Here is a 108,527-nt window from a genome sequence, read left to right as displayed (position 1 = left end):
CACCAAGCTCTTATCTTTATTCTTACAAAAATATTAACTGCTGTAAAGGAGGAACTTCAGACGTATGAAAACTCGAAAGAAATTTTAGAAACTTCAAAATCACCAAATTTTCCAAACTATTTTAACATCAAAATTTACGACTTTTCTACACTTTATACAATTCCTCACAATAATTAAAATCTAAACTTTTTGATATCAAAGACTACTGCTTCTTAAATAAAAATAAAAAAAAACTGAACTAGGAAATTTTCACATCTAGTGATTGGTCATGAGCGAAATTACTTCGTTTAAAGTCGCCCGCTCTAGAGTCGCGAAGTAAGGAGTTGATCCTTACGTCGCGGGTTCGAATCCCACTGTGGAGACCGGTCCTTCGGATGAGACGTATAAACCGAGGTCCCGTGTCCCAGTAGGTGCTGGCACGAAAAATATCCCTCACTGCTCAATGGCCGTAAGTGTCGAGTGTAGGACAAAATTTGCAGCTCTCCACCGGCAAGTGGTGGCGTCTCCATATGAGTGAAAAACATTCTCGAGAGGGACGTTAAACAACATACAAACAAACTTCGTTAAAAAAACACTCTGATTGTTCACAGAGGTTCTCCGTAGTTGATATGAAAAGGATGCTTGAGTTCCTTATTGACAACATTTATGTAGTCTTCGGAGACCATGTTTTCCAAAAAAAATGTTGGAATTCCAATGGGCACTAATTGTGCTCCTTTATTTTATTTTCCTATGAAGCATAATTGATCAAAAAAACTTCTACATGAGAAGAGGAAACACTAGCTTTGGCTTTCAATTCGACATTCAGATATATCGACCTTGTTTAATAGTTATTTTCATCCGTTATGTCAACTCGATATATCCCAGTGAACCTGAAATCTGGGATGGAGTCAATAACATAGGAAAGTAATTAACCAAATTACAATTGCGTGCCCGAAACCTTCAGTTAAATAACCATTACCATTACAAGGACTTTGAAATGTTATTTATTAAATTACAATTACTTTGCAAATGTAATTAATTAAATTACAAATTACATTTTAAGAAAACGTTTAAATAAATTGCTATGATCGTTCCTTTATATTCATATCAGATTCAGTTACATTTTTCATTTACATGTTTATGTAATCTTCAAATACATGTATTGTTTCCCCTAACCAACATATATCAGGTTTGAAGATTCTCCTGCCACTTGAAGATACTTTCCACTTGGGCATTTGTGACAGGAATAAATAGATACTGACTAGTAGAAAGTTTATTCATGTTTGTACCGTAATTCATTTTTGTTATAAAATTTGATGTCATTTTAGTTTTCTGATATATTTACGTAATATAATGGATGCATTTTGCCTTGATATCTCCTTTTTTCAGCATTCTGCACTATATGTCAAAATGTTGGTATTTGACATATTAAGTGTCAAACTATCATTAGGCAAAGTCAAATATCTTTTGAAATTCAGTGTTAAACTGTCACCTTAGGGCACTAATTAACACTTTTAATCACTTCTAACACAAGATGTAAACAAAGGATAAGAAGCCATTGGACTAGGTATTTTATTTGTCAATTCATAAACAACTTATTTAAAATTATTAATTTTATTTGTACATTATACACTGAGAGATTACTTTGATTTTAAAGTTTTTAAGAAAGTGCATAAGTGGAAACAGCAATTCATAAAAAAGGGAAATATGTAAAAGAAAAAAAGTTTTAAAAATTAACCATCAAAATATTTAGTCCAAAAGATCAGTTAACATGTTAGGGACAGTTGATACAAACACACTATCTTCAAATATCATAAAAATAACAACTTAAGTCACGTTTATCTATGTAAAATGAATAAACTTTTACATTTTCATTCAAATTTTCCAAATATTGTTCTGAAGAGTTATGGAAATTTGTAAAGATTTATGAGGACGACGGCAAAAAGGGCGATTGACAATCTGTGTAATTGAATGTAATTGAAAAGTAATTATGAATTACATGCCTTTTCTCAAAAGTAATTAATTAAATTTCAATTACATGTAATTGAAAATTGGCCAATTACATATTACTTTTAATTACATTGAAATTAATTACTGTCAGTTACAGATTACCATCCCTGCCTGAGTCTGCCACATCTGTTTCATATTTTGATATTTTACTGGCTATATATAGACGATAAATGGCTATTAATAACTAAATTGTATGACAAACGAGATGACCAGCTTTTCCATCGTCAACTTTCGTTACTATGTAGTAATATTCCATAATCAACTGCTTAAGTTGTTTGTGTCTCCCAACCAAATCGCTACTCACGAGCTTGCTCTTAGTACGATCAATTTTTAAAAAGAAGTAGGCTACTTACTGACAAGTTTATGTTACATGGATTTCAACAGCCTCGTTTAAAGTCAGCATTTCGTATATTTTATGGTCGTTTAAAATGACCTTGTAAGCAAAAATAACCTGTCACTGGAAGTATTTTGGCCGACTTGTATTATACAAAATTTTAGGCCATTGTTTTTGTACTGAATTGACTACGGATAGTTCCGTCTACCTGATCAATACCAACGGCGCACGGCGGGTGTGACTGGTCAACATGGGATGCTTCCTCCTCCTAGGTACCTGATCCCATCTCTGGAATTTCCAGGAGTGTTTTTTAATGCTCTCTTCACATATTTGTATCGTTTGTGACCGTTACGGTAGTTCAGTCAGTAGAGCGCTTTCTCCGTGATCGGAGTGTTCGAATCACGGCCGCGACTGACCTAAGTCGATAAAAATAGATAGCAATTGTTTCTCCGCCAAGCGCTCGGCACTTCGAAGTGAAAGTTGCGGGTCATTCAGATGAGCCCTTGATAACCGAGTCCCCGTGTCACGATAAGTGTTGACACAATAAAGAACCCTCACTGGTATATGGTGACGTCTCTACATGAGTGAAAATTCTCAAACGGGACGTAAAAAAGCATACAATCAATCAACAATCAATGTATTGTTTGTGTGTTTTTTTTGAGATCGAGCATTATTCGTTATCTTTACCTTTAACATTATTTTACATTCAACATACTTATACGAGGGGTGATCAAAAAGTTTGTGAACTAATTGAAATACTTATTAAAAGAAATAAAATTCGGTTTCAGTGTTCATTATTTTTTAAAGTAGTCTTCTCCGGTTTTAATGCACATCTGAAACCGTTCTGCCCATGCACGAATCCCGTGATCAAGGCTGTCACGTGACAGGCTTCGTAGCGTTCTGTTCACAGAAGCTGAAACTTTTTCCGTCTTATATTTATTACCATGCAGGTTTTTTTTTTATAACAAAAACAGTCCATTTCTCAGAAATGGCCAAATCTCGGCAATAGGATGGGTGGATAAACATATCCTTTCCCAGAATGAGCATGGTGACCATCACAACCCGAGTCCTCTGTCTTGGGAGCGTCGTTTATCCAATGTGTATAAAGTATGGGCGTCTTCAATTTATCATGTATGATATGTTTGAATTCTAAAGTAAACGAAATTTTAGGGACGCAGCTAGGCACTATCAAACTTCCCTTCTCTTGCTCAGTCAGCCATATTTAAAAACAATGCACTACAACTGTGACGTCACGGGTGCTCCCCACACTCCGCTTCAGATTGATAACCACTAGATATGCTAGATGCGCAAGGGGTACCGAATGGTACTCTATTTTCGTATCATTGCGCATGAACGATAAACAGAAAGTACAGACAATAACGAACCCGATGGTATGATTTGAGTTTGGATCGTCCGATAGAAAAGTTTGAAACGGTAATTTAAAAATGATATTGTTGACTTCCGGTGCTTTTTTTGTAATTACAATATGCTACTCTAAATAAATATTTAAATATTTTATACTGCTTTATGAAATTTTTCTGTGAAAAGAGATAATTTTACCAAGGTCATATAGGACACGTAGATTCATGAAAATTTTTGTTTATTTGGATACACTACCGATAAACATGGTTACAAATTTCATTGAAACTCAAAAGTCTTGGTACAAAAATAGTGAAAATGGTCGCTGATAGCAAGTGAACAAGCAAACTGAGTCTTAAAAAGTAGAAATATTAATAGCCCTATTGCAGGATTGAAGAAGGGGAATGTTTTTATATCATATAAAGTGTTCTGATGGCTTTTGTGATAAAAATTCATTAAAAAGTATAGTTCAAACACTGAATAATATACAATGGAGTGTTGACTCAATGTATTTCAAATACTGAGATAGTATTTCATCTACTTTATTTGTTAACCTGCATTATATCATTGAAAATCCTTAGGACCACCTCAATATTATTTTATATTCTCTATGCATAAATTACATGGGCTTTTTACCAAATATTTTTCTTCTTTATAAAGTCACCTACCAAAAAAATATTATACAGGAACTTGTGCTTTATAATATATATATATATATATATATATATATATATATATATATATATATATATATATATATATATATATATATATTAATATATATATATATATATATATATATATATATATATATATATATATATATATTATAAAATACTTTCATGTAAATTAGTTGAATCTGATTCAGCGAGAAACATTTGTTAAAAAACACTATTACCCACTGAATGATGAAGCCACGCCCGAAAGCGTTGCAACAGTCAACATTGCTTAATGACGGATGATATTCCAAAAAAAGTGACTGTGCAGAATTTATGCGAACAAGGTTCACTGTTATATGTATTTGTATAAAACATTCAGTATAATATAATAAATATTGCATGCAGTTGAGTATAACATTGAAAATTTTCACCCCTCGAAAACCATTGTCAAACCAGTGGCAGATCCAGGAATCTTGAATATCTTGGGGTTGAGGTAGGGGTCCACAGCCACACCAAATAAAAAAAAAAATTTATTAAATCTTACATTTTGGACACAAAACGGGGGGGGGGGGGGGGCTCTAAATCTGCCAGTGCGAACAATGCGCCTCGGTTGACAATAGTTTTCTTGGGGGAAAATTTTCAATGTTACACTCAACTACATGCAATATTTATACAACACACAAACACACACACATATATATAAATATATATATAAAGCAGTAAAAGGTGATGCATGCAGTTGCATACTTTCTGAAGTTGTATATATTTTGAAGTCATACTGAGCGTTATGATTTAGATATTTCCAAATTATCATATGGATTAAAATGTCGATATCTAGCTTACTGTCCATAGTAAATTTTAAAGAAGTGTTGAAGTATTTGAATACTGTTAACCTTTCACCACATATCTTGATGACTGGATTTTCAGATCATATAAAATTCTTATGTCAAGGAAAAAAAGGTTTACATCAAGTTATTTGGTAAGGAAAAAAAGGTTTACATCAAGTTATTTGGTAAAAGATACAAGTTTTCTGTACTTCTCTGAGCACATATACATGTCCAAAATGGATACATAAAATGTTGTAAATCAGTTTGTTCATATGCAACAGTTAAAAATTTATAATTGAATAGGAGACAACCACTTGATTCTGGGGGCTGGCAAAATTTTTCCGGTCAGATTATTTTTCTTCATCACTGGAAAAAAATTTGACAAGCAAAAAAAAAAAAAAAAAGAAAAAAAGAAAAAAAAGAAGAAAAGTCTTATTATTTATTTCTTGCCAACTACAGTTGGATTATTAATTTTCAACATTTTCAAGGCTAGTTCATTAATTTCAAAAATCTGTAGGTCTTTCCCCTCAGAATAAAATGATTGTTCCCTTTTAATGGAAAATACAGTGTATCAAAGAGTTGCATATATACATACTAATTTCCTACATTGTGTAATATACAGGAGAAAGATAATTTTAAAAATGATAATATTTATATAAAATTTTATTTCAATTCTTCTACAGAAATGGAGCATGAATTAAAGTTGAAGTGTATGTGTAGACTCTGTGGTGTGAAAATCCCCATGAATTCTAAGTCCCATTCCAAAGAAAACTTCAAGTCTGCAATTACCTCCCTTTACAACATTGACATTGACAGTGACTCTGAGAACATTTTGCACCGCGTGTAGACTAAGACTGACAAGACACAGCCAAGCTGAAGATGACATTGTAGTTAATTTACCTGTTTTATATGAATTTTTGCCTCATTCAGACAACTGTGACATTTGTTATGTGAAACCTGGCAGACCAAAGAAAATCTTAAAGAGAAAGTTAAGCGTCCCATCCCAGTCCAAAAAGAATAGTTTCATCCGACAAGAACATTCCTATCACAGCGCGGACAAAGACAAGTCAAGACCTTCGACAGAGACAACGGACATCACGTCCTCTGACTGCCCTTCGTCTTCATCCTCCTTTTGTTCCCATGTAGATAATTCCCCTGTAGATCATCCATCGGGTTCAACATCATGCTCCATTCGTCCCCCTGTAGAAATCTCCCTTTTCTCCCCTGTAGATAAATTGTCAATTGTTGATTCATGTACAGTCACTACTTCTGAGTCTGCATCTGAAATGTTTAAAAATGTTGTTATTAGGAGCATTTCTACTGAGCGATTCTGCAATGCAGAAGTTGCACAATCTTTTATGTGTACAATTTGTCGAGGTGTCCCATGTGATCCCTATATTTCAAAATGTATTCACATTTTTGTATAGAATGCATTTTTGGTTGGTTTTCTTTGTCGAGCGCATGTCCAGTATGTAGATCATTGCTTGATGAGAGTGAGGTGTCCCCCCCCCCCTCCATGGTCATCTTCTTCAAATTTATGATACCTTGTTAGTGCATTGTATTCATGAAAACTGTTCAAAGTCACTTTTGATTAGAAATATTGATGAACATGAAAGTACCTGTTCAATGAGAGGTACAAAGTTTTTGTTTGATGTAACAAAACCTAAGGTCTTTAAATTACCCCTTCATTCTGTCTCTGCAAAACACACACGCCATAAACGTCTGAAACCTATTATATCTCAAGTGAATGAATTTTGTAAAATGCAAGATGAGAACAAGTCTGACGTTTTGTTTTTTATGTTGAAAGATCATTTAAAGGATGACAGTATTGGATGATCATATTAATGATCCCCGTTGGAAACAAATTGAGAATTTGTGGTTAGGAAACGATAGTACTCTTTCTCCAGAACAGTGTTTAGCAATTAGAGTTGACCTTTTGCAAAGTAAGGGACAATATAGATCCCAGTATGATTTTCTTTCTCAAAACAATGTTCCTATTTTTCAAGCCCCCAGCAAAATGGAAAGTTGTGAGAATTTGTTTATACCATCTGCGGCTGTTTTTCAAGTTATTGATAATGAGGGCAATGTATTGTTCGAAAACTGTAAAAATCCTCACACAGAGCCTTTAAATGTAAATTAATGTTTTATGCCAGATTATGTTGAGATGGCAACTCCAAACTGTATGGGAGTTAGGTTTTCTTATTTTAAAGCACTTTCCATTACCCTGCAAGAACTCGAGTCGTTTAGGAAAACATGGGTTGAATATTGAAAATGTCCTTTTTCATACAATTGTTGAAGATGGGTGTGATGGAATGGGTGAAGTCTCTGTATACAAAGAAAAAGATTACAAAATGTTACCGGATAAAGCTTTTGGATTTTCTTTTTGTATAGTCAAAATTCAAGCTGAATATCAAGGCAAAATGTGTGATGTTTTTACTGAGCCATTGCCAAACAGTGTTCGAACAAACAGACCACTTTTAGAATCAATTTCTGATGAAAACAATCATGTATCTAATGTTGTCTGCAGTTTACCTATTGAAAATGAAAGAGAAATTTTAATGCAAAATCGCATGCATGTGAAAACAAAACAGGGTTGGATGTTTCATAAATTTTCATTTTTTAATTCTATGGTTGACGAAAAAAGAGACAGGGGAGACTCTGGTCTTCAGGGTAGTGGGTCAAAATATTTGTGTACTTTATGTGATGCAGATAAACAATCTGCAAAAGAATTTCTTTGATTTTTTCAATTAACAGGTCAGTGTCTGAATGTTCAAATATAGCTGAAATTTTACCTGTCAATCCAAATTCTTTGTCAGAAAATGAATTGAGAAAAATTTCAAAAGGTGTAAAATCTGCTTCCCTTACAAAAATTGAACCAATTCAGAAAGGTATAGATGCCACGCATGCAGATATCAGACCTGTTTACCCAAATTGTTGTCTCTCAGTATTTTTTATTAGATTTGTCAGTGAGATTTGGCATTTGCCCGTAAGATTTCAGCCTTCATCGACTGTACATATATTACTAGAAAACAACTACATTTCTGATTACCAAAACATGGTTTGATAACAAAGTAAAACATCATACCCTGCTTTCTTTTGTGTTATTTCTGTCATTTTTTTTAAACCACCGCGTTTTGGCAACTTGAATGTTTGAAATTTTTCTCTTTTTTAGCGATTAAAAAGCGTCAAACTGAGACAGATAACGAAAACTAATTACTAAAATCCATATGAACGGATTTCCGTATTTTCGTTATAGCAAAACGTGAGACGTATTTTGGACTGAAAATCCGTACAAAATACGGCGAAATCGTAAGAGTAAACAGGTCTGAGATATTAATTTAGGACAGTTTTTTAAGAAAGTTATTGTTCGTGAAATTGCTGGTGTTACAAAATGGGAACTTAACACAAGATGTAAACACCCAAGTTCACTAATAAGCAGCATTTGGCATGTAGAGATAGAGAAAAAATAAATGCCTTTAAATTTGGTTTTGATGACTTTCTGGTAAGCCTAACAATGTATGGAATCTTAATCTAGATTTTCTTGTACATGAAATAAAGGGTTTAAAAGATATTTCATCGAATATATGCAGTCCCGAACAAATGCAAATAAGCTTAAAAATGTACGTTACATTCGATTAGCCTATTCGCAACAGCACATCTGTACAAAATCACTATTAATAGAAAGCCTTTCGCTTGCAAAAACATTTCATAACACAATACATGTAGCTTTCCAAAGATTTGTTTCAAGATATCCAGACAATTTTGATAATAATAGCGGAAACATATATGTGATCAATCTAACAAACATATTCATAATTATAAATTTTGGGGATGCATAATTTTGAAATCTTTGAAAATAAATCATACGGGTTGAATTTTATTTTAAGTAATTCATTTCTACAATTTGAATGTTTTTCATCACTTTGGTATAATTTCTCGGGTTTATGTCGACCATTTCAACACAAATTTTCCTTTTTCATGTTTAGCGTCGAATGTAACGAACATTTCGTAAGCGAGTTCAAATCTGTTGTTCACTTAGGAGAATATTGGGTATCCATCAGCTTTTAATATTACTCAGAAATTGCTCTGCTTTTATAGTCAAACTCATGAATTGTAGATAAGTAATATTTTTGGTCTGTATTATTAAAAGACTCGTTCTAATATTCAAACACATGTAGAGTACTTCGTAATGATTTTAGAACAACAGTTGTTTTGGTAAGACATACTAATAGTTTTGACCTTTTAAAATTACTTTTGTAGACTTTATATTATCTGTATACACAAAATAGGTACAAGGATTCAAAGGGGTAAATATAAATTCACAAAGAGAACGTAAGTAACGGACATTTCATTGTAACGAACATTTTATCTCCCTCAAAACTTCTGCTTTTTCACAGGATTGTGCGATTCAAAGACATACAGAACGCTAGATTTATAACTAATTAGACAGCTTTGATCTTTTAACAACAAATTAAACTCCATATCATGGATATTGAACACAAATGGTAACGAACATTTCAATATGCAAGTGCAACGATAAATTTTCTATAGTAACAACGTTTGTTAAGTGTTCATCGTGTAATCACAGTATTTGGAAGTCATCGAAGTGAAACAGTTTTATATTGAACTTGTTACTCAAAATATTGAACATATGCAAGTCATAAAATTGACGTAACGAACATTTCAAAACGACAGTCACTTGATGTTTTCGGCTATTTTGCTTTGGCTCTCATTTGACAGCTTGTGAAGTCTACCATACTTTCCAGTTGGAATAGGTTCATCAATAATACAGATGATTTTGTCTGCTGATACCCATAGTTCGTCAGGTTTCCCCGGCCACCTGTACAACTCCTTCCTCTTCTCCATAAAAGAGATCTCAAACTCTCCATCATCATCATCCTTGTCGACAACCTTTCCAACGTACCACTCCACATCATAATATGCTGCAACAAAATCTCCTATATTCAACTTGACATTGCTGTCATCAGTAGGGGAAACAATTTCTTCAAGGGCATTGTTCTCATTTGCAACTGTTCCGAGTTACTGCTTCATTCAAACCACTGCAAATATTACCGGACAAGCATTCGTCACAGTAACAACTTACATCCTTTATCTTCACAAAGGAGTTTCCGAGACCAACTACTGCATGTAATTTCATTGTACCTTTCACCGCTGTGATCTCTGACTGATATGCATTTACTTCATCTTTCTTTTTTTCACATTCCGCTGACTCCACGTAGATGAAAGTGACATTTTTCATGCTAGAAGATTTTGCCCAATCATAGAAAGCTTTGGCATCTTGTATCATCACTTTCCCACTCCTCATTGCTTCATCCGCCAGTCTTTTCACCGTGCCTCCAAGACCATCACACGGCCCCTTACCATGGCCGGACTCAAAATAGTTCCATCGTGCGTTCATCCCATGGGTACTCTTGTGGTTTGCAACAAAGTCGATTATAGTCTTATTTCGCAGCACAGTTAAGGCTGCAGTAAGGAGGCGGGGCCTAATTTATACGGGAAATGCTTACTATGACATCACACAAAAATATAAGTTCTTCAAATTACCACAAAATGAAATGATTTGCTATTTTAAACTTATGAATAGCTTCAAACTACATCAATACTAACTAGTGCATGCATTATTGTCGTTGGTTAAATCCCATACAGCAATATATAAACAATTCACTGATCGCAATGCACTTGTCAATGTGACGTCATATCGGAAAATTTGACGCAGTTTGTATGCAGTGAGAGGCGGATCAAGTTATATTTATACAATGAAAAATGTATTTTGTAATTAAATAAAATATAAATTGTAGATATATAAGAGGTCATTAACTTGGATGCGATGTCTGTTTTATGATTTTATTCATATACTTCCCGTACATTCCCTAGAGAAGCGATACTGTCGTATATTTGTATGCAGATTCATTGAAGGGTAATAGAAGGGTCGTAATAAATCGATATATTGCAAGGGCATACCCTCAATGAATTATGACAAGCTTTTACACATAAACCCAAGAAGTATGAAGATATTTGAAAAGTGCTGCGAACCTGTTGAAATCTTGCAAATGAAATAATTATATCTATATTTAATGTACTTGACCAGCAAAATATTCAACATACGGTCTAACAAATGTAATTTTAGCAATTAGATGGTAGAATCTATATAGGTTCGCAGCACTTTTCACAAACTACAAAGGGTGTTGAAAATAATTATATGTTAAACTTAGATTTTTAACTTGGTTATGCCCTTGCAATATTAGAATTTATAGATGACCTCAATACTTCAGGTATATTTGCTAAAATCACGTGACTGCCACATCACGTGACAAGTCTTAATGAGAAATCTAATCGTCCTCAACATTTAGTTTTCAACCAAATTTCATTTGTCCGATAATAGTAAAGTCCTAAAAAGAAATGCCCATCCTTGTAAAGAATGTATTTTCTAGCTAAAAAATTCGCCGATATTTCCATTTGGCACCTTAACTGTGCTGCGTTCTATATTGACTTGTCGGGCTGTCTGTCCAATAATGAATGGTCGATACGTCAGGGTCTATGTTTTTAATTATTGGCATAATTTTGTCAATAAAGGTTAAAACTGTCGTTGAATTATGGCCCATTTCATCAGAGACAACGATGATACTTTTGTGTCGATGGTATTTTCTGAATTGGGGTAATGCACGACCATGGGGTGTAAGGTAACGCACGTCTGATTAAAATATGCGCTCTGAACTTCCTCCAGTGACTTACAGGTGTAGTTTTCGGCGAAGTCCATCTGAATGACTACATTATGCTGAGGTAGATTTCCTTTAAGAGTGTGTATCTGCTCATACTGGGTTGACACGCGACTTACATGACCTTTAAAATCTTCCGTTTGCTTATTCAGGAAGTCTAGGAACGATTTTATATTCTCAAAAGACTGCTCCATGATTTTTGTAACATATTTCTTTTTTTCCTTTTTCCTCTACTTCCACTCTTTTCCACTGATTCACTTTTACGACATCATTCTCTGCAAAATGTTCTTTTGCTTTAACTGCAACGTTTTCTTTTACCATATGTTCTGGATTAAGGGGAATGTTCAATCCTGCTGCTTTCATCGCTTCTGCTGTAAGTGCCATATTCTGATGCTTGGTGCAGAGACATGTATTATGGCTTATAAGTGCCATCAAGAGAATGTTCTTTGGTCTTATCCGTTTGAATGTTGTGAGAGAAATCTTCATCTCAGGGTTCTCGGACTTGAACTTTTTGTAAAGATTCTCTAAGTAATCCGTGAGTACCCGTGTTTGTGCTTTCTCTCCATTGTGTGTTTTCTTCACGTCGTTCTTGCCCGGCTGAGCTCTGCTATCTTCCCTCTCCATAAATTCTGTTACTTTTCTCTCAAACATTCTCTTTTTGTTGCGGCGTGTGTAGCGAGCTGTGGACAAAGATTTCGTTTTTACTTTAGACATGCGGTTTCTGTCCAGACCAGCCTTTGCTGTCAAGGATGTTAAGCATCTGTATTTTTTTGACAATTTTACCACTGACTACACTGTACACCGCCTTCATCTCAGTTCTCCTTACATTTCTTTTTGTTACATAGATCTCTTTTGCTTTTACTGATGCGAGTAAAAGAGGTTTCTTTACAGCATTCTTCTGTTCCTCACTTAATTTTGCAGCTTTCATGAGATTCTGAACTTCGTTCCTGGGTGTCAAATTCCCTGAACTAGAAATCTTGTGTTTGATTCTTTAGAATCTTCTTTGTAATGACTTGTTCTTCCTCTTTGTTTCTTTGTTTTGCTTTTCCAGCTCTCTTATCCTTTTACTAGCTTTGAATAAATCTTCTTTCCAACGCTTCTGTGGACCCTTTTTATGCCCCGGGATCGAAAGATCCCGGGGGTATATTGTTTTTGTCCTGTCTGTCTGTTTGTTTGTCTGTCTGTCTGTTGTCAACTTTAACCTTGCCCATAACTTTTGATTGGTTGGAGCTATGACTTTCATATTTCACATGTGTATTTCTTGTGACAAGACCTTTCTTTGGGTACCATCATTTTTGACCTTGACCTTAGAGTTTGACCCACTTTTGCAAAATTTTATGAGACTTTAACCTTGGCCATAACTTCTGAACAGTTGATGCTTGGGGTTTCAAACTTGACATGTGTATTCTTTGTGACAAGGCTTTCCTTTGGATACCAACAACTTTCACCTTTTGACCTTGACCTTGGAGTTTGACCTACTTTTGAAAAACTTAAACCTTGGCCATAACTTTTGAATGGTTGATGCTTAGGGTTTCAATCTTCACATGTGTATTCCTTGTGACAAGACCTTCCTTTGGATATCAATCACTTTGACCCTTTGACCTTGACCTAGCAGTTTGACCTACTTTTGAAAAACTTCAACCTTGGCCATAACTTTTGAATGGTTGATGCTAGGGCTTTCATATTTCACATATGTAATCCTTATGACAAGACCTTCCTTTGGATACCAACCACTTTGACCCTTTGACCTTGACCTAGGAGTTTGACCTACTTTTGAAAAACTTAAACCTTGGCCATAACTTTTGAATGGTTGATGCTAGGGCTTTCATATTTCACATATGTAATCCTTATGACAAGACCTTCCTTTGGATACCAACCACTTTGACCTTTTGACCTTGACCTAGGAGTTTGACCTACTTTTGAAAAACTTTAACCTTGGCCATAACTTTTGAATGGTTGATGCTAAGGCTTTCATACTTCACATATGTAATCCTTGTGACAAGACCTTCCTTTGGATACCAACCACTTTGACCCTTTGACCTTGACCTAGGAGTTTGACCTACTTTTGAAAAACTTTAACCTTTGCCATAACTTTTGAATGGTTGATGCTAGGGCTTTCATTCTTCACATAAGTAATCCATGTGACAAGACCTTCCTTTGGATACCAACCACTTTGACCCTTTGACCTTGACCTAGGAGTTTGACCTACTTTTGAAAAACTTTAACCTTGGCCATAACTTTTGAATGATTGATGCTAGGGCTTTCATACTTCACATATGTAAGCCTTGTGACAAGATCTTCCTTTGGATACCAACCACTTTGACCTTGACCTTGACATTTGACTTTTATTTTAAAAACGTTAACCTTGGCCATAACCTTTGAACAGTTGTATCTAGGTCTTTCAAATTTCACAGGTGTATTGCTCGAGACAAGACCTTTCTTTGGGTATCAACATTTTTTTATCTTTTGGCCTGGATTTTGACTTGCATTTGAGAAACTTTAACCTTCGCCATAAGCTGCCATACGGGGGCATCAGTGTTTCACAAACACATCTTGTTTTCCATTTGGAAATTGGAACTGCACCTGTAACAGCCCGGATTCTGCTGTTTCATATCCGCTTGTGTCATCATTAGTGTTCTCACCGTCTATTTCTCTTTCGCGCCTCTTTTTCTCATAGAAACGCCGAAGTCTCTCCCTGTTTCTCGTTTCTTTCCTTAAGTTTCTTTCTGCTGAGCTGTGCACTTGGTACATAACAAGCACGCCTTCTTGCTCTCTTCTTTGCAAGATACACTTCGTTATCCTTCTGTTTCAGTCGCTCGCGGTAGGCTTTCTGAATTTCAGCTCTACATTTGCCCATAATTGAAATCTGTAATGGATAAAATGTTCGATACCGAGAAATAAAACGTTCGTTACCGCATAGATTCAGTGCTATGCAAAAGTTCGTTAAGATTTTCCCAGAAACAATTAATATATTGAAAACAATTACATTATGTAGTATATTTTGAAATAAAAAAGAGAGCCATAATATCTCTTTGCTCAAAATGTATCGTGGTTAATTTCAAAAAGATGAAAATAAAAATCTATGAAGATTTCAAATTGATCGATTTTAAATTCATTCATTACACCAAATATGCAACATAAGTTTAGAAATAAGCATTTAAAGGAAAGGGGGATTACATTAAAAAGCAGGATATTTTGTAAGTATTCCAAATTCTATCAGCGTTCAAACATAGTAAAATGTTCGTTACCAAAAGTAACGAACATTTCTATCTGATTAATGGTGCATGGGTTACGGATCATACCTAGTTTATTATTTTCTTTGAAAATTTCCATTCAATTAGAACCTGCGCAGCGCATTTTCAACACCTAAAGTGGTATAATTTAGTTAGGGATACTATATTTCATAGTAATAAAAGAATACTCACTTCATTCAGCTTTCAAAAATGTACCACACAGTAAATACAGATTTTGAAATTGCAAAATGGCGCCTCGGATACTTTAGGGACAGTAGTATAAGGGGTCTGGATGGGCGGGTCAACTGAGTGCAGTTTTTGTCCCCCCCCCCCCCAGATCCTGGATAGGCGGGTCAACTGAGTGCACTTTTTTTGGTCCCAGATGGCCGGTTCAATCTAGTATACACACTGGAAAAACCCAAGTAAAAAGGGGGGTACGTTTGATCTACGTTTTGTGCTGAGTCAGGCATAGGCAATACACACAAAATCTTGGCATCGATTCAAGTATACCATTGTGACGTCATGTGTGTCATTCACACAGAGCAAGCCTCTCTCTATTTTCTGAAAACGGAAAAAACAATAACTCAGTAAAAAGTGTGTAAGATGATTTATTCAAATAATGTGTACATATTTACTTTTTCTTCTGGAGTTTCAGGGTCTTCTCCGTCTGGGTAGTAGTAGCAGGAAGTTTCCTCTTGTTGTTAGCTGGAATTTTATCCTGTTGACTGGTCTTATGTTCCTGATTTGGGTCTTGTTTTCTTGTGCCTTTTTCTCCAGTTTTTCGACTTCTTTGAGTAATTCCATACTGTCATCTGTACACTGATGGGCCCAATGTCCAAAATTTCCACACTTGTAACATAAGTTCTGTTTTTTTTTTCTGGGACAGTCCGGAGCCCAATGTCCTAATTCTTTACATATGAAACATGGGTCTGTCTGTTTACTTTCCTTGGCAGCTCCTGTATCTTCATTTTCTTGGCAGCTCCTGTGTTTTCATTTTTCTGGATTCCTCTCATTTTTTCTTCCATTCTAGCGACTTTAACTTCTAATCTGGACAATTTCCCACGAATCAAACAAAATTCACTGGTGTTGTACTCTTTCAGTTGAGTCAGCATGTTAACAATGCCATCCAAAGTGGTGGTTAAGATGCCCATATCTTCCTTTGTCATGGGTTCAGGCATATTATAAAGTCCCAGATCAAATCCGATCGGATCCTGCGTGTCAGGCATTGTCGGTAGAGCATATCCTAACCCTTCATTGCTAGCTGGAATATAATTACGATTTTCCACGGAATTCATCATTGCCTGTGCCATATTTCTACGTCTGTCAAGTACCAAGTGCCCAATAAGAATGATCCTAAATTTCCAGTTCTGGTTTATATACCCTTTTGGATTTCGTGTGCAAAAATAGGTTTGACTTACGTTTTGTACCCTCGCGCTTAGCACCCTCTCTCGTTTTACCTACGTTTTGCTGAGTCAGTACATTGTACGTTCTGTGTACGTCTTGTATAGATACAGGGGTATAAATAAGAAAACATTTCTGGTCATTTCTTCACAATTGACTATCATGTCAACACATAAACACACTCACTCTTTAGTGTTGGAAGGGTATGATTTTTTAATGCGATGTATCGAGAAAAATCAAGAAGCTTTACCCCCGGAGGCGGAACCAGTGTTCCAGAGAGCGACGACCATCATAGAAAATACCCAGGACTTGTGGTTACAATGCCTGGCTTTATTACATCATCCGACATTGGGGAGACTAGCGATTATACATTTCCTTTGTCAACGGATCAAAAAGACTCTACCAGAAAAAATGTACGGGATGAAAATGAGCGAATATTTAGGAAAACCTTACAGTTTCCTATGTCATCCCGAAGGGAGCAAAGTATGTCTACTCTGGAAGGAAATAGAAGCGGTAGAGAAAATATGCATCCAATACGGGATGAAATATGTAGAAATTTCAGACATGTTAAGAAATGTGCAACTTTTGATACCAGCCTGAATGAAATTTATCATTTACCACCCGAAGATCGAAAAAGTCCATGGATGGCTATAGTAGCAGATCGATTACGATTTCAGAGGAGAATTCAACAGTTTGAACAATTATTAAAGAAAAAATAAAGGATGTAAACCACAATAAGTCTTTTGTTATTATTTCTATACAAATATGACGCCACCTTGTACCCTTGTTTAGACGCTGAGATTTTTTTTTTGTTTAGTAAGAAAAAAAAAATCTATTCCCATTTCAATTAAAGTAGATACAAATTGATTTTAAAACTAATCCGATTCTGTTTTATCTCAAAATCTTTGATTCCTAAAAAAAAAAAATCATGCCTATGTGTATAGAACGCTGTGTTTTTTCAATATTGTTATTTATAAAACATCTAGACCTTCCCACTGGAAATAAAGTGGATTCAAATTGTTTTTCAACTAAACTGATTTTAATTATTTAAAAATTCCAGTCAGAAAAGGTCACGATTTAAAAAAATCCTATATTCTCTATACAAGTCTATACAGTGATTTTCTACAAAAAATGGCCGACCTTCGCCTTCTTGTGTCTATGCCTAAACAGACTCTGGGTATATTTTTACACATGAAACCATTCCTTTGATTTAAAAACAGCATCAACACTTTTCCCTAGGTTTAATCTTATTGTATAGATTAAGTTTTCCTTGTATCACACTTTAAGAAGGGTAAAAATACTTATTTTATGTATTCAGGTGACCCGATTTTACCCCTTCGGTTCAACATCAATGCTTCTTTTCTAGACGACAGATAAATGTCATGCATCAAAAATACTATGAAATCATGCCTGAAACTTACCTTCATCTGATGGGTAAGATGTTTGAAAGTATTTCTAATCCTATAATAAGTTATTCACTCCAATGTATAGATTGTGAAGCACAAAATAACACAATTTGACGTCGCCATGATTTTTTTGGCTCTCGGTTTAGGGTGCTCTCTTTTACGCTCGTGCTGTGCGCATAAATACGGCAGCTTGCCAGAGCTCGGTGTCATTCTGTTAGTATCAGTTCTGCTGACAACGTATCAGTATGGCTGAGGAAGACGTTCCTAACTACTTTTTGGTTGATGGCGTTGAGGTCGTAAATGTCTGGATTGTCCGGGACATCAACACCGGGACGGAGTTAGCTCGCTGGCCGATAGCTACTCTGGGCCTAGCCAGTGACCTGTTGAACGGGATGAGAAGAAGACGGCGACGACAAAGACACCGTAGAAGAAGACGAAGATCGCCGTCTACCAGTGAAGATGATGACCAGCCAAGGAGGAGGAGGAGGACAGATTCAACACCTGCTGCTTCTTATTCGGCCCCTCTGAGTAGTCCGGAACTACTCGAGGACACCCCGAGAAGCCCGTCCCCTCCAAGAAGACCACCAACTCCTAGCTGGTCACCCAGTCACCCCCCGGGAGCAGCTGCTGGACAGTGGGATTCCTCCGTAGATTCGGATTGGACCCCTCCCGTTAACAACGATTGGGCTGGACAGGGGGCTTCTTCATCCGTTGATTCGGATTGGTCCCCTCCCGTCAACGATGACTGGGCACCTTCCCCGGAACTGGCTAGACCACCACCACCTTCCCCGGAGCTGGCTAGACCACCACCCCCGACCCCGGAGATGTCACCAGGTGTGAGTACTACGGGGCCAATTCCTAGATGGGGGATTCAAGTTGCAGCAGCCAAGCCAGGCTGGATTCCTGTGCAGTTTGCTTGGAGGAGGATCGGATGTCCAATTACATCTGCTGTCAGTGTCGCCGTCGACCGGCTTGTCTCGAGTGTTCAGCTGTGCTGGTACAGATGAACCAATGTTGCCCTCTGTGTAGACGCAGGCTTTCGAGATATGCAGCTCGCGGGCGAGGATTGAGACCCCCTCCTCCAAGACAGCCATCTCCACCCCGACCCGGAAGGCCAGACTTTATGGAGCCGTTGACCGGTAACCAGCGACCTCCCCTCTCAGACAGAACAGAGTTCCGCGGCAGAGGTAGAGGCAGGCCTCTCAGGGAGTAAACCCTTGATAAAAAAAAATCAACCAACGGCCCTTTTAAGGGCCACTTTAATGAATCGAAAAGATACCTCTAAAACATTCAAGGTTACAGAAACGTATCAACGGCCCTTTTAAGGGCCACTTATTTGAATAGATACCTATACGAAAAGATACCTAAAAACATTCAAGGTTATAGAAACGTATCAACGGCCCTTTTAAGGGCCACTTTAATGATTTGAATAGATACCTCTAAAACATTCAAGGTTATAGAAACTTATAAACACCAGGTCACTGTTTTTTTTTTTTTTAATGAAATAACATAAACACATTTTTTATTTTTTATAACACAGTCAATCTTTATAACACACACACACAATCAATGTTTATGAAGAATGTACACTTGTTTTTGATAAGTGTGTACAAATTGTTCAATATATTGTCTATAATGAGTCCAATTTCCTCCTGCTAAACCACATCCTATTTTATAAGGAAAGCCATATGTCTGGTAAGGTAAAGTTCCCAATTCTTGTAAACAAGCTTGAAACCATTTTTCTCTATTTTCTGGTGTATCTTGAGAATAAGGTAGGCGATTATAATGCCCTGTGCCATAATCCCATTGAGCTAACAGACAAATGACTACAGGTTTTTGTAAAGAAAACACTTGAAGGGTGCCTGGAATTCCTCTATCTTCTTCTAGGGCTAAATTTCTAGACCTTAAAGGTCTGAGGGTCGCATAGAGATTAGCTCTGGGGTATTTCATAGCTATACTTTGACTCAATCCATGAGCTTTTACAGTCAAACAATTACATTGATGTACAATAGCTTCTACAGGAAAGTTTAATAAATCTCCTGGTATCTCCTGTAAACTCATGTTTAGGAATATTTTTTTTTTTCAATGTCACACCTTTTTATATATAACCTGAACAAAAAATAACAACAATAACTGTTAAAAAATTTTAATTTCTATTTTTCAGATTCTTGATCATTTCTCTCTTTCTTTCCAGGAAACCTCTCCAGGCACCAATTTCCCATTTCCCGAATTCATCTCTGGACTCTAATTCTTTGTTTCTCTCCTCAGGTTTCAGAATTCCATATTCTTCATAGTTGTCACCTTGCCTGTAAAACAATCTTTCTAATTCTGGTGTACTGTGAGACATACAAAAATCTGCATACCAGTGAACTCTAGCCACAGTCAGTCCTCCTACAGGTTCTTTCATTTGAATGAAACCCCTGATTTGATGCACTTTTCCTGTCCAGGGATGAAATTTCCTTTTCTAGGATCAAGTATTGAAATTCATCTTCACAGCTCTTTATACAAAAATAAATGTTGGACCTACGTTTTTTACTGAGATACTACTGTGTACGTTTTGTTTACGTTATGCTGAGTCAGTCCATACACAAAACCTTATATTATGACGTCATACTTGGCAGTGATTCACAGTCTAGGGAAAAAAACCACACACACACACAAGCTCCATGTTATTTATTCAAGTAAATCTACAATCTCTTGGAATTAATTCTTTGTTTCTCATTTCAGGTTTTAAAGTCCCATATTCTTCATAGTTGTCACCTTGTCTATAAAATGTTCTTTCTAATTCTGGTGTGCTGTGAGACATATCAAAACAGGTTAACCCATGAATGATTTTGTACATGTTTCTCTCATGGGTCCAGTGTTTCATTTGAAGGAATCCTCTCACATGATGAAGTTTTCCTGTTTCTGGATGCATTTCTTTTTGTAAGATCAAGTATTGATAATCACTTCTAATGATTTGATCTATATCTTCCTGGTGACCTCCAGTTAAATTAAATATCCAATTAGCAGCTCTTCTAAATCTCTCCTTTTTAAATTTAGCAATATAATGATTGCCTGGATCTTCTTTATGTTGGTTCTCATAATGAGTTTTAATGTCTTTCAACAATTGAGTTCTGATTTCCATGATACATCCTTCTGTCAGACTCATGTTTGAAACAATGATTTTTTTTTTTTTTGGTGACACTTCTTTTTATATAGATAACAATTCAAGATATTTTAATTTTTATTCAGATTCTACAATGATTCTCTTGGGTTTAGAATCCTGTGTCAATCTTTTTCTTTTTCTCAAAATTCCTTTTTTTTTTGGACACAGCTTCTTCTGCTTTTTTTGGTAATAAATGGGTATATTCTTCTTCTGCACTCAAGGGTCTTTCAATGTAATCTCTCCCATCATTATCATTTTCTGGACATAATTGATTATATTTTTCATGAGAAAGGATCTCAATAGTCCCATCCTCCTGTATTTGAATTGGTATACCTCTATCCACATCTTCCTCTCTCAGAACTCTCCTTCCAAATTGAATTTTACTCTTTTCTTTACTAGACGTGTTACCCATGATTAAGACAAATCAACTGATATATTTTTCATTTTACACCTTGTATTTATACCTTTTCTTTTATTTAGTAGTATTTTAAAAAAAAAAAAAAAAAACAAGAATAGATTTTTTTTCAATTCTTTTATTGATAACAGTAACAACAACAATTACAATACATTTTGATAGAAACATTGACAAGTTTGTCCATGACCCGTAGGTCTTTTATGATAAGTGTCTTTAAAGCATTGAGCTAAATAATGATCTCTTTGTAATGCTGTACTATGGTCAAAGGGGAATAACCTCTCATCTGCGGTTTTTCTCTTCTTGTGTCTTTGATGTAAATAATACACGCAATATTGTCCACATACATCTGTATTCCAAGCTTGATATCGGTACGGATTATAAATCCGTTGTTGAGCATGACGATGGATAAAATCTTGAATTTCTTTTTGTAAGGGAGGAAATCCATAAGAATCAAAATATTCGATGACTGGACAAATACAAACATACCCAATGTTCTCCAGGTTTATCTTGAGGATCCGTATTCACCACAATGGCTTTTTCTTGAGGTCTTAATTGATCCGGTAATAAATCTAAAGGGTACACTCCACCAAAAGAACTCTTTAATTCTCTGGATAAGACTTCTTTTAACTGTCCTGTATCCATTAATAATCAATACTGACTTCTCTCTGTTTGTTGATTTCTAACAGATTATCGAATTCTGCATATACCACACAATTTAAGGTGTTCACCGTATTGTTCGTAAATTGAACTTCTACTCTCAGATTTCCGGTTTCTATGATATGGAATTTATCCGATTGCGCTTCTTGATCTTTCGTGAAATCCCAGCCCCATAAAGTGTATCCGTTTTTATACTCTTCTAGGGTGATGTCCGGGGCCCAATCTTCTCCTAATTTTCCCAGTGCTTGATATATACTCAGATAAGATCTCAGATATAAATCTTCATTGAAACTAGGTTCGAAACAACGAGTACTCATGGTCTCTCCGTTGATACTGACATCTAATTTCTTAATTCCTATGTTTTGAAAATGAAACGGATTTTTAGTTTTATCTCCGTTTAATGCCGCATTGTCCACAAAACCTAAAATGATGCGTTTAGGCATCTGGCCTTGAAACAGATGATCTGTGATTTTAGATTGAGTTCCTGTGAGTATGGTAAAGGTTTTCACTTCGACTCTTCTCAATGGATATTTAGCTCTGTGAGTGTTCAAACTTTGATTAATACCATTCATCATGACGGCCGTGGGTTTGACTTTTCTTACCCACAAGATCATGCTCAATATCTTGACTTTTCCCGTACTTCCATCTTTGATCATCATATAGAACTGAGGTTTAGCTCGATTAAATCTCAAACGGACATCTACTCCATTGGGTAGAAATCGGTCTTGTTGAAATAAATCCAGATGTAAACGATCGTACAAGGTTATTTTCTTACTATCTTTGATAGCCTGGTGACGTTTTCTAAATCCTTCGTTTTTAGAATTGGCCGGTGACTCTGGGAGGATAGGTTTATTAATGGTCACAGTATCAGCACCACCATTTTCACCTGGGGTTACATCAAATGTCTTATTTTGAGCCACTCCAAGGTCTGCTACCCCTACTTCGTCCATGTGTCCTGCTGTATCTTTTTCCCACAGACTACAAGCTCTCATCTGGGTCATTAAAGTTCTGGGTTTGTAAGAAAGTAATTTCTCCAGATAAGCTTTGTAAGGATAAGTATCGGTTCCAGGAGTCACTATTTTTCCATTGACACTGAGATCGATTTCCGTAAACAAAGAATGGAAGATATTATTCACCGGGGCGCAAGTACTGCCAGCTCCAGTCAGATTAGTACCATCCTCTTTGGTAAATTTACACACTATTTGAACATACGTTTGAGATAAATCCAGATATTGATCTCCTTGTCCATTAATTTCAAATTCAATAGGAGCCGTATCCGAATCTAAAGTACTGGAAATAGGGCAATATTCTTCCCATTTGGAGTCTTCTAAAGCAATATTAGTCGGGGGGACTTGGAACAATTCTAAATTGTTCATCCCACACGCACAGGAATCTGGTTGCAACATGATGTCTGTCTACTAGGATTGATTTTTCACAAATGAAGGTCAATATCACTCGACTCCCCTATTTATAGTGTCTCAATCAAAGATATCTAAACCCCTTTTTCTCTTCTTAGGACCTCCTCGGGCTAACACAGGTGTTTTTTTTCTTCTTTTCTTACCTAGATTCAATCTTTGTTTCAGGGCTTGTACTCCGAGAGTTTTGACAGCGTCTTTTAAAGATCTCTTATTTTCTAACACATCTAACCCCGTTCTAGCAGCAGCAGTCAAGGCATGTTTAGCTCCCGTTTTCAGTAAATTTCTCACAACTCCTCTCCCTCTCTGCCGTCTTCTTCTTTTTCTTCTCCCTTTACCTTTTTGACCTTTCTTATTCATCTTTTTAAAAGCTAAATCTCCTCCTCTATTGAGAGTAAATAAGCCTGTATTTTTAACGGCATTGAGTCCATGAGTTAAAAGAGCATTTTTGATATTTTTCCTTTTTTTAATCACATCTGCTCCTACTTTAGCTCCGGCAATCAAGGCTTGATTACGACCCATTTTGACTAGATCTTTAAGAAATCCTCGACCTCTTTGTCGCCGGCCTGAGCCTAATTGGACAGCTTCTTTTAAAGTCATCCCTATAGGTAAGTTCGGTACCATTCCCGAAAGGAAGTATAAAAAATTTCCTCCTCTTTGAGATTTTTTAAAACCCTGGGTTATTAGCCTATATGCGGGTGGAATCAAACTGGATGGAAGAAGATTTAGTAATGGAAGTCCAATAGGCTTATGTCTAATGGCGCTAACCAATGCAGAGCCAATTTCATCTACACCGTGTCCTTTTTGACGTAATAAACCTCTATGAAAGACAAATTGTCCGTGTCCTCTTTGTCTCAATAATCCGGGATGATACTGCATGTTTCATGACTCGTGTCAGACTGACTTAAATGCACTCAAGTGACTCCTTTTATACCTCCCTGTCTTAAGGTTGAATACAATACAGACAGCATACCAGAAAAGTTATTACTCCCAATAGGATGTAACAAAAAAGATGTACACTCATCTCAGTACACTTTTCTGAAATGAAGTTTCACGACCGATTTTCCATTTAAAAAAGGCATGGGAGTCCCTAAAGGAGTCATGATATGAATCTCAATGCTATCGAAATGTTTTTTACTCAGTTTCAAATATTCCGCTCGAACGGGTTCCCATTTAGCTTGTTTTTTATCTTCCAGATTGAGTGTACAAGGAACCACTCTTAATAATTTCAAGGCATTGGATCCTACAGTCTGGGGTTCAATCAAGTCACAATACACGTACATGGATTTCAGATTTTCATATAAATCTACGGTATTGTTGCCCATGTAACTAACGTTGATCCATTTGGTTTCTGTATCGTTCTGAAGCATCACCTTCTTACTTTCTATTCCTAGCTTATAAGCTAAGGCTATGGGGAAACGAATGCATAAGGGATATTTTTTAAGTTCTCTCCCCGTAAACTGATACATCACTTCATCATATTTGTCATGATATGTTAATTTCATGGCATTCTCTTTTTTAGAATCACCCTCTTTTTTAGAATCACCCAAAAACTTCCATAATTTTTTCAAACATCTTTCCAGTCCAAGACTTGTTAAAGCCATGGGATGAATGTAAGGCCCCGGTCTAAAGTGAATTCGCTTAATTTCCATCTTCTGGTCTTTCGTTATGAGATTACCAAATTCAGTATGGGCCCAATCTAACAGTACAGGACATTCGCTTAATGGCATCGCATCTATGGTTTTCATTTTAAATCTGTCCCATTTAAACACATTAGGCTGTTGGACTTTTGGAGCATAAAACTGAGGAAGCAGGATGTCAAAATAAGCTTCCTCTTCTGTGATGTTTTTCAATGATATGGGATACATCAATTCTGTTAACGCCACTTCCCATTGTCCATCTGTTAAATCTACTGTTTGTGGTAATAAGGTTTTAAATTGAGCAGTCGTATTACTCGGAAAAGATTGCATGGACCCATCACTGGGTAAAGTCATGTAAAAACTACTGCTCTCGGCCATGTTCAGTGAGATACTGAGATAAAATAACTTAGGACCCTTCTATTTATAACAACCATTTTTTTGTTTTCAAAATTTTATTGGACATATTATTACACTTCTTCTTCTTCTTCGGATCTGTAAGGAATCACGGTCTCAAAACACTGGCCCTCTTCGTTTTCCAAGCTATCTTTAATCTGGGAAAAAGGAATACGACAATACAGGTACTCTGTAGGACAGTAATAGCTAGGAATCCTCAGTCCATCTTTTTGCTGGTTCCAGAACAAATCACGAAGACAGTGTTCTATATTCCAACACCATTCACCTTCAGCCAGAACCACACGAGTCTGGAATTTACAACGACCTAGGATCAACCATTTGTACTGTTGATAATGATGGTATATTTTTACCCTCACCTTAGATCCTTTAGGATGCAAGAATTTCTGAGTTTTTTCTAACCACACATCTTGAGTAGATGTTCCTGGATGATTTTCAAAATAATCTAGGATGGCTCCTATTTTAGTTTTCATCCAGGGTCCCTGCATGTAAATACATCCAAATAAACTCTCACAATACCAACGATACTGCATATTTTTTTTTTTTGGCGTCTGACTTTTAGACTTGACTTTTTCAGAATGAATAATTTTTAGTCATACCTCTTTATATAACCTTATCCAATCTATTTTTAGTATCTCAAAAAAACCCAACAACATTTATTTTTTATGATTTATTTCCTTCATATCTACATAAGGGACAAAGTCTGTAACAAGTCTTGACAAAGTTCTCGACACATTTCCCACAGCAAGGATACTGTCGACATTGTTGACACTTCCATCTCCCCTCCGTATTTTCCTCCCAGCAGGTCAGGCATTTCTTTAAAGCTCTCTTTCTCGTTACTTTGACCCATAGGGGCACCATATTCTCTACCCCGTACTTCCATGTGAAATATTTCACACACCAGTTACATCCACAGGTCTCCATAGAAGGGGGATCATCCACAAACCAGTGAGGAAAAGGCATTTCACAATGCTCACAAATACGATAAGTTCTGTGATGCCATCCGGGATAATCATACACCGTAAATGTACGCCATTGGATCATTTTCCTATCACAGTAATGACAGTAATACTTTTCTACGTCAATCAAATAGATCAGTCTCCACGAAAAAATCATGATTGAGAGCAGTGTACTCAAAGCTAAGCTTTATATACCTTTTATTTATAGGGGGTGGTGTGCAAAAAATATGTTGGACTAACTTTTTTTTTTTTTTTTTTTTACTGAGATACTACTGTGTACGTTTTATTGACGTTATGCTGAGTCAGGCAATACACAGGCAATACACAATCTTGGCATCGATTCAAGTCACAGCTAGCTATGCATTGTGACGTCATGTGTCGTCATGTGTCAGACACAAAAAAAAAAATGTTATACACCGTTGAAGAGAGAGAGAGAGAGAAAAAAAGACATTTTTTTTCTAGTTTTTTTTTTAATTCACAATAACATTAAAGTAACAAACATGGAATACTTTGACATAATTCTTTTTGAATAGGAAAAGTTCTCCTCATGTACAAATATTCTGTTTCACAAGCACAGTCCATGATGTCGTATCCTTCTTTGAGCACTTTGTTTACAAAATCTTTGATACAATCTCGGATTTCTTCCATCCATTTCCCTTGAATCCAAGTCCTTGCTGGTCCCTCTGGTTTGTGAGCGAAAACATATTTTACTTTCCATTTGAATTCCTGATACTGGGGTCGCCATGGCCCTAATAATACTATTATAAGTTGTCCACATTCATGGTCCGGTAATTTGATTCTCTTATACAGGTACACATCATTGACTCCTGTTTCTCCCGGATTCTTATCCATGAAATCTTGGATACATTCATTTTTGTTTTTCATCCATTCTCCTTTTTTTAGTGGAACCTGTATGCTCTTGCATTTTCCAACGATACTCTGAGCTTAAAAAATCCATGTTGCTCTGTCCTCAGTCAGATCAGAAATGAATTTTTTTTTTCTCCCCATTTTATATATACTCTGTGGTGTATCTATTTTTAGACATTAACCCTGTGCTTTCATGGTCTTCTTAGGGGTAGGTGTATGATGCATCATCGTAGGACTAGGCATGATATAACCCACTGAAGAACTGACACATACCATCCAATATTCTCGATTAGGATCGTGTAAAGCTAACATGACCACACTGGTGATGATAAGAGATACACAGATAAATAATTGGGCGAAATAAACGATTTCTTCTCGAGGAATATTCTCTCCACAAAATTTCCAATGAGGCGTTATTTGATGAGATCCGTTTGGGGAATCCATGAATCAAAACTAGGGGGATATCCTTTCCACCGAACTTTGACTTCTTGAATGATTTTTTTCCCAACGCGTCGCTTTTTATACCCTAAGATTTCCTCCACTTCGTACACGTCGTCTTTTTTAATGATCTTCTGTAATTCTTTTTCGTAAAAAGTCCCTTCTAATTCCTCTCCGTTATAATCTTGCACTCGATACACGTAAGGATACCTTCCAGGAACTCTTTTAGAAATGGTAAACAGTTCTGTGGTCCAGTTAGGTAAATATCCTTTTTCAAATGTGCGTTTGGCTTTACTGATGCGGACCTGATCTCCTTCTTTAAACTGAGGTTTAAGAAACTGTTTTCGATTCGATGTCCCATATAAACTTTTCCAGACTTTTAACACATTAGAACCATTCACTTGAACTGGTGCTTTTTTGATACTCCGATGATAGGTATGATTGTAAGCATACACTAAATCCGGTAAAACTTCTAAATACCGTCTGGTTTTATGACGAGTGAAATAACGCCACATGCGTGCTTTGAGTGTACGCTGAAATCGTTCCACGATACTGGCTTTAGTGTCCGTATTACGAGTGGTAAAAAAATGAATGGATTTAAAAGCTTGTAAGAATTCTCGATTGGTAAATTCTTTTCCTTGATCCGATTGAATGCGGACGGGACGTCGACCGTCTTGTTGAAAAATCTCTTGTAATCCTCGAATCATTTCTTTTCCTGTTTTCTGTTTTAAAGGCACTACCCAGGCATATTTAGATAAGACGTCAATAGCACATAATAAAAACGTATATCCATCATTATGTTTCTTTAAACTGGACACATCTGCTAAATCTAATTGCCATTGTTCGTCTATATCGGTCACTCTAGTCTGTTGTCTCCGGAATTTTCTTTGAATGGGTTTATGTAAGGTATAAGTATCTTGCTCTTTAAACCATTCTCGAATCTTTTTCAGGGAAATTCCTAAAGGTTTGACCTGACGATACAAAGCTTGTATTCCTCCGTACCCTCTTTTAGGATCATAATAAATCTCTTTTAAAATATCTTCCACTTGTTTCTTTTTCATATTTTAGGTAATGAAAGCCAATTTTCATCGATTTGTCCTAATTTCTTTTCTTCTTCGAGTTTGGCTTTTAATTTCTTTCGAGCTAAAGGACTATATCTGGATCCTACTCTTGTTCCTACAGGGGTTGAATTGGGTTTTTTAATGACGGTTCCTCGATCTTCTATGGGTCTACTCACTGGAGTGTCAAAAAAGGAAGAAAATCCACTATCGTCTATTTCGTGACTTTTAGGAGTACTGATTTTTCCAGGTCTCTGCATGGCTTTTATAAGGTTTCCATTGCTCACGTATTCCAGAGGAGTACGCGTCTCTTTTAAAGCTTGAGCAAATTGTTCTAATCCTGTAGGAACCGGATGAGTTTTACGAGAATAAGATCTCATACTATCAGCCATTAAATCCACAATGTTAGAATCGGGAATTTTTTGACCTCAATAACTAATTTCACCTTCTTTATTCCAAGTTAACACTTTAGGGTTTTTCTTTAAATGATTTAATAATAATCCAGCTTTTCTTTTCATGTTTTTATTCACTGTTTCAAGAATTTCATCGTCAATTTCAGCTGCTGGTAATGCTGCTGGGGCTGGAGCTGCTGCTGCTGCTGCTGGAGCTGCTCCTGCTGGAGGTGGTGCTGCTGCTGCCGGAATTTTCAGTTTAGAAATAGGCTCCTGTCTAGCTTGTTGTAAATAATTCCTATATCGATGAAGTTCCTGCCCATATAAAGCGACTTTTTCTTCTGGGGTTAAATCTTCACGTCTTGTAATCTCGTCCAATTCCTGACCTAAACTGATGGTTGATTGAAATTCCGGAGGTTTGGGTAATTTTGCCTTGAGATCATTTAATAAGACTTCAGGAACTAACACCATTTTACAACTCATATTTTTTTTTCTTCTTGATGACTTTATAGACGGATTGACCGGCACCCAACAATAAAGGTGCTGCTGAGATTAAAAGGGGTAAAATGTTTCCTCCTTTTTTGTTGAAGTAATAAAGCTCGTCGTTTCTGGACAGATTGAGGTTTGACCAGTCTCCTGAAGATGTGTTTCTTAGGAGCTAGTTTTCGTTTATGAGCCGAACTCCTTTTAATAGGTTGTACACGATCTCGCAGATTTTGAGAATAAAATCTCCAGAACAATGTTTTAAAATACCCGTCTTTAATGGAGAGGAATAGTGAGGGTCCGATAACACTCTTAAAAGAGGCCAATGAGGTTTTAATCGTGTAGAACAGCAAGTCCTTCTTTTCTTCTTCTTCTTAGCCATCCTGGGGTTATAATGAGGGCATGTTCCAGGTTTCTCCCCTTTTTATACTCTCAAGGAGGAGCATACATGTCGTGTTTGGCCTTCTCGTGTTTGTCTCTATTTTTCTGGGTGACGTAGATTTTGGAACAATTTCGGCATTTATATCTCATTCCTTTAGGAAGTTGAGGTGTAGAAGGGGTCAGAGGTTGAAAGCGTGCTATTTTAGGAGTGTGAATGGGTACTTTAATTCTAGGAGTGTGAATGGGTACTTTAATTCTAGGAGAGGGAATTCCCACATTGACTTGAGGAAACATTTCTAAATCGCTAGCTCTTTGACTGCCTATGGGTCCCATAGGACGATCCATTCTCATTTCAGCTTGTTTTTTTAATAACTCCCCAATAGTTTTTTGTCTTTGTTCCTTATAATACTGATTGATTTCGTTTTTTAAACTTTCAGGCATGGCTTTTCGTTGAGCTGGAGTTTTGCGAGTCGTTTTTTTCTTTCTACCACCAGGGGCTTTTCTTTGTGCAGGTTTTCTCTTAGGAGGTTTTCTCTTCTTTCTGGTCTTTTGAGCTGCTCCTCCTACTCGCACCATCCAATCTGGAAACACTCTTTGTTTCTTATTATTGACTCGCACTACCACACTTTTTAAACGACGAACACGTCGTTTCTTAGGTGCATTCCATTTAAATAAATGACGAATGATGACTCCGCCAAGAAATCCGGCTCCTCCGCGTTTTAAAATGGCATTTTTTCTGTCTTGATCACTCGCCGACTTATCGGCTATGATACTTAAATCTTGACGATGATTATTAATAAAATTTTGGGTCTGTTTATTGATAGGTAAGACCCCACGTATCAAATTTCGAGCTCCCATAGCAAACCAATTCAATAAGGCTTTACGCCCTAATTCGATTAAATGGGCTCGCTTGGCAGGATCTCGCTCCCGCTGTAAACGTCGTAACGTTTTCACTAATTTACTCTTGGCTGAGAGAGGTCGACCCATGATGACTGTATAATGATAAATGACAAGTTTAATGTTGGTACATTTTTATTTATACTCTTGTGGCATGTGTATAGTTAACAATTCAAACAATCGACTTCTCAATCTGTATTCGTCTGGGGTCTGTGGATTCAAGTCAACCAGAAGATACCCTTGAGGAACACTGGTGGCTTCTTGATAGGCCGACATCAAATGAGGTAAGGCTAACTGTCGACTCAAGACACTGATTTGAGATTTGTCTCTGGGATTTTTAAACAACACTAAATAATGAGCATTCAAACTAATGGTGCGATGCTGTGGTGCCCGATCAAATAAATTCTGAGTGATGTAAATCACACTGGTATTCCGATGATGCGCTTTACGGGTAAACCAATCCACGATCGATTCGATGGCTTTTCCTCCCATCATGTCGTCAAAAATGAGTAAGTGAGGAATACTTAAATTGGCCACTAATTTCTCATCGTCTTCTGGAATATTTCGAATGAAGGAGACCTGATCTGTTAAAGAAGTGTAAGCAGGTTGCCATTCTCGATAACACCAGACAATTTTTTGTGGCATGGGGGTAATCCAATGTAAATTTTCCACTAATTTCTTAACAAATTCCGTTTTCCCCGATTTAGAAGGTCCTGCTACCACCATGGTAAATTCGTGTTTTAATTGAAAAGACGGGAGTGTCTCGTCAGGTTGCATGATGATAAATGAAGAGAAAAATAGAGTTTCAATCCTTTTTATTCAACACAGAAATATACGTTGGGTTCTCTTCACATCGGCTCGACAGATGGGGCAATACCGGAAGGTGGGAGCACATAATGAACAGCAACATACATGTCCACAAGGGAGTAAAGCCATTTGTAATTCTCCCTCTAAACAAATGTGACATTTTCCTGTGGCCTGAATCTCTGTAGAGTTTGGTTTAGTAGAGGTTTAATTTCAGGTGAAAGTTTGTATCCCACCCGGAGTAAATGGTTAATGAATACGATCATCACCCACTCACGTCCTTTATAGGTATTGATGTAAGGACAATTAGGGTTCCAATACGCATGTTCTACATAAGGATCGTCTGTAGGTTCCCAGTTGGTAAAACCCATACCACAATGAAAACAAGAGGCCCAAGGGCCTTAACGGTCACCTGAGTATAATACAACAATTTAGAGAATCCATAGAGTATAAAATGAACTGAAAAGTGAAGCTTTGTTGCCCAAAAGCAAGAAAAATAGGGTGATCAGGTTCAACAAAATAATTAATCTAGTGTTCATTAACAGTTCATAAATTAGGTTCTAATCTGTTCCCCATTTATCACTATCACCATACAGTATATTAACAAACTATCAATGCTTCTGTACTATTTTAATTCCTTGTTGAAATCTCTTACATTGGACTCTCTTGGTCTTTGATGAACATTGAATAAGACAAGTTATTTTTGTCTCATTTTTATTTATCTATTACTTACAAGTCTACCTGATCATTAAAACTATGAAAGTACTTTTTGTATTATACAATAAAAAATCTTGCAAAATTCTCTTATTCTATTAACCTTTCAAGTACATTATTTACAGTGACTAATTATCAAAAGTAAATGGCAAAGGGGAATAACTCCCCTCAGTAGAATACAAATTAATAGAGCCCTGGCCAGGACCAGAACACTTGACAAAATGGCCCAGATGTTCAAAAATATTTATCAAAACTTTTACTCTTTTTGCCTCTGATATGCCAAGGTGCAGAGAAGATTTTCAAAGAAATAATGCAGTTTTTACTACAGATTCACTACATTATCAATAGAGCCCCCCAGCCCCCCCCCCCCCCACCTCCCATCCCCACCGAGAAACACCAGAGTCTCTCACCCTGGGACCAGAAGTTTATTCATCATACATGTAAGTAATCACTTTGTTTATCTGATTAACACTAAGGAGCAGACAGGATTATTTAACAGAATTAATGCATTTTCACTACATTATCAAGAGCCCCACCCTTACACCAGCACATCTGACCCAGGGGTCATGCAATTCACTACTCTGGAAGAAGTAATCATGCTCATCATAACTATACACTTAGCTTCTTTGCTTTTTAACCAGAAGCAGAAAAGAATATTTTCAGAGAAATTTTGCTTTTTCACTATATAATCAATAGAGCCCCCCCCCCCTTTTCACCAGAACCCTTGACCCTGGGGCCATGAAATTCACAATTTTGGAAGGGGCATACTTGCTTATCATAACAATGTACTAAAAGTTTGTTTAAATAATACCCAGGCGCAGAGAAGAAGATTTTTAAAGAAATAATTCACCTTCACTATAGGATATATATGGCCCCGCCCTAGCACCAGAACCCCTGATCCAGGGTCCATGAAATTCACAATTTTGGAAGAGGCATCCTTGCTTATCATAACTATGTATTTAATTTGTTTAAATAATACCCAGGAGTAGAGAAGATTTTTAAAGCATTAATGCATTTTCACTATATGATTTATATAGCCCAGCCCTAGCACCAGAACTCTTGACCCTGGGGCCATGAATTTCACAATTTTGGTAGAGTCACCCTTGCTTATCATAACTATGTATTCAATTTGTTTCAATAATACCCAGGAGTAGAGAAGAAGATTTTCAAAGAAATAATGCACTTTCACTATATGATTTATATAGCCCCGCCCTAACACCAGAACCCCTGCCCCTGGGGCTATGAATTTCACAATTTTGGTAGAGTCACTCTTGCTTATCATAACTATGTATTCAATTTGTTTCAATAATACCCAGGAGTAGAGAAGAAGATTTTCAAAGAAATAATGCACTTTCACTATATGATTTATATAGCCCCGCCCTAACACCAGAACCCCTGACCCTGGGGCCATGAATTTCACAATTCTGGTAGAGTCACTCTTGCTTATCATAACTATGTATTCAATTTGTTTCAATAATACCCAGGAGTAGAGAAGAAGATTTTCAAAGAAATAATGCACTTTCAATATATGATTTATATAGCCCCGCCCTAGCACCAGAACCCCTGACCCTGGGGCCATGAATTTCACAATTTTGGTAGAGTCACTCTTGCTTATCATAACTATGTATTCAATTTGTTTCAATAATACCCAGGAGTAGAGAAGAAGATTTTCAAAGAAATAATGCACTTTCACTATATGATTTATATAGCCCCGCCCTAACACCAGAACCCCTGACCCTGGGGCCATGAATTTCACAATTTTGGTAAAGTCACTCTTGCTTATCATAAATATGTATTCAATTTTGTTCAATAATACCCAGGGGTAGAGAAGAAGATTTTCAAAGAAATAATGCACTTTCACTATATGATCTATATAGCCCCGCCCTAGCACCAGAACCCCTGACCCTGGGGCCATGAATTTCACAATTTTGGTAGAGGGCTCAATGCTTATTACAATCATGTCAACAGTTTGACTGCTTGATGTCCAGGAGTAAAGAAGAAGATTTTTAAAGATTGCATTAATTTTGGTGGTTTTAGCCCCACCCCTCAGGCCCCAGGGGGGCAGGGACCATGAAATTCACAATTTTTGTCCCCCTTCACCCATAGATGCTATATGCCAAAATTGGCTGAAATTGGTTGAGCGGTTTCAGAGAAAAAGCTGAAAATGTTTAAATGTTAACGCACGACGCACGTCGCACGACGGACGACGACGGACAAAAACGGATAGCAATAGGTCACCTGAGTGACTCAGGTGACCTAACAAATGGTCTTATCACCCACTCCCCTGTAATAAAATCCGGCTTTGGCTAGGTTGGGTAATAATCCTTTTAAAGACTCGGGCCATCCATCTTTAAAGGTAGCTTCTCTCTTTAAGAGCAGAGCATAGTTAGGGTAATGAGGAACCCCCTCTGGCTCCCGAGAATGATCAGCCATGACTGAAGTGTTAAAATATTTTTACCCCCTTTTTAAAACCCCTTCATTTTTTGGGGGTTTTCCCCATAAAATAACAACACATTTTGAAATACAGTTTTTTAATAACCATAAGGTAAAGTATTATAATCATTCATTAATTGTCTCTTATCATAGACAATTCTATATTGTTTTTCTAAAGGTACTATCTTGACTTCATGTTGACGAGTCCTCTGTATTTTGTACGGATAACAGACTTGGATTTCATCCATTTCTTTCTTGAGCATTTTTTCTAATGTCTCTGGTGACACGATATTGGAAGCCCGATAATTAAGAGTCAACCCTTTGACTTTACACACGGAATTTCCCTTGCCTGTGAGGTAAGCATAATTTTTAGGACCTCCTGACATGAATTTGATAATGTGGTCCCCGTCTAATTCATCGGTCCATTCTCCTAAACTGTGGCCAAGGGTAGGATTAAATTGTCCCTCCTTATGTTGGTATATGGTACTGTCCGTATCGAAATAAAGGACCCGATTTCCTAAAGGTTGTAAAGTCTCGTAGAGCTGTAATCGGGCATGAGCGGTAGTGAAACAGGCCAGTACCACGTTTCCGAAGGGACACTCTTCTACGAATTCCTGTTTCTCTTGATAATTCACCAGCATCATGTCCGATTCGGGCTGCTCTTTATTTTCTAAGAGTTCTAGCCCTTTGATGTCAATGGTCGAATCTTGTAAGAGTTGCTGTACTTCCTCTTCTTCGGTCAAGTATCGAGTTTTAGGTAATAACAGGCGTTGAGCGAATTTTCCCCACAAGCAATTATAAAAAGAGTTTGGCTATTGTTCTTCGCACCGGATTTTTTTCTATACTTAACAGATCCATTCTAATCCCTTCTCTGTCTATTACTTTACGAATGTAATCTAGTTTTTGTTCCTCCGTCTGACAATCAGGTGGGAATCCAGACGCTTCCTGTTTGATCTTTAAGAAGATATCGATGTAAGATCTGAATAAATCTTGACTGCTTTCTGGAAAATGCCAAACCTCGTAAATCCGATCTAAAGTATATCCCATGTCTAAGGCTTTATGTTATTCTGTAGTCACCCAAGTACCTGTAAGACTGCGTTCCTGGTCTGTGTGTTGACATCGATGTTTAGAAGTAGAGTCCTGTCGTTCCGCACAGGTTCGACATAATGGAAATAATAACTTGCCTCCAGTGCGATAAGGTAAAACGGGATGATAAAGGCCTCGGGGTGGTAAGACACGACAGTGAATGAGGCCGAAATAAGTTCTCACGTCCTGGAATTGGTCTGTTATGATCTGAGGATGGCCTAGGGGAAAAAGTCTGTGTTTTAATACGTACGGGTATAAGGAACAGACGTCCACGTATCTCATGTCCCCCTCCTCACAATACAAGCGTGTAGCATTGGTCCGGCCTCCGTACAGGGCTTCTCGGGGGTTCAAAGGATCTGGAATGTCCAGGTCTCGTACATAATTCTGTAATGTCACCTCTCTTTGTACTTGTTGATCGAAATCGTGTTCCCAGATACTATGTACGGAGTACCCCATTTCCTCTAAGACCGTATTCCTCCTTAAAGTTTCCTAGTGTAATTCCTGGTAAGTAAATTGTGTCCGGTGAGGATGAGTTTCGGTCTGTAAATTCGGATAGCAAGTAGGGCATCCGTGCCAATAGCATCCGTAAAATTCGTAGATGGTGCGAGTAGCTTCCTGGTATCCGTCTACGGTATAACTTCCGATCTTGACTTCTTCTCCGTTTCTAGCATGTCGTATGTGAGATCCGTTCTGGTGACTCATCCAGGTTAGCCACCGACAGGCTTTGGCGGAATATTGACGCGCAGGCTGATACCCCATGTTGGGAATGATGGCAATGGTATCTTCAGGCATGAATCCTCGACGGTAAGCTAAATTGGCCGCACTGGCAAAAGTGATGGATTCCTGGAAGGGGTCTACATGGACCAAGGTCTTGAGAGTGGATCGAAACTGAGCACAGCATCGTCGTAAAATATCGACATCTGAAATACAATAGTCTAAAAATTCCTTCTGAAAATCAAATACTTTTCCGGCTTGTTGTTCGTACCATTGGTAAAAAGCCTGTCGTCCACTTATAGACATGTCGTCCGGATTGTAGAATACCGCCGGTGGATAAGGGCCCACATAATTCTGGTTCTGTTCTGTATTAAAAAAGTGAGGGAAATACCCTTTTTTCAGTTCGGTGAATCCGAAAGCAGAGGGCATTTTGGACAGAGCAAAAGGTAAAAAATTATACGAGTTGATGAATTTCAATCCGCAGATTTGCATGGATAAGATTTTGCTGCCGTTCATGATGACTGTAGGCTTCATGCAGGCGGAATGTACCAGGTAATTTAAAATGAACTGTCCGTCATATCCTTTGAAATTGTGGGCAATGATGATGGCCTCGTCGTGTAATAAGGCGGAATTCTTATTTCCTGTGTCGGGCTGTAATAACCAGTCCATGAAGTGTTTTAAGGTATCTGGCCCTTTAAACACGTGTTGACGGGGTCCCATGTGTCGACAGTGAGGACAGGGATCTTCTATGGGTAAGTATCCGCAATTTTGACATACGCGGTGTGCCACACACAGATTAGGGACGTGGATGCCGTTTTCCTGTGTACATTCGAAATCGAAATAAATATAAAACTGTAATGTCTCTTTGCCTTTCTTTTTCTTTTTCTCAGGCTTCAGTTGAACGTAGCACTGATGATCGGTGTCTACAGTTTTCTTACAGATCTTACATTGTTTCTGTCCTCCGCAATGATGATGAGGGAGTAATCGTTTAGGCATCCATTTCTCACAATGCTCGCATCGTCCCATTAAACTGCATACCGTTGTGGCCGTATTCTTACTGTGAGGTCGTAAATGGTTTTCGTAGCAAGTTCTGCTCTGAAAAAATCCCTGGCATTGATGACATTGAATATGGCTCCCGTCTGGAGGGCAGGGAGTGTCCGTTAAACAAAAGGAACATCGGTAAGGACACTTGGTACGATGGTCTGTAATGTTCCTGTAGCCCACATCGCAATGATCACAGTAATATGGGTTGCCGGTCACACCTGGCATAGACAAAATGGCATCGTAATGATGGTCGTCTAACAAAATGTTTAAACAAGTTCCATCTCCGCAGCCTTTGTAAAGGGGCTCCAAACTGAGTTTAGAGGAGGTGGACTTGAACTGAAATATTTTCAGTCGATAGCGAGGGGCTAACACCTGTTGTAATTTCCCCCATTCTTCGGGTCCACAAGGCTGATGAATATCACAGCCGGCTTGTTTCATGAGAGCTATAGCTTCATTTTTCTGGTCATTAGCTCTTACATCACCCTTCCGCATACGTAGCCATTGTTTTTCCCATTCAACTAAACTCTCTGGATTTTCCGGTTTTTCACTGTGTAACCGGGTGACTACAATGGCTCGAGCTAAACAAAATTTATCCCAAGGATTGTCGATCTGAACGATGCATCGTTTATTCTTCTTAAAACTCTCCTTGTTGACCATCAGGTGTTTGGTATTCTGTTCACCACTGCCTTCTGGATTTTTGACATGAAACATGTCGAATTCCATAGACCCGTCTCCCAGTTTAAAATCTTTCTTAGATTGTTGCACGGCTTCTATTTTGTTTAAAATAAAGTCCTCGTTCAAATGTTTACATTGCGTAAACTCGTACCAAATGTCGGAATCCAGAGAAGGGTGGTGAATGTTCAGGCGTACATAATCGTTAGGGTTACACTGCATATTTGACATTCTGTAGCATGTCTCTAAATAATCGCCGAACAATGCCTCTGTTTTCCTCCTCTGGAAATTCTTTAAAAATTCACACTGTACACATCTTCTTTAGCTTTAAATTTTCTGGAATAGCTTTATTGAGTCTCACTTGGTAATACTGGGAAATGACCTTTGGCTTCTGGGGTGGTGAATGAGGTGGTGACGAAGAAGGAGAGAGTAGTTCTTCTTCTTCAGGTAGATTCCTTAAAGGTTGTAAGTGTTGAGCTCGGTTGGCTTTGGCTCTCTTTAATCTTTCCATTAATCTCGCATTTTTTTTTCCTGAGAACTAATTCTCTGGTTCTCTGTCGAGAAACAATTCTTTCTAATTCTTTCTCCCGTTTTTTCCATCTCATAAGTTGTTGTGCATGTAACAATTGTTTCAAGGTACTATCAAAATTCATCTTGATAGATCTGACAACAAAATGAGCTGAAAGTAGGAGAAAGGCTGTATTTATAGAGTGTATGACGTCACAATGCATAGGTAGCTCGCTGATCCAAGACTAAGTATTGAGACGTACACAGTACGTACAAAAGGGTATATAAAGCAGAGCTGGAAATTTTAGGATCAGTCTTAGTGGGTACTTGGAACTTGACAGACGTAAAAATATGGCAGAGGAAAAGTCCGTGAATTCACCTGCAACCTTACCAGAGACACAGGATAGTATTGAAGGAAATGAAAGAAGTTTGATATGTGATATCTTAGATCAAATGACCAATGTAATGGAGATACTTCAACAGACTATTTGTGAGTTTAAAGAAGACATGATTACTGAGATTCGTGTGTTTAGAGGAGTCATAATGAATGAGATTGGAAATCTAGAAAAGAAAATGGAGACTAGTCAGGATCAAAAACAGGCTAACAACAAGAGGAAACTTCCTGCTACAACCCAGATGGAGAACAAGAGGAAACTTCCTACTACCCAGACGGAGAAGCCCCTGAAACTCCAGAAGAAAAAGTAAATATGTACACATTATTTGAATAAATCATCTTACACACTTTTTACTGAGTTATTGTTTTTTCCGTTTTCAGAAAATAGAGAGAGGCTTGCTCTGTGTGAATGACACACATGACGTCACAATGGTATACTTGAATCGATGCCAAGATTTTGTGTGTATTGCCTATGCCTGACTCAGCACAAAACGTAGATCAAACGTACCCCCCTTTTTACTTGGGTTTTTCCAGTGTGTATACTAGATTGAACCGGCCATCTGGGACCAAAAAAAGTGCACTCAGTTGACCCGCCTATCCAGGATCTGGGGGGACAAAAAGTGCACTCAGTTGACCCGCCCATCCAGACCCCTTATACTACTAGGGACCACGTGCTTCATAGTCGAAAACGTAGCATATTGAACCCGACAGAATTTACACGGTTTTGTAACACTTCTTGCATTAACGTAACGAACATTTTAATAACGAACATTTCTGTCACATTAATTTTTTGCTGTATGTTCTAATATTTAGACTGTTTCCTTTTTTTTATTTTTTAATTCTTGTTTAGTTTGAAATTCATTACTTAGACCGTCAACATATGCACAATCGACAGATTAGAAGGTTCCAGAAATTATAGTAACGAACATTTGACTTTAATCTAATTAACGGTAATATGTAGTATTAACTTTGGTATTGCTAGAATAGCCTGTAATCTATGAGAAAATGTTAAATTTTGTACACATGTAGGATAGTTTTACGTTTATTAGACACACAAGAAAAATTTAAAACCATTCTCATTAGATGATGTACCTGCATTTCAAATCCATTGTAACGGACATTTTTCAATTCTTTTCAAACCGACGACACATCTTCTACTATCAATATATTAAATATGGGCACTCATGGCTACATATTGTTTACAATTTAAATAAATTAAACATCGTATGAAACATTATTGACGATAATATGCAAAAATATGCCGCTATTTTCATAAGTTGTAGACGTATTTTTATGATTTCCGCAACGGCGACAGTAACGAACATTTAAATTTCCATACATTGACTCTGAATTTGCAGGATAAATAAACATTGCGGAAAAGGACTGTATATTTTTTAGTACACTTGTGGTGAAAACTTTCTACTGCAATATCAATCCCAATAGGTTTTTGTTGATAGACTCGGAAAAACAACGGGAACAACAAATGCTGCTTATTAGTGAGCTTGGGTGTAAACCTTTAGTTCAAAATGCAGAGTCTTTGTTTGATCAACATATGAAATGTAATTGTGGAATTAATCCCCAGCTTATGATGCCTGGTAATTATGCCAGAACCCTTTTTGAAACTCCTCATTCTGTTTTGTTGGAACTTGTTTCAGATTCTGTCAGAAAAGAAAATCTGTCTTCTGTTTTGAATGTATTTTTACAACTTAGGAAAGTTTATAGATGTAAAGATCCTCTGAAAGAATGTCCATTAGATGTAAAAAAAAATTACAAAAAAATGCTGTTAAAATGGGGAGTCTTTTACTGGAACATTTTGATAATGTAGAGTGGCCCAATTATTTACATAAAATTATTGAACATGTTCAGCAACTTATAGAGGACCCAAATGGGCCTGGGTCAATTGGGGCTTTCAGTAGTGAGGGCAATGAGGCAGGCAACAAACTTTTTAGACATTTTAGACAAAATCTCTCCCGACGTGGAAATACCTATGGCAGTTTGTGTGATGTTTTAAAACTTCATTGGCTTTACAATGGCAAAGCTCTTTTTAAGCTTGCCGAGGTTGAGCACAAGAAAACTCGCTGTTCTTTATGTTTTACTCGCGGTCATAATAAGAGAACTTGTCCACTTCTTAATGCTAGTTTGTAAATCTTCTTATGAATATTTCACTAGAGTATGATCATGCAGTGCATTTTATTTCATTTAATATCTTTGTTCATGATCATAATAGATTTCTTTTGAAATTTTTCAAAGCTATAGTATTACATGTACATGTTACATGTATTTGAACAAAAATATGTAAAATTTTATGTGCCAGTGCAAGTCTGAGGAGGTATTTACATGCACATAACAAGCTTATATAACTGAATATATGTAAATAGATCAATGTATATAGATCAATCTGACACATTACTCAGAAATTTACCTTCTTATATGCATTTAGTTCAATGTGCCTGTTACAAAGTATACATTCACTATGACCATACAAATATAAATATATGCACATTGAAACACTATTATGATCTTATTTCTTTGTTCAAATAGTATACATTATACACCACGTACAACAGGAAGTGCTAACTCACAGTTAAAACAATTGTTTCATAACTGAGTTGAATACACAAAAAGTATGGATCAGAAATACAAATGTCTAGCATATGGGCAAAATATTCAGTAACAATGATCATGTGTATCAATTTGAGTTTACCCCAAAATATAAAGTCAGTTATATACTTGCTAGAACATAATTTTATGTTTAAGAAAATGTGAACAAATGGAACTACCAAAAAAATTTGCTTGAGCACCTAGGAAAAACCCATACATTATATTTAAGAGCCCTCTATACACTGCACACTAGAGAGTTCTGATTTTGTGGTATTTTTATGCAGATAAAGTGATCTGCCCTTTGATCAAGAATAATATAAATTGAAATGTACAGTTTATTACTTAATTTTTGATCAAATCAAGAATTCATAACACTTTAATAGGCCAAGATGAATAGATAGAACACTTAATTTGCAGGTATTTTGCCCACTTAAGTAAACAACAGTGATTTATGTTCATCAGTACTTCATTGTCTTTGAATATTTTTCCTGGGGGTAAATGCAAGGCACCCTATGTTGAAAATGTGATAGATAAGCTCAATACTTACACCTGTACACACTATAATTTTCTCAATGTCCAAAAAATATTTTCCTCTAGTGTATAGAGCATCCTTAATTAATTGAATACTCACAAATGAGGTCATTCATATAATATATGATGAAATAATAAATTCAGTACATGACAAAATAATGCACAAAATCAGATCAATTCTGTACAGGAAATTTTCTCTTCTTACCTCTGGGTGCTTTTGAACAAGTGCTACAGATAAATTTTTTTCGACTCATGTCACTATCTAACACTCCGACACAAAATTGATGTAGCCATCTTTTACATGTACCTTCACACTGAATCCAAGATATTGGAGATGTTTCAGTAGACTCAATAATTCTACAATCATTTTCAAAATCACATGGATTTGTTACCATTTGCTTACTGGTAAAAACAAAATATTGCAAATGCATACCACCGCATATCATCGAACAATCATCAGACAGTTTACATACTGAATGTCCAGCTGACCTAAAAGACAGGTCAAACTGAATATGTTCACACGAAAATGTTTCTATATTTAATACTGAAACAGAATATCTGCCTTGAAGATTATTTTCATCCAGCCCTCCAACAACAAATATGTATGGGCCAATCACTCCTGTTGAATGATATGAAACACCAACAGCAGGGGAATTGGCAAATATTAGAATTTCTGTATGAAAATGTCTATTAGAATCCATCTTCAAAAGAAGTACATTTGATAATGGTATTCTTCGAAGAACACTCAGTTTTTGTAACACCACCAATATATACAATAGGCTTAATACCTCTGATATACATAACAGTGGCAGTGTGATATGCTCTTGGCTCAGATCCTGATACAGAGAGTTTTGTCCAAAAGAGACCTTCAAAATCAAACATATAAAAACTGTCATCATTGGAAACATTTGTAAACAAAAATGAACCAACACATGCATATCTGTGTGGAAAACAAACTCCACCATGTAAAATGACACTAGAATCAAAAAAGTGAGTAAGTGTATGTCCACACCTACCTGAGGGAATTTCACTTCCTAATTTTCTTAAAGAAATGCCACCTGCTGGCTGTACAATTTCAACCACACCTTTCTTTTCATTTAATTTGACAATATAATTCATTTGACATAGAAAAACATGACAAATTGAGACCACCCCAAACAAATAAACAACTCTGAGGTGAAATATAAAAACCAGCACTTGACTGCAAGTGTGGAAACTGAGCACCTGAAAGCTTAATTTCATATATATAATCAATATTGACATCATTTTCATCAACAACAAAGGATACTTTGTACAATTTGTTAGACATGCTCCAAGTGCTCTCTTGTCCTCGTCTGGCACCACCAAAATATAAATAAGTATAACTATTAATAGGTAACGAAACATGTCCTTCTGGTGGGAAATAATCTATGTCATCAGATACTGCACTTTTCCTAGTAATTTTTCTCAAAGGATTTGCAGAATGGGATTTCTAGGCAAAGCACGGAATTGTTTGTAAATACTCATCATGCACAGTTAATGTATAAAATATAAAAGATGAACAAAAGCTCTCCAGAACAGAATAAATAAACAGGAAAAAGAACAGGTTTAGCTACCAAGGGGCCCATCACCAAGAATATACATGCATAAATACTGTAATAAGAGAATATGTACTTATACATATATTTGAAATTGAATTGTGTTTTAATAATTTACCGAGGATTAAATTAAATAAGAATGTAAATAAAGACTTTATAATGAGAAATGCAACTTACCTACATGTAGGTTGATTTCATATAATTTTATACAGCTGTTTATAATTGTAAAGAAGAAATGGCACTGCACTATTTTCTTCAAGAAAATATAGTAAAATCCAATGATATGTATCAGTAAAAATTCATCAACATTTAATCTACATCGATGCATTTTTATTTTTCAATATTAATCTGTCTGTTTTTATTAATTCACTTATTATTCTTATTCATTATTCCATGCATAATATATGACACTGCACTGGATATTGAAATGCGCTTCATGTAAATTGTGCGCATAGACAACCATCGCGGCGGCAATGATCCACATTCAAGTGCCTTTCTTACTAATTATCATTACAATCTTCTTTAAAAATATACTTTCATTGACACTTTTTAAAAAATAATCGACAAAATACACAGAAACGTGCAAAAATAAAAAGCGCGTCTATCAAGACGATAAATTGAGGCTTCCTTTGTAAACCGGAAATGTGAGAGTTATCGTTCTTGTAACCGGAAATATTGTAACGATTATTGCCCTTAGACAGGAGTTATCGTTCTTAGCAGGAGACACCTTATATAGCGGAAGTTTGATAGTGCTAGGTTAAGGACTCCCATACATACGTCAGCCTATGCAGAGGTTCGGTAAAGCTATTATGACGTCACGTTAAAACAATACAAATGAATCTCGATGAATAAATACTATATGTTCTTTTTAAAACACTTTAAATACTTTCGTTTATCATAAATATTATAAAGATAAATGAATGCGCAACACATCTTGCCTTATTAGCACTTAGCGAATGTAGAATGAAAGCCAGCTTGATCTCGCTGTACTTACTGAGATGACGTCATTTCTTAGTTTGACAAGCAGTTTCTCTGTACTTAGGCGTGGATCAAGCCTTTATCGTAGCTTGTAAAAATAAAAAATAAATACGAAACACGCCTAGTCGGTTCAAGAGAGAGACATCTTCTGAAATATATTAATCCACATTTTATTGTCAAATTAAATTGATAATGTGTAGACTTTATATAAAGCCGTAGGGAGCACATATATACAGTAACGTGCTAGAATATGACCAGGCCCAGCCCCTCGAAAATATCAAAAGTTCAACGATATCCGCTTCACTATCAATTCTGAATTTTTAAACACGTGTAGCTATTATTCCTACTATTCTGAAAAGTGCTGGGAGCAGTTGTGCATTGTTGATTTATTCCGTAATGTAACATTATTCCAATGCGAATTACATTTTTGACCGGAGTTTATAGAAAGACGTCTTAATTTTAAACAATTCCCGAGCATGAGGAAGTTGCTCCCAGAACTTTTCCTGTTAAGGAATTTGTCTCAAAGAAAACAGAATAAATTTTATAGTGGAAAAATGCCCGTATATCGTTGAACTTTTACGATCTTTGTAGTAGTACATATATGTTCCAATTTTAAAACGGTCACGTGACAAACAGCTGATGTAAGCGATGTCGCTTTGGCCGAACTCAGCAGAGACCCGGTATATACAAGTGCAAACACCACAAATCACATTTATCAAAACTAATGCTGTTAAAAAATATTAAAATTGTATTCATTTTCCCTGAATATATTAAGGCGTATATTTCATGGGCGTCCTTAACCTAGCTGCGGATTTAAGAATTATATTATTGATAAGATATTGAACTATTTTTTCTAATAGTAACTTGGCGATCTTTCATAACAAATTACTCAACTCAGGACATATCTCTTTCCCACCTTGCTTTCACTGGGCAACAGAACAAACGTCATTTTTAACTTTCTTCGCTAAAACAATCAATCCACTTAATGATTAAACTTCTTGCAAGTTTTTTGTCTTCATAAACCTTGTACACATTATTATATGTTATTGCAAAGAAATTTCCAAGATATACGTTAAACATTACAGCCGTTCGTTTGCTCGAGTACGACTGAGTCAACCATTTTTTGTCACAAGTCACCTACATATTTAAGACATTTTCACATTGTGAGGTCACAAACATGGAGCAAAACATTACAAAATATATATTTATAGATGACTATATGTGTGCCAATTTCATTCTGATTTGAATTGTGGTTTTGTAAATATAGATGTAGTTCGCGAACTTTCTGATCACACCTCTTATTAACTGAAAATGGAAGTAAAATATTATTTTATTTTGACTTTTTGACTGGTAAGAGGATACGTCTATCATAATGGTTATGATTTTTATATATTCAGCGGGGGAATCACCATTAAACACCTTTTAACTTCTTATTAACTGATATTTTTTTCCGACAGAGAATTTAGCACTAAGAAAACCTGCATGGCAGCTAAATAACTGGCCAGATAAACCAGTAGAATGGGGAGCAACGAAGGCGGTAGACGGACAATACTCTGACCGTGGATACGAAGGAGGACAGTGTACAATATCAGGTCCTAGACAACGAACAGCAGAATGGAGAGTAGATCTACAGAGCGTAGTCAGAATCAGTCATATCAACATCTACTACAGGACCGATAATACACCTAGTACGTAGAGCAAAGGTCAATTATTTTTAGCTGGGACATTTTTAGAACTATAACACGACCTTTAAATGCATATAAAGTTTTTGTCTCTATCTAAGGAAATTGGGCTTGCTATTTTTATCGATTAAAACAGCTGAAAATTATATTTTCTTAATATCTGTATATGCCAATGATTTTTCGTTAGTGAGTTGATTTGATAAATGAAAATCTAATAGAAGTTTTTTCCGTTCGGTTATTATTGATAACCATGAAAATCCGGTGTAAAATCTTTTATAAGAAAACAACAAAAAAGGACAACCTTGATGACAAAAAAGTCCAATCTTCCCCACTCACAAAAAAATGAAAAGGGATAAACAATTTATAGATTGCAAGCTAATTAAAAAAATATTGGTTATCATTTTAATTCTGTCAATAACCGCACTAAGAGATTGCTTGAAAAAAGGAATAAAAACAAAGACTGTTTTTAAAAGCTCTGAGGACCAGAAAAAATGTTTAAAAACATTGAAGGATTGGTAGATTTTCTTTGAAAATTTATTAAAAAAAAAAAAACTACATTACCAGCATCAGATTATTCTTTTCCCTTTGACTTTTTTCATTTTATCCTCCAAATTTCTATGTCTGCAATTTCAATGACCCCATTGATCTAAAATTTCATAGAGACTGGTTGAAGACAATTTCTCTTTTGTTATTACTTTCAAAAAAGTTTTCCACCTTTTCGGGGAGAGATCAATAATTGAAATTGTTCCGTTTATTTTTATTTTTCGCCGCGTGTCATTTGATTTTCAAAATTAATCTAAAAGATTTATAGTCCATGAAAATACTCCTCTTGACCAATTTAGAAGACTCGCCGACCTATGCAGTGCAAAAAGATTTCATTGACACATTGATGAATATTGGTCCTGAAAGTGTTCGATGTTTACGTAAAATTCAAAAAATTAAAACGATGTATCGTCGAGAAATGGAACCAACTGCATCGAATTCTTCAACCTTTGACCTTAAAATTTAGGTCAAGTTAATTCAACATATGAATGATTCAGCTCTCTTTATATCTCTTTTGTCTTTCATTATATATGATATATATAATGCAACTTTTATATGACCTTTTCAAAACCCTAAAAAAAATTTCTTCCTTGACTCTTGAATGCCTGACCCTTTTAAAAGTTATTAATTGTCCCTTTTACATTAAACCTTACAATAAATCATGTGATGGCTACTACTTCGAAACCGTAAACCGAAGAAACAATCCTTCACCAATGTCCTTTATTACTTACTCAAGTTAAAGCTACAATCTGTCCAGTGCGAAAGGATCAGAGGACCCCGTAGTGCGAGTTATTGCTCTTTTATTGTTTGAGCTTATCGTAAAAGCATAAAACTATTGTACGAAGCACAGAGTGAACTGCTAAGAAATATCTTTAGCCATGAAGTTGTTAAAAGGTCAATGGCCATGTTCTCTTAGAATATTTAGAATTTTATTTACTGTGATTTTATTGTTTCATATTTATGATTAATGACTGATGAAAGACAAACATATCTAAAACAAATATTAGTAATGCAAAACAGATGGAAGAACCTTTAATTGTTAAAGAACAATTTAAGTCTACTAGTTCAATGTATCTCGTTTTAATTTTAATATTACGTGAACCACAAACTGGTAATTATTAATGTTGTAAAAATTAGGAATATTGTTTTTAAATCCTCAATGTCCAGAATGTGAACACTGCTTGAAAAAAACACCTTTACAAAACTTTACTTGCAAAGTAAATCTCATTAAAGGTGCTCCAAAAAGCAAGGTCATCTTTGTATTAACTTTACAAAAAGTAAAGCTGAAAAGGTAACCTTTACTTAAACGAAAGGGTAATTAAATTCAACCTTTCACCTTTAATGCTGCATTAAAGTTGATACATACATATATATATATATATATATATATATATATATAACTCTGATTTAAGGACTAGGGAGACCAGAACATTATATATGGCTTAAGGAGACAATATACAGATTTTTTAAATTTGCTTTTTTCTAAAAAGAAATACCAGATCAATGTTCTATAGAACACCATTTAGTCGACTCTTGCTTTATTTTTTCATTATAAATGCCTCCTAAAAATATATGAAAAAAATGGTCTCCCTAATATTTTATGTTTCTCTCATATGACTTAAGGAGACCAGTGTATACTTTTATACATATAACTTGTGGTTTAAGTAGACCATTTTTCTTTCATAGTAATTTCACTGATTATGGATTAATTAACATATTGTTTCCAACCAGAATAGTTGCGGATGGTCATTGGTCAAGCTCAGCAGAAAGATATTTGTGTTAATGTGACTCAACATGATCAGTACAAAATCTTGAATATAAAACTAAAGTCATTGCACAAGTGACTTATATAGAGAGTAGTTGCCCCCCTGGCGCAGTGGTTAGAGCGTCTGCTCTAGAGTAGAGAAGTAAGGAGTTGATCCTTACATTGCAGGTTCAAATCCCACAGTTGGCTGGGGAGACCGATCCTTCGGATGAGACCGCATAAATCGAGGTCCCGTGTCACAGTAGGTGCTGGCACGAAAAAATCCCTTCACTGCTCAATGGCTGTAAGTGCTGAGTATAGGACAAAATTTGCAGCTTTCCACTGGCATGTGGTGGCGTCTCTATATGAGTGAAAAAATCCCGAGAGGGACGCTAAACAACATACAATCAATCAATCAATCAATATATAGAGAGTAAAAGCCCAGAGTAGCTTGTTCTGATATCCACAATTAACTCTCAATGCTGTCGCCCACATGTTGCAGTGGTAAGAGCCTATGCTCTAGAGTTGCCGTGTTAGGAGTTGATCCTTATGTCACATGTTTGAATCCCACTGTGGGACGTGGAGACCGGTCCTTCGTACAAACCAAGGTCCAGTGTCACAGTAGATACTGGCATGAAAAAGATCCTTCACTGCTCATTGGCCCTGTGTGCCGAGCATAGGTCATTTGCAGCTCTCCACCGGCAAGTGATGGCGTCTCCATATGAGTGAAAAATTCTCGAGAGGGACGTTAAACAACAAACTCTCAATGTCCAATACAGTTTAACCTGAAAGTGAATGCAGACATAGACATGCAGACATAGATTAGACTTATTCTTTAGACCAAGTATAGTATACTCCATATTGTTTTGTTGAGGACACAAAGTTCACAGTGGAAATCAAGTAGTTTTTCCTGCTATTTATACCCAGCTTCTTTTAAACCATATAGTCATTGAGTGCATTCACTTTCCAACTAATTGATGAAGTTCTGAATCATACCTATATTTGTTTAAATTCTTTGTGATTTAAGAATATGTTTGACCAGTTGAAACCAAGAGTACATGTACTACATAAAATTTTAATGTTGTTATTAAGATCCAGTATAGCAATATGTAGATGCCATGTTCAATATACATATTTGCTATCATTAAACTTGCAGAGACCATGAATCAAAATAATTCAAATGCTTCAAAATCATTTTATTTTTACTGCTAGTCAAAATACAGTCACTCAAGCATATCCTTTGTTAATTTGAAAAAAAAAATGATAGTTTAACATTTATTATTAATACCATACCAAAGCACAAGATAGTGCACTTCTTACATAATCCAATGATTCATGCTGTGATTTGACATATTTAGATGTTTCTCATTTACAGTTCAATATACATGATATACAAGTACATTGTGACACTAACCTAGTATCAGTTGAATGGATCATTACTATTCTGTTTTTAAGAAGTTTGCAGGGTAAAAAGTATAATAAAATAAAAATGTTGATACATTTATTGATTGCATATGCTAAAAACTTTGATAAAATATCAAACTTTGTATCATAACAGCTTTTACAAATTAATTCAATACATTCAAAGGTACAAAAATCAAATTATTTTCATCCACAGTTTTATCATATTCAGTTGAACAACAGCTACATCTATTATATAAAATGTATGGTAGTTGGCACTGATGGTATAATCAAAGAATACAAAGCTCACTTCTATAAATGTTATCCACTAGTAAGGCAAAGTCTCACTCAACAAACACTCTGGTAATGTATATCACCTGAATCCAAAATCTATGCAAGTTGTTCTGGGTTAGATTTAACTGCTCAATAACCCTGAAAATGTATGTTACATCCAGCATCAGAAGCAGGATGCATCATCTATGTTTACTGATCACCAAAGAGTATATTGTTACTTTGAATGAACCTTCTCTAAAAAACTGGTCATTAATCCAGAAAATCTAAGTCAAATCAAGGATTGGTACCCTGAAACATTAACATACATCATCTTTGCAGGTTTGTTCAACATACAGTTTATAATTACATGAGAATAGGACTGCTCAAAACACTTACTCTTGTGGAGTCCCCCATGTGGCGCAAAGGCTAGAGTGTGTAATCTAGAGTCGCAAGTAAGGATTTAATCCTTAAGTCTCAGGTTCAGATCCACTGGGGATGTGGGGACCAGTCCTTCAGATTCGACCGTATAAACCGAGGTCCCACCTCACAGTTGATGTGGGCACAAAAAAGATCCCTTATTGCTCAATGACCCTGAGTGCTAAGTATAGGTCAAATTTTGCAGCTCTCCACCAGTAAGTAGTGGCATCTCCATATGGATGAAAAATTCTTGAGAGGGATGTTAAACAACAAACAAACAAAAACAAAAAACACATGAAGAAAATGTTGATCAGGTCAAGCATCTGAAGTAAATCTGTTAATGTGCTTTAATCCATGCAAGTTTGTCCAGTTAGAGCTTAGGAATAAACCTTGCTCCTTAAATTTTAACTGGGATGACAATGCTAGGTATATAGCAAGAACTCATCTAGACTGTCCAGAAAAGCTTAAGAATATTTAGCAATATCTTACTTGCATGATTTAAAAAAATCTGCAATCTAACATTATTCTAAAACAATTTCAACAAAGTTTCTAATTTTCAACAAATTCAATGCACTATGAGATGAATTACATTTCTAAACCACATACACTCTACTTAAAGTGCAATATACATGCATTATACTGTATGTTAAATCTTTACAGTTCTCTTCAAGTACTCTAATAGTATATAAAATATGAAGATTACCAAAAGTGATCAAGCTTTGAAGTCCATTGAAACAATACAAAATTGGAGCAGAGCAAACACAGACCTCTAAAAACACCAAGTGCTATGGAGGAGAAAGCATTTTCTGCCATGTGCTCCTTGACATGATTGGGCAAATGGAAAAATCCACAAACAATTCAATGTAAACAATTTTGATGAAAAACATTAGTCAACATTCAACTTAATGATAGATTAAATTTGCTATAACAATTAATTTACATGTAAGTGTACACACATGTATGCATACCCAATTTTACTAAATGAATTATTTCACAATATCCAAAATTGGACAATAATATATAGTTTCTAATCTAGCCAGACAACAGGAAATTTTCATTATCACTTAAATTACATGAAACTATTGATGTCTGTGAGCTACAAATTATATCTAAAAATTATATACATTTTAACAAGTGTTTACAGTTTAGTGCATTTATTATACACAAATGATGACTTAATTAGTAAGACATACCAGTAAAGTCCACAGATTGACTTCCAGATTTCAGCTCAAAGGCTTGAAGATTTTTAGTGGCTTTTTCTCTCATAATTTTTTTTTCACTGAATATTTTCATTTTTTTTTCAAGACACTGTTTTTGTTGAGGTCTTTTAGCAGTTTGATGCAATCCAAGAACTCTGAGGGCAATTTAAGAACTGAATTTCTTTCTTACCTGGCAAAAATAAAAATTTAAAAGTTTGAAATATATTCAACTTACATGAAGAAAACTAGTAAAACTAGCGATAATGTAATAGACCTTTCAGATGTTCCAAAGCAGCTACATGTACCTTATTAAAAAATATAAAGTTTGAAGTATTTAGAGTCACCTGTATTCTGAACAAGGGATATGTGTATTTGACAGACAGATGAATGAATAGACTGATCACTATAGGGCACCTTAGTCTTTTTTCAATAATCTTTATATTAGTGAAAATCAAATAGGAACTAGAGTGTTTCAAGGAATGTATATGTCACCTGCTAGGTATCGTCATTAAAGAGGTAAATAAATCTAAGAGTGGTCAGCTATTAATTTAATATTAGCATGGAGGTTCATGCATTTGCCTGCAAGGAAAAAAAAGGATCCAAAAGTAAAAGACTGGGATAGAATCTGGCAATTAAAGAAAATATGGTTCCCCAGTCCTCAAATGAATAATTAAATTGAAATTATGATGAATAACTATTTATCATTTTATTAATACACATGCAGGTGCTTCCAACAATCCTCGGAGGAAAGAGATTTCAGACTGTCTTTACTTTGTCACTTTGTCAGTCAACACGATTCATTGTAGAATACTGATCCCAATGTATTTTCATAGTATTTAAATAAGTTTGTGGTAACTGAATTTCATACAGTTTCAAAGTATAGTATCATGAGCTCAAAAACATATATAAATGCTAATTATCAAAACCCTGCCTCTAAAAATTTTGGAGATATAAGGTGTGACAGACGGACAGACAGACACCAGGTAAAGTGATCTCTAAGTGTCGTTCTGCTCTGCAGTTGACACAAAAATGAAACTTAGTCAATTTTTGAGCATGCATATCACTTCAGTGATGAAAGGAATGCTGAAGTGGTAAGTCTATCCTAATTATTTGAAAATACGGCAACCCCATTGGTCAGAATATAATACATATGCTGTCCAGCCTTAATTTCATTGGCATAAAGCAGCACAAAACAAGATTTGATTGGATGGTGCAACTTGTTTTTCTAGGGGGCGCTGTTGCAACCCTGGAAAAGAAAATAGGACTGGGGCTTGCCCTTTGGGGGCACTTACTGACCGAAAGTAAACAACAGAAATAGCAAATTACACTAGAAATATGTCCATAGGCCATGAATGCCCCGCCGAGTGTATAGTAATGCAACATGAAATTTTGTGTTAGTATATGAAGTTTGATGAGAATATCTTGAAAAGTTTCTTTAAAATTGAAATAAAAATTTAAAAAAAAATGAATAGATGATAAGTTCTCACCAAATTATGTATAGATGCATAGCCTTAGATAACAATATCTTAAATGGTTTAAAACCATGCAAGATGCAAATTAAAGAAAAGTGAGGTCAAGGTCACAGGAAAGGTCAAAAATTTTTGAAATAGTTGAATAGGTCTTACTAATCTTACAGCATATTAAGTTTGATAAAAAATATCTTGAATGATTTCTTTAAAACTGAGCTAGTCACAAGCGTGGCGCCATGGTTAAAGCGTCTGCTCTAGAGTCACGAAGTAAGGAATTGATCCTTACATCACAGGTTTGAATCCCACTGTGGGATGTGGACACCAGTCCTTCGGATGAGACCTTATAAACTGAGGTCCCATGTCGCAGTAGGTGCTGGCAGGAAAAAGGACCCTCACTGCTCAATGGCTGTGAGTGCAGAGTATAGGACAGAATTTGCAGCTTTCCACTGGCAAGTGGTGGCGTCTCCATATGAGTGTAAAATTCCCAATAGGGGCTGCAGATTACCTGTTATGATTGACCAAAATCCCTACTAGGCTTTAAACTCTTCATTCTTGACCTGTATATCGTCAAATGAGATTTGTCCAGTTAATTAAGGTAAAAATTACTAATTGATAAAACTGTAAATGATTTTTTTTTTACCTGAGTCAGATTTTTACTTTTCTTAAAGGTGTCTGGATTTGACTGTTGGTTCCACCTATCTCAAGGAAATGATCTGTAACAGTAAATGTTAGAAATCATAATCTGTTCTCTATCTCCTATAATCACGAGAAAAGGTGTTAAAAATTAACAGCAGTCATATTAAAGGCTTTTTTCAATCATCAATTTATTACTGAAAATCATAAAAGTATTAGGCAAAAATGAAAAATAAATGTTGTCATTAATTAACCTTGCATATCTCTACAATTTTCTGATAAGAAAATTTATACCCGATAGATGCAATATAATCACCCTTTGCCTGCCCCTAAATTAAATTATGAAATTTTGATAGATTTTGATTTAAGCAATTATTTAAAACAAGGTTTTTTTAGGGGCACGTACCCCTGCTTTAGATTTATATAAAAAAAAAAAAAACTACAAAAAACGTGAAAACCTATTTCTATCTTACTGGTTTATATTTATTACAAATGTCCTCATAGTCAGCATAGCCCAGAATGGTAGACCGCAGACTCTCACCATGAACATTTTTAGTGTCCTGGTTCGAATCCATTTGTTGGCACATTTTTATTTTTTCAAACTTTTTACCTGTATAAACACTAAAGAACGAGTGCACTTATGGGCCCCGGTAAAATGTGAAATAATGAAGAATCAAATTAAGCTTAATTTTCCATCTCAGATCATTAATTGATATCTAAACCCTAAATTCAACAAATTTTATTGCTGAAATTCATGAATATACAAAGAGCAAAGCCATACAATGTGGTAGGGGTCAGCCAACATTCGTGATTTTCTATAGTAAATCGAGGACAGTCATTCATTTCAAAGCTTTTGTTTATTGTCAGCCTAACGTTGTACAAACTTGTGTGATTGACAAAAAATGCATTATACATTTATAAAACTTGTGTGAAAGTAGGAAATTTGTACAAGATTAGGCTTGTACTTAAAATATTAAAAAAATGTATGAAAAGTTCAATGTTTTTCCTATAGCAAGTAAGAGCTTAGATTTACCTGTATGATCTAGCTATGTTGAACCCACCCATGGAATAAATTATTTAAAATACCGGTAGTCACGTGAGTTCTACCCAGGTAAACATTCCTCAAAGATGCTCACTGTAAAGCATAGCCACGTTTTGTATCATTATATCAAAGTCATGCCGCATAGAGAAGTTTGTATGTACATGTATTTGGTTTTAGGAAAACGGGAGGGTTAGGAACACAGAAGGGTTAAGAGAGTTTAGTGTCGTTAAAATGTCATCATAAATAAAAGTGTCAAACATTTTTAACATTCAAGCAAGACAATGGTACCAGTATTGAAAGCCACCCAAATACACCTTTTTTCATTTTAAAATATAAAGGAACTAATGTTAATACTTATTGCATTATTTCAAATGCAAGCATACCAATTTCATAGTTTGATCACTATGGATACAGGCATCTATACAACTTCATTCAATTTTTTTCTCGGGTAAAATAGCGCAAGAAGTATCATTCGGCAAATGTGCCTGTCAATGATCCACCATCAGATTGTTCAAGTGTCTGATTTAAGATTTAAATGCCTCCTCCCCTTGATTTAAATAAACGATTGAAACTCAAAATGGGTTTGATATGACTTTCCGGATCTATAGGCATTTAAAAAACTTCATTTGTTTCAAATCCATGCTGATTGATGTTTTAGCGTGATTTTAATTAGAAATGTCCACTTGTGTTTAACTATTACTAAAAGAGAACAATTTGGTAATATATTCTAAAGTAATACAGCACTGAAAAAGGGCCCATTAAGCATTCCTTAAGTGCACTTGTCCTTGCACTTTGATTTTTTTATACAGGCTTTTGCATTTTACTTATATTTTCTTCCTTAAATGCATGTTTGGTGTTGATACAAAAGACATCTACAGAAATGCAGATCATAAATTCTCTTTAACTAAATGCAATCAACCGGAACTATACCTCATTGTAAGCACACTTTGTTCGAGGACACTAATCATTCACTTTGTGTTACTCGATACTGCAGGTGTCAGGAAAAAGAATCTTGCTGAGCAATAACTGCTGTGTTTTCCTTTCAAGAACATAATGACATGTAATAGTACTGTTGTGCCAGTGGGAGAGATACTGTTCTATGCTGAGTAGATGCAGTTCATTCCTTGGGAAAAATGTGTGCATTGGCGATATGTTATGCTAAAAATGCATGAGGGTTTTCAGATTAGAAAAGAATGTGGTAAGGTCAGTTAAGGTTTTATGTCCCATTGCCATTACTCAGTCAGACATCAAGAATGACCCTCATACAAAGGATGTATAATTCTGTAAATACTGAGGTAGGATCATATGAACACACAGTTGACTAGAATGAAATATATCGAGATAACAAACAGTATTCAAGCTCAAAAGCCCATCAAAAAATACAAAATAGGAGCAGAGCAAACACGGACCTCCAAAACATCAGAGGTGGGATCAGGTGCCATGGAGGAGTAAGCATCCCCTGCAGACCGGTCACACACGCCATGTGCTCCTTGTCACAACTGGGAAACAATGGAAAAATCCATCGATAATTCAGTGTGTAAATAATGGCCTAACAATAAGTATGAAAAACGTCACTCAGCATTTGACTTAATGATAAATTGTATTTGCTGACAAAGTCATTGTATCGACCATAGAATTTACAAAATGATAACTTTAAACAAGACTGCTGATATTCTTGTTTCAGCAACTTGTTTGTCAATAACTTACCTCGTTTTAAAAGAATTTCAAACATAGAGGATGCTCTTTCGTATCAAATCAACTGAGAGATATAAACCCTGTATGCAGGTGATGAAGGTATATTGCTAAATAAGTAAGGGAAGTTGACAATTGAAAAGTTAAAGCCATCTCATTTGTCATAAAGCTTGGTTGTTAGATTACCATTAACGTAGAACTAAAGCAATACATGAGAAACAAGAAACTACACACATGTGGCCTAAAGTCAGTGATCGGAACATACATCGATAAGCTTTTTCTAAAGACTGAAACCAATATTGGTCCTAAGGTCAACTCAAATTTTTAACTAGAAGTGTTCCTTTGATATACTATATTTTACTTATTTTCTATAGACTTACTATACCCTGAAAAAAAAAATGGAAAACAGGAACTAGCTGTTTAAATGACCTCGACCACCGAGGTTAATCTAAAGTTTGTCCCTGCCTACCTGAAAAACAGACTACCTCGGGCAGTCAGTAATTTCCAACTCTGGTTATGAGATGCTAAATGTTCAATATTTACAATCAAATGCTTATATTTACATTTTTAAATTCAGGATAGATTGAGAAAGTCAATAAAATCACTTCTATATTACGTCTGTATACTTCAACTGAGAAATTAGTTGAAACTGGTTCCAGAAAAGAAGCTGAAAATGTTCAATAGTTTACAGACAACACTTGAAACATGATGACTGAACAAACACAGATAGCAATAAGTAATTTAAATGACTCAGGTGAATTATAACCTGTTCAATCTAATAGATCCATCTTTTTTCTAATACGACGGTTGATCCAAAAGTTTGTGAAATTTAATTATCTCTAAAATTTTATTGTGATTTGATGAAAGCAAACAATAGGCATATTTATAATATGGAGTCTTTATGCAACAATACTGGATATTTTCACCATGTTCCAATTACCAATAAGGTCACACGAGCTTTCTGAACATTGATAGTTGTAAAATCAGGGGGAGACTTCTACGTAACGTCAAGTTAAGTATGTCATGTCACATTATAGGAGCGTTATAGGAGCATCTCACCCTCATGTTCAATTCGACTAAGTAATTCTACAGAATATTCTGCCTTTTTCTCCTTTTCTCTCTCAAGAAAAGCCTTGGTATCCTCTCACACGGATCAACTTATCTTAATATTACACTCATATTTCAAAAATACTCCCCATCTTTGCATATGGTGTTCCAATTTCAGAAGCAAAGTCAAGCACAGTACGTCAGCGGTCAACGTCCATCAACGCTTTTAAAATTTGTCTATGAGAAAAACAGACCCTCCAAAAGGCGGCCACACCTTTAATCAACCTCCATGGAAGTTCTGTTTTTCTTAAATTTCTAATGCCACTGGTAAATCAGTTGCTTAATGCATTTTTCTCCAGCCTGTATCAGTAGTATACCCCTTTAAGTCAGAGTGTTCCCAAGATTTTAACAAAACTTATAACTTGACCAAAATGTGATGTTCTCTAACAATTAAAATATGAACAAGAAATCATCAACTAATAATCTAAATATCAAGTTAAATCAGTAAAACTCTCACAGAAAGGTATTTTAGTGGTCAAGCAATCGTAATTATGACAAAATTTTCGTTTTATTTGCCACTTAGTGCAGGATTTTTCTTATTTCACGTATTAAGAATTAAAATGATAATGAACGAGTAAATGTCTCCCCTGCATTTTCAAACATCCTTTGCTATGGCAACTGCCATAGAGTTACTATCATAAATATTTAAAATATTGTTTATTAAAAAAATTCAACAAGTGTCTATATGATTCTTATTTGTAATTTTCAACCACTTACACTAATAAATAAATAAAAAATGAAGAAATTCCATGAACTTTCGAATCAACCCTCGTACATGTCAGTCATTAAATTTATATTAATATACAGCATGCATAAGGGAGACCAAATGTATTATTACTGCATTAAGGAGACCAACTACTATCCACATGTAAATCAGTATTTAACCACTTTCACTAATAAATAAATAAAATATGAAGAAATTCAACAAACTTTTGGATCAACCCTCATACATGTCAGTCATTAAATTTATATAATATGCAGTATGCATAAGGAAGACCAAATGTATTATTACTGCATTAAGGAGACCAACTACTCTCCACATGTAAATCAGTATTCAACCAATTTCACTAATAAATAAATACAAGAGGCCCAAGGGCCTTAACGGTCATCTGATTATAATACAACAATTAAGAGGATCCACAGAGTATAAAATGAACTGAAAGGTGAAGCTTTGTTGCCCAAAAGCAAGAAAAATAGAGTGATCAGGATCAACAAAATAATTAGTCTAGTGTTCATGAACAGTTCATAAATTAGGTTCTAATCTGTTCCCCATTTATCACTATCACCATACAGTTATTAACAAACTATTAGTGCTTCTGTACTACCCGGTATTTTAATTCCTTGTTGAAAATCTCTTACATTGGACTCTTTTGGTCTTTGATGAACATTGAATAAGACAAGTTATTTTTGTCTCAATTTTATTCATCTATTACTTACAAGTCTACCTGATCATTAAAACTATGAAAGTACTTTTTGTATTATACGATAAAAAACCTTGCATAATTCTCTTATACTATTAACCTTTCAAGTACATTATTTACAGTGATTCTCACGTCTGAGATTTTTCTCAAACATGCGTGCCACCAACGTTTTTTCCGACTCAGCTGAGAAAAAATTCTGAGATTTCTCAGAAAATCTTGAGATTGATGTATACCAGTCTCAAACAAAATCTCACAATTTTTTTTTTTATGGTACAATGATCGCAAATGTTGTGACAGTGCACATTTTAATCAATAAATACACGAAATTAACATACAAGCACAGAAAGGATGTTAATTTCTCCCAAAACTTGATTATCCTGTGAAGGGGGGGGGGTTAATTACGCGCATGTAAATATTCTTATTATATTAATATTGTCCACGCATGGAATCAAGCACTTTAAACTTTACCAAAAGAAAAAAATAAATAAAGAAAAAAATAAAGAATAGAATATTCTAGTGGCACGTTCGTACATAACATTTATATCTTCATTCGTACAGGAATTAATATAATTAATTTAATTCATATTTAAATGAGCTATTTGTGACAAGACATTTTTATTACATGTAATTCACAATGTTCATGTATATCAGAAAAGGAAATATGATTAGATAAAATATCAAAACTCCTCGGTCCCGTATTTTTTTCCCCAGGAAGTTATATTTTACTATTTATTAAGGTAAATATTATACGAAATATTAAAAGAAATCTGTCTAGAATTTCATGTACAAATTCTTCTGTTCTTTCGAAAAAATATGTAAATCGCCATTTATTTATTACAGATGATAGCAGTCTGTCTAATTTGGTTCTTAATTAAATCTATAAAATTCTTGATTGAGAATTTGGATCGACTTTATACTCACAATGTATTGTGCGTACTTAAATCCTTGACCATTTATATTATTTATAAGAATAAACTTGACTTATGACCATTCTGAAATACATGTATAAATCACAAGAAGGACTGCATCTATTCAAATGTACTTGCTAGCTATAGTACTTGCAAGAATAGATTCTTTTTTAACAAACAGTATTTTTTAGTACGACAACTTACATTTTGAAGCAAAAAAGTATGATCCGTAGGTTCTTTTTTTTTTTTTAAAAATTACATCATTACGCAGTGAAACTTTTATTTATGATACAATTAGAAATTAATCAGTTTCTCATTACTCAATGAGCGTATGCGAGATTGATTTGGGTTTTCAATGTAACGATGATTATTTGTCAAGTGGTGCTATATTCGTTGTTTATTATTTATCTAAAAAAAAAAAAAGAAGACTCTCCGAGACATTTTGTCACAGGGGATCGTAGAAAAATGCGATGTGTTAGTTTGCCGCTTCCCTATACATGCCCTTAGTTCAAATTTCAGCCGGTTTTTCTTCCTTCTGGGGGGATATGAGCTGAAATTCACCGACAATTAAACAGTTCCTCGAGAAATTTCCTTGATAAATTAAATCCTGTAAAACTAAGCATGCGTATGTTACCTGCTCCTGGATATGTTTGCTGTTTTTCCACAATTATGGTATACTCGCGAAATTTATTACAGCATGTGAGAAATTTACATGATATAGGCCTACTGAGCATTTTTTTTTTGTGGATCTGCTAGAAAAAAAATTCACTCAGGTTTATTCTAAATTTAAATAGTCCCTATGACTCATATTTTTTTTTTTTTTTTTGCTATGGAGAATTAAGAATTATACAGATATATCTAACATATATAACAAACAAAGAAAAATGATTTCTTTTAATCAGTCTGGGGAATATAGTCTTGATCCGCCTACCTGCTACATGTAACGTCACAATGGTGGAAGTGACGCCTCGGTGTATGTTTTTGTGTGTTTATGTCGACAGACGAACCAAGACTACAAAGTTTAGATATGTTTTTGTGTTATTCTTCTGTAGGGATTTTTTACGGGGGGTTCAATGAAAATTGTCGCAAATGTCGAAATGGAATCCTCTTTGTTGAATGACTCAAAACAACAAATAAAAGACGAATGAAGTGTGGGATGTGTTTTTTCGTGATATTCACTAAAATATTGCATAAATAACTGACTAAAAGGTAAATTCAATCATTGATTCAACAAATTCATGCATTTTCAGAAAAAAAGGTCGTATATAACAACGAGAATAAGTCCAAGATTTTTCTCAAATCTCAGCTTACGTGAGATGATCGAATCTCAGAGATGTTGGTGGCATGATGTTTTAGGAAAATCTCAGCTGAGGCAGAAATCTAAGATTTGAGGTTGAGATTTGAGCTGAGATTTTATACGTTGGTGGCCCCGAAGCCAGATGTTCAAAAATCTTTATGAAAACTTTTACTTGTTTTGCCTCTGATATGCCCAGGTGCAGAGAAGATTTTCAAAGAAATAATGCATTTTTTACTACAGATTCACTATATTATCAATAGAGCCCCCCCCCCCCACACACACCTAGAAACACCAGAGCCTCTCACCCTGGGACCAGAAGTTTGCTCATCATACATGTAAGTAATCACTTTGTTTATCTGATTAACACTAAGGAGCAGACAGGATTATTTAACAGAATTAATGCATTTTCACTGTATCATCAAGAGCCCCACCATTACACCAGCACATCTGACCCAGGGGTCATGCAATTCACTACTCTGGAAGAAGCAATCATGCTCATCATAACTATATGCTTAGCTTCTTTGCTTTTTAACCAGAAGCAGAAAAGAGTATTTTCAAAGAAATTTTGCTTTTTCACTATATAATCAATAGAGCCCCTCCCCCTTTTTCACCATAACCCTTGACCCTGGGGCTATGAAATTCACAATTTTGGAAGAGGCAATCTTGAATATCAAAACAATGTACTTAGTTTGTTTAAATAATACCCAGGGGCAGAGAAGAAGATTTTCAAAGAATTAATGCATTTTCACTATATAATCAATATAGCCCCGCCCTAACACCAGAACCCCTGACCCTGGGGCCATGAAATTCAAAATTTTGGAAGAGGCCCTCTTCCTCATCATAACTATGTACTTAGTTACTTTATTTAATACCCAGGAGCAGAGAAGAAGATTTTCAAAGAATTAATGCATTTTCACTATATAATCAATAGAGCCCCGCCCTAACACCAGAACCCCTGACCCTGGAGCCATGAAATTCAAAATTTTGGAAGAGGCCCTCTTCCTCATCATAACTATGTACTTAGTTACTTTATTTAATACCCAGGAGCAGAGAAGAAGATTTTCAAAGAATTAATGCATTTTCACTATATAATCAATAGAGCCCCGCCCTAACACCAGAACCCCTGACCCTGGGGCCATGAATTTCACAATTTTGGAAGAGGCAGTCTTGCTTTTCATAACTATGTACTTAGTTACTTTATTTAATACCCAGGAGCAGAGAATAAGATTTTCAAAGAAATAATGCACTTTCACTATATGATCTATATTGCCCCATCCTAGCACCAGAACCCCTGATCCTGGGGCCATGAATTTCAAAATTTTGGTAGAGGGCTCAATGCTTATTACAATGATGCGAACAGTTTGACTGCTTGATGTCCAGGAGTAAAGAAGAAGATTTTTAAAGATTGCATTATTTTTGGTGGTTTTAGCCCCGCCCCTCAGGCCCCAGGGGGACAGGGACCATGAAATTCACATGCAAGTCTAAACTCGACGTAATGAAGATTTAGATTTGCAAACAAGGTCATTACACTGACCATAAATTTCTCGACATGTAAAATTCTAAACAAGGCAGTAGAAAGCTCTGTATCATGGACTTAGTTGTCAGTAGGATGTCTTGGTTCAAAACAGTTACTACATAGAAGATACTCTTGCCGTTGCAAAATTAGTTGAAAGACGTAGACACCATCTGCAATTGATAATATAATGTGATTTTGTTTTCTTGCAGGACACGGCAATACTTTTATTCTTCTCATGTAGAAGTTTGCACATGAATTCTCCTTCATTAGAACATACAATAATAGGTCGGCAAATTAATGATCACAGTTTTTGGAAATGCGAATTATGTAAAACACATTGTTTGAAGGCTTTCATACCATCTGATGGTTTTGGGGTAAGAATCGTGATTTCTAATTTTCTTTAAATTTTCTACAGGTTTTTTAGAAACAAGATTTCATTAAAATCACTTCTTTAATATGGTAATTGTAGCACAGTGCTTCTTCACAGCATTTAGATACTTATCTCATGCACATTTAGAGCAATTTTTGAAATTTAAATATGGCATTCTTAAACATTTGTTACACCATTATACAATTACACAGGTATTTATATTTACTTCGAATTTTAACATGAAATTTGATTTGAGTAACATTTTTGTGGACATCCATGGGTTTTAACAGGTCTGGACGATTTTAATATTAATTGCCATAAATGCACAGAATAAACGACATGCTAAGGCAATCTTTAAAATAATGTTTGTTTGCCCTCTCCCTTCACCCAAAGATGCTATATACCAAATTTGGTTGAAATTGGTTGAGCGGTTTCAGAGAAGAAGCTAAAAATGTTCAAATGTTAATGTACGTCGCACGACGACGGACGAAAACGGATAGCAATAGGTCACCTGAGTTACTCAGGTGACCTAAAAATATGAAGAAATTCCTCGAACTTTTGGATCAACCCTCGTACATGTCAGTCATTAAATTTATATAATATACAGTATGCATAAGGAAGACCAAATGTATTATTACTGCATTAAGGAGACCAACTACTATCCACATCTAAATCAGTATTCAACCTCTTTCACTAATAAATAAATAAAATATGAAGAAATTCAACAAACTTTTGGATCAACCCTCATACATGTCAGCCATTAAATTTATATAAAAATAAATATGCAGTATGCATAAGGAAGATCAAATGTATTATTACTGCATTAAGGAGACCAACTACTCTCCACAAGTAAATCAGTATTCAAAACGAGAGATTTTAATACCCTAGTAATTTACATGTTTAGTTACATGAACTAAATCTATTTACCTTTGTCATCACGCAAGAACTGTTTTACATTCATCCAACTTTAACAACATTATACATGCATACAGTGTATGCCATACATTAGGAAGACCAGATGCATTATTACAACATTAAAGAGACCAACTACAATGGAACAATGAGACAGTATTCCAAAATGTTCATCCCAATACCATAGTAATTTCCCTTAATTTGTTTGTATTTAGATGACCTAAATCAATTTATCTCAGCCAGAATTGGAACAAAAAAGCTAGTCACACAAGTGGCCAAACACATGAACAGACAGATGGACATGATGATTCCTATGCTTATATACAACCATGCTTATATACACCCAAAGTTGCCAAAGTAGAGCAGATGCAGTGGTTAGAGCGTCTACTCTAGAGTCGCGGAGAAAGAAGCTGATCCTTACATAGCGAGTTTGAATCCCACTGTGGAATGTGGAGACCCGTTCTTCAGATGAGACAGACGTATTAACTGAGGTCCCGTGTCACAGTAGGTGCTGGCTCGATAAAGATCCCTCAATGCTCAATGGCCGTAAGTGCTGAGTATAGGACAAAAATTTGCAGCTCTCCACCAGCAAGTGGTGGCGTCTCCATATGAGTGAAAAATTCTCAAGAGGGACGTTAAGCAACAAGCAATATACACCCAAAACTTTGTTTGCAGAAGATTTTGTGATACATGCTTTAAAGTATACATATTGTTCATAAGGGAATAAAAATGCTATAATATATCATTAAGGAAAGCAACTGAAATTAAATGTGCACTTCTAATTGAACTAAACAAAATTACCCTTTGTCAGAATGTAGATTTATAAACAGGAAGGCTGTTTTTCTTCATTTTTTTCATGTCAGATTCAGACTGTTCTTCAAAAAATTCTGGCATACACCCTGTAAAAGTGAACAGTGCAGATAATAAAGAGCTTCTAAATAAACTGCATAATATTTAAAAGATCCACTTAAAAGGGATAACAAATGCATATAACTGCATCAAGGAGACCAACTGATATCCATATATATATAAATCAGTACATGTATTTTAATTGTGATATTTTAATATCCTAGTAATTTACATGTTTAGTTTCATGAAATAAATCTATTTACCTTTGTCCAATGACCAATGAGCACAAGCACTGATTTTTCCTCTTTTTTCTTAACGGAATCACCAGGGCCAGTCTGCGGTCCATATGATTCTGGCATATGTACACTCTGTAAAATGCATATTTGTACCATGTACAGGCATATGAACAATATTTCTATACTACATACATGCATCATTAAACTTAATAATCTTTTTTTCCAAAATTCATTATTCATAGTGTTTTGCTGTTAGCAAAATTCAACAAAAACTATACTGTATATACTCGCCTATAAGGTGGTCTGCCTATAAATCAGTTGTATTTTTTGAGGTTATTTTGGAGGGATTTGCTATTGACCCGCTTATAAATCGGTACAACTTTTTGCCAGAATCAATTGACAATTTCAAATCAATGCTCTGATGTTTTAACCTGGTTTCAAAATACTAATCTTTTTATGACTCACCTATAAGTTGGACATAGAGTATATACAGTACCTGCATCATACATGCATTAGGAAGACCAAATGCATTATTGCAATATTAAAGAGACCATTGCGGCAAATGAAATCAATGTATGAATTGTATTCAAAACTACGGGTGTACTAATTTGTCTGAAGTATATCATGATATAATGTGATACACAAAGACTTGAACAGGATATGTACATATACCCACATTCCTAAATGTAACAACAGTTTAAAAATCAATAATTTTTTTTTTTTTTTTGCAAATTTCACTGTCTAATTTATGAAATATAAAATATTATTTAAAACCATAAAGCATAAAATGGTTGAAAGCTCATTTAATACAATAACTGACATAAATAGGATGTTTAATCTACATTTATTAATATTGTGGGTTGTCACCCCATTTTTTGTGAAGGAATCGTGAAAGGCATTGTAATTCCAACTTGCTCACAGAGCAAGTTTTACACAGAGGACCAACTCTTTATTCAAAATTTAGTTTACATACTTAATTTTTTAACAAGTTTAATGGGTTTATAAAACTTTAAACTAAGTCAAAATATTTTGCTTTCTAAATATGGACAAGAAATGTTTTTTGCTTAAAATCACCTTAACTTCAGATAAAAAAAATGCACTGTGCTCATCCTCTTCAAATGCCTTGTTTGTAAATAACTGATAAAGGGTACATCTCACAAATGCTTCATTATTACAAATGTCTTACAGTAAATATAGGCATCATCACAACTTATTTCATTAGTAAGAATAAACCCTTAAGCAATGAATATAAATGCTGAAAAGTGGTGCATTGTTAGGAGTTGATCTTACTACACAAGTTTCGAGATTATCTCCATTGCACTCGGCACACCTCGGCCGATTCGTACCTCATCAAACGTTTGAAGAAGGTGACGGAATCAGCCGAGGTTTGCCGAATGATCTCCATTGGTGCACTCTTTTGTTATGGAGGGAAGTTTTGTTTCCACATTAGCAGGCAGGTGGGACAGTTATTTATATATTGCATACATTACGTCATTGATATACTGTGAAACCTGTCTTATCCAACATGTTGAAGGGGAATAAAATCAATGTCAGATTAGACAGTGTATCGGATTACCCAGTGTTGAATATTTCTGAGCATTATGATAAATGTCAGGTGACTTCATACAGAAAAAAAAAACATTTTTCGTTAGGTTTAGAGTACATGTGTATTTAATTGTCAAAGTGTGTGTGTGTGTGTGTTTCTTTGTTGTATAAAATATACCTTCGGCTGATTAACATTTCTTTGAGACACATCATTTGTTACAGCACTAGTAAACTCTGTAGTAATATATGATAATTTCTTTTAAACGTGCAAAACAGATGGAACTGCCAATCACTTCGAGTTGTTGCAATTTAATTTTTAGCATTTTACTTACTAACAGTAGATATTAAATATTTTGTCTACCTTCTGTAAACAGTGGTTTTATTTTTTTTTCTACACTACATTTCTCTCCGATTTTTTCTGCATTGTTAACTTCTCAAGATAGACTGTGCTATTAATACCCTCTCGTGACTTTTCAAACAAATGGGACGTACCTCTAAAACATTGTTATTGCGATTTAATTTTTATCAAACAACATTAACATTTTGAAATTTAATGGGTCTACTTAAAGTGGAAGTTTTTTGCTTCCTGCAAATCTTTTATGTGCACAGTCTCACTTAATTCAGTGTATATTAACCCGGAAATGAAACATTTTCTATTAGACGAGATGCTGTCTTCAAATTGTGTGTTGTCTACATGTTATACAGTAGTTTGCTGTACTCATTTTTTAGGGAGACATGACTTTAAAGGACTCTGACTGCATGTTTGATTTCAATTTCAACCAAAAAATCTTATTTATTCTGTTAGGTAAAGGCAATCTAAATATCAGGTACTCCTTTTTATTTTCTATCGCGTGGATGCTATTTTGTCAATGCGAGAATAAAATTGATAACAACGAAGAGTACTGATTGCCTAATTTTTAAATTCAAACACAGTTCATTTATTGTTTATATAAACACCATCAAACTAATACATGTAATTAACTACTAAGTAGACCAAGCTTGTGCCCAAATGGAACTAGCGACTAATTATGGTACAAATGTATAATTATGTCGAATTACCCAGGTAAAATCATAAGGTAATTATCTAGTCTTGTCGACAAAAAGCACCAGAATTCGGAATGTACAGTGGTCGGAATATACAGTGTTTTATTCTATATATATTATAAAGAAATTTTTGGGAATAAAATATTTAAGTTTTAATGGTCGGAAAGTCCAGTGTGCTGGATTGCACAGTTGTCGGATTGGACAGTGGACACTGTAACATCATAACTGATTGTCGGGATGCACTCTTCAACTTGAAAATTAAGGAATTAAAGAAAAGGCATCAATTTTTTTCAATGAACAAAAAATCAGAACAAAAGAAACTAAGAATCAGAACAAAAGAAATATCAGTGGATAAGGCCACAATTAAAAAATTGTTGGTTTGGCATTGCCGATTGAGTTATAAACACTTGGGTCAGTAGGTAGGGAAAATATTTTTTTTTTTTTTTGCTGATACAAAAATTAATGCTATTAAATCAATTGTGTTGTATTATTGCATTTTGTTATACATGTACAAATTAACAACTATGTCAAAACAGATATGAAATTTCACACGTCATACAGATTTCTAATACAGTTTCAGGTCTTGAGTGACAATTATGAAGCAAGAACTTCTGCTTTCTGCTTTCTGAGCAGGAAAGGGCATATACAAAACAAATCAAACAACACTAACAAATAAATGCTGAAATGATACATCGTGATATGTAGGTATATTGGGTTTGGATAATACACAGACATTATGATACGATACATCTCTCAAAACAATTTTATGATTCAATACATGAATCTAGACATTATTTAAGTTATAAAATTTTAATAAAATTACTTTCTTATTAATTTTTTTCTAAGGATAAATTAACCATAAATGTACAAACAAACAAACAAAAAAAAATCAAAAATCAAATCACTTGAATTGAAATTTACAGCAAGGTATTGCTGTAAAAATTATCATTAATATATTTGTCTAGGGAGGAATTGATGGGAATTGCTTTAATTTGTTTTTAAAAATTTCAAAATGATTTATAAATCATGATTGTCAAATGTCAATAAATAACACAATAAAGTAGATTCATCATTTAGTGTAATGGCTAAGCATTCAGATTTGTTGTGTTTCTCATATATATACTGAAACTTTGAATGACACAGTTTATAAACAAGCTGTCTTCTCTGTAGTAGCGGCACTAGTGAAGAATCCAACATGTTTCAAAACTTGTAAGAATGGCCTGATTTGAATGTGTAAGATACAGTTGCAATGCCAACCATGCCAACATTTGGCATTTGTTTATTTTTTAGTTATTTATGAACCAGCAATAATTAGGGCTGCACCAAATATATTGATACATATCTAGATTAATGAATATATCGTATCCAAAAAATAACTTAATTCCAATACATTTTGGGCAGGCAGTTTTTTTATGTAATTCTGTGAAAAAGTTGGGAATTTCAATCACCAAAGATTATATTTAACTGTTTTGAATTAAAACTGATCAAAAATGATATAATCGTTAAGGAGGTAGCACATCTTAGATGATTATTACAAAATCATAAAAATACATAGACAACTTTACTTAGCATGTTGATTTTACAGTCAAGAAAAGTTTGAATTTGAAGTGTAATTTTTAAAGACAGTGAGACAAAAAATTAAAAATGAGTTGCAAAACAATTATTATTTTTATAAAATTCATGCATAATGATTTATAAGACTTTTTTGACAGAATTGTTAAAGAATCCAATATATTGCATATCGCATTAAAAAATGTCTTCTTCTTTTTTTTTGCTCAATACACAGCCCTAGCAAAAATGATATACAACAAGGACTTTGATTGGATTATTAACATTCATTCAATTGATCATAATTATTAACTGTTATTGCACTTTCATTTTCAAAATGTTGTTAGGTATGTTGTTTGTTCATTCTTTTGCATTGATATTATAATTTATAAAAGAGTATTTTAGCAGAAAAAAATTATCAATTTACCTTTCTTGGAATAAAGACATGTTGACCCTTGAGCTGAGATTTTCTCTCTTTCCATAGATGTGTTACACTGGGGTCCACATGATTCTAGCAGAGACCCTGTAAAAAAGGACTTAATTATGGAAAAACATGAAGAATATATGCCTATTATACATATCTTAAATTCTAATAAAAACAAAGTTTTTTAATTAAGATCCATATATTTCTAATGATTGACATAATACAAATTCAAAATAAAATATGCATGTCTATATTATACCTTAAGCAGACCAATTGCATTAATACATCCTTCAGGAGACCAACTTAAATCAATATTTGAGAAATATTTGTGAGAACAATAAATTTGTCTACTTTACAGTACTAAATGTACATGGAATCTATTGGATCATGTTACTTTAATTGACCTGCCTTAGTTCAACACAGTAATCTAACAAAGAAATTGAGCCAAAACAACATTTTAAGACTTTTTGAACAGTGCATGTTCCTATCATTTCAAAACCATTACCAGTAAAAAGCTAATATAGGAAAATGATGACAATTAATTAATATTGTACTTTCAGGTATATTAAATGAATCAATCTGATTCGTCAAGAAACATTTGTTAAAAAGCACTATTACCCACTGAATAATGAAGCCACGCCCTCCAGTGTCGCAACAGTCAACATTGCTTGACGACGGGTGATATTCCAAAAAATAGTGACTGCGCAGATTTATGCGCTCAAGGTTCACTATTATTTGTATTTGTATAAAACATTCAGTATAATATAATAAATGTTGCATGTAGTTGAGTGTAACATTGAAAATTTTCACCCCTTGAAAACCAAATACGTCAAAAAGGGGATAGGTTTCTTTTCCAACTTCTATATAGTTTCGCCCCTGCAAAAACTGGTATAGACCTAGGAAATGTTTAAACGGGCTAAGAGAAATCAAATGCATCGAGAGTACTTTAATTGTTTTTACCCAAGTTACATGCCAAAAAAGATTCAGAAAGACGTCACATAAAGTTAACGTTGATTTGAACTGAAGTTAGGGTGTCAAAAGTCATTCACGTCCAAAAGTGACATTGATCATGTGTGGTAGATAATAAACTCCTACGAGCAAAATATGCTGGCATAATCAAGTGAGGATCTTTCCCTAATCCTATATATAAATCCATTTAATACAATATTATATGCACTTAAGCAGCTGTTTATGACATTGTAAAATTATATAAACAAGACCAGTTTATATAATTTATAACAAGACCGGTTTATACAATTTATATACCAGGGTAATTAATAATATAATTTATATAATTTTATCAAGATAAGTGTATGGGGTAGAGGGAGCAGACATTGAGAAACAATGTTGTCAGACCTCATGAAACTAAACTAACAGTCTTCCAAATAACCCGGGAGTCCAATGCCAGGGACCTGTTAAATTTGCAGCTGGGCATGTAAAAATTGTCAAATTACATGTCCGAAGAGGGCATATGTGAATCTTCTTTCATTGTACGATCTTTACTTGCCATTTATTCTGTCCTACCCCCATTATTCCCGTAAACGTTGCTATATGTAATGTCTTAGATGGATTGCCTGTCTACATTCTCGATACGACCTGTCAAATGATTGTCAATCTAATCATTGAAGTGTTTAGTTTAACCTATTTGTTTTCTCGAAGTTTCTTGCTAAATTACGAGACGTTCATCGATGCCACATACTGTGGCACTACAGTCATGATCCCATTTCTGAAATTCAGTTCAGCTAAATCTGCCAACAAATGACCAGCATGCAACTCAAAAGTTATTAATGAACAAAAACGCTTTAGAAAATGGCAATCACGGTGAATAAACACACGTGGTACAGTCACGGAGAAATACAATGCTGAAAAAATTAATATAAAACCTTTATACCTAATGTTTTTTTTTTTGTAGCACAATACTGGTAAATGTAAGAATTTTGAGTAGGGCATGTACAAATTTGAATGCGCTGGGTAAAAATGATAGGTCTACATGCCCAAAGGGCATGTGCTGAAAAAGAATTGTTGTGAAGACTGAACTAAAGTGACAGCGCCGGGTGATCATATAAAGTCCCTTTTATTACATAATAATTTGGCAAATTATCAACATATCACGCTAAAATTTCCAACATATCTTAACGGTGAGAATTTTTATTTTTTAAGTTGAAACCCTGTGACCTGTGAAAAAAATGAAATTTGTATCATCTAAAGTCTTAAGATGTATCAAGGTAATTTTCAAAACAAATTTGCGGTTGGGGTTATAAATGAAGGATAAAACCAGAGACCTCGGAATGGAATACTTGGAAGTCTCTGGTTTTATTCTACCCCAACTGGAAGTTGTATCCCATCTAAAGTCTTAAAATTAACAATGTATCGAGGTAATTTTCGAGGAATAAATGAGTGCTCTACAATAAAGAGTCTCGACCAGAGACGTCTGAAACGATTTATTTGACAAGAAAAAAGTCTCATGAAGTGAACAATGTCATTTTAAAGTAGGTTAATGATTGATATATGAACAAAATACGAGCTTGAAGCAGGGTGCCTAAAATTGAGTTAGATACCTTGTGGTAAAAATAAGTAGGGGTGCACCGTATATGAAACAAGTGCCTGTGATTGATAGTCTGAAATTTCTCTTCACATAAATATTAAAAGCTTGCAGTGATCGCTATAAATCTATACAACAGTCAAGTTACATATGGTAAACTAACATAAAAACAAGATTACAACAGTCATGATTACAGAAGGTATATTTTGAAGACTCTAGGTCAGTAGGTGAATGTAAACAGGTAAACACACGTGGGACAGTCACCGCAAATAAATGAACCACAAAACGACTTATAACACTAAAATGTAAATATTCATCTGCACACAGAGTTTTGCATAATAATTTTAAAAAAGTGTAAATTAAAATATAAAATAAACAAACCTCAAACCTTGTAACAAGGCTTGTTTCCCTGCATTCTTATATCTGGTTCTCTGTCACTGAAAATGCAGGGAACCCAGGGTGCGTTATTAACTCGTACACAGATTTGTTGATACGAATAAACCTATAAACATATATATACGAAATACAATATTATCTTAAAAAATGAAGAATTTCAAATTGCTTGAAAAATTATCTTTATGTAGTTTATAATAAATGGTTGTAATTGTATATTAATTTCTATCTATCCATTAAAATTTGATATTTATATCAGCTTATGTATCCGTCTGAACAATTATTGTTTTTACACTCCCTGTCACATCTTCATAGTTAAGCCTGTAAGCATGGTAAGTAGGAATCAATTTCAGTTGAAGGGGACCAAAACCAAACATTTTTTAGTTTCATTTGGTGGGGGGGGGGGGTATAAACCCCAAATGATCATTTTATCTCCGTCACTGAACTGCTGAAAATAATGAAGGGAACTAGGCTGCGATAATGATTTGTAAAGAATTTCCAATTGCTTGGAAAAAAAAAGCTTTTCGTGTATGTGGTTTACAATAATGGTTGTACTTGTATATTTTCTATATATCCATTAAAATTTCATAGTATCAGTATTTCACTATTTGTAAACATTAACTGTTACAATAATATTAAATAAATGTTACACTCACTGTGTAACATTTAGTTACTGTCACATCTTCATAATTAAACGAGAATATTCCCTTCCGTAAATATTGCTATATATCTGAACTGTTACCAATTAATCTTTCTTTGGTGAAAGAAAACCTCAGGGATGGAGAATAGGCCCGTACGTAATTTAGTTGGAGAGGGGGGGGGGTGAGCACAACCAAACAACATTTTTCAGTTTCAGGTTGGGGGAGGCTACAAACTAAAAATTTCTTAATAAGCAAAAGAAAAATACATTACCAGAGGTTATTATTTAGGGGGGCCAAAAGCAAAAGTAAAAAATAGATCATCAGAGGTTATTATTGAGGGGGTCCAAACATAAAGGAGCAATGTTTTCTATAGTATACCTAAATTTCATTTCGTACGTTCCTTCAGCCATGTATTGTATCAAATCTGCTTCACCCTTTTTTTACTGCATATGTATTTTAACAGCAGAGGACCACATTATATTAATAAATAATTATTAAATTACAGCTATTTTTTTCTTACAGGGTCTGTTTCATTTATACTATATCATGATGATCATGTCCTGCATGATGTTTACAGAAAGTTTAATTTAAATTTTTAAGCTCGACATAGCTGCGTCAACTTGCGAGACTATTTTTTTCTACGTTCGGCCTAATCTTTAAATATTTTCTGCAATTTGTTTGTGGACTTGCATAAAAGAATTAAAAATATAGGGGCCTATCATTTAACTTTATTTCGAATTTCCTTCAGGATTTTATATACCGAACTACAGTCTAATGATTATTTAAAATCATACTTTTTCTCTTAAAAGCTAAATTACTAGGCAAAAAAAAAAAACAAAAACAAAAACCAAAAAAAACACGAATGTTTGTCTTGCGTATTCTTAATTACAACTTATTACTGTATCATTTTAGTTACTTACCCAAATTTCTCAACATTCATGGTGTTCAGAGGTCATTTTCTGAAAACTGAAGAGGCATTCCGATGGCATTCGGAACAAATGACGGAAAGCACTTGCTAAGAATTCAAAACATGGTCCATAAATTTACAATATTTTTCCTTTTTAGGTTTTTAACATAAAAAGTGGAAAACTAAGTTAAAGAAACACTCATTTGAACATATCAAAAGCGGAAAAAATATATATGCTAGATTTTTTGTTTAATTGCATGTTTTTCATGGTCTCCAAAATGCAGAAAAATTATCCTTTGAAATTATACGTAGGTTATACATTCTTTTCTTTTTTAGGGAAGATGATAGGAATTAGACAACTTTTGAATGTTAAATAACAGAGTTAAAGATTAATAATATTTAATGGCAGACTGTTTATTTATCTATAAAAAGACATTTGCAATACTGATGAGGTCAAAATAATAGGGAGACCGAAAAAGGTCGCCTTAATCCAGTGGTCTCCCTAAGCCAGAAAATATATCCTCCTTGGTCTCCTAAAGCCATATGTCATATATATATATATATATATATATATATATATATATATATATATACGCAGCTAGGTTAAGGACGCCCATGAAATATTCGCCTTGATATATTTAGGGAAAATGAATACAATTTTAATATTTTTTTTTAACAGCATTAGTTTTGATAAATGTGAATTATGCTGTTCGCACTTGTATATATCGGGTCTCTGCTGAGTTCGGCCAAAGCGACATCACTTACATCAGCTGTTTGTCACGTGACAGGTTTAAAATTAGAAGATATATGTACTACTACAAAGATCGTAAAAGTTCAATGATATACGGGCATCTTTCCGCTATAAAATTTATTCTGTTTTCTTTGAAACAAATTCCTTAACACGAAAAGTGCTGGGAGCAACTTCCTCATGCTCGGGAATTGTTTAAAATTTAGCCGTCTTTCTATAAACTCCAGACCAAAATGTAATACGCATTGAAATAATGTTACATTACAGAATAAATAAAAAATGCACAACCAGCTCCCAGCACTTTTTAGAATAGTATGAATAGTAGCTACACGTGTTTGAAAATTCAGAATATATCGTGAAGCGGATATCGTTGAACTTTTGGTATTTTCGAGGGGCTGGACCTGTCATTATAGCACGTTACTGTACAAATATGCTCCCTACGGCTTTATATAAAGTCTACACATTATCAATTTAATTTGGCAATAAAATGTGGATTAATATATTTCAGAATATGTCTCTCATTTGGTCCGACTATGTGTGCTTTGTATTTATTTTTATTTTTACAAGCTACGATAAAAGCTTGATCCACGCCTCAAGTACAGAGAAACTGCGTGTCAAACTAAGAAATGACGTCATCTCAGTAAGTACAGCGAGATCAAGCTGACTTTCATTCTACATACGCTAAGAGCTATTATGGCAAAATAAGTTACATATCCATTTATCTTTATAATATTTATGAGGAACGAAAGTATTTAGTATGTTTTAAAAAGAACATATAGTTTTTATTCATCCAGATTCATTTGTATTGTTTTGACGTGACGTCATAATAGCTTTCTCGAACCACTGCATAGGGTGACGTATATTTGGGAGTCCTTAACCTAGCTGCGTATATGAAACTTTTTTAAATCCTTATTTAAGTACTGGCCTTTGTTTAATACACTCGTACTTAAGATTTCAACAAATGGTTTTTGACTTTTAAAATAAATAGGTATCTGATGTGTCTATTGCTTTACCCCCACCCCGTTTTTGTTAAACTCGATCTTACTAAATATTCACAAATTTTCAAGCCTTATATCAATTTCCAGTTGTATTTAGTATTAGAGATTGTCATCTACAAAATATAAAAATTTATACTATTTTTATATACTGTAGATGGACAATCATCCTCACAAGTCAGGGGTCCTGAGTCAACACGTTGCCGTTGGACCCCTGGCATATTTCATTCAATATTCGTGGGCCTGCTTCTCTCATTGAGAAGCACCAATCAAATTTAAGCTTTCATAAATAGTTAGATAAGGATTCAGTTGACACCTCAAATGCACGTGTTACAAGTTGTTTATCATAGAATGGCTTAGTGTGATTGGTTGAGAGATAAGAAAAACAATCAAGATTTGTTATTTTTCCGAAAGACCTCGCCACAGTCAGCCCACAGATATTGAATGAAATATACCAGGGGTCCAACGGCAACGTGTTGACTCAGGACCCCTGGCTTGCGAGGATGATGGACAATCAAAAATGTAAAAATGGTATCAGATATCAGAATATAGATATAATAAACTTTAAAATTCCCTATGACTTAACCTTTAACTTATCTGATTTGCTGATATCTGATAGATGGCACGGAGAACTCTTTTTTATTTGCTTTTTGTGTAGATATATTGAAACCTTTTCTGTTATAATTTCTGCTTCATAAATATCTACCAAAAACAGTTACAAACATTACAAGATTACATCTTTTACTTAAACAGGCAATAAAATGACAAAGAATAAAATTAAAAAAGGTTTATACAATATTATTTATCCTTTATGGTGCATGTACATGTGTTAAAACTTTGCAGTTTAAATGGAACTAAAAATGCCATACTCAGTTATTACTCAAGATCACTGACGAGAAACTACACAACATAAATCAGGCAAAGTACTAGTATTTCCAACTTAAACTCTTAAAGGCTATCTAATGAGTATTTATGTACAGGTTAATAATGTTGACATCTTGGAAGCATAATGGTGCAATTTACATATTCACAAAATAAAGAAACAAAATTGCTTAAACACCTATTAGAATATAGGTTCGGATGTAGTTTTGCAAGATGCATACCCGGTAAGTAAATGCATGTGTCCAGCTTCACGCAGTGAGCCTGTTTGAGCTTGACTTTATACTTTGGACTAAATGTTACGTGTATTGTGTCTGTGGTAGGAGATTATGTTTGCATATGTGTCCATCTTCACACGCCTTGGAAAATATGTAACTGGTTGTGGTAGATGCTTGTGTGTTTACATATGTGTCCAGCTTCACACATTTTCATGTATGTGCTCGACTTCACATGCCCTGGAAAATATGTAATTGGTTGTGATAGATGCTTGTGTGTTTGCATATGTGTCCAGCTTCACACATTTTCATGTATGTGCTCGACTTCACACGCCTTGGAAAATATGTAATTGGTTGTGATAGATGCTTGTGTGTTTGCAGATGTGTCCAGCTTCACACATTTTCATGTATGTGCTCAACTTCACATGCCTTGGAAAATATTTAACTGGTGTTGTGGTAGATGCTTGTGTGTTTGCATATGTGTCCAGCTTCACACATTTTCATGTATGTGCTCGACTTCACACGCCTTGGAAAATATGTAATTGGTTGTGATAGATGCTTGTGTGTTTGCATATGTGTCCAGCTTCACACATTTTCATGTATGTGCTCGACTTCACACGCCTTGGAAAATCTGTAACTGGTGTTGTGATAGATGCTTGTGTGTTTGCATATGTGTCCAGCTTCACACATTTTCATGTATGTGCTCGACTTCACACGCCTTGGAAAATCTGTAACTGGTGTTGTGATAGATGCTTGTGTGTTTGCATATGTGTCCAGCTTCACACATTTTCATGTATGTGCTCGACTTCACACGCCTTGGAAAATATGTAACTGCTGTTGTGGTAGTGTTGTGTGTGCTCGACTTCAAACGCCCTGGAAAATATATAACTGTGGTTGTGGTAAATGCTGGAATGTATGCATATGTGTCATGCTTTGCACAGAGAGAAAAGTTTTGTGTGCTCTTTTCTAGAAGATAATGATTATTTAAATATACTCCAAATACATCCTCTAAAGAAATGGATAATCATAATGAGTTACATACCAAGTTCCTCAGTGCACAATATACACAATCTTACTAAAAATTAAACTTGTGCAAAAACTCTCTTGCTGAATAACTATTATTATAAATGCTTGAATGTTCATCTATATATTTTCAGATATTTTCTAGTCAGTGTATATATTCCTGATCATGATGGCATCCATATTTGATTCCCCTCTCTGTCATCTTTTCTTGGTCACCAATTAATTCAACAGTAGGCTGGGTACTCAGATCTCTCAGGTGTTGGACAAAAGGAGTGCTAATAATAAACATAATCTTTGAAATTATAGAGAATAACATCTATTTCTTTTCCAGGTTTGCATTAATTAGTTATCTTTTGAAATTAAAGCAATTCTGCAATAACCTTGTAATGAAAACTTGCCAAGATACTTTAAATATTTGTAGCATGCTTTAACTACTTTAATTTTATTTTTGGAAGTTTAGAATAATAGAAAAAAAAAGTTCAAATATAAAAATAAAATGTAAAAGGTCTTAATAATGAAGATTCATTTACACAATGTGATAAAACATTGAAGTCAATTCCTCACCTGACTTGCTTATAATTTATCTTCATAATGGAGTTGACTCTATGATGATCACTTTCAATCATTCAAAAAAAAACTTCATCTCAAACTATCTGAAGGTCATCCATCTACCCAACTGCCACTCACCTAAAGTTTACCGAGACTTCTGACCTGTATAATATCCAAATTCAAGATTAAAATTTTTAAAAATCTTTTCACCACACTGGTCTCTTTAAAAAATGTGAGAAAATAATTTAAATACTTTTCTGAAGATGAAATAATGTAGTGAGTATCTAACAATGTTTAAAAATATTTTGATCCCTAGACAGTGATAATGTATGAAAAAGTCATGTCCCTTGTATTTGAAAAAAAATTCCATTCTTAAGGACATTACCCAACATGGAAATAATGCACATTTGTCTCTGGCACAACCAAACCACAAGAGACCTTTCCATACTTAGCACCATGCATTAGCTCTCCACTCTTTGCTTCTACAAAAGATAAATTATGAAAAGGTAATTTTTTGACAGCTAAGTCGGATTAATTATTTTCCAGTGATGAACAGAATATTTGATTTCCTTAATAATCAGGGACAGATTATTCATGTTTATCTTAAATGAACAAAGTTTGACCCCCCCCCCCCCATCGCCACTGCAAAAGGAAAAAATAAACTGACTCAGAAACCAGGGGCTCGACATTAACTTTTTTTCTTACTTGTCCATTCGGACAAGTGACCAAGACATTTACTTGTCCGAACTTCAACTTCACTTGTCCGAAAATTTTTCAATAAAGATCTAATACTGTCAACTTGAAAACTAAAATAAAGTCCATTACACATGACATGTGCTTGATTGATTCTTGATGTCATTGATATTTACAACAAACACATAAAACGAAATTTTATCTAGGCTTTCTGTCCTGACAACATAAATGTCCACAAGTGAACCAAACTTCGTTAAGTTCGTAAGTTCCATGCCTTTTCAGTAGTATGCAATTAGTGAACTTCGATCCCGAATCAATGTGAACTCAATTATGTACAGCTTCCGTCTTGAAACTACCGATTATCTTTCACAGTCGTTCTTATTATTATTTAGAGATTCCTTTACATTAAAATGCACTTGTCCAATCGGACAAGTGCCCAGCAATATTCACTTGTCCGTAATTTTTTTTCACTGGTACCTGGCAAGCGGACAAGCGTTAATGTCGAGCCCTGGCCTTGTAGACTGGTTCCCATACATTGCAAATGCCCTGAATAAGTCCTACGCTTATTAGTTTTGTTTATAAGAAGTAATATCAGTAATATGTCCCGTTCATTTGACAACCTTTACTTTAAAATACTGAAATATATTTTATCATATATACGGATGTTTTCCACTTCAGTATTGTGTAATCCTCTTCATCCAAGTCTTCTCGAATACAAAGCGAACGATCTACTTTTCACAGTAACCCAAATATGGCACTGTGTATTCGAATGAATAGCCAATCATTTCAAATCAAGTTGAGCGGGTCTCATCGGTATTTTCTGGTATTTTTGACGAAAATATGCAACCAGCAGGGCTCGACATTAACTTTTTTTCCTACTTGTCCATTCGGACAAGTGACCAAGACATTTACTTGTCCGAACTTCAACTTCACTTGTCCGAAAATTTTTCAATAGAGATCTAATACTGTCAACTTGAAAACTAAAATAAAGTCCATTACACATGGCATGTGCTTGATTGATTCGTGATGTTATTGATAAATACAAAAAAAAACATAAAATAAAATTTTATCTAGGCTTTCTGTCCTGACAACAACATAAATGTCCACATTCGTAAGTTCGTAAGTTCCATGCCTTTTCAGTAGTATGCAATTAGTGAACTTCGATCCCGATCGAATGTGAACTCAATTAACGATCTCTATCGGGATCGAAGTCCGGTTTTTATGTACAGCTTCCGTCTTGAAACTACCGAATAACTTTCAACAGTCGTTATTTTTATTATTTAGACACTCTTTTACATTAAAATGCACTTGTCCAATCGGACAAGTGCCCGGCAATATTCACTTGTCCGTAATTTTTTTTCACTGGTACCGGACAAGCGGACAAGCGTTAATGTCGAGCCCTGAAGGCAACAAAATTCCGCCAAGAATAAACAAAGAGATTGCTGGATGTTGTTTACGTGTGTCACTCGACACTGACTGCAAGGTAATGAAAATGTGCTTATTTGTTGTATATAACTATTTTCTGTCTTTCAAAATATTGAACAACAGTCGTTTAACATTTAGACGAAACACCTAGGGGAGGGAGGGAAGAAGAGGGGTCACATCTTAATTTGTTGCATCTACTATAGAGTGGTGGTATCAGTGTCAGGATATAATAAATTAAAATGGAAAAAATCACAATAAAAATTTTGTATTAGATTTAGGACAGTTAAATAAAGGGGCGACTATTTTTTGTTTGATGCGGGGGGGGGGGGGGGTTTAAAATATATTAACCTCAAAAATGTTTAAAAGATATAACCTCATCTCAACTGAAAAAATGATTAATAATCTTTCCTTGTCTGATGCCATTATTCCCTTTACCTCACTGAAATAAGTGATCAGTTGAAGTGATACCTTTTCATCTACCAGAAGATTTAAGGAGGTTATTGCTTGGAAAACTGCTCGAGCTCCCGGGCTGGCATCCACTGCAGGTTTCTTTACGTTTTCTATCTGTTTTCAGCATACATTGTGAAACATTGAAACTGATGAAAGTCAGAAAAAAACTACGCTAAATATGTGTTTTAGATAAGTAACTTGATAAATTGGGGATAATATTCCATTTTTTTCTGTAAATGATCATGGAGTAAACAAGACCAAGAAAAACAATTCTAGGTCACAGTTTCAGAATGTTTAGCTGTTTACATCAGTGCTAGAAAAAATGTAGAAGCCAGGGTAGGGGCAATGTTCTTAATAGAGGACAAGTTAGGTTATATTTTATAGATATTATCAGGGACCTATATACTAAGGAATGCGGGTGGTTACGTTCCGACTACTTGTTCGACCCGCGTGGTTTCGACACGAATCCATGTTCGACCCGAGTGGTTTCGTTTCAAAGCAATTAATTAACAATTAATTGCTTCCGACGAAATTAATTAACACTTTCAACAGTTTTACATTTTATTTTTTCGTCTACATTTTTTTTATATCGACCACGTATATTTGTGTTAATTATCGTATGTAATTTAATTTGGAGAAACCTACATTAATGTTTAGACAGTGCATATGTAATCACGGTACATTTGATGAAGTATTTGATTAATTTTTATGGAAAACTGTTCAAATATAATTCATTACTAAATCAAATTCATCAACATCCATGCTCCGCGATAGTAGAAAAAAATGTTAGGAAACCTTCTCACTGCACGTTGACTACACATTATACGGAAACAACTAGGCCTACCTATTGACACCAGGGACCTATATACTAACGTTAGTATATAGGTCCCTGTTGACACGTACATCTCTGAAGCCATACAGTATACAGCTACCGAATATCCATTTGTTTACCGCACAGTGTATATCCCTGTACTCAGGTATTCACATGTAGGGATATACATTAGAGTAGGTCGAAACCACTTGGGTCGTAACCACGCGGGTCGAACACGGAATCGGAACGTAACCACCCGACACCTATACTAAGTATAGTATATAGGTCCCTGATATTATTTTGTATTCTATACCATGTCCATTTTCAAAAACAGGTACAGTGAAATCAATTATGCAGGTTCTTGAAGAAAGTCATGGATGACAACAATGTATGATTTACCAGACCAAGGGATCCCAATGTTTTTTTGACGGGTACTTGTACGTATTAGTTTAAAAAAAAAATCAATAAATAATATCATAAAAATGTTACTTAAACAATTATTTACATTATCAATTGCTTGACTTTTTCAGGAGTCAGCATAATTATACATCTCTGTTTTCAAAAAAATGTGTTATTACTTTTTCCAGGCTCCAGCTACTCAGCTTACTGTGAGAGAGTTAACACCTTATTGACATATCTTTCATGAAGAAGAAACACTTGAGAAGAGTTCAAAAGTTTAATTTTATAGATGGCAAGTGTTGCTTAGACCTAAAATATTATTTAATATTGTGAAGAAAACAAACATAAGGGTGTTCGGCAGTTCATAACTATTAACTGTGATTGCATTGTGTATTTTTAAAATCATTCTTTGGTATGCTTCAAACTCAAAAGTATTTATGAAAACATTGACTATATTTATCCAGATGTATGAAATGTTTATCAAAGTATAAATTCCATTTTAGCATGTTATCTTCAAAATGAGGGACCTGTCAACTTTTACAATTCCAAGATCAGGAAATAATTCATGAGCAGCAACATGCTACTGGGAGAAAGGTACATATATCGTAAACCATAATTTGAATATCATACTATAGCTCTATAAGCAGCAACTATTGGTCTTTTTGTTACCTGATGACTAAGAAGGAAAATGGAGTTAATTATATGTGTTCAGTAATTATTCATAGATACTGATGCCAGTACTTTTTCACAAATTATCTTGCAAGTAAGACAAACATTTTCTCAATTCTGCAAAAGTATCTTAGCTACAGAAGGTCTTAGAAATCTTATTTTACTCCTACATTAGTATATTTTTGTAAATAATCCTTTAAAAGAAAAATTAGGTAATGATAAACAAAGAAATTCAGAGTTATTAAATTTAAATCTTAGGGGTAAGATTAGGGCTAGTGGCCCAGTCCATTTATATCATAAAATAAGTTAATAGCAACATGTTCATCAGTTTGTATCTGTCTTATTTAATAAGATTAACATAGTCTTTTTGGTAAAAATAAAGGCTGACATTAATGGTTCAAAATATTTTCCTTTTGAGGTTAAAGGTCATGTATGAAATTTTTATGTACATGTATTAATATGCTTGCATCTTGTTTCAATTTTCATTAGTCATGATACCGTGAATACTGATATCACAGTTTATTTGAATTTATAACACAGATGCCTATGAGAATATTCATATTCATGTCACTGAAAATATATATATATATATTTTTCTTTTAAGGAAAACAGTAGAAGACTGCCTGCATGAGAATAAACGTTTTGGACTCTGAAAAGGAATATGTGACAAAATATATATTTGAACAGTTGTTGATATCCACAGAAACGCATGCCGAGTAACAAGAAAGTGGAGCAGAGTTTCATGTCAATTCAAATCTTTAAATTCAAGGATGAACAATTGGTTCTTTATAAAACAAAATGACATGTTTGAAAAGGATTTTGGTGAAATGTACTCTGTCCTGGATACCTATTTATGTGTATGGGATTTGCAGGATAGACTATGAACAACAGATACTGTCAAGAAATTTGACGTTTTTGATTATATGTTTGTATAAAAATGTTTGGTATAGTAATAAACAAAGTTTAATTCAATCTGTTGTTACTTAGTATATTAAGGAAGGAAAAGCTTATTTATTATATGCACAAGCTTTATTCAGAAGAATGGAAAACAGTAATTATTAACTTTTGTGCCTATTAAAGATGGTATTTAATTAAATTTAATATTTGTAATTATCAAATTTAATGTACCCCAAATACTGTGTTTAATGTTTGTAAATATTAACTTGACTTTTTGTAAAGTCAAGAAAAAGTGGGACATTACATCATATTTAAGTGCATGTAAAGTTAATGTAAAGGTTACCTTTTCCAACTTTGACTTTTTTCAGAAAAGCCAATTAAAGGCATTGTAAATATTAAATTTACATTATCTTTACTTGTTTTGTAAAGCCAAATTTTCATGCAGTGGAAGCACTGAAGTTAAGCACTGATGTTCCGATAAGACACGTCGGTTTACCTCCTTAAGAAAATCAAAAGATTTGTACGGTTTAACAGAGAGGATTTAATCATTCGTGATTTAAAGAAAAAGTAATCTTATTGTCCCTGAAAAATTTCTTACAGAGCTCTTCGTACGTTGTATCTTAGTTTTAAGATTGAACTGATTTAGTACTTTTATTTTTTTAGATCCTGGTGCGTACGATGAACATATTATTTGAATTATAACATTTTGTTTTCAGGTCCTGGTGCCTTCTATGATCGGTTTGCTGGATTTTTTGTGTACGTTTCTAATACCACACTAAGGGAAGACGGCCACCTTTGTTTCCATGAATTACAACAAGTGAACCGAACACCAACAGAGAACCAGACAATAAGCTGTCCTGTAAATGGACGTTACGTCATATACTACAACGAGAGGAAACTGAATGTGACATACCCAAGTTACTATTCTCAATATGCATACAATGATTCATGTGAATTAGAAGTTTATGGTAAGCCTGTTCTCAAACATTGTATCTCAACACAAGTTACTTTGTATGTTTGACTGTTTATTCAACAGTAGGAAGAAATCATTGAATTACGTTGTCTCAATTTAAATTAATTAGGATGCGATAAACAAGGAACATATGGGAAGGATTGTAACCAGACATGTCCAGAAAATTGTCAAGAACAACGATGTAACATCAATACCGGCAACTGTCTTGGCTGTGTACCTGGGTATTAAGGTGATAGCTGCGGTCAAGGTATGTTTAATGAAAAAAAAAAAGAAATTATAATTTTTAAGGTGGCGTATGCATAATGAAGTACATGTATCCATTTGGCTACTTCAGATTTCCATTAAAAAAATCAAATATTAATGAGTGCAATATACTGTATGTTTACATCAAAATTTAGCGCAATCACTGATTATGGAGTGGTTGGCGTAATCAAATATTAGCGCTACACACGTCTGCGTTATGTGTTGTATTTATTAATGAATTATTAACGGTATTCATTAATTAGCGCATTGTTGTCTGCGCCAAAGGCGCTTAAATATTAAGCCGGTTTTTGAAGTACACATATAATATTTAACTTAATTGAATTTTGTAGTCTAGTGATTGATTGATTTTGTTTTTTAGGATAGGTTAGTTTTCACAATCTTTAGCTTGATGGATTTTTTTTATTTCAATTATTGCAAATAGGTAACATTTTTATGATTCCGCAATATGGACTTTGCCTAGGATTATTATCTAAAAAAAATCTCAAAATTGTGTTTTCTTTGGAACAGTTGGTACGCAGTCTAAAATGTTGCGAGTAGTTCGCGATGTTTTCGACCAGGGCTGTTTTTTTTTTTATAAATCAGAATCAAAGGAGAATACTCGAATTTCCGAACAGTATTTATTTCGTGTCATAACCATAAACTACTGTGTACTGTGGCTTAATCTTCTATGTTCTCTAGAATATGTTTTGAGTATCATTTGATTTTTCTGTTTCATATTTTTATTGGCAGTTATTGTTGCAACTGTAATAATATTTTTATTTTGTCAGGCAGTGCCAATTGTTAAAAAATACCCCCTTCAGAAAAATTCAAAGAATACTGATTGGTTTAAAACATCAAATGAAATTTTCGGATGCACCCTGTTTAAGCAGGTGGTTTGTTAAAATTAAGTAGGGCACCATATTTGTTCTGCTAGTTGAAAGAAAGTGTGCATTCTAGCTAGGTATTCGACAGGAATCATTTAAACGAAACATTTCAGGTTTAAGTGTCCAAGCACCTGGTTGCTTCTATCGTATTCTATACAAAAATCTTAAGATACTGCATGGGAATGGATTTTAGGATTAATATTTTTAAATTGTTTTAATTGAAAGGGTCCCTAAAAGATAAATCTATGCTAGAGACATTCGATAAAATATAAAAGAAGCCTTTCACTAAATAATTTCGCCGTTCAGTTTTCAAATGAACTGAAAAAATTGTATACAAAGGACAAAATTGCAAGTTTTCGAAATATTTAAAATTTTTACATCAGGTGTGCCTTTGTAGTTACAAGTACATATTTGGCATCGTTAATATTATGAATGACAAATAAGAACACGTTTAATCAAATACTTTTAAAAAAAAATCACCATATTCGAACCAAAAATGTGTGATAGATCTGACTCGAATTCAGCAACATAACAGCGAAGCTACCCGAAACACTAAAGTAACAGGGAATTAAATCGTTATTGACTATATTATACACATTGACTTGGTAAATTCTCATCAAGAAACTAAATCGAAAATGTTTAAATTTGGGAATTTTTAGGTCGTCTCTCTGTTTAAAAAAAACTGCTGTTTATTTTATGGTTCCAAATACACCAATAACGCAATTTAAATTCGAGGCGAGTAGACCCAGAAACAATAAAATCATTTTAAAACGGCTTTAAAAGAGCCGATTTTTGCATAATTGTTTTTACGCTACATTCAGGTGAAATTCGGATAAATTTGACATATTCAAGCGAACCTTTGCTTTGCCTATTTCACATTCAACTAGAACATAGTCAACCAGAACACACCTAGGTTTTGAAAAATAAATGTATGAATCAGTGATAAATTTTTACATTCTTCGTGTGCCCAGATTCCTGCGGAATCGCTATCGAAAGCACCCACTCTCTTTATTGTATCTTTAACTGTGATGCTATAATACTAAGAATTTATGATGATAAAAGATATATTGAATTGTCTTTTTAGCTCTTCTGAGCCAAAGGCTCGTAGAGCTAATGCTATGGTCATTTGTGCGGTGTGCGTTAACTTTTTAGAATATGGGCTATAACTCAAGAACCCCTTGGCCAATGATTGTCAAATTTGTCACAGGGTATCTTTGGCCCAAGGGCTCCCGTTTATTCTAAAAACGTTTTAAAATTTTGCGGCCATTCTTTTTCAAAATGATTTAGGGGCATATTTTGAACAATTTAAGGCCTATGATCATCAAACTTTGTCAGTTGATGTATCTTGGGTCCTCGGAGTACGTCGAGTAAAAAGTAGGTCACCTTGACCTACTTTTTGAATTTTATGGCAATTTTTTTCCCCAAAATGATTAAGGTCATTAATTCGAATACTGGGAGGTATACAATCATTTAATCTTGTAAGATGATGCAGCTTGGGGCCATAAAACATATTTATTAAAAAGTAGGTCACAGTGACCTAGTTTTTGAACTTAGCAGAAATTCGATTTCAAAGCGTTTTAGAGGCATAATTTTGACATTTTAAGGCCTATGATAATAAACTCTGTAAGTTGATGCATCTTGGGCCCTCAAAAAACGTCAACTGAAAAGTAGGTAACTGTTACCTACTTTTCAATTTATATGACTGTAATTAAATATTTCAGGTACTAATTGGCTTAGAATCATCAAACTTTGTCAGTTGATGCATGTTGTGTCTTCGGAGTAGGTCGACTGAAAAGTAGGTCACCCTGTCCTATTTTTCAATTAATATGGCTATAATTAAATATCTCGGGTACTAAGTGGCTTAGAATCATCAAACTTTGTCAGTTGATACATCTTGGGTCTTTGGAGTAAGTCGACTGAAAAGTAGGTCACCTTGACCTCCTTTTGAAATTCTATGGCTATATTTAATATTTTCGGGTACTATTTGGCTGAGAATCATCAAACTTAGTTGATGCATCTTGGGTCCCCAGAGAATGACAAGTGATACATGTAAGTAGGTCACCATGACCAACTCTCAGGTACTAATTGGCTTAGAATCATCTTGGGATCTCAGAGTTTTTCATCTAAAATGTAGGTCATGATGACATACCTTTTGAATTTCAAGAGTTTATCTAAATATACAGGATACTCAAAGGCTTCAAATAGAAGTGATAGGTTGTACAGTTTATCGGAAAATCTATGCAAGGCCCTTGGGCCTCTTGTTAAAAAATATGTTACTAGCCTAGAAACAAATCTTGTTAAGGTCTTCAGTGGGAAAAATTATCTGTCTCGACCCATTTCACACCCTGGCTGACTCTGTAATTAATAATATAAGCCGTTCAAAAAAGTGTTAATTAAGATTGGTAATATTAATCATTTTCAATAAAAATCACGCCATAAAAAATTATTTTCTGAAACTAACGCAAAACAGGATGAGAAGGTGTTTTTTAGGAACGCGGAAAAAAATAAGAGAAGAAATTTACGGCAACTGTGTATAAAACCAGCTATTTTCGCTTGTGTAATAATAATACTATGTCAGATCACAACATATTCTGAATAAAGTTTGAACAATGGCGTTTTTAATTAATGACACTTGTGAATTTATCAAAGTTTTACGATTTCTGTTGACTGTTTTACCACATGCAAGTATTGCTAGTAGTTTGACATCCGAATAGTTATGAGAGTTTATATGAAATTCATATATTAAAGAACCTTACTGCTCAATGGTGCAGAGTATAGGTCTAGATTTGAAGCCCTTTACCGGAATATGGTGACAAATTCCCAAATGTAAAAACAACATACAATCAATCAATATATTTATATTTTAATTTGACTTTTTCTGCTTTTTTTTAGTTTGTGATATATATAGGTATGGACTTGAATGCTCTTTATTATGCGGTAACTGCAGTGACGGGAAAACGTGTCACCATGTCAACGGCCAATGTCTCAGCGGCTGTAGCGAGGGAGTAACAGGAGAGAAATGTCAGGCTGGTATGGCTGGACAGTTAATTGAAGAGTGTATTACACACGTAAACTTACAGAGTAACGCAGAATAATTTGTTAAAATGTCACCATGTTTACACTTCTTGCACCGGCTGTGTATTTTGATGCTATTCATGATTTTTACTTGGATCGTATTGAGGTGCATTAGAGAAAATTGTTGCATGAAGATGTAAATTTCAAGCTTCATTTTTAAGACTTATTCAATTATATTATACTTGAAAGAGTTATTGTTCCGGGTTTAGTAGCAGATTTCCTCAAGCCATTGAGAAAATAGAATATATTTATAAAATAGCCGAATTTCTTTAATAAGATTTTTTTTAAGAAGTCGAAGTACTATAGATACCTTCATTCGACGAGATTTATACTGAAATATGGAGAGATAACAAACAGTATTTAAGCTTATAGTCCATTAAAACAATACAAATATGGAGCAGAGCAAACACCGACCTCCAAAAACATCAGAGGCGGGATCAGGTGCCATGGAGGAGCGAGCATCCCCTGCCACCCGGTCACACCGCCGTGTGCTCTTCGTCATGATCAGTAAATAAAGGAAAAATTCGTCAACAATTCAGTCTGTAAATGGCCAAACAATAAGTATGAAAAACATCAGTCAGCATATGACTTAATGATAGATTGTATTTGCTGACAAGGTCATTGTTCCGACAATAGAACTTAAGAAATGATGACTTTAAACAAGACTGTTGATTCTTGTTTCATCAACTTGTTTGTCAACTTTCACAGACGACTTTCACATTTACATGAGTTATTTCCTGCCCATCTGGGGTCAACCGGTGTAACCCACTGTTTTTCTACTACATAGTATAGTTCTATGCTAATAAGTGGTGAAGCATGATACAAGTAGGTATAGGATAGGATTTTGATAATAAATTTACATGTGTTAACAATTTTAATAGGCTTGTAACTTTTTGCCTTTTTCTGCATAGAGTGTCCAGCGGGGTTTTATGGGAAGAATTGCGGACAAAGGTGCAGTGAAAATTGCTTTATTACAAATAGATGTGACAGGTTTACAGGAGATTGTATGGAAAATTGTAAGCTCGGATGGAAGAAACCTAGATGTACACAAAGTAAGTCACAGAGGCAATGTAGGGATAGGATGATACATTGAAGACTAGTCCTGATGAACACAACGTAAAGTAGAGCGAAATCGCATATCGAAAGTATACATACGGTTTTCTTGATGCACACAAGTCAGTTAGAGGCGACTCGTTGAGAGCATGTATATGGACTGATGTTTCTATAGTGATAGGCAGCAATATCCTTTCGTCTAGTCCTATCTTAAGACCTTTGTAAAAAAGTAAATGACAAGGCGAAGATAACGAACAGTGATCGATCTCATAAAAAATCTACAATCAGTATAATTTTGTGAACAGGGAATAAAACACGGACCCTGGGATTAGGTGCCCAGGAGGAGTAAACATCCTAAGAGAAAAGTGCACATAAAGGTGTAAATGTTATCCATTATGCTTTAAAATTATGCAGTCAATCTGATCGGTTTAGAGCATGTAACGTGCGGGAAGGCAATTCGGGATGTCTCCCTCGTGCGCAGGGTGACAACTGTGTTGTCTCCCTTTAGATGACAAGCAAGCGTGCAGGGTGACAACGCAGTACAGTTAAGGCTACACATGAAGATAATATGGTAATGAGGTCATAATGAGGTTGACGTCATGACAGTTGCTCCGCCTTGATAGATCCATATAAGGAAATAGAGCTCAAAAAAGCTATTTAATGATGATTGCGAGAATTTGTAATGAATGTCTGTATTTTCAGGTTTAAATAAATAAACATTCGTGATTTTCTCTTATATAGTAACAACACGTCTTCGAAATAATTCTCTTTTTATTGTGTCGTTTGGCTGCATTCGGCTTCAGCCAAGCGCTTGCACTCAGTGACACGGAATGTTGTTTACATCTAAAAACGTGGCGAACAGCAGCTGAGATATGCAGTGGATAAATGCAACAATCAAGCAATCTTTAAAGAGAATAGGGATAAAATAAGAGACCTGGGCCTTCTTTATCTTTTTGATGAGAAGATGATGACATTATTTCGGGAAATCATGGAAAACTGAGACGATCCGTACTAGCTCCCTAGGTCCCTTTCTGTTCATTAAGGTGTGTAAGTGCATAGGTATTAACATGTACACATACTATTCTTTACATCGATGTCAAATAACCATGAACATGTACAATAAGATGTATTATTACAGTCCGTCACAAACTGCAATGCAGTGCCTTGTGTGTATGCCCCCCCCCCCCCCCACACACACACAAACACACACATTATGAAAGTTGCACACTTTTAAACATGCAATGGTGTTGTCCTTTGGCATACATGGACAAAAATGTAACAAAATATAAGCACAGCACGTCATGATATCAAATAGTATAATTTAGATGCAGTCACACTTACAATGTATTTGTGAAGTCAAACTGCACAGTGTACACAATGTATGTGCACTGTACATACAAGAGTATAAGACCCTATAAATTTTAATTTATACCTCTGGCAATCAAAAATATGTGAATTTTAAGATTTCAGTTTTTACCAGTGCTTCATATTTAAATTCATCGTAGAACTTTTACTATCTGTATCACTAGGCTGTAAATTTGTAGAATTTCTACATTAATGAAGATAGAATGTTTGAATTTTCATTTGTCTGACTACATGTACATTAAGTCAGTCTTACATGTATTTATGTACTGTTTATATGTATAATTCTTTTGTCATTGTAGCTGTTACAGAACTGGTTAAAACTGGCATTTACATCAGCTAGAACTATCAAAATAGATGCATCAATTTCTCCACTGGGTATGATCACACTAAAGCATTTCACATTAATTTTATAGTATGCCAGTGTTAATTTTTTTTTAAATGTTGTATAGGTGAAAGAATTAAATGTTATCTCTAGAATATTGATTTTTTTTTTACTTAAATTAAGTATAGCTACCAATTCTACTTTTGCAAATGTCATAGGTTTCAATTTCCCAGAAAAGTTTTGTATGAAAAGTTTATTTCTATTTATTTTATGAATTTCAGAAAATATAGTATAGCATGGTTTGTTTTGTACAATGCAATGTCATTTCATTCTACAATAGTAATCATTATGTTATTCACTCATTACATATATATTGTGTTGTAGCTACTCCCAAACAATTTGAACAATTCATTCAGGCAACAAGTGTTTCCACCAATAAAATAAAAAGGTATGCTCCATATAAGCTATAAACCATACATATTCCTAGCAAGATTATTGAAATGTTTTGATAATAAAAACAGTAGAGTCATGTATATGCTTTCCATGTTACTCAATGCATTGTTTTGAGTATCACTTTTTTAAAACACCAACGAACTTTCCATAATGGTATTTCATTTTGTTTTCAGAATTGATTTCATCCAGAAGAACTGTTTGAACTGTGGACTATTTTTTGCACCTGCTCAGAAATCCCTTCACAGCCTGCCTTTGAATTTGAAAAGCTGTTTTTAATTAAATAAATTTTCTAGATAAATAATACTTTGAATTTTTAACAGTACAATGGTGTGAAAGTTTGAAGGCTGTTAAGATTTGAATATCTTTACTTGAATATATTCTGACAGGCGCGTAGCTGCCTATACGCAGATGTGTACAAATCGTTTTCAAATTAAAAAAAAAATGGGAGGGGGGGGGGGGAGGGAGTGATTTGTGAGAAGAGAAAAAATATCAATACCATCCAGCAAATATTTGTGTTTCAAATTATTTTATCTCATACTGTTTCGATTCAAATTCAAATTTTATATTACCATGTCTTTATAAAAAAAATTGTAATGTTTTATTATTTAAATCATTGCCACAACCAAATAGACCATTTATTAATTTGTAATTCTTCAACAACACATTGATAATTTTTTAAAGTTCTTTGAGAAAATATCAACCGTTGAATGCTGTGATCCACTAGAATATGATTTGAAATATAACATTATTTTTGTTAATAATTGAAATTAATTATATTTGTTGCTGAAAGTTAAAAAAGAGTAGATGATCCCAATATATCATTTTAAAAATCTACATGTACAATAAATTTTCACGGAAGTATTTAACTGTGTTAAAAGCAATATTAAGTACTATGTCTTGTATTTTCTAAAGAAAATCGAAATGGCATGATTTTGAATGAAATATTTGGTAAAACCCATGAGCTTCCAGGGACTTCGCCCATGGGTCCTCATCAGGGCTTCGCCCTGGACCAACTGGGGGTCTCAAAGCGGACCCCAGACGTTCTCTGCGTACATTTCACTTCCATTCTGGCTACGCGCCTATCTGTGTTTTGGGTACCAACAAGATCTAAATTTCAGCATGTATATTGTTTTCACCTGTTCTTTAACAGAGTATATGTTTCTTGATTACAAAGTTTTACTTTGATTATCTTGTTTGCGCATGGATTGATAATAACTCAAAAAAATGAGACTAAAGCCCCCCCCCCTCCCCCAATTTGTGCTACAATACCCAAATAAGTAAAAACTGTTGTAAACACTGTTTAATAATTTGTTTTTTACGTGCAAGTAAGGTATATGGTATCAAAGAAGCCAGAGGGAAACTCGTGATGGGGAGGGGGAGGGGGGTGGGGGGTAGATCTGTACTGAGAACGGAAAACAGGTAATTAAATACAGGAATAAGCTCCCCAATCCCTTCCTCCTGTTCTTAAAACTAGAATCTCTAAAAAGTTGAAGGTTTGATAACTAAAATATTCACATATGTTAAAAAAAAAAAAAATCTGTTGGAGATATTTTTTTATGTGTCTGCTTGGGGAGAATAAATATTTTATCATTGTTAGCGGCTGTCTATTCTTTATTACAAATGATTAAATCTTTCAATATTTTTAAACCATGGGTATTTTCCAATTGATTTACATGATAGATGTTGCGGCAAATCTTAGGCCTATTGTTGACGAACGGAGGAAATGCGGTAGGTGTCAAATACATCTTGTGTAGAGTATAAAAGAACGAAGATATACAAAATAAAGTAAAGTCAAAGATTTTTTTATGCATACTGATTTGATTTAATGAAATAAAGTCCAGCACAGTCCGTAAGTATTATTTGTTTAAAATTTGCGAGGTATACACACTCTATTAAGTACCACAGAGTTATCTCCCATGCTGGGTCAATGATGCGTTTGAAAACTATATTTAGAATGAATGTGTTAAGATTTCAATTTTTAATCAAAAAGTGCAAGGGCAAGGCGACAATCCAAGAGGTAGGTTTTTATTTTAAATTCTTCACTTTACTGTATAGTTTTTAAAAAGTGATGCTCATTTCTTTGTAATTCATATGGCAATTTAAAAATTTCCGATCAAATGATGAAAAATACCCTATTTTTGAATAATGGTGTCTGTTTTCAATGAATAACTTAAATATCTCAGAAATCTGACTGAATGAGCATCAGTTTTACGATAGAATAGATACTAAGGGACACAATGAAACATTGTGCTGTTCAAATATTGTTTGCCTTGCCCTTGCACTTTTTGGTTAAATTTGACATTTCATATTTTGACCATAAAATCGGAGCTCACGTGACTGTAGAGGGTCACATGATGACAAAAAATACCGATGTTAAAAGCGATGGACAAACTCTTCATACAGCCATTAAGATATTTCAGATAGAGTTTCATGCTAAAAAATAAGACGGTTGAACTTTAAGTGTCTCTTTTTTGGTGCCTTTTTATAGAAAATGTTGCCTTAACTGTACTGCGAACTGTGTTGTCTCCCTTTAGATGACAAGCAAGCGTGCAGGGTGATAACTGTTTTGTCTCCCTTTAGATGACAAGCAAGCGTGCAGGGTGATAACTGTTTTGTCTCCCTAAAGATGAAAATAAATTGTGTCGTAAGCGAGATAACTGATATGTATAATAAAATAAGTTATATCCGATATAGCAGGGATCGACATTAACGGTTGTCCGATTGCCCGGGACAAGTAAATTCTCAGTTCGGGCAAGTGTAATTGTCGACGTACATGTCCGGTCGGGCAAGTGAATTTTTCTCATACAAATGTACATATTTATTTAGTTCACATTAATTTATAAATAACACAATAAATTGAACACTTGATATCCACACGCACCTGGATGACAATTTTTTTGCATTCGAAATTCCTTGGTAGCGTTTCTGGGTTATACCGTTCATTTAAAAATCGGGTTCGTTATTTTCTTTCGTAGTAAATAAGCTCTACGTCTAACAAAACTTTGTTAACTTCTTAGGAAATTAGATATTTATTAACGCACAGAATATAAGTACTGTGTAACACGATGTATCCTGATCAAGATAAGATGTATGTTTCGTAGCAACTATCTTCCTTTAGCGTTACTTCACAATTATCTCCGAAAGTCACAGTTCACAAAAGGATCCTACCGAAAATAATTTTTTTAATGAATTTTATAACAAGGAAACGGAAGGTTATTGCTGCATGAAAGTGTGTTAAAAGGTTAAATTCACAAGTACAGTGGTATATATTTATGTACAGATGAAGCATCAACATTTTTTCAGGTAGTTCAACTTGCCAAATTGACAGTAGTGTATTTGGTCACATTTTTTCATATCATAACATTTACAGTAATTAATAATTTTCTTCTTTTCAAAAGTTCTTTCCTAATCCTGGGCAACAAAGTTTTGCATTCGGACATGTCAAACTTTGAGATAACTTGCCCGAAGGGCAAGTGAATCTGAAAGTTAATGTCTATCCCTGTATAGGTAAACAATAAATTCTAACGGTGACATGAAAGTTGTCTTTTCACATATTTTGAAAGTATGGAATATCATTGAATTCTTATTTTTATTTTACATTTTCAAAATCTATCTGTTTTAGTACATTTTACAAGAATAACATTGTTCATACGAATTTAAACTTTCCTGTTTATTGTTGAACCTTCTTCATTTCTTTAATTGAAGTAACAGTCAAATTTTGAAGACTGAGACAGTGAGAAAGAAATTACATTTAATATCAGACAGATACTAATAACGGACTACCAAATCTAAAAAAAAAAACAAAACAGAAGTCTCTGATGAGACTGTAGCTCTACTGGTCTGTACATATAACAAAGGAAAAGTAGCACTTGGATTTGAAACTTTGCAACATGCAGCAATAATAGAATAATGTATCTGAATGTAGTCTACTTGTGTGCCAAGTTATATTTAAATCAGACTAAAACTGAAGGAGGAGTAGCCTTTTAAAGACATTTCACAGAAATTTCTTTTTTTAGTAACCATGGCAACACCGTTCATTGAAATAAAAAACCGATGCACTTAATTATGCATCTTAGTGTAGTCTACTTGTTTGCCAAGTTATTTTAATATCAGACCAAAACTGAAGGAGGAGTAGCGTTTTAAAGGAATTTCACAGAAATTTCTATTTTTAGTAACCATGGCAACACCGTTCATCGAAATCAAAAACCGATGCACTAAATTATGTATCTTAGTGTAGACTACTTGTGTGCCAAGTTATATTGAAATCAGACTAAAACTGTAGGAGGAGTAGCGTTTTAAAGGAATTTCACAGAAATTTCTATTTTTAGTAACCATGGCAACACCGTTCATCGAAATCAAAAACCGATGCACTAAATTATGTATCTTAGTGTAGTCTACTTGTGTGTCAAGTTATATTGAAATCAGACCAAAACTGTAGGAGGAGTAGCGTTTTAAAGGAATTTCACAGAAATTTCTATTTTTTAGTAACCATGGCAACACCGTTCATCGAAATCAAAAACCGATGCACTAAATTATGTATCTTAGTGTAGTCTACTTGTGTGCCAAGTTATATTGAAATCAGACCAAAACTGTAGGAGGAGTAGCGTTTTAAAGGAATTTCACAGAAATTTCTATTTTTAGTAACCATGGCAACACCGTTCATCAAAATCAAAAAACGATGCACTAAATTATGCATCTTAGTGTAGTCTACTTTTGTGCCAAGTTATATTGAAATCAGACCAAAACTGTAGGAGGAGTAGCGTTTTGAAAAATTGTTTACAGACAGACGGACAAACAGCCGGACGGACGACGGACACCTTACTATCGCATAAGCTCTTCTGGTCTCTGACCTGACCAGTAGAGCTAAAAATCAGCAAGAACAAACGGTACATGATATCACTGGAATGATTTGAAAACTGTTTATATTCTTTATGTATTTTTTCTGCAAGGTTATGTTTACAAGAAAAGCCGAAAAATTATTAATTCCCTACCCTCTATAATGACCTTTGTAACCATTTAGCAATATATTTGAGCAATCTCGCCGATATGAAACACAAAATGACTATTGTTGATTGATGATTTTTAAGAATGTGATGGTGGAATGTACGGCGTTGAGTGCAGTCAGATCTGTGGTCATTGTATTAATGGATCACTTTGTCATCACGTTAACGGTACATGTGTGGAAGGATGTTCTGCTGGATTCTAGGGGGCGACATGTTTGACAGGTATGTGTCCTTTTTTAACCTTACTGTGAAATATGGAGATAAGAAAAAGTAATCAAGCTCTAAAGTCCACTTAAACAATACAAATTTAGAGCAGTGAAAACGGGGGCCTTCAAAAATATTAGAGATGAGATCAGATGCCATGGAGGAGTAAGCATCCCCTGTCGACAGGTCACACCTTCCGTGTGTAAATTCTTATCTACTGAAAAAAATATGTTTGTGAAACACTGATGCTCCCGTATGGCAGCTTATGGCGAAGATTGAAGTTTCTCATATGCAATTCACACTCCCAAGGTCAACGTCAACAAATCAAAATTCCTGGTACTCAAGGGAAAGTCTTGTCACATGAAAAACACATTTGAAATATTAAAGCCCTAGAACCGACTGTTCAAAAGTTATTGCCAAGTTTTAAATTTTTCAAAAGTAGATCAAAATCCATGGTCAAGCTCAAAAGGATAATTTTGTTGGTATCCAAAAGATGGTCAAATCCCAAGGTCAAAGAAAAAGGTCGAAGATATTGGTACCCAAGGAAAGGTCTTGTCACAAGAAATACACCTGTGAAATATGAAAGGCAAAGCTTCATCAATTCAAAACTTATGGTCAAGGTTAAAGTTTTCTCGGACAAGAGACAAACAGACAGAGGGACGGACAAGGCAAAAAATATATATGCCCCCGAATCTTCGATAACGGGGGCATAAAAACCCTATACATTTAAGTATTTGTATGGAAAATCAATTTTTAAAATTAAGTTAGCTTTTGATCGAGATTTCTGGCATTAATTTTAATGTTTAACTTATAAAGATAAAATGTTCGATTATTTAATTTACAAAATAAACTCAAAATAATACTGTTGTTACTTCTCTTTTATTGAGCATATCAGCTTGTGGCTCACAACACTAAAATTGATATTCTGATCTTTGTACAAATTGGTTTTAAAAAAACCTCTCATTCATTGTCCAAAATAATTGGTAGTTAACTAAAATTATAATGAAATTATTACCTCATTTCATTCCTAACAGAAAAAAAATCAGATGATTTTTTTTAGCTAAGAAAGGTAAAGATTCTAAATGATTGCGTTTTAAAGGATGATGAAAATGATACCTAGAAAACTGCGCATACATTGAAGAAAAGGAATGCATTAACCCCCCCCCCCCCCAAAAAAAAAAAAAAAAAAAAAAAAAAACGTTTTTCAAGTTTAACCAGTTTATTTTCCTTTTTCAGCGTGTTCTGTTGGATACTTTGGTATAAACTGTCAGGAAAACTGTAAGGCTTATTGTGGAGGAAATAAAACATGTGACTCCATCAATGGTGTATGTGACCATGGCTGTATAGAGGGACTACAAGGATATCTTTGTGATGAAGGTGTTTCATAGATTTTTAACTTCTAAATCTGAAGTGCATTATGTCTGAAGAAAATGAGCATTTTAACACTTCTTTGCTATGATAACGTTAAAGTCAAAAAAATACTCAATTATATCAATCCCATATATTCTTCTGTAAACATTGTTAACAGAATTTTTGGAAACCAGATCAATGAGATAAGTATCTAATTATATGTCGAAATTTCTCTCAAAACTTCCAATTACAGGACCCCTTCTAAGCACACCTACGTGTAACAATAGCGACACCACTACGACCAGTATCATAATAAGTATTGTGACTGCTGTAGTCATTGTTCTAGCTGGAAGTATTGTAAACTTTATCATATGGAAGAGGAACCAAAGTAAGAAAGTGCCAGAAATACAAAGCATTTGTTTACTTTTGGGTTTCATTTTTTTTACGAGGGTTGTTCAGAAAGTTCGTGGACTACCGTCATTTTTTTTTTACTTAACGTCATATTACATCCAAATTTGGAAGAAATATTTCAACAGTAAATTCAAATGATGGTGTATTAATTTTTTTTTTAAATATCGTGGTTTATTTCAAACTTATTTAGCCATAAAAAAATGCGAAAATCGGATCACGGAGCAGGTCAAAAATTTGTAATTTACAATCAAGACACTAAATAATGTCTGATGTCATCTCTTCTGTAAAATGACACAAAAACGGGAAAATTCTACATGTTCAAATTAAGAACTGTTCATCGTTTTCGATTCCAAATTATGTAATATTTTGCTTCGATGAAAAGAAATCAATTTCAGAAGATAGGTAATCCTCATTGAAAAAGGCAAAAAAGATGACGTCGTAGAACGTCACGGCGCAGCAGTTAACCATACAATTTTGTGTTGTACTCTTGAATACTCCAGAAAAAAACTCTGAAAATGCCGGAGGAAGTAGGAAATATGTCAAAAGCGATCCATGCATGTGTGTGTACATGATACAAGCGGTATTTGAATGATAGACTACTCTGCTTAGACGATGGTGATCTGTGAGAAAACGGATTATCTGTAGAAATCTTATCAAAAACATTGGAAAATTAGTAACGTCATGTTAAGAGTTTGGCGCTTCACAGATGCTGATCTTGTGAAAGCATAATTATGCAGTGAAAAAAATATAACATTGACAAACAAGATAATGCTACTGGAACAATTGTAAGCAAAATAGATTTCAAGTGATAGAGAGACTTTTTTTTAATGAATGCACTGATATTGGGCAATGCTGTGTGAAATATATAGGGAAAGTATTTTGAGCACCTCATGTCGGTATGATTTTGACGATACAGTGTTGTTGAGTTTTCTCCGTGGTTACAAAACCTGTTGATTTTTAAAATTAAATAACATGAATTCTATCTTATCTCATGAAATGAAACTTCACACTTAAACAAAATAAATATTTTTACAAAGGATAATGTGCTCAATTTAAATTTCTTGAAGATAGTATAACGAAGATTGTCATAGTCCACGAGCTTTCCGAACAACCCTCGTACATTTATTTATTTGGTCATAGGAATCCGCTTTATTTCTAATTTATAGCTAAACGTTTTGAAGACAAGAAAAAAGACGTAGTTCTATGTGGAAGTTCAGGTCAGGTTGATAATATTTTTTCTTAAATATTATTGGGATGATTTTTAAACTTGTGGAGAGAACATAAACTTGGATTTACGGTATACAGTCTGCCCATTTCTCCATTGGGAGAAGAATCGCCGTGAATCGAAAGTGGGCAATTTGTTTAAATATCAGATAAGAAAACATACTTTTGTTCATGTAAAATCCCGGAAAAACCTGAGAGACTAATATCAGCCACAGGGCTGGATTCTTCTTATAGCTCACCTGAGCTGAAAGCTCAGGTGAGCTTTTCTGATAGCATTTTGTCTGGCGTCCGTCTGTCTGTCCGTCTGTAAACTTTTAACATTTTCGACTTCTTCTCCGAACCACTAGGCCAATTTCGACCAAACTTACCACAAGGCATCCTTGGGTACAGGGGACGTGCGTTTATTCAAATGAAGGGCGTCGCCTTCTTTCAAAGATAAATAATAAAGAATTGGTGAAAATTTGGTGTCGTCTTTTAAAAATCTTTTTCACAAGAACCATTGGGCCAGAAAAGTTGAAACTAATATGCAACCTTCATTACAAATCATCAAATCATGACCCCCGGGGGAAGATGGAGCCAAATTGGGGGATCAAAGTTTAACATAGAAATAAATAGGAAAAACTTGAAAATCTTCTCAAGAGCAACAAATCCATTATTAGTCATGGAAGCATCCTCAGGTAGTGTAGATTCAAGTTTGTTCAACTCACGACCCCTGGGGTAGGGTGGGGATCAAAGTTTTACATAGGAATACATAGGAAAAATCTTTCAAGAACAAGAAAGACATGATTAGTCATATTGATAAGGAAGGATCCCGAAGTATTGTAGATAGAAGTTTGTTGAAGTTTTCCTCCAGTACATGTGGACCATAGTGATACATGTTGGGCCATAATGGGGAATCAAAGTTTTACAAATGAACATATATTGGAAATAGCTTTAAAAATATTCTTCTCAAGAACAAAAAAGCCATGATTTATAGTCATATTGGTTTTGAAGATTCCTCAGCTAGTGTAGATTCATGTACACATCACGCCCCCTCCATCCGGTAGGGTAACAGACATCTTTAAAATTCTGTTTTCAAGAACAGAAAAGCCATGATTAGTCATATGAAAATAGAAGCATCCTCAGATAGTTAAAATTCAATTTCATTCAAAACATATCAAATGGTGGTAGGGTGTGGCTAGATGATCATAGCTTTACATATGAATATAAAGGAGAAGAAAACAGCAAGGACATATTGACTCAGGTGAGCGTTGTTGCCCATACGCCTCTTGTTTATGAATGAACTGCCAGTTTAGTAATCCAAAAATATACATAACTTCTATACACGAATTTCACATTTACGAAAGTTATTTCCCCTTGCGGGGTCAATCTGGGGTCAACCGGTGTAAGACACTGTTTTCCTTCCATAACATTACCAACTTTTGGGGGCAATATATGGCAAATTAAATACGTTTGAATGTGTTCATTATGTTTTTTATGTTGCCCCATACAAAGACAATTCAGGAACGGTCAAAATTGTCTGAATCCGTTTGGAGGTTGAAAATATTTACAGGTAACTTACAAAGGATATAGTGACAAAAATGAGTGTTTCGCCGACAACGGGAGATAACTCTTAAAAATGTGAAATTCTTCTATATTTCTTTAGTGTCGTTGTATTTTAGATATGCATTTTATAAGTGTCATAAACTGAAAGGTAAAGAACAGTAGCTTATCAGATTTGAAGATCGTTAAATACGAGGGGTTATCAAAAAGTTCGTGGACTAGCGTCATAAAATTAAAACCGCTTTAGGTACATCAATGAATTTTTTACACATTTAGTTAGCATCATCTTTTCTATCTATAGAATAAAAAATAAATCATAATTTTTATTTTTTAATAAATTGTTAGTGTTTTTGTCCAGGCGGCGCAACCTCTAATATGACGGTTTTTTTCTACCTGAGTGTAACTGAGAAAAACTCTTTAGATATAAGTATTTGTCATCAAAAAATCTTGTTAATTCAGGCATGTGGTACGACACATTTGTTCAGTAAAATTTGCAATTTTTACCCCATTCTCTAATTTCTATGAAATTTTATCGTAAATTTTATATGGAGTGTCCAAACAATTATGGGCTTGAAAATAACGTCAAAAAGGGGGAGGGGTTTCTTTTTCAAACACTCTATAGAGTTTCGCTCCTGGAAAAACTGGTATTGACCTAAGGAATGTTTCAAGTGGCTACAGAAAAATAAAATGCATCCAGGGTACTTGTTTTTTAATGCCCAAAAAGATTCAGAGAGATGAAATAGGCACAATTAGTGTTGATTTGTAGTCAGGGTGTCAAAAGTCAGTCACGTCGAAAAGTGACGTTGATCATGTGTGGTAGAAATTGAACTCCAACTAGCTAAGTATTCTGGCATAATCAAGTGAGGATCTTTCCCCATATAAAGATTCATTTACAATATTATATGCATTGAAAACAGCTGCTCATGACATTGTAAATTCATATAAATAAGACGAGTTTAAGTCCTTACTTAAGTAATCTCATCAAGATAAGTGTACGAGGTAGAGAGAGCGGACATTAAGAAACAATGACGTTAAGCGGACGTCATGACACTAAACGGCGACAGCGCCGGGTGATCATATAAAGTCTTTTTAATTTTAGAATAATTTGGCAAATTATCAACGTATCAAGCTAAAATTTTCAACATTTCTTAAACTTTTGTTGTTTTGTGTTCCGCATAAATTTTGTAAGCAAAGACTACATATTATTACTTTTATCACGTCAGTCCACGAACTTTTTGATAACCCCTCGTATAATTGATTATTGTATTGGTTTTCAGGAAAACCAACAAGCGAAGAAAGGTTCGTAATTTTTAATACCCCTTTGACTTGATTTTATGTATTATTAATATTATGTTTTTCATATTTTCAAATGATTATTGATATTCTTCAAAATTCACCCTATATATTTTTTTTAAAAAAAGGTTTTCTTTCAAAAAAGGAATGGACCCGGTTATGCAGACTTGGAATCTCTTGACAAACCAAACACGTACGAGGAACTTCATCATTATACAGAGGCTGTTGATAGAGTATGACATCCATCTCTGAAGCATTAGTACTGGAATTTGAAATTTACAAGAATCATTATAAATAGGCATATTCCTATGTATTAACAAAGGACAAACTGTATTCATGTATCTGTGTTGTTTATTCCCCATATTTGAAAAATGTATATTATCATGATCTCGAAGATAATGTTAAATATAAAATGAAAATAAAACATACTTAGGCCATCATTAAAAATATCTTTGTTTCCTCTAACCTGACCCTAAAATCTGAAGTTGGGTAGGTAGGTAGGTAAATATTTTTTTTTTCTGACAGCAGCTTTGAAAATACATTCTGAAATTTAACGGAATATTACCTTTATCATTAGAAAAGTCAAATGAAAGCGATTTGTAAACAAAATATATTACAAATCCCGTGTAAAAGCACAATTTAAGGTAAATTAGTTCACAACTATTATTCAGTTGAACTTGTGAAATATCTCACACCAATGTAAATTTATTGAAATCGAATATCTAAAAAGACAAGATTCTCAGATACGCAAAGACCGGACACCCGAGAATATTTTTCAAACCTTTTCTCAGCTTCCAGTGTTTGCACATAAAATGTACTTTTTTCAAAGGTCTCGAAATTTGCAGTGGCTTTGGGGCATTTCGTTTTGGAGACCCTACGTAAGAAGCTTATTCCAAGTCGCAGGTTCAAATTCCAATGCAAGATGTTGAGGACAATCCTTCTTATAAACGTAAAAATTAGGTCCAGTGTCGCAATAACTGCTGGCACAAAAAGACCCCTCACTGCTCAAAGGCAAAAAGTGCCGAGTACAAGTCTAAATTTGAAGCCCTTCACCAGGCAGATGTTCAAATGTTGTCGTACCAACAATTCTCAAAGGGATTAAAAGTTAAAAAAAAAAAAAACAACCAATCTTCAAGGGCCTAATTAAAGAAAAATACACTGGACGTCTCAGGAAGTTGTATCATGATTTCAAAACTATTTGGAAAGAGTATGTAAACAATATTTAATTGAACCGAAATATATCTAAAAATGCCATGCACAATGTCATAGTCACGAAGTTTAACCCATAAATAAAGGCATGAAGAAAGTTCGTCTGAATTATATTCATCAGAATGAAATATGCAGAAATATTTACAACTCCTGTGGTCCCATAAAGTAAACATACGAACTGTTTAGTACAATTCTCATTTCTGCTTAAACTTTCAATAAGGCATGGCATTCTCGGCTGTACATAATTAGCGTCTCTCAAATAGTGACCTTGATTCTCATTGGTTGTTAGATTAGCTCATAAATACTGAAATTTACACAGCTTTGCATTCACGGGTGAAAAACACATGGGATAAACATGAGTCAGACGTCAACGAGTGCGCAAGGAACCAATTACATCGTTTCTTGCAGTAAAGAGGTGTGGCTTATGTCATCTCATCGTTTGTTAAAAACAATCTGAAGTTGCTAATGTTATTAATTTCTTAACCAATGAGAATCTAGGTCACCATTTGAGAAATTTTAATTATGTATCGCCGAGAATGTCACGCCTTACTGAAAGTTTAAGCAGAAAAGAGAATTGTACTATTAGATCAAAACTCGAATTATATAAAATGCGGTAAAATTGATCGATGTGTTCACAAGGTGGGCCCCTCTTCCGCTCATAAGGCGGGCCTTACCGTGCTAACTACGTACCTTAATTTTAAAAGACAGGTTTGTAAATACCACCGAAACAGTCTTAATTAGTCAGGGTTTATTTTATTGACAAATGTTTCAATAGTGTAGGATTCTTATAAGCTAAAGGTATACAGATGATACGTCGCAGCTGTTTTATAAGACGAACTAACCACGTTATGGGGGCCATTTTTTCCCAACAAACGCTTGAAAATCACAGTAGAACAAAATCGGCCGTTCTGATAACGGATTTTGATGAAATTGTATTTTATAAAATTTGATAAACATTATAAAAAATATTTTAATAATGTTAGTAAAAAAAACTTTTCAGTCGGCACAATTTAATTGGGTCGGTCGCGTTAGGGGAAACAAAGGTATTTTTTATTTTGGCCTTACGTATATAGTTTAGTATCTATAAAAGAATACATCAGGGAAAACGGAAGACACTTCGGCCGGAAGGAATATATTTATGATACAGACTAACTCCAACACAGTCTAGCCTGGTTGATAATAATCAAATTTGCATGTTTTTATAATCTTCGCGTCAAGGAAAAGATCGTCCAAAAATATCACAGAGTACCAGCCATAGTAACTTCTCTGAACTACCTAGATATGACATCATAATAGCATGTAACGTTAAGTCACTGCAAACTTGAGCTTACATGACGGGGGAAGTGTCATAGAAATTTTACATTCCTATCACTTGACGTAGAATTTTTTCTACGCGCAGCTATGTTAAGGCTGTCCGAGGGCTTAAAATGCATTAAAATATACATTTTATTTTGAGCTATATTTTATTTTCAATTTGTAATCTATGTCTGAATTTGCAGTCAACTTGTGATGAGAGTGTTATCAGGTATTATAATAATGCATTTTTGTGATGTCACATAACTTTGTTGATCACGTGACGGACACTTATAAATTCCTAAATGTTGCACAAAAATCGCATCGGCACAAGTGCAAAACAACATTATTGAGGAAAATTAATCACATAAGTCAATTCATCGTGATCTTTGGTACATATCTGAATTTTACTTTTTGAGAAAATATTCCACGAGAAATTCAACTAACCCACATACAAGGGGGCATTTTCCACTCTTTATCGCAATTTATACAAAATAGGATAAATGAAAGAAAAAGTGAGCAAGTTCACATACCCCACGCTCCCCCAAAACTCAACAATGCAACACGTTATGAATGGCACAGTGCATTTTAAATACACAGTATAATAATTAAAAAAGGGGCATTACATGCAAAAAATCATCACATCCAAACTTCTTGCATATAAGGACATTCAAATCTTTGTATGTTACAAATTTAATTGGGCTGAAGTTTCTACATAAATAATGGAATCAAAATTTCTTGGTAATATACAAATCTATACATTATGTCTGAAATACCTACAAAGTTTCAGGAAATTCAGTGCAGGAGTTATACTGACAAACTGTTATTTAAATTCCTCAGTGATTTCGATTTGTTAATGAGTGTAAGTCCATGTATAACACATGACAATTTACACATTTAAATAATTGATGGAAACAAAATTATGATGTAATCATATGAATTTGTTTAAATACTGTACTTATGAAATTATTTAAGCCAAAGCACCAATTTGAGGGGGGTGGGGGTGAGAACTATCCAAGATTTTGTGGGTATGTTAAATCATTAATATTTTGATCTCAAAATCAATAGGGTTCTTTTATGGTCATAAAATATTTCACATAAAATTTCATTACAGTGGATTTCCTTATTACCTCGCTGGAAAGTTTCTTCAATAATAGGCAAAACTCTTAAGGCAAAAATAATGGAATCAGAATTTCCTGGTAATATGCACATCTACGTACTAAACATCTACACACTGTGTACTAAATATCTGCAAAGTTTAACCAAATTCTGTACAGCGGTTTATGAGGAGTTGCAATAACAAACTGTTCATCTCTATATTCAAGATATGGCCAAAAATCTAAGTTGAAAAGTGCGGAAATTCCCGGGAAAATAAAGGAATCAGAATTTCCTGGTAATATGCACATCTACACACTGTGTCCTAAATATCTGCAAAGTTTGATGAAATTCTGTACAGCGGTTTATGAGGCATTGCCCTGACAAACTGTTCATCTCTATATTCAAAATATGGCCAAAAATCTTAAGTTGAAAAGTGCCGAAATTCCCAGAAAAAATACCCCCGCAACTTTTTGCGTGGGGTATAATTACAGACAATACCCCAGCAAAATTCAGTTAGAAGACATACTTCTCTAGTAGATGCACAGCGAATATCTTCAATTTATCCTTATTAATCACTTGTGCCAGTCAAATATATACCCGATTTATAAATTCTAACTCTGTCCACGGACGTGTAAGGGGGAGCTTTTCACAGTCAATTTTGTTGTTATTGTTTGAATATATGTATATCAACCAAGTTAAAGGAATAACGATATTTAATTGCAAATATTCAACATCATAACAGCACACTAAAGCTTAAAGAACAATCCAGACATTTGAATCGAACAACAACGCTAAAAAATCTTTACATGCCATGTGAAAAGAATGTAAAAGTTATGACACTTTCCCCGTCATGTTAGCTCAAG

The 108,527-nt window shown here is 34.7% G+C and overlaps 1 protein-coding gene, 1 long non-coding RNA gene and 1 pseudogene across 2 annotated transcripts; 2 read left to right on the top strand and 1 right to left on the bottom strand.

Annotated features, from left to right (window-relative positions):
- The first annotated feature begins 18,190 nt into the window (after nucleotides 1-18,190).
- LOC133198287 (uncharacterized) lies at nucleotides 18,191-19,158 on the top strand. Its single transcript, XM_061334401.1, has 2 exons — nucleotides 18,191-18,855; nucleotides 18,975-19,158. The coding sequence occupies exons 1-2, from the start codon at nucleotides 18,191-18,193 to the stop codon at nucleotides 19,156-19,158; spliced, it is 849 nt and encodes a 282-aa protein (XP_061190385.1).
- A 20,273-nt stretch (nucleotides 19,159-39,431) lies between these two features.
- Nucleotides 39,432-99,625, top strand: LOC133198286 (uncharacterized; annotated as a pseudogene).
- Nucleotides 52,068-73,501, bottom strand: LOC133199054 (uncharacterized). Its single transcript, XR_009722735.1, has 6 exons — nucleotides 73,357-73,501; nucleotides 70,437-70,532; nucleotides 65,900-66,004; nucleotides 65,589-65,686; nucleotides 54,530-54,602; nucleotides 52,068-52,610 (listed from the first exon to the last, which is right to left on the bottom strand). It is a non-coding gene; the product is annotated as an uncharacterized LOC133199054 (long non-coding RNA).
- Nucleotides 99,626-108,527: the final 8,902 nt, after the last annotated feature.

Source organism: Saccostrea echinata, unplaced genomic scaffold (genome assembly GCF_033153115.1).
Source record: "Saccostrea echinata isolate AGI-Se365-2 ecotype Australia unplaced genomic scaffold, CSIRO_AGI_Sech_v1 ptg000033l, whole genome shotgun sequence".
Classification (NCBI taxonomy): domain Eukaryota; kingdom Metazoa; phylum Mollusca; class Bivalvia; order Ostreida; family Ostreidae; genus Saccostrea; species Saccostrea echinata.
Note: the sequence above shows the minus strand (reverse complement) of the source record. Positions and strands in the feature narration are given on the sequence as shown.

Excerpts from the sequence above, each read along its gene's own strand:
- LOC133198287 (XM_061334401.1), top strand. The coding sequence starts at position 18,191 with ATGGCTGAGGAAGACGTTCCTAACTACTTTTTGGTTGATGGCGTTGAG. Across the intron at positions 18,856-18,974 it reads CCAGGCTGGATTCCTGTGCA|ACGCAGGCTTTCGAGATATG; the intron begins GTTTGCTTGGAG and ends CCCTCTGTGTAG.